The 144179-nt window shown below is 46.3% G+C and overlaps 1 protein-coding gene and 2 long non-coding RNA genes across 12 annotated transcripts; 2 read left to right on the forward strand and 1 right to left on the reverse strand.

The window, feature by feature from the left end:
• Nucleotides 1–32476: 32476 nt before the first annotated feature.
• On the reverse strand, nucleotides 32477–61148 carry LOC310849304. Of its 5 annotated transcripts, XR_014566826.1 has the most exons (7): nucleotides 61070–61148; nucleotides 45426–45491; nucleotides 44611–44664; nucleotides 36599–36657; nucleotides 33967–33993; nucleotides 33358–33412; nucleotides 32477–33270 (listed from the first exon to the last, which is right to left on the reverse strand). It is a non-coding gene; the product is annotated as an uncharacterized lncRNA (long non-coding RNA). The 5 variants fall into 5 exon arrangements; XR_014566824.1 differs by lacking the exons at nucleotides 33358–33412; nucleotides 36599–36657; XR_014566825.1 differs by lacking the exon at nucleotides 36599–36657 and having other exon boundaries at nucleotides 32477–33412.
• On the forward strand, nucleotides 60712–68458 carry LRATD2 (LRAT domain containing 2). Of its 6 annotated transcripts, none has more exons than XM_083749408.1 (2): nucleotides 60712–61106; nucleotides 66945–68458. In XM_083749408.1, exon 2 carries the CDS (start codon nucleotides 66950–66952, stop codon nucleotides 67838–67840), a length of 891 nt encoding a protein of 296 aa, XP_083605534.1. In that variant the 5' UTR covers nucleotides 60712–61106; nucleotides 66945–66949; the 3' UTR covers nucleotides 67841–68458. The 6 variants fall into 6 exon arrangements, with proteins under 6 accessions (XP_083605534.1, XP_083605538.1, XP_083605537.1 ...); XM_083749412.1 differs by having other exon boundaries at nucleotides 60726–60747; XM_083749411.1 differs by having other exon boundaries at nucleotides 60755–61106; nucleotides 66948–68458.
• A 3438-nt stretch (nucleotides 68459–71896) lies between these two features.
• Nucleotides 71897–79460, forward strand: LOC310849361. The gene is made up of 2 exons (XR_014566897.1): nucleotides 71897–73326; nucleotides 73459–79460. It is a non-coding gene; the product is annotated as an uncharacterized lncRNA (long non-coding RNA).
• The last annotated feature ends 64719 nt before the right edge of the window (nucleotides 79461–144179 follow it).

Here is a 144179-nt window from a genome sequence, read left to right on the forward strand (position 1 = left end):
TGGTGGAAGGCAACTGCTGGGGAACCACCAAGGGGGCAACAGGGTACCCAAAATATCATGTCACTCCTTAAACCCAACTGATCATTACACACTACAAGAAAGGGCCTCCCAAAGGTACCATCTTATTGGAATTTCCATTCCATACAATGTAGGACTTGGGCCTTTAGCGTTGTGGTGCTATCCTTTGAAATTCCCTCCTTTTATGCACCAGACGGGTGCCGTCTGTGTTGTCTTTTTGGCACCTATTCACCCCACCCTTTCCCCCCAACTTTATATTATATACAACATTAATGTCTCACATTGAATGTAAATGATCTGTAGAAAAGACTCTATGACCTGGAAATAGAGACAATGCATGTACTTTTGTAACCCAAGAATAAAATAAAATAAAATAAAAACAATTTTTAAAAAGAATTGTAGACATGGAAGACATCCTGAAGATCATCTAGTCGCAGTCTCCCATCCAATCTGAAACCGTACAGGACCCTGCTTAGCTTTGCAAATGTGCTAGCCATCTTATTGCTGCACCACTAGGAAACCTTACAAGCCTCTTAAGTGGGTTTTTTTAAAAAAACATCTCAGTCTGCATTGTACTTATTTTTTTCAATTATTAAATTGTTTTAATTGTTTTATATATGAGCTTTTTAATATGTGATATTGATTTACATGTTATTTTATTGTTAATGTTTTAATCGCTACAATTTTCCATGAATGAGTCACAGGAAGCAATTTACAAAGGAAACAGATAGACATGCTCCCTTCTTCGTAATGTCTAGTACACAGTCAGGTCAGCACTGGAGGGGAGCATAGTTAGAAGTTGCAACCCTCTCCCCGCCCTGTTCTCTGAATAAAAGAAGGGGAGATGCTTGAACATCTGCGGGTCACTGAAGCCTAAGAATGCATGTGTGAACTGGCCCCAAGTGTTAAATAAACCTTGGTTAGAAATCCTGCGAAATAAATGCATGCGTGAATCAACACTCAGTCTAATGTTAAAAGTGTATTATATGAAATGGGAACCTCTGGTGAGAATCAGCAGTTGATTTTTTAAAAAGCGAGGAAGGACACAGTTGAGAACTTCCACCTTGTGTAATTTGTCTAGAAAAAGAGGTGCCTGAACTCACCACAAACACCTCCCTTGTTCTCTTATACAGTGGTACCTGGGGTTAAGAACTTAATTCGTTTTGGAGGTCCGTTCTTAACTTGAAACTGTTCTTAACCTGAGGTAGCACTTTAGCTAATGAGGCCTTCCGCTGCCGCTGTGCCGCCGCCACGCGATTTCTGTTCTCAACCTGAAGCAAAGTTCTTAACCCAAGGTAATATTTCTGGGTTAGCGGAGTCTGTAACCTGAAGTGTATGTAACCCGAGGGTACCACTGTAATGGTGATGGTGCCCACCTGAGAGGTGCAGGAACTGAGTTCCGGCAAGTTCTGGCTGAAAAAGAAGAAGCCCCTTTTCCTCCCATCTATCCTTTTAGACTTACCACTCTGGGGAAAGTCTTGCAAGACCACCAAAGGTTTTTTCGGGTGCTTGCTCAGAAATTAATCCCCTACAAGCTGGAAGTGTCTTGGCAGAAGCGACAATCCCTCCCTCCAAATGATGTGGTGACTATTGAAGCCTTTGCAGCCTGATGGAATTCTCCCAATAATATGACTCTCTCATAAGATAGCCCATAATTGCTATTTCTGGCTAGGCTGTAAATCCAGCAGAACAGCTTTATTTTTAATGGCATTCGAGGCAGCAGTTCCTGGGCCAGGCAGAATGCTGTGTAATAATATACCTAATATTTCACCCGCAAGCTCATACACACTTAATGTGGAATATATCTCTGTGTGTGTGTGTTTGTACGCACATATTGGTGTGTGAGAGACACACTCGCCCATATAAATTATAATTTATTATATAAAGAACAATAAATATCAATTATATATAAGAAAACAGGAGAAACAAGCTACAAATAGAGGGGAAACCCTTTTCTTCTCCCAGAACAAGATGCTCCAGCCATGTAATGTAATATTTACCGCATACACAATGGGTATAGTATAGAGAGAGACATTAGTTCATTCTATGTTTATGAGTATCTCTAGGCTTGGTTATGCACATTGCAGCTTAGTAGGTTTATGAGTTTATATACCTATTCTAGTAAAATTGTCCTTTATATTCAGTTTTGGTGTTGTTGGTTTGTTGTATAATTATCCTCACAGTTGTCCAAAGATAATATGTGGTGATAATCCAATTTGCTGTTCTATTGTTTTGCAAGGAAATAACTTTCATCAAAGATTGGCAAGGCCACTCAGCGTCCTTTTCCTTCCTCTTCGGCCAGCACAAATGGAGAATCCATTTGTGAAAAAGCAAGCAACAAACAAAGGAAGAAACGGAAACCTAAAGAGCCACGGCATAAAATATTTTGAGCGAAAAAATGTTTTTAGCTTGGCCGATGAAACACATCCGGTCATATTCAGATCCATGCAAATATATTCTGCCAGTACTCACTTCCAAATTACCTTAGTACTTTCATATATGCCCTGTTATATATAAGGGTTATATAAGGGTAAATAAGGCAATATAAAGGGACGCGGGTGGTGCTGTAGGTTAAACCATACAGCCTAGGGCTTGCCGATCAGAAGGTTGGCGGTTCAAATCCCCGTGACAGGGTGAGCTCTCGTTGCTCAGTCCCTGCTCCTGCCAACCTAGCAGTTTGAAAGCACATCCAAGTGCAAGTAGATAAATAGGTACCACTCCAGCGGGAAGGTAAACGGCGTTTCCATGCGCTGCTCTGGTTCGCCAGAAGCAGCTTAGTCATGCTGGGCACATGACCCGGAAGCTGTACACTGGCTCCCTCGGCCAATAAAGCGAGATGAGCGCCGCAACCCAAGAGTCGGTCACGACTGGACCTAATGGTCAGGGGTCCCTTTACCTTTAAGGCAATACAAGCAAGACCACTAAACAGACTCACATTGTTTCCATCCGGTGGAACATAAATACCATGAAATATTTGCACAGCATTTTCAAGTATTTCAAACACTTCACATGCATTGTCCGGTTGCAAGGTAACTCAGTTTTCTTATCTAGGGTTGGGCATTCAGTCCAGACTAATCCCACATCCCAAACTGGGATTTGTCCAGAGTGGGTCAAGGCAGCCCTGGGTTGCTCTGGGGAGCAATCCAGAGCTGGCCAAAGGGAGCAGTTATGCAGTCCAGCAGTGAGGAAATGAACAAAACAATGCAGTTAATATTTGTGGGATCACCAAACCAGGTCCCAAACCAAATTGGAGGCACCTTTTACATCCCTATTATTATCTCCCCATCTTGAGTTTTCCCAGTAGTGATGTATGGAAGTGAGAGCTAGACCATAAAGAAGGCTGATCACTGAAGAATTAATGCTTTTGAATTATGGTGCTGGAGGAGACTCTTGAGAGTCCCATGGACTGCAAGAAGATCAAACGTATCCATTCTGAAGGAAATCAGCCCTGAGTGCTCACTGGAAGGACGGATCCTGAAGCTCCAATACTTTGGCCACCTCATGAGAAGAGAAGACTCCCTGGAAAAGACCCTGATGTTGGGAAAGATGGAGGGCACAAGGAGAAGGGGACAACAGAGGACGAGATGTTGGACAGTGTTCTCGAAGCTACCAGCATGAGTTTGACCAAGCTGCGGGAGGCAGTGGAAGCCAGGAGTGGCTAGCATGCTCTAGTCCATGGGGTCACGAAGAGTTGGACATGACTAAACGACTAAACATCAACATCTTGAGTTAATGGCGGAGATGAGATGAACCACAGACACCTTGATTTGCAGCACAAGCTCTTAGCCACTGGGCTGCCCCAGGTCTTCTCTAGCTCAAGGTTCTCTTGTAAGACTATGCCTTAGGTGGTAGTCTTCAGATTGGGTTCCCCACATTTCCTGGAAATTTACCAGTGGTTCCTCCATGAGCAGTTAAATAATGGTGAACTGTTGTTCTTTAGACTAGCTTGCCTAATAATACCCCTAAAATGGGCACCCTGGGTAGGGGAGATGTTGGGAGAGACCAATGCTCAATCATCAAGCTGATGGTTGAACGCAGAAGGATCTTAGTTCAAGACCTGCCACCTCCAGCTAAAAGGGCAATGGGTGATGTGACAAAGCCATTGAGAGCCACTGCTGGTCAAAGTAGATAATAGTGCTCTAGATGGACAAGTTCTAGGAGCCACCAGGTAAGAGCTGAGTGCAGGGTAGCAACCAAAGGTGGACAAACTACCCCAGAAGGAGCATGATGTATCTTCCATCAGAGATACTATCTTTCTCCTAACACCCCAGATGTCAAGGACTGGACAGAGGAGGAGGAATGGTGGAAACCACCTCCCCATGCTGACCCTTCCAGGGAGGAGGAAGAGGAAGACAGTATAGATTTACAATAGGGGTTTGAGGGAGGTCATAGCTCAGAGGCAGATGAGGGGAAAAGTTAGGCAATAACAGGAGAGCCAGAGCAGCAGCTGGCTGACACATTGTCATTAGAAAGCATTTCAGACCCACAACCACCCAGAACCCTACTTAAAAGTAGGAGAGCAAAGAGCTCAAAGACTTAGCAGCACCGGTAGAGGAGATGATGACGACGATGAATGAGATGGGGGGTGGAGATTCACTCGGGATGATGCCATTATCCAAAAGGCTGGGTTCTATAGCCTTTCACTGTAAAGTTTGTGTAAAGGGAATTGGGGTTGCTCGTGTGTAAGTGGCCGCTGCTCTAGGCAACGTTGTCTGGCTAAACTTTTCCCTGGTTGAACAGCACTTTCTCCGTGGCTGTGTCAGTCACTGGCAGAATCCGTCAGTGGGCGTTTCCTGAACTTCTTCCAGCATAAAAGCTCTTTGACACTAAGTCGCCGCCTACCCTCCCTGCGCGGAAGTTTTCTGCACAGAGTGGGTGTGGCCAGCGGAGGTCCTGGGCTCTCCCCGCTGGTCTCTGTGGAAGAGTCTTGGAGCCATCTCTCCGAAGTCCTTCCCGGCTCCCTTTTCTTCCTGGTGTCACACTGATTTCCTTCCTCCGAGGAAGTGTTCCCTCTCTCCCGGCTGGGCCCTTCTCCTGCATTGCTAGGGAGCCTCACCTCCACTCTTGGCTACGATGGCAGTTCCCTGACAGTTTGGAACAAAAAATGACTGTAAGAAACTATTCCTTGTCTTTATACTTTCCTGGGCAACCAGCCGGGAGGCACTGGCAGTATCCTGACACCAGTCAACCTAATTGCCCCACACAATAAAGCTGCAATGTTTATAATCTATACACAAACCCTCTGAGCTAGTCATTTGGGAGCCCTTGAAACGTGCTTGTCCAACCCACTCGCTTTGCCTTTACAACCTAGACTGGTTCTTGTTTGTTCAGAAGTTAAGCTCTTCCAGCTTCACCGGGACCTACTCCCGAGTAAGAGTGAACAGAGTTGTAACCTTAATCACTTTTACATTAGGTGATTCACTCTATGACCTTTGGAGATACCTCCTGGCTTTTAAATTTTATGATTCTATAATGGGAAGGCAGCGAGTGTGCACCTTTGAATTATTTGAAAGAGGAAGCAGTGTGAAGCTGCCCTCCTTCTTCCTCCAAATATGTTTAAACACTGTGAGGTTCTGAGCTGGAAATAAAGGCAGGAGCCAAGAGCCTGAAGTGTTGTAATAAAAAAAGAGAAGGTCTAATGGGCTTCTGAGGGATATGAATTAATCTGTTTCATGGGGGACTGCTGTTTGATAACTCCGTGAATATTCTAGCAAGGGGATACATTTCACACCTACCCAGAATTTACTATTATGCATATCCTGAATGCTGTTCAAATCCCCTGCCAAATCTCTACCCTCTAATGTCTATATAATAAAAGCTAATGTGTATTCTTAGCACGCAGGTAATAAATAGGGACGCATTCAAAAAAAGGGGGGCCTCTCTTCAAGAGGAAATTCGAGATCTTATGGGATACGCATTAGTCCCTGCAATAAAAGAACACAAATCAAAAGACAGGCCTGGGTGGGAGAGATGAGTGACTGATTATTCTGGGCTCCTAATGAAACCCACTCCATGAACGGCGTTTGAAAGATTGATTGGAGTTTAGTTAGCTGCCCAAAATGTCCATCGCCATAATGAATCTGCCCAGAAATATTTCACTTGCTTTCTGCAGTGGGGTGTTTTGCTGCGAGTTAAGCACCGCAAGCTCATTTACAGTCTCGGGGAATCGGATTGGTTCTCAGCAATTTTTGATGATCATTATGATTTCCAGGGCTTTGGTGAATATGTTTCTGAGCAGGCTCGAATTAACTGCCGTGCTAAGTAAACTGTAGGATAAGGAGGCACATTTCTCAGAGCGTTAGGGCAGCGCAGTCTGAGAAGCAATGGTGGCTGCTAGCAGAGGAGTGAGCCTAGGAACATACACAGGGAACTGCTATGTACAAAGTTGGAAGCTTGGTCTACCTGGTTCAGCGTCATCTACACTGACTGCCAGCAGCTCTCAAGGGTCTTAGATGGGAGTCTTTTTCAGACATACCTGGTGGGGAGGCCCCTCTATCCAAGGATCCCCCCAGGCTGCCCTCCTCGCTGCCTCTGCTCCTTGAGCACCCTCACCTGGTTGGAATGTATTTCTCAACTGTGATAATACCTCTTGCACACCTGGATTGGTAGGTATGCGTTTGCATGCGCGTAGAAAAATCTCTGGCTTTTGTGTGGCTGGGACAATCTTACTGTACAAAACTAAGAGCCATATCCACTGCTCAGCTCCCTTTTGCCTCTGGCTTGTGAGGGAATAATAATAATAATAATAATAATAATAATAATAATAATAATAATAATAAAGTTAAAAAGTGTGGGGGCTAAAATGCAGCCTTGTTTCACACCACTAGTTGACTTGAAAGATTGAGACAAGCACCCATTTAGGCTGACTCTTGTGTCAGTATTTCTGTACAGCTTTCGGATCACAGGAGGAGTCTATGTTCTAAATTGGTGTTTAGGAGTTTCTCCCACAATCTGCTACAATTAATGGAGTCAAAGGCAGCAGACCAATCTATGAAGGCAGCAAACATCTTGCACTTTTTAATTCTAGTCTACTTTCTGATTACATGATTTAGCGTAAAGCATTGGTCGATGGTGCTGAATCCTTCTCTAAATCCCAAATGTTATTTGTATGTAGCCAGTCAGTTAACTTTATTTGTAAATGCAGTACATATAACTTCAAATGGATATCTAACAGGCTGGTGGGGGCAGTGAATTTGTGGCAAAGATCTGCCCCTTTCTTGAAAATTAGAACAATGATGTTCGTCTTCCAGCTGGGAGGAATTTGGGCTGTGTTATTTATATGTGTAAATAGCCTGGCCAAAATAGCCTAACCACCATTCCTAGTCTTGAAGAGCTCTGGAGGCATAATGTCTTCTCCTGGGCCTTTGTTTGCTTTTAAGCCTTCAGTGAGATGTTTTATTTCATTTGGGGAAACTTCTCATTATTTGGGTAAATTTGATGGGTCGGTATCCATATGCCGCCCATCTGACTGGGTTTTGCCCCAGCCACTCTGGGCAGCTTCCAACAGATATAAAAACACATATAACAAAACCGTAAACATTAAAAAGCTTCCATATACAAGACTGCCTTCAGACATCTCCTGCCGATTCCTCTTGCTTTGATTGGATTAAGGATATTGTTAGGAGAACCTGCTAACTCGGACTGTATTAGGAATGTATCAAGAATGTTTGGGCAGGAAAAACTCGTAGACAGAGAAGAGGCACCTTGTTCTTTTCACTGAACCAAGCTTCCAGCTCTGATAATGCAGGAAAGCTTTTCCTCAGAGAACATGACTTAATTTCTATGCACGTGCAAAGCTATGATGAGGGAATGCCTTTGTATAAGCCTGTGTAAAAGAAGTATTTTAAAAGACATCTGAAGGCAGCCCTGTATTGGGAAGTTTTTAATTTTTGATGTTTTATTATGTTTTTATATCTGTTGGAGGAATAAGTAGGAGTATAGGCCCATGGACTCCACTTTGTGGCTTCCTCGATGGCTCAAGTAAAGTCACCTCAAATACAGTGGACACTTGGGTTGCTAACGTGGTCCATGCGAGAGGCATGTTTGCAACCTGAAGCGTTCGCAACCCACAGTGCCACGTCTGCGCATGTGTGTGTCGCAATTTGGCACTTCTGTGCATGCGCAAAGCGTGATTTAGTGCTTCTGCACATGTGCGAGAGCCAAAACCCGAAAGTAACCTGTACTTCTGGGTTCGGCACAGTGCACAACTAGAAAACACGCAAGCTGAAGTGTCTGTAACCCGAGGTATGACTGTACAGTGGCGTAGCGTGGAGGGTGCAGGGGGGGCCGGCCGCACCGGGTGCAACATCTGGGGGTTAGGGTGAGCAAATCCACGGGCTAGGGGGCGCAAATCCACGGGTTAGGGGCGCAAATTACTTGCCTTGCCCCGGGTGCTGACAACCCACGCTACGCCACTGTGACTGTATCACAATGGTGTTTTCACTGAAGAAATCCACCACAGCCCCTGCCCACTTTATGCCTCTTTCGCTAATCATCATATCTATGTGGCTCCCAGATACTTATCTGTAAGAAAACGAAGCTCCTGGGCCGTAAAAGTCCCCTCACACACACTTTGAAAGAATGAAGAGTATCATCAGTTTTATAGACTATTAAATAGTCAACCTGTGTCTTCCTCTTGCACAAAAGGGACTATCCTGCCAATGCAGATGCCGAACGGGTTAACTTGTTTTGTTGCTTTAGGTTTCTTTACCTAATGAGTGATCGGAGAACCATTATCACGCACAACATTTCACCAGCTGGAGCCTTAATTGAAATTTGTGCTGAGTTCATAATAGCATTAGGTCATGTTCTGCTTTTAGCATTAAGTAGTGATTACATCTAATGCTTTTGTATTTTAATTAGCTCCTTTGGTTCTCCACGAGAGAGAGAACCTTCCTGGACCATAATTCACTTCAGTTTACAATGGCAACAGCAGAACAGGCAGTCATCTTGGGTGTCAAGTGTGTGGATGTATAATTTACATTAGTGACTCGAAGGCTATTGGGCCTGGCGATATTTTGATTTTCTGTTGCTTATCGGTTCTGCTAATTGTCCTTTAATGGTGGCAAGGTGCTAGCGTTAGTACGTTCAGGGAAATTATATAACACATATATAACATTTCCTTCCCTGTGAAAAGAAGGAACTGCTGGCTGCAGTAGGAAGCCTTTCGGAAGAAGAAATATGGGGCACATCACTGGGGCTAAGATTCAAGAAGGCTGGGCAGCCGCCATTGCAATAGATGATTGAAGGGCCTATTGAACTCCAACCACAACACAATCCCTACAGTTACAGGTAGGAAGTCATGTTGTGTGTGTGTGTGTGTGTGTGTGTGTGTGTGTGTGTGTGTGTAAAACAGACCACCTCTTTAATATTCTATTCATGCTGCAGCATCTTAGCTCTGTTCCATATTTACTCTGCAGAGATGTTCATATCTATATAGTATGAACTGTAAATTTTCTCTAGCCTTCAAGATATGATGGATATGGTAGTTAGTCTGAAGAGACCTTCGCTTTGTAGATTAAGAACATAAGAAGTGCCTTGCTGGGCCAAACCAAAGATTCATCTCATTTGACACTCGTCTCCCACGGTAGCCAGCCCAGATGTCTCCTGGAAAGTCACAAGGGCCTAAGGAGGATATTCATCTCCTATTGTTTACCCTAGCATCTGGTAATTAATAACAACCCTTAGCATGTTGTAGAGCACCTTTTAAGGGTTTAAAGCTGGAGCATCATTGATAAGTGCCTTTCTAAAGGTGGACCACTGAGCACTAAGCAAGCACTTCAGGCAAGAGCATGGAACCTGGTGCCCTTTGTATGTTACTGGGCTACAATTTCCATTATTCTTGTCTACAGGCTATGCTCTCTGTGGATGATAGAAGTTTGGACCAGCAACAACTGGAGGGGCACAGCTTCTCCATCCCTTTTTAAAAGGACTTCACATGCATGACCTTGTAAAGTAGGTCTGAATTGTTGTTGTTGTTGTTGTTGTTATTTTATTCGAGTTTGGGATTTTTACATACATTATATTATCTCCTTTCAATTTTTTAATTTCCCATACAATTTTTTCCTTTCCCTCCCTTCGTGCCCCCCAAACCCCCATATCCATTGAAGGGTTCAAACAATTATCCTCAGCCATGGGCATAGCGTCTTTAGTTTCCACCAAATGTCTTTTGTTCCAGTAGTTTTTATCCATTGAAGATAGGGGTTCCATCTGTTCCTTATCATGGTGGACTTCACCTTCCACGTTGTTTCCTGTGACATTACTGCAACCATGTCCGACTGAATAAGTTCAAACAAATAACTATTCCATGCCTCTACTGTCCATTTTTCTCTATCTTTCCAACCTAAAGCTATCGTTGCCTTTCCCTCTAATATCATAGCTTTGAAGGTAAACTGGTCACCTTTCTCTATGGCCGTGTTTCCAAGTATACCCATTGTCATGAAATCAAAGTCTATTGAAAGCTTTGCTGAATTATTATTATTATTGACGTATTGTTGGCAGGGAAAGGGCTGAAGGTGAGAGCTGCTTGCCTATGATCACCTAGCAAGCTCATGAAAAAAACCACAATTTGAACTAGAAACCACCTGTCTCTGGATCACTCCACTATGCCAGCTCTTATAGGAACATAGAAAGCTGCCTTCTACTAGTGATGTTCAGTGGCCATCAGTTTCACCTTCTATCTGTAGCATTTGTAAGTAGCCTGATTAGTTTTGGATCCACCGTGAATGGATTCCAATTCAATTCACTGTTTGGGTACAAAGCTGTTCTCTCTGAAGCTCTGTTTCACCTTCATTGACTCTAACAGGGAATCTAAAAATGTCTGTAGGTTTCCCCCCCAACTATCTTCACTGAAGTGGATAAAATTTGCGGGGAAAGATGTTCCTATGAAATGGGTTAAGCATGCCAAATTAAGAGCCAGACTAGCTTGTTCTGAGTCAGATTTGCATGAAAACAGCAAGCATAGTTGCAGTAGTTCTGCGATGGAAGAATTTACTGTTTGGGGGTGAGAAAATTGAAATCATGAGTAACTTACACGTGTTACAAGTAATGCCTCAATGTCTTCCACATGCACTGTGTCAGGAAGATTTTGGGTATCACGTAGCAGGACCGTCTCAAACAAAGATGTGCTCTCCCAAGTCCACATTCCAAACATGTTCGCACTCATGTCACAGAGATGTCTTTGCCGGCTTGTTCATGTCCACAGAATGGAAGATGGCAGAATCTCCAATGACGTGCTTTATGGAGAGGTGGATTCAGGCATCAGGCCTGCTGGCAGACCAATTCTGCATTACAAAGATGTCTGCAAATGAGATAGGAAGGCTGACAATATCAGCCCTGCCATCTGAGAGTCCCTTGCAGGTGGCTGAAATGCCTGTAGACAGTTAGATCATGCATCCACACCAGTGACCAGAAGAGGAATGACCGCTGTGAGGAGTGCAGAGAGAAGAAAATGCCATGGTCATGTTTTCAAGGAACAGCCCCCAATTTACAGAAGCCGTCCCAGTTTCTGATTTGATCCTGGAATGTCCTGATTTTTCTTGTTGTTGTTTAGTCGTTTAGTTGTGGCGGACTCTTCGTGACCCCATGGACCAGAGCATGCCAGGCACTCCTGTCTTCCACAGCCCAGTGGGTTGTTTAGTCGTGTCTGACTCTTTGTGACCCCATGGACCAGAGCACGCCTTCCGCTGCCTCCCACAGTTTGGTCAAACTCATGCTGGTAGCTTCAAGAACACTGTCCAACCATCTCGTCCTCTGCTGTCCCCTTCTCCTTGTGCCCTCCATCTTTCCCAACATCAGGGTCTTTTCCAGGGAGTCTTCTCTTCTCATGAGGTGGCCAAAGTATTGGAGCCTCAGCTTCAGGATCTGTCCTTCCAGTGAGTGCTCAGGGCTGATTTCCTTCAGAATGGAGAGGTTTGATCTTCTTGCAGTCCATGGGACTCTCGAGAGTCTCCTCTAGCACCCTAATTCAAAAGCATCAATTCTTCGGCGATCAGCCTTCTTTATGGTCCAGCTCTCACTTCCATACATCACTACTGGGGCTTTTCCTTAGGATGACCCTATTTTCACCAGAGAAATGTTGAAGGCCATGGAGCTAGGTGACCCCCAAGCAAAGTAGATAAATAACTATACAACCTTAAGAAAAGACATCTGGAGGCAGCTCTGTATAGGTGTGTGTGTGTGTGTAATGTTTTATTATGGTTTTACTATTTTGTAAGCCGCATGCAGTGGCTGGGGCTACCCAGTCAGGTGGAAAACTTATAAATAATAAAATTATTGTTACTAATAGGACAGTCCTATTTTCATCGGAGAAATGTTGGAGGGTGCATCTGTAGCAGCACAACTGGGCACCTTCATCTGCCTCAGTTGCAACAAAACATGTCTCTCCCACATTGGTCTCTACAGCCACAGCAGGCACTGTGACTCTTCAACAGTTTGTCTTCACCCCCAAAGGCGTGCTCCTCCATTGTCTCCCTCCCCTTGATTTTTCTTTTCAACCAGTTTGAAAACTGAGGGCATGTGGGAGAGCCAATGTGGTGTAGTGGTTAAGAGCGGTAGTCTCGTAATTTGGTGAACTGGGTTCACTTCCCCGCTCCTCCACATGCAGCTGCTGGGTGACCTTGGGCTAGTCACACTTCTCTGAAGTCTCTCAGCCCCACTCACCTCACAGAGTGCTTGTTGTGGGGGAGGAAGGGAAAGGAGAATGTTAGCCGCTTTGAGATTCCTTCGGGTAGTGATAAAGCAGGATATCAAATCCAAACTCTTCTTCTTCTTGTACTGCCAAAGTTCAGACAAATATGTCCAGGGGCTATTGAGTTAGGTGATTTTACCTTCATTCTATTAAAAAAGAATGGGGAAAGTCAGTTTTTTCTTGCTGTTAACTCTTCCTGGAAATACCGTGCAGGAAGAAAGTAGGACGGGGAGAGAATTCTGATTTTAAATTGTTTAAGAAAAAGCATGATTGGAGAAGAAGTAGCCCCCCCCCCATTGCCTAACTTTGCTACTTACTCCCAGCTGTCACAGCCAAAATAGAAAGGGAATGATGTCCTGCTTGAAGAACAACTCTCTTTATTTACTTCAACATCCCTCCTCCAAATCATTGTGATTGAGTGCCCATGGGAAATAATTCACCGTGATTAAAAGCTGGACCTGTCCGTCAAAACAAAAGATTGCTTCATTTCTCCACTCGCTCCCATCTCCTCTATAACCCACTGAGCACTGGGCTTTCCCCCCAGTTAGTTTGGATGTGTTTCTCAGAAAAGAAAAGGAAGGGGGAGTGATTTGTGCTTAATCTTTTGTTATGGGGGAGATGGGGACCCAAAGGCAACATAGCTACTATGAAGGCTGGGGACTTCCGCATTGACCTCAGCAAGCTTTGTTGATGATATGATATGATTCTACTACTACAACAACAACAACAACAACAACAACAACAACAACAACAATTTATTATTTATACCCTGCCCATCTGGCTCTGGGTTTCCCCAGCTACTCTGGGCAGCTTTCAACAAAATATTAAAATACAATAGTCCGTCAAACATTAAAAGCTTCCCTAAACAGGGCTGCCTTCAGATGTCTTCTAAAAGTCGGATAGTTGTTTTTCTCTTTGACATCTGGTGGGAGGGCATTCCACAGGGCGGGTGCCACTGCCGAGAAGGCCCTCTGCCTGGTTCCCTGTAACTTGGCTTCTTGCAGGGAGGGAACCGCCAGAAGGCCTTTGGCACAGGGCATCAGTGTTCAGATAGAATGATGGGGGTGGAGACGCTCCTTCAGGTATACTGGACTGAGACTACCAGAGCTGGCCCACTAAGGCTGGTTGCTAGGATTCCCACCCTTCATCCCAGCCATTTGTTTGGGAGATTAGTTCAAAGATCGTCTTCCCAGGATATCTTTGGACCACACCAAATGCAGTCTCCTGCCCGTCAACCAAACCAAAGCTCTCCCCCATCCATAGTCCTGTGTGTTCTGCTTGCTAGCAACTCAGCTGCTACTTTTGTGAATGGGCAAGAAAGCTGAGAAAATGACTCATCCATTTATCCTCTTCCTGGCCAGGCAAGCTAAACTTTCTGTTGTGGATTCGGACTGTACTGGGAAACGAAGAAAGCTGAATTGCTCTCTGCAAGAACCCTGTGATATCAGTGCACCCCAATGCCCACGAAACCTATTGGTGAAGCAGTATCTATTGGAATATTAGAGCTATAAGCCTCCACCTTCTCCTCAACTCATACACTTGTAAATAAATGCAAAGAATATTTAAAAATGTTGCAGGTCTTTTGTGACCTTCTAAAGGATACTGAATTTGAAATGAATGCTGATCTCCTGAAGCTTCTCACTGCTTGAAAGGGGATGTGATGGCCTGGGATTCGGACTCGGATGCCAAACCTGAGGGATCCCAGCCTGCACAGGATTCCCCACCTCCAGAACCAGCTGAGCCGGGGCTGGGGCATGAGCCTGAAGGGTCCTCACCTGTGCTGGATCCTCAGGTGCAGGCATCAGCTGAGTCTGCTCTGGCTCCTGAGGTGATGGAGCACCCATTCCCTGCAGGTGCTCCACTCTCAGCACCTTCAGAGGAAGCTGAGGTTGCCTCTGGGTCCGGTAACCCTCCAGCCTCTCCTGAGCTGCAGAGGCTCAGGGCGGAGAGGCGGAGGGAACTAAGTTCCCACAGGAGGAGTGCTCGCTTCCAGGCCAGGAGAAGTGAGTCACCACAGGATCGGGGCCGCCCTATGCCTTGGGGTAGATAAAAGCCGGCCAGCCCCAGTCCCAAGTTGTGGGAGCAACATTGTTGGTTGGTAGTTCCTGCTTGAACCCTGTCCTGCTTTTCTGCCAGTGCTCCTGATCCACCCTGGCTTCCTGCTTGCAAGCCTGTTCCTGACTTCACCCGACTCCCTGCCCTGCACCCAGCTTCAGCTACTACGGACTGCCTCCACGTTGCACCTTTGACCACGGACCAGACTTGGACCTTGCCTCTCGGGAACCCACAGGACCAGCACAGGGGAGTCAACATGCACAGGAGTGTGGTGTAGTGGTTAGAGTTTCAGACTAGGACCTGGGAGACCAGGGTTCAAATCCCCACCCAGCCAAGAAGCTCACTGTGTGATCTTGGGCCAGTCTCCCTCTCTCTCTCTCTCTCTCTCTCTCTCTCTCTCTCTCTCATTGGAGATAAAGGTAGAATGCAAATGTCACAGCCACAACAAGCAACACTGTGTGTGCTGCTTTGGCCAGCGAGGTTGCATGAAACCCCAGTCTTGTAGACATTTGAAGGAAACGAGGATGTCTTTTTTGAAAGAGGCAGGTGGAAGTAACAGATCCATCTGTGCAACTCCTTAAAAAGAAAAGAACATTTGGACAAAAAGGGAATCCACCCATGTTTGTTCGTCTCAGCTGAGTGATATGCAGCAGGAAGCCTGCTGGGCTCAAGGAAGAAAGCACCAGAAAGATGTTTGTGTGTGCAACAGGAGGACAAATTGTCAGAGGCCACATACATTCCTTTTGGTGGCTCCTTCTGCTTCACTGACACAGGAGAAAGAGAAGCAGCCCGACGGATGGAGACAGATTTTCTCACACACATGCACACCGAAAGCTGAAGATAGCGTGAAAGAGCTATTTTTGCTTGTGTAGCGCATGGACAGACTCATTAAAAAATATAAATCCTGCTAATGTCTTCAAGCAGGTTGTGCAGGTTTGTTGTTCTTCCGAAGAAAGCAGTTATGTGCACCACAGGCTGTTATTAAAGAATAGAGAAAAGGTTTTTTTTATCCCTTCCTCATAACATTAAAACCAAATTTCAATTTGGTTAGCAAGCTTAGCCCTACTATCTTTGGACACAGGTTTCGCAATGCACCACAGGGAACTAGTAGGCTTCTTACTGACCGCAGCACGAAGAGCGATCGCTCAACAATGGAAGGACCAGTCTGAAATAGCCCTGAATATATAGGGAAATAATATATGGGATACAGCAATATCCAGGCATCTCACCAGCCGCAAGGGGGTAATTAAAGACCTAATGAATAGAGACACCTTCCAAGAAACATGGACCCCTTTATTTAACTATGTTAATGGCCAAAGTCAAGAGCTTCTTGTATCAACCACTCAACATTCTCAGTGGAGAGGTCACATTAAGTAATCTGTTTGAACGTTGAATGTGTAAATATATGTCTAGAGACAATGGATAAAACAAATACCATCAGATGTACTGCTGGATAAGTATTTAATGGTTACTGTATTTGTTTAAAAACAAAAATTGTATAATAATAATAATAATAATAATAATAATAATAATAATAATAATAATAATTAATAATAGCATAGCTAAACTAAGAAACTCCCATCATCCCCTAGTTCTGCTAGCAACAAACAGTGTAGACCCCAAACAAAAAGTAAAATGATTTGGGGCAGGCTCTCACACGATACCCAGCTCTACCTCTCTTTTAAATCAGAACCAGTGAAGGTGGTGAAGGTCCTGCATGAGTGTCTGGGGGTGCTTAGAGGATGGATGGTGGATAATGAATTGAGGTTGAATCCTGAAAAGACAGAAGTACTGTTCTGGGGGGACAGGGGGAGGGTGGGTGTGGGGGACTCCCTGATCCTGAATAGGGTAACTGTGCCCCTGAAGAACCTGGTGCGCAGCCTGGGAGTCATTTTGGACTCACAGCTGTCCATGGAGGTGCAGGTCAATTCTGTGTCCAGGGCGACTGTCTACCAGCTCCATCTGGTACGCAGGCTGAGACCCTACCTGCCCATGGACTGTCCTACCAGAGTGGTGCATGCTCTGGTTATCTCCCGCTTGGACTACTGCAAGCTTGGACTACTACGTGGGGCTACCTTTGAAGGTGACCCAGAAACTGCAGCTAATTCAGCTAATCCAGAATGCGGCAGCTAGACTGGTGACTGGGAGTGGCCCCCGGGACCATATAACATTGATCCTGAGAGATCTGCATTGTCTCCCAGGACATTTCTGAGCACAATTCAAAGTGTTGTTTAGGACCTTTAAAGTCCTAAATGGCCTTGGTCCAGTATACCTGAAGGAGCATCTCTACCCACATCGTTCTGCCCGGACACTGAGGTCCAGTGCCAAGAGCCTTCTGGCGGTTCCCTCATTGTGAGAAGTGAACCAGAACCAGACAGAGGGCCTTCTCAGTAGTGGCACCCTCCCTGTGGAACGCCCTCCCATGAGATATCAAGGATAGAACCAACTATCAGACTTTTAGAAGACTTCTGAAGGCAGCCCTGTTTAGGGAAGGTTTTAATGTTTGAAACTTTATTCTGTTTTTAATGTTCTGTTGAAAGCTGCCCAAAGTGGGTGGGGAAACCCAGCCAGATGGGTGGGGTAGAAAGAATTAATAATAATAATAATAATAATAATAATAATAATAATAATAATAATATCTCCCATAGGAGAAAATGCAGAGCTATCTAGAATAATAGAATCGTAGGGACCCCAAACTAGTCCAACCCCCTGCAATTTGGGGGTGGCTTGGACCCACAGTTTGGATCAGGACCCACTTCAGGAGTCGCAGGAAGAAGGCAGAAAAGGCCTTTGCAGAGTTTGCTGAGGAGCTGAGGCACAATGCAGACCTACCCAATCTCTCACTTCCCGAAACAATTATGCACACTGAAACACAGCTATCCTTCTAAAGTCACACTTCTCTGAAGCTTGTGATGCAGTACCCCAAGCAAATACTTTGCATTAATGTGCACATATTATATTTGACAAAAATGCATGCAAACACACACACACACACACACAGAAAGTGACAAATGGATGCAGATGACAGAGGAGGAAAAATGGGAAACTGAAATTTCCAGGTTCATCTGAACATGCCCAGGCCAGATCTAAACAAACTACAAACTCAAAGGTTTGGGAAGAATCCTTGAGAGACCATCAGGAGCCACCACCACCCCACACACAATGTAACAACAACATGACACAGAAGCTGCCTTCAACCAGGTAATGCTGTTTGCCCACCTAGGCCTGTATTGTCCATTCTGTGACTAGCAGTAGCTCTCTAGGGTCTCGAGGTGAGAGTCTTGCCCAGCAACTGATCCCATTAAATTGCAGTGGCCAGGAATTGAACCAGGGACCGACCACATAACACCGGCCTTGAAAGACCTACATTGGCTCCCAGTACGTTTCCGAGCACAATTCAATGTGTTGATGCTGACCTTTAAAGCCCTAAACAGCCTCAGTCCAGTATACCCAAGGAGTGTCTCCACCCCCATCATTCTACCCGGACACTGAGGTCCAGTGCTGAGGGCTTTCTGGAGGTTCCCTCACTGCGAGAAGTGAGGTTACAGGGAACCAGGCAGAGGGCCTTCTTGGTAGTGGCACCCGCCCTGTGGAACACCCTCCCACCAGATGTCAAAGAGAAGAACAACTACCAGACTTTTAGAAGACATCTGAAGGCAGCCCTCTTTAGGGAAGCTTTTTAATGTTTAACAGACTGTATTTTAGTACTTTGTTGGAAGCCGCCCAGAGTGGCTGGGGAAACCCAGCCAGATGGGAGGGGTATAAATAATAAATTATTATTATTATTATTATTATTATTATTATTATTATTATTCCATATGTGGTTCTGCTTCCCATTGCTCCTGTGTACGTGGGAAGCTGTCATATACCCTTGGTCTATCTAGCTCAGTATTGTCCACACTTAGCTCTCCTAAGAATGACCTGCTGAATCAGGGCAATGGCCATCTTGTCCACCACTCAGTTCTTACAGTGGCCATCCTAATACCCATAGGAAACCCATAAACAAGAACCCAAGGCTCTCCAGGGTTTCTTTCCCAACCTTACCTGGAGATGCCATGAATTGAACCTGAGACCTTCTATTTGCAAGGGAGATGCACTCCCTTGAGCCACAACAACCACCACTTCACGTCCAGGTAATATGAGATGCCTAGGGTCATGTGGGAGGAACCCAATCTATGGCACTGCTGGAAATCCTGGGTTAACAATGGGTTAACAATGAGAGTCATGGTATGTGTTATGTATTCAGTGCTCTGTGTTTGCCTGAGCTTGATTCTGTGTTCTGATTCGATACATGATATCCAATCACAGAACAGTTCAGGATGTGGGCCTCTGCTATTGGCCCTTAAACTCTGAGTTATGATTCGCAGCTTGGAAACTTAGACAGCCAATCACGTTGGGTGTGGCAGTGGCCCAGGCCTTCAGAAATGTATATAAGCAGTTGCTTTGCCCCTGTTGTCCAATTCGGTTAGTTCAATAAAGATTCATGCTGCTATCACTGTGTCTTGCCTTGTGGGAACCCACCTACACTTCAGACTGGGTAAAAGGTAAAGGACCCCCGGGTGGTTAAGTCCAGTCAAAGGCAACTATGGGGTTGCAGCGCTCATCTTGCTTTCAGGCCAAGGGAGCCAGTGTTTGTCCACAGTTTTCCGGGTCATGTGGCCAGCAGGACTAAACCGCTACTGTCGCACGGAGGACTGTGACGAATGCCAGAGCACACGGAAATGCTATTTACCTTCCTGCCACAGCAGTACCTATTTATCTACTTGCACTGGTGTGCTTTCGAACTGCTAGGTTGGCAGGAGCTGGGACAGAGCAAAGGAAGCTCACCCCATGCGGGGATTCAAACCGCCAACCTTCCAATCCACAAGCCCAAGAGGCTCAGTGGTTTAGACCACAGTGCCACCCGTGTCCCTACTTCAGTATGGACCTCTGACATGACCCAGAGCATTGGAAAACAGAATCCAACTCACTCTCTCCTTTTCCATGGTTCTGTATTCCCCTTGCTGCTATCAGTCTTGTGGAAAAACCAACATATCAAAGCTACAGGCTTTGTCGTTCTTCCTCTTGACTACTCTTTATCTCACTCAGCTCCTAACATTAATATTAATGGCAGCTGTACCTGTCTTCGTTGTTCCTGCTTCTGTTGCTGCTCCTTTTTCTTTTGGTCTCTGGGGAGTTCTCAATCTCTGTCTCTTTTTGCAGGAGCAAATGCTTGCTTGATGGAGCACCAGGACATGTTGAGAGGGATGCCTGTGATGGATGTTATACGGTAAAACTTGGGAATAGGCCGCATTGTAGAGAAGTGAACCCCAATATGTTCAAACTTGTACAGTGGTACTTCTGGATGCGAACAGGATCCATTCCGGTGGCCACTGCCACCACCCAAGAGAAGCGCCCGCTCATCCTTCTCCCTGAGCCAGGCGCTGGCAGTGCCGACCGGGGAAAAATAGGGTTGGGCCTGGGCTCAGCCATGTGTCCTTGCCCTCCCGGTGCTCTCCTACTTCTCCTCCTCTGTGGCGGTGGCAGCAGTGCAGCAAGGTCGGGGCTCCCAACCAGAGAGCCAGTGTGGTGTAGTGGTTAAGAGCGGTAGTCTTGTAATCTGGGGAACCGGGTTCGGGTCTCCGCTTGTCCACATGCAGCTGCTGGGTGACCTTGGGCTAGTCACACTTCTCTGAAGTCTCTCAGCCCCACTCACCTCACAGAGTGTTTGTTGTGGGGGAAGAAGGGAAAGGAGATTGTTAGCCGCTTTGAGACTCCTTCGGGTAGTGATAAAGCGGGATATCAAATCCAAACTCTTCTTCTTCCCCTCTTTTTTCTCCTTCCTTTTTCTCTCTCTTCCTTCTCCTTCTCCCTGCATTGGTTCCAGGGTTTTCCTGACCCCGGAGCACCGCTGGACAGTCGTCTGGGTGGCTGGGCGCTCTCACTCCAAGCTCAATTTGGGTCGGGGGGGGAGGTCAGTGGTTCCTCCAGTTGACAGACCGGGCATCCCCGGTTCCCCCTCGGAGGTGGTGGCAGTCTCAGCAGCCCGGAGCCAGCCTAGTAGCACAGTTGGCTCTGGCTGGCTTCAGGAGCTGCTTGCTGCCATGGCGCCCGCCATTTTGCCTCACCAGAAGTCCCCATATGATGTGTCTTGTGCCACTGAACCAATCACGCAACATTCATTCCCTACTAATACATCTACAACACTTAAAATATAAATCCGGGGACATTAAATGATATCCGGGCACATTCCAAGGACGGATTTTGTCTGGGGACAGATCCCCGGACTGTCCCCTCCTCCTCCTCCTGTCTCCTCCTCCTCCTCCTCCTCTTCTTCTTTTTTGATTCTATGATGTTTGTTCCGATTCAGCGGTAAACCCCACCAATGTCCCCATCTGAATTACCCTCCAAAGATTCTGCAGTTCCCCCTTCCAGGCACCCCAACGAAGACTGTTGGTGCATCTTTTTTAAAAAAATAAAAATAAACATCCTCAAAGCCTGGAAATGCAGCTGAAAATAATGTCCAGAATCTGTTTCTCTCGTCTTTTTTCTATCTTTTCTTTCTTTTTTTTTGCAAAAGGCCTAATTTGAAATCCGAACAGCAAAGGTCTTTTGGGCTTCATGCTAAGAAATCTAACACTGAAGAACTGTCTGTATTTGCAAAACACAGAGTCTAAGCAGGGTTGTTTCTGAGATCTCGGCAGGGAACGTAATAGGAAAATTCAAATCAGGTTTCTGCGCTTCTGGCAATTTCAACACCCCCCCCCCAATAAAAAAAGGATCTCTCTGCTCCCCAAGCTTTTAAACTTAATTAACTGTCTCTTACCCAGCCTAGAGTATAGAACAGCCCTCCCCAAACTAGTGTCTTCCAGATGTTTTGGACTACAATTCCCATCAGCCCATCAGCAACGCTGCCTGGAGTAAAGGAAGCTGTAGCCTAAACATCTCAAAACCTCCATGCTGGGGGTAGCTGAGATAGAACTTCAGTGGGAGTGGGTTGCTACTTCCCGGACCACCCGCTTCCAAGTTCCTCCTGCCCCATTGTTGATTTGTTCCTCTTGTCTGTGCCTCAAAGAACAAGCAAGCTGTCTATAGGTCCAGCATTAAACCTATAGTGTCCTCTGTGGCTAGCACTTCCTTTTATGAATGTAGTCTGGTTCTCCAGGTCTAGCCATTCCTGGACAGGGATAGCTTGACCACTGTAGTCTATGTGTTGGTGACCTTGAAGCTGCAGTGCTATGTGGGACTGCCCTTGGGTCTAGTTTAGAAGCTCCGGTTGGTGAAGAATGCAATGGTCAGACTGCTGGGAAAGAACACGTATATTGTTAAAAGAGAATTATATGAAAATGATGTATGGATGGTATATCACACCCTGCGGCAAATCACAAAATGGCGCCCTGCCCCCTACGAGGGAAGAAGGGATGAGTGAAGATTTGTTTTCTGTTTGTTTAGTATACTACCCAATACCTGCAGATCCCTACATCAGGAACAAGGGAGGGAGACCAGTAGCGCCTCCGATTTGCCAAGAAGCCACTGGGAGCAGGGCTGCAGAGGAGACGGCAGGTCAAAGGAGTGCAACACAGCTGCCGCTGCTACCATGGCAGCAGCAGCAGTGGGCGATACAGTCCTTGGAGACTAGACCTGCTCCCTGAGGTAGCTGCCTTACCTTGCCTCTTGAGTGGGCCGGCCCTGCACGCACAAGCTTTGCATGGATAAGATCTTGGTTCAATCCTTGGCATCCAAAGTTAGGTTTGCCAAAGGACCCTGGTGACTTTCCAATGGAGAGCTGGTGGTATTTGGACCAGGCGTTAGATGTGCCAATGATCTGACTCAACAGAAGGCTGTGTACTATGTTCATATGCTCACCTACTGTGGGTTGGCAGCTACCGGATTCCTTAATAATTGTACATTATCTATAAGTATATTATGTTAAGGCATTTCCCCTGGCAGCAACAGAATAAGATGGGTGGGAGGAAGAGCAGCTAAAATGCCTCTCCCTGAACTGTCTTCATTCCGACTGGTTGATCATAAGCGTGGTTTTGTAACTTGAATGACTGGTGCCTTGAGTTCCCATGTCCTCTTCCTTACCCATCCCTTTTCTCCTTTTGTGCCATGCCTGTGGGCAGGGATTATATCCTGGGGAAATTCTAGAAGCTTTACAAACCAGCAGCACAACAATACACAGTTGAGAACACAACACATTTCTAATAGAACCATCAGTGTTGTCCCTACAGCCCCACCACTGATACTGGCTACATCAGGGATGCAGAAATAGTTAAAACACCATCATCCGGCTGTATTTTTCAACCAAATGCAATTTAGGGCACAAGAGTGCCAAGAAAATAAATTACATTTCAAGTTCGGTTACACTGTGTAAGACTGATAGAACTGAACACTCAGCAAGCCCCAGCCTGCGTTCAGCTTCCAGCTGTGATGCTGCAAAGCTCCATTTCTGATTGCCACATATCCCTACCTTTCACAGAGTCCACAAAATATCACTAATATGTTTTTTTTTCCCCTTCCCTTTCCATTTCGCCTTTTCACCTCTTTCTCGCCGAGGCCCAAGCTGTCGTGTCGCTTTAAACCTTTTGAAAGAAGCCAGCCGCCTCAGTTGCAAATTTTGCTTGGGTGGGCAAACATGGAGATTTGACTGAGAGGGTGGAAATCTGCAGCTCTGGCTTCTGAATGCTCCCCTCCTCCCAGGTTTAGACCCTAGGTTCTGTCTTCAGGAGTTAACAGTGGTGCATAGAGCTTTATGATGGGCTGACTGCTCTGGAAACAATGGGCTAGATTTCTCTTTCGTAGTCCAACTTTTTCTTACTGCTCTCAATGGATGCTGCCAAGAAGAGGAGAAGACAGAAAATACAGTGGTACAACAGAAGTCAAACGGAATCCATTCCGGACGTCCGTTTGACTTCCAAAATGTTCAGAAACCAAGGTGCAGCTTCTGAATGGCTGCAGGAAGCTCCTGAAGCCAATCGGAAGCTATAGATGCTCCATCAGACATTCGGCTATCAAAGAACGTTCGCAAACCGGAACACTCACTTCTGGGTTTGCGGCATTCGGGAGCCAAAATGGATGAGTACCAAGGCATTTGACAACCAAGATACGACTGTAAGAGTTTGATCTTCAATAAACCAGTGGTCTTGTACCCAGCATTGGTCAGGAATTCTAAGGGAGCAATTCTATTTAAAAGAAGCTGGCATAAAGTTGCAGCAGATCCAAATGCCGTTTAGTAGCAGTTTAGAGAGCGGAAAGAACAAGCTAGTTTAAGATTGGAAAGGCTCTTCTAAAGGTGAGAAACGGCTCAGAGTCAGTGGTAAGGAGGGATCTGCCACCTGAGACAGTTGCCTCACTTCATCAAATAGTAGGGCCGGCTCTGTTTCTGTTTCATCTCGATCCTGCCTGTTTTTTTAATTTTTAAATCAATTTTTTATTAAAAGTTTTCAGCGTAAAATACAATAAAAGTCAAACTAACCTAAAGAGAATGGAAGAATAGAGAAAGAGCAATAGAAAGTACTAAAGAAAGGAATAAGAGAAGGAAGGAAGGAAGGAAGGAAGGAAGGAAGGAAGGAAGGACAGAAAGCAAGGAAATAGGACGTCCAACTATCCGTCTGTCAGTTATCTATGCAATAGTTCTTCAAAATAGTCAAATGTTCAGTCCAAATTAGCATTCAGATGCTCCCCCTCTGCTAGGTGATTTTCCAGTCTTTAATCCAGGACTCTCCAGTTCATTAGTTCTTTCAATGCAATAAGTCCAAGGAAGATTCTCCAAATAATATAATAGTCTACAATAGGTTCTCCTTGGGTCCAGCATCACAATGTTACCTCTAGTATTAGGAAACATTCAATTCATCTTCTTCATTTCCCCCTAGATTTCTTCACTGTGTTTATGTATTAGAGCACCAGTCCATAATTAGTTATTATACAATCTTTAATCCACACCCAAATCCTTGTATCCCAGTCTCTTTTCATGTCAACTATACTTATCAGTCCATATTTTCCCCTGAAAAATTCAAATTTCCATCTTCTGTTTTTTCCAGCTCTGTTTTGGTTTCATCTGGATCCTCCCTATTTTCCGCAATGGATCTTAAGACTGTCTATGTGGTGTACCCAATCAATTTCCTACCCATGGCCTGACCTGAATGTCTGGAGGCAGTTGGAGGATGGATGGCGGCTAACGGATTGAGGTTGAATCCTGACAAGACAGAAATGCTGTTCTTGGGGGACAGGGGTTGGGCTGGTGTGGAGGACTCCCTGGTCCTGAATGGGGTAACTGTGTCCCAGGGGGCAAGGTACGCAGCCTGGGAGTCATTTTGGACTCACAGCTGTCCATGAAGGCACAGGTCAATTCTGTGTCCAGGACAGCTGTCTACCAGCTCCATCTGGTACACTAGCTGAGATCCTAGTTGCCTGCAGACTGTCTTGCCAGAGTGGTGCATGCTCTAGTTATTTCCCACTTGGACTACTGCAATGCGCTTTACATGGGGCTACCTTTGAAGGTGACTCGGAAACTGCAATTAATCCAAAATGCGGCAGCTAGACTGGTGACTGGGAGTGGCTGCCAAGACCACATAACACCAGTCCTGGGAGATCTGCATTGGCTCCCAGTACGTTTCCGAGCACAATTCAAAGTGTTGGTGCTGACCTTTAAAGACCTAAACAGCCTTGGTCCTGTATACCTGAAGAAGCGTCTCCACCCCCACCATTCTGCCCGGACACTGAGGTCCAACGCCGAGGGCCTTCTGGTGGTTCCCTCCCTGCGAGAAGCCAAGTTACAGGGAACAAAGCAGAGGGCTTTTTCGTAAGTGGTGCCTGCCCTGTGGAACGTGCTCCCAGCAGATGTCAAGGCAATAAGCAACTATCTTACTTTTACAAGACATCTGAAGGCAGCCCTGTTTAGGGAAGTTTTTAATGTTTAATGCTGTATTGTGTTTTTAATAGAGACATACCTCGGGATGAATACGCTTCAGGATAAGCATTTTCGGGTTGCGCGCCACGGTGACCCAGAAGTAACAGAGAATGTTACTTCCGGGTTTCGCCACTCACACATGCGCAGACGCTCAAAATGATGTCACGCGCATGCACGGAAGCGGCAAAACAAGACCTGAACATGCGCAGATGAGCAGTCGCGTGTTACGTTCGCTTCAGGATGTGAATAGGGCTATGGAACAGATCCCGTTTGCATTCAGAGGTACCACTGTATTTGGTTGGGAGCCGCCCAGAGGGGCTGGGGAAACCCAGCCAGATGGGCGGGGTATTAATAATAATAATAATAATAATAATAATAATAATAATAATAATAATAATTGACATAGATTTGCTCAGCCAAAACAAGATTGGCACATCATGTGCCTTCAGGCTGCACCCTATTCTCCTTTGGAATCAAAATATTTTCCCCAATTTTGATTTGCACAGGGCATTTTTGTCTACACTGAAAGTTGCCTCCATGTAGAAGCTGCTCCCTAGCAGTGGGACTTAAGATCCCCAGAGGGCTTTCATCAGTTGTAGTATGAGGACCTCAGTTTCACAACTTGCCTTACTCATGTGCATATTGCAAGCAGAATAATGGACCAACCATCAGTCTTAAGAACCAAAAAAAGAGGAAGAAAACTTTTGAGTCAGAAATGCCCTGAGATAAATGCGCAGTCGACACGTTTGTGTGACTCTGTGCCAGGAATGGGGAGCCTCCAAACTCCCTTCCAAACATTGCTAGACTACAACTCCCATCGTCCCTGACTAGTGGCCCAGGGCTGAGTCCAAGCACAAAAGTCCTCATCCCTGATGCATGCAATGCTTTGAGGGTTCCAATTTACTTACTATTTATTTGACCAAGTTAAAAAAAAAAAAATAGATCCAAGACGACTCCATCACAATTTTTTCCCCCAGTTCAGAAGATGTTTGCAATTTGCATTAAAATTACAGAACCCTGCAGCATTTTTTAAGCTAGATAACAGATGTATATAGTATCAGTTGTGAAGGTTTATGGAATGTGGACAGTTTGAGCAGCATTCGTTTGGCTGTGGTCAACTGTGAAATAGATTTGGAGCCTGTATTTTACTAATCAGTAAGAGCTTTTCATCTTTTCAGGATTTCATTAGCATCCTATGAAATGTGTGGATTTTGTATTTGTTCCATATGCATTGCACTTCACTTTTAAACAGCCAGTCTTTCTTTCTTCAACACAAATAGCCATATATTACATTGTGCTTGAAAGTTGATTGGTTTAAATTAGAACCACTTTGGGAATTGACTTCTCAAATCAGCTATCAGCTTCAGATCAACATGTTTCAGATTAGCTGTTTGCCTTTTTATCATTTAATAATAATAATAATAATAATAATATATTTGCTTCAGGATGAGAACAGAAATTGTGCTCCGGCGGCGCAGTAGCAGCGGGAGGCCCCATTAGCTAAAGTGGTGCTTCAGATTAAGAACAGTTTCAGGTTAAGAACGGACCTCCGGAAAGAATTAAGTACTTAACCCGAGGTACCAGCGCAAAATATGGTCTGAAGCTCAACATCAAAACAACAAAGATCATGGCCACTAGTCCCATCACCTCCTGGCAAATAGAAGGGGAAGAAATGGAGGCAATGAGAGATTTTACTTTCTTGGGCTCCATAATCACTGCAGATGGTGACAGCAGCCACTGGGTCTTCTACTTTTTTTGTTGAACTTTATGATCTACTTCTGTTGGAAGCCACAGTACGGCAAAGGGCTCTGGTCCTTGGGTTCTGTTTGGGATGGGATAATGGAGGCAGTGAGAGGTTTTACTTTCTTGGGCTCCATGATCACTGCAGATGGTGACAGCAGCCACGAAATTAAAAGACGCCTGCTTCTTGGGAGAAAAGCAATGACAAACCTAGACAGCATCTTAAAAAGTAGAGACATCACCTTGCCAACAAAGGTCCATATAGTAAAAGCTATGGTTTTCCCAGTATTGATGTATGGAAATGAAAGCTGGACCATGAAGAAGGCTGATTGCCAAAGAATTGATGCTTTTGAATTATGGTGCTGGAGGAGACTCTTGAGAGTCCCATGGACTGTAAGAAGATCAAACCTATCCATTCTGAAGGAAATCAGCCCTGAGTGCTCACTGGAAGGACAGATCCTGAAGCTGAGGCTCCAGTACTTTGGCCACCTCATGAGAAGAGAAGAATCCCTAGAAAAGACCCTGATGTTGGGAAAGATGGAGGGCACAAGGAGAAGGGGACAGCAGAGGACGAGATGGTTGGACAGTGTTCTTGAAGCTACCAGCATGAGTTTGACCAAACTGTGGGAGGCAGTGAAAGACAGGAGTGCCAGGCATGCTCTGGTCCATGGGGTCACGAAGAGTCGGACACGATTACACAACAACAACAACAACATATACAGTATATATATATATATATATATGCTTTCGTAGATTTTCACGGGTACAGGAATGCAGGTTTTGGTGTCCTCGGGTGTCTTCCCGTGTAAAAGTTGGGGTGTCTAGGCGACGTTTCGACGAGGTCTCACTCGTCATCTTCAGGCTGGTGCTTTCGGCTTCTTGTTACTGGAACAGAGCGGGATCTCAATGTTTGAGTTCCTATAAATACTGTAGAGGGGGTGTGGTGTCTAGCCTCCAATGTTCTGGGCAGAGAGGAAGTTCCCAGGCTAGTGTGCCTTTTCTTCTTTTGTTCCTTAATTACTTGAGAGATACCTTGAGTGATTTCTTGAGTGATATCCTGAGTACCACTTAGGTGGGTCATTAGTTGTGGATTAGTTGCTAAAGTCTTTGTGTCTTGACCTCTTGAACTTTGTGAAGAGTTTTCCTGAGAAGATGGCTGTATTGCACTTAGTTGTGCTTTGGCTTGGCTTCGTGTATAGGGGCGAGCTGTGGTTTTGTGGCTTGTGTCAGCCAGATCTGTGTAGGGATTGCAGGGGGGTGCAGCATCCGGAGGTGCCACCATGGATTGGCTACTGGATGGTGTCAGTAATTCATCTGTGGAGAGGGTCTGGGTTTGGGTCTGGTGTGGTTGATTGGTGTTGGCGTTCTGTGTGCCTCTGGATCTGGTGTCAGTTTTTGTGGGGAGGGCTAATTTCCAGATGTCTGGCAAGCGGGATGTGTCGTCACGCTTGTTCATGTTGTGAGGGTGTTTCTCTATCTCGATGGCTTCCATGATTATTCTCTTGTGGTGATGTTCCGTGTTAAAGAGCAATTTGGAATCTGCAAAATTAATTTCGTGTCCTGTTTCTTTCATGTGTTGGAAAAGAGAGGAAGTTTTTTCTTCTTTTTTGACGGCATTCTTGTGTTCTGCGATACGTGCATTTATTCGTCTGTTTGTTTGTCCAATGTACGTGGCTGGGCAGACTTTGCAGGGTATTTCATAGATCCCTTGGTTTTCCAACTGGATTTTATCCTTGGGGTTTCTGAGGATATTGGCTATTTTTTGGTTGGTGCAAAAGGCTGTTTTGATATTGTGTTTATGGAGGATTTTGCTAATTTTATCTGTAGTGCCCTTGATATAAGGAAGGAGGGCCATGCCATTGTTTTCTTCTGTGTCTTGGTTTTTGGGGGGTGTTTCCTTTTGGATTAGCTTCGTAATCCTGTTTTGCTGGTATCCATTGGCAAGTCAGAACACAAACCCAAACTTTGGCTCAGATATGTTGACGACACCTTTGTAATTTGGCCACACGGGAAGGAAAAACTGGATAGCTTCCTCACACATCTCAACAACTTACACCCCAAAATACAATTCACTATGGAAATAGAAGCCAACAACCAACTTCCCTTCCTTGACGTCCTAATCTACAAAAAACCTGATGGCTCCCTAGGACACACTATCTACCAGAAAAAAACACACACCAACCGCTACTTACATGCACAATCACACCACCACCCTGCACAAATAAACTCCGTAGCCAAGACTCTCATCTCCAGAACCAAACGCCTGGCTGACAAAGACCACTTGACAACTGAGTTACAGAATCTCTCAAATGTGTTAATTGCCAATGGATACCAGCAAAACAGGATTACGAAGCTAATCCAAAAGGAAACACCCCCCAAAAACCAAGACACAGAAGAAAACAATGGCATGGCCCTCCTTCCTTATATCAAGGGCACTACAGATAAAATTAGCAAAATCCTCCATAAACACAATATCAAAACAGCCTTTTGCACCAACCAAAAAATAGCCAATATCCTCAGAAACCCCAAGGATAAAATCCAGTTGGAAAACCAAGGGATCTATGAAATACCCTGCAAAGTCTGCCCAGCCACGTACATTGGACAAACAAACAGACGAATAAATGCACGTATCGCAGAACACAAGAATGCCGTCAAAAAAGAAGAAAAAACTTCCTCTCTTTTCCAACACATGAAAGAAACAGGACACGAAATTAATTTTGCAGATTCCAAATTGCTCTTTAACACGGAACATCACCACAAGAGAATAATCATGGAAGCCATCGAGATAGAGAAACACCCTCACAACATGAACAAGCGTGACGACACATCCCGCTTGCCAGACATCTGGAAATTAGCCCTCCCCACAAAAACTGACACCAGATCCAGAGGCACACAGAACGCCAACACCAATCAACCACACCAGACCCAAACCCAGACCCTCTCCACAGATGAATTACTGACACCATCCAGTAGCCAATCCATGGTGGCACCTCCGGATGCTGCACCCCCCTGCAATCCCTACACAGATCTGGCTGACACAAGCCACAAAACCACAGCTCGCCCCTATACACGAAGCCAAGCCAAAGCACAACTAAGTGCAATACAGCCATCTTCTCAGGAAAACTCTTCACAAAGTTCAAGAGGTCAAGACACAAAGACTTTAGCAACTAATCCACACCTAATGACCCACCTAAGTGGTACTCAGGATATCACTCAAGAAATCACTCAAGGTATCTCTCAAGTAATTAAGGAACAAAAGAAGAAAAGGCACACTAGCCTGGGAACTTCCTCTCTGCCCAGAACATTGGAGGCTAGACACCACACCCCCTCTACAGTATTTATAGGAACTCAAACATTGAGATCCCGCTCTGTTCCAGTAACAAGAAGCCGAAAGCACCAGCCTGAAGATGACGAGTGAGACCTCGTCGAAACGTCGCCTAGACACCCCAACTTTTACACGGGAAGACACCCGAGGACACCAAAACCTGCATTCCTGTACCCGTGAAAATCTACGAAAGCAAATATATATATATATATATATATATATATATATATATGAATGAAATACTAGAGAAGGGAAAGTGCATTAGTACATTGGAGAAAGATGCTGAGCTACAGGCCCCGTGAACAAGACGGCTCGTTCTTTTGGCAAATCCTGCGGGAAGGACTCTGCATCCGCCCTTCGCTCTCTCTTTTTGCTCTTGGTGGATCAAAGCGAAAACCTCACAGTTCAGGGAACGTTCTGACCATTCTCCACATTTCCCACCTATATATAGGCCTAATGCATCATGTATTTTAATACCAATGCTTAATGGCTGCGAATGGCAGTTTCTGAAATGAAATGCGGGTAATGACCCAAGGAGGCAGAACCCACGGAGGGCTGGCGAAGGAGGAAACAGAGCATACATTACAGCCGAGGAGGTTTGAACAATAGCTCTTTGACACCAACAGTCTTGGCTCAGTGGCCATGGGTCTCATAAAACCAGCACATACAATTAGGCACAACCTGTGATCTATATTTTGTTCGGAATCTGCCATAAGCAGGCTGACTAAATTCTCGTTCATATACCCTTGAAGACGCAGGGCCTTTACAAGGTCAGGGGTATGGTTGTGTCGTTGCTGTGGCAAAGACCTCCTTATTTCTGGTGTCCGTCCGTCCATCCCAAAATATACTCAGAGTCATGTAGTGATTGAATGCTCTTTATTGCAGCTCGAAAAACAGTGAATGAATTCCCCCCAAAAAACCTCAGGCTTTATATACATTATTTACACAATGAGTCCCATCTGATTGGTTGATTCTGGAGCCTGATTTGGCTGCCCCTGCAGGCCAATCAGGTTGTTGCATTCTAGAATCCTGCCTGCCTATTGTTCTAGGATCCAAGCTTAGCCCGTAACACACACACAAACCATCTTAAAACAGTCTCTCCTGTTCAAAGATAATTAGCTAGACTTGACAGGAAGGGGGAAGAATGAACCTTCAGGTAAATATTTCTTTTCTTTTTTTAAAAGCAAAATAGTTTGCAACATCACTAGAAAATCACATAGAAAATGGAGGCAAAACAAAAAAATAAAGCCTCGATAGAAATTACATACCACCCCCCATTAGTTAATTGGCTGTTTCCAAGTTCTGATCTCACAGGTGTGCTGAGAGCTCCAACGCTCTTTCTCCTTCAGAATCGCTATACAGTGGTACCTCGGGTTACACATGCTTTAGGTTATGCATTTTCGGGTTCTGCGTGGCGCACAACCCGGAAGTACTGGAACAGGTTACTTCTGGGTTTCAGCGCTCGTGCATGCGCAGAAGTGCTAAATTGTGCTTCATGCATGCGCAGAAGCGCCAAATCGCATCCTGTGCGTGCGCCAGTGGCGTAGCGTGGGTTGTCAGCACCCGGGGCCTGGCAAGTAATTTGCGCCCCGTAACCGGTGGATTTTAGCACTCGAGTCTCTTCCACTAGATTAGTGCGCCCCCCCCAGATGTTGCGCCCGGCCCCCCTGCACCCCCACGCTACGCCACTGGCGTGCGCAGATGCGACACTGCGGGTTGCGAACGTGCACGGATCACATTCGCAACCCGAGGTTCCACTGTTTCTGCTACAGGTTTCATCCTTCCATAACAGCAAGAATAGGTGACACATGCAAACCTGAGCCTTGTATGGATATGCAGGATAGTGGTTCCTTTGGATTAAGCATGGCACCAAGGGAAAGGAAGTACAGTGTTACCTCGGGTTACAGACACTTCAGGTTACAGATGCTTCAGGTTACAGACTCCGCTAACCCAGAAATAGTACCTTGGGTTAAGAACTTTGCTTCAGGATGAGAACAGAAATTTTGTGGCGGCAGCACAGTGGCAGCAGGAGGCCCCATTAACTAAAGTGGTACCTCAGGTTAAGAACAGTTTCAGGTTAAGAACGGACCTCCGGAACGAATTAAGTTCTAACCTGAGGTACCACTGTACTTCTCTTGGAGTTGCTTCCAGAAGCTAAGCAAAGCGATTATACATGATGGACCGTAAAGTCCAAAACCTTTTCTAGTTGGACACTTGATTTTCCTGGTTTGTCATGCTCCAAACACAACGTAAGTATAGATAGCTGAACATTTCTTAGACTTTGTTTGCCTGAGAAACCTCCACTCACTACCCAAACGAGTCCCACACCCTGACATGAAGAAATATGCCGCTGATAAAATGGCTGTGTTGCTGTTGGTTTCTGTTCCTTAGTGTTCCTCCTCATTAAATTCCCTCCATACAACCATTTTTGGAACACTTTGGTTCCTACTCGGCGTCACTGGCATCACATCACAGTCAGAATATGACAGTTTGTTCTCCAGGTGGTGGTGAGAGGTGTTGCAGGTGGGGGACAAAGGAAGATATTCTGAAGGCCTTCAAAAGAGAAGAACATCAAATAATCTATATAAATATTCGAGTACATTCCCAACAAACCAGACAGTATGTACACTCGGTATGTACTTGGGTCAAGGGTGGGTGTGGAATTCTGCATTCAGGAGTTGCTAGGCTGGTTTCCCTAGAAAACAAAACATGTTTACGGGTTTGAGCACCTTCTGTAGGGACAAGAAGAAATAGCCGAGAGGGGAGCTGGGCTTTGATGTGGAGTTTCGAATCAAGCAAAGCTCACAGGTGGAAAAAATGTTCCAGCCCTTTCCCATTCATTCCACGTTATCTTGTTTTATTTGATCGTTTTATTTTACAAATGTCCACTCTGCCCTTTGATATGTGTACGTAGTTCAGGGGCAGCCAGCAATAGTAAATGCGATGGAAACAATGGAATCGAAACGATAAAACAGAGAGTAAAAGCAACGAGGGAGGAAAGTAAACTAGTAGATTTACTTGCAGTATAAGGTTAGTGTCAGAAAGGTGAAACCTGAACCAATAAGCTGCTTCCATGTGATCTGTTTATTGACCCTCCATTCTGATGTGTTTGTGGGGAGATTAGGCAAGAAATGGTTATCTTGCACCTTCAATTACTTTTTAGGGAAAGCGGTTTGGTTATGAAAAAAAAAATATCCGATTCACTTTGAACACGCAACCCAACTTTGAAAATAGGTGATTGAATCTCACCTGAAAGCAGTAACAGTCTGGTAGCACCTGTAAAAAGACCAGACATTCCTATAGGCATCATCACACTTAAAAAAAAAGTTGAGCGGCTGTGAAGGTAGGCTTTAAAAAAGGTTCATAAAGCTACCCATTGTTTGAACGTTGCACGTGGTTCCTAATCCCAGTTTAAGCCCAACCAATTCAGAGCACCTTTACCCCATTTGGCAAATGAATGAGCAGAGGAACGAAAGATGGGGGCCTACCTAGTAAGTAATCCAAGAACTGTGAAACAAAGCCTTAATCTTAGCAACTGGGGGCTTTTGTGCATTCCAATCAGACACTGGCAAACAATGCGGTGGGGTGAGGAGACATTCCAAGCCAACCTAATCAAGGACAAGCTTAAACCCTAAGAACTCAAAGCTCCTTTTGTGATAAAGTGTGTGAACTATGCTACTGGGAATATTAAGGAGCCAGATTGCAGTTCAGAGGAGCATCAAGCTTCCCATTCTGCAGAGGAAATGATATTTTCATGACTCTTGGTGGTTGCCTCACATCCTTTAAGGCTGCAATCCTATACACCAAGGAGCACTCTCAGAGTCGAGAGTGGATTTCATGCTCTTTATTCAGCTCATAGTGGTGAGGAGGAATGGAAGTTCCCCCACAGTATCTGCTTTATATACATTATTTACACAGTGGGCCCCATGTGATTGGCTAATTCCGGGATTCTCCTGTAGGCCAATCAGGTTGCGGGTTCACTTCGACCTGGACCTGGATTGGGTGGCTCCTGTGGACCAATCAGACTGCTACATTCTGGGTCCTATTGTTCTAGGACCAATCAGACTGCTGCATTCTGAATCCTATTCTTCTAGGACCAATCAGACTGCTGCATTCTGAATCCTATTGTTCTAGGGCCAATCAGACTGCTGCATTTTGGATCCTATTCAACTCAGTACATAACAAGCACCATGGGGCTGAGGAAGTTTCAGGGTCCCCAAAGTATTTTTGAGGGGACCAAGCCCCTTCAATATTCAGGAGGCATTTGGTTCCGCCCGCTGGCGCTGTGCACAGACCGTCAGGACGTCATGAGCTGTTATGTACATGGCGTCATGATGTTGTACAATGTCGTGCACAGGCCCTCTCAATCCCCTTAAGAAGATGGTACTTCTGCTACACATTTACCTGGGGAGGAAGTCCCACTGAACTCAATGGGGCTTTCTTCTGAGTAAGCGGCTATAGCAGTGGTTCCCAATCAGCTAAATAGTGTGGACCTCTTTTTTCCCCAAAAGCCAAGTCATGGGCCCCCTACTTTTGAATATTTTTGATATCTCCATGGTAGTTTTTGTTATTTGAATGGTGCCACAGACCCCCCCCCCCCGGGTGGGTTACACAGACCCCCCTGAGGTCTGCAGACCCACACTGATCTATAGGATTGTATTAATGGCCTGGCAAACTGGTCTTTGATCCAGAAAGGATGCTGGAATTTGCCTCAAAATACCATGTTCAAAGCTATTTTCAAAACAATTTTTCTTTGTCTCGCTGCCTGTAAATTGAAGATGCATCACTTCTGACCTTTTGGTTTATTGATATTGGAGGGCTCCCAAAATCTGGAAATTAGTGTGTGACGGCGTTGACAGTCTCAAACAATCTCCAATTTGATTTTCAACCCCAAAACAGTGATTTCAAAGGAGTACGGCGGTACCTCGAGTTACAAACGCCTCAGGTTACAAACGCTTCAGGTTACAAACTCCGCTAACCTGGAAGAGTTACCTCGAGTTGAGAACTTTGCCCCAGGTTGAGAACAGAAATCGTGTGCCAGCGGTGCAGCGGCAGCAAGAGGCCCCATTAGCGAAAGCAAGTTTCTAGTTAAGAACAGTTTCAGGCTAATAACGGACCTCCGGAACAAATTAAGTTTGTAACTAGAGGTACTACTGTACAACTATTGGATGTTGACATTCTGTGGTAGCAATGGAACTTTTCCCACCTGGGCTCTCTCCTGAAGGCCTCCCCCAACATCCTCAAAAATTGCTCCAGGGGGTTGGGGGAGTCTCTGGGGTTGATTCTGAGAGAGTATGAAAAGAAAAGAAGGGAAGTCCGACTGCATGAGAAGAATACAGCTCATGCAGCATTTGATGCAACTTACAGTATGTCCTCCCCATTGGGACGCGGGTGGCACTGTGGGTTAAACCACAGAGCCTAGGACTTGCCGATCAGAAGGTCGGTGGTTCGAATCCCCGCGACGGGGTGAGCTCCCGTTGCTCGGTCCCTCGTTTGCCAACCTAGCAGTTCGAAAGCACATCAAAGTGCAAGTAGATAAATAGGTACCACTCCAGCGGGAAGGTAAACGGCATTTCCGTGCGCTGCTCTGGTTCGCCAGAAGCAGCTTAGTCATGTTGCCACATGACCCGGAAGCTGTACGCCGGCTCCCTCGGCCAATAAAGGAAGATGAGCGCCGCAACCCCAGAGTCATCTGCGACTGGACCTAATGGTCAGGGGTCCCTTTACCCTTTTACTTTTATGTCCTCCTCAACGTTTCAACTATGTAATTTTTTTTTAACAATGTATTTTTAAATCCTGTTTGTCTCTCCTAGCTGCTGCTGCTTTGACACCTTCCCCTTCTGCTGCACCTAGTGCTCATAGCTCATGATTCAATCGTCACCTGTAGACACAGAGGCCTCCTGTGGCTCCCATGTGGTCTTCTCCCTGCCCTGAAATTAACTTGAAGGAAGAAAGTCAATACAGTAAGAGGTGATGTGTGCTTGGTGGGAGAGTGTGTTTGTGTGTGTGCCCATGACAGATTCTCTGCAACGCTAGCACAGTGGTACCTCGGGTTACAGACGCTTCAGGTTACATATGATTCAGGTTACAGACTCTGCTAACCCAGAAATAGTACCTTGGGTTAAGAACTTTGCTTCAGGATGAGAACAGAAATCATGCTCCAGTGGCGCAGCAGCAACGGCAGGCCCCATTAGCTAAAGTGGTGCTTCAGGTTAAGAACAGTTTCAGGTTAGGTACTTAACCTGAGGTACCACTGTACTCATGGGAAACCAATGAAGCTGATTCTTGGAAGATTCAAGACAGATAAAATTAAGTGCTTCTTCACAAAAACACTTAAACTATGACACTCACTCTTGCAAGAGGCGGTGATGACCACCAACCTACCTGGCTTTAAAAGAGGATTAGACAGAATTCTGGATCCCATTAATGTGGTCTGATGGGGAACATTTTCCCCATCCACAATTATGAAGGAGCGTCTCCACCCCCATTGTTCAGCCGGGACACTAAGGTCCAGCTCCGAGGGCCTTCTGGCGGTTCCCTCAGTGTGAGAAGTGAAGCTACAGGGAACCAGGCAGAGGGCCTTCTCGGTAGTGGTGCCCACCTTGTGGAACGCTCTCCCATCAGATGTCAAGGAAATAAACAACTATCTGACTTTTAGAAGACATCTGAAGGCAGCCCTGTTTAGGGTAGTTTTTAATGTTTGATGTTTTATTGCTTTATTATTAATAATACAGTGGTACCTCCGGTTAAGTACTTAATTTGTTCCGGAGGTCCGTTCTTAAGCTGAAACTGTTCTTAACCTGAAGCATCACTTTAGTTAATGGGGCCTCCTGCTGCTGCTGCACGATTTCTGTTCTCATCCTGAAGCAAAGTTCTTAACCCGGGGTACTATTTCTGGGTTAGCGGAGTCTGTAACCTGAAGCGTCTGTAACCTGAAGCGTATGTAACCTAAGGTACCACTGTATTATTATTATTATTATTATTATTATTATTATTATTATTAGGCTAGCCAAGAGCTTCTGTGATCCTCATGCTCTCACAGAGTCTGAGTTTAATCTGTAGACTGAGGCTGTAATCCTTTACCTGGGAGTAAGCTCCCTTGGGTCAATGAGACTTCTGAGTAGACACATGTAGGATAGCTAAGTTGGTAAAGCCAGTGGCAGAGGAAGAGGGGTATCGTGGGGGCGAACCACTCCGGGTGCCGTCCCTGAGGGGGAGTGACATTCCGCACGCCGCGCACCTACGACTCCCAAGCCTACCCTGAGCCATTGGGGTAAGAGGAGGAGCTGCGCCGCTTTGCCGGCGGCATTCCTCCCTTCCCCCTTCATTTTGACAGCTGGGGGAGGTTTGGGAGTCGCGGGCAGGCGGTGCGCCGAATGTCCGCCATGGGCAGGTTGCTCCGCCGCTGTGAGCGGCTTGCTCTGTCCCCATGGGCAGCTCACTCCACCCCTGGATGGAGGGCGCATGCGATGCTCCAGGCACCCGAGCGGCTATCCCGCGCATGGGAGGGCACCCTCCATGCCACACACCCCTCAGGAGCGTGCCCATCCTGGGTAGCGCGGGCATATGCTCCGTCGCTGGGTAAAGCATGAGACTCTTAATCTCGGGTTGGAGACTCACGTTGGGCAAAAGATTCCCGCTTTGCAGGGGGTTGGACTGAACAATCCTCGTGGCCTCTTCCGACTCTACAATTAGATGATTCTGCGAAATTCACGGAGAGGGTTATTGATGGCTGCTGGCCACAATTGGAGGGAGCAACTCCTGTTTCTCGAATCAATATTGTGCTTGTCCGTAATCTGTACTACTACTTACTATTTACTACTCTGTAAAAGTTACTGCTTACAGCAGCTACTACTATGCTATAAGATCCACTGTCCTGTGGTATCATATCTGGTATGTATGGTTGTTGATGGTTTTATATTATTTCTGCTGTAAAAATGTGAGAGATTAGAATTGTATTTATTTGCATTCCCCTTTATGGATTACTGCCTTGCCGTGGCGAAGGGGCTTGAATAACTCAGAGAAGCCATGAGCTATGCCGTGCAGGGCCACCCAAGATGGACAGGTCATAGTGGAGAGTTTTGACCAAATGTGATCCACCTGGAGCAGGAACTGGCAAGCCACTCCAGTATCCCTGCCAAGAAAACTCCATGGACAAAGACAACAGGCATATAAGTGCCTGGCGTGCTCTGGTCCATGGGGTCACGAAGAATTGGACATGACTAAATGACTAAACAACAAACAACAATTTATTTGCATTACCTAGTGTTTGTACTACTGATGAAGCCTAGGATGGCGAAACAAGGCTAATATTCCGGAAATCCTTGCCTTAGACTCTGTGAAAGGATTCTATGGAACTGCAACAACCTTTTGTGTGGATTGTTGGACTCTATGAACAGACAGGTGGAATTGACATTTTCACATATATGGACCTTATGCATAAACTGATTAGAGAATGAACTGATCCACTGGGTCTTCTACTTTTTTTGTTGAACTTTATGATCTACTTCTGTTGGAAGCCACAGTATGGCAAAGTGCTCTGGTCCTTGGGTTCTGTTTGGGATGGGATAATGGAGGCAGTGAGAGGTTTTACTTTCTTGGGCTCCATGATCACTGCAGATGGTGACAGCAGCCACGAAATTAAAAGACGCCTGCTTCTTGGGAGAAAAGCAATGACAAACCTAGACAGCATCTTAAAAAGTAGAGACATCACCTTGCCAACAAAGGTCCGTATAGTAAAAGCTATGGTTGTCCCAGTAGTGATGTATGGAAGTGAGAGCTGGACCATAAAGAAGGCTGATCGCCGAATAATTGATGCTTTTGAATTATGGTACTGGAGGAGACTCTTGAGAGTCCCATGGACTGCAAGAAGATCAAACCTATCTATTCTTAAGGAAATCAGCCCTGAGTGCTCACTGGAAGGACAGATCCTGAAGCTGAGGCTCCAGTACTTTGGCCACCTCATGAGAAGAGAAGACTCCCTGGAAAAGACCCTGATGTTGGGAAAGATGGAGGGCACAAGGAGAAGGGGACGACAGAGGACGAGATGGTTGGACAGGGTTCTTGAAGCTACCAGCATGAGTTTGACCAAACTGTGGGAGGCAGTGGAAGACAGGAGGGCCTGGCGTGCTCTGATCCATGGGGTCACGAAGAGTTGAACACGACTAAACGACTAAACAACAACAACAATGGACTAGACGAGCTCTAAGATTCCATTTTACAAATGTGTCCACAGGCCCGAAAAGGATAGCAGGCCCCAGCCCTAACTGCTGCTTGAAGCAAGAGTCATGGCAGTTAAAATCTCCTCGGTGAACCAACTGTGATCTGCCCCGAATGCTGCTGCAACCCCCGTTAGTGCTTAACTTATTTTGTTACTTTTATTCCTTTGAAATATATCAAGGCTGCTTTTTGTTTTTTAATCTGGGCTAACGCCCATCCAAAGCAGCTCATGAGCAAAACAAAAGATAAAAACAGTGCTACGTTTAAAATAGTGCAACCTTTAAAACTTTAAAAACTTAGCACTACCAATCGGCACTTGACATAAAAATTATAGAAGCGGAGAGAACATAATTGAGTCAGACCGTCACCCAGCTAGCAGAATGTTACCCAGCTATTTCTCTTTCCAGAAATAGTTGTGAAGAGAGAGGAGGAAGGGATGTAGCTGCAGGCAGAAGGACCCTGATTCAAACCCCAGGATCCCCAGATAGCGCTCAGAGACACTCCCTCCTCAAAACCTCAGAGAGCTACTCCAGTCAGCATAGACAATAAAAGGTAAAGGTAAAGGGACCCCTGACCATTAGGTCCAGTCGTAACCGACTCTGGGGTTGAGGCGCTCATCTCCCTTTATTGGCCGAGGGAGCTGGTGTACAGCTTCTGGGTCATGTGGCCAGCATGACCAAGCCGCTTCTGGCGAACCAGAGCAGTGCACGGAAATGCCGTTTACCTTCCTTCCGGAGTGGTACCTATTTATCTACTTGCACTTTGACATGCTTTCGAACTGTTAGGTTGGCAGGAGCTGGGACCGAACAACGGAAGCTCACCCCATCATGGGGTTTTGAACCGCCAACCTTCTGATCGGCAAGTCCTAGGCTCTGTGGTTTCACCCACAGTGCCACCCACATCCCTAGCATAGACAATACTATTCGCCAATTCAGTGGAGTAGCGTGGGGGGTGCAGGGGGGCCAGCCGCACCGGGTGCAACATCTGGGGGTTAGGGTTAGGGTGCGCAAATCCACGGGTTAGGGGGCGCAAATTACTTGGCTTGCCCCGGGTGCTGACAACCCACACTATGCCACTGCACCAATTTCAATGTTCACTATGCATGTGCTTCAATTCCCTTTGGTTTCCTTAGCGGGTGCTTTCTCCTGCTTCTTCTGAGAGCCAGTGTGGTGTAGTGGTTAGGAGCTGTAGTCTTGTAATCTGGTGAACTGGGTTTGCTTCCCTGCTCCTCCACATGCAGCTGCTGGGTAACCCTGGGCTAGTCACACTTCTCTGAAGTCTCTCAGCCCCACTCACCTCACAGAGTGTTTGTTGTGGTGGAGGAAGGGAAAGGAGAATGTTAACTGCTTTGAGACTCCTTCGGGTAGTGATAAAGCGGGATATTAAATCCAAACTCTTTTTCTTCTATTAGACACATGGGAATTCCCATGCAATCAGGGATGACCCAGAGAACCGGATGATGTCACAACGCTATGTAGCCAATCAAGTTTAACAGTATGATGACATACTGAGGACAAGCACAGGCAATTGGAAGCAAGAGGAATGTCAACAAATAAGCACTTTTGCAAGGAGTGCCCAAAACATGCAAACGAAAAACCCCAAAACGAAACAAAAGCAAAAATTCACCGCCCTGAAGGATAGCTTTTTATTTCAGTTCCCTTTGGTTTCCTTAGTGGGTGTTTTCTCCTGCTCCTTGGATCAGACACATGGCGTTCCCATGCAATCACAGATAACCCAGAGAACCACACGGTGTCACAATGCTATGTAGCCAATCAAGTTTGGCAATGACATCACTGAGGATCATAGAATCATAGAATCATAGAGTTGGAAGAGACCACAAGGGCCATCGAGTCCAACCCCCTGCCAAGCAGGAAACACCATCAGAGCACTCCTGACATATGGTTGTCAAGCCTCTGCTTAAAGACCTCCAAAGAAGGAGACTCCACCACACTCCTTGGCAGCAAATTTCCACTGTCGAACAGGATAACCACAGGTAATTAGAAGCAAGAGGAATGTCAATGAATAAATGAAACACTTTTGCCAGGAGTGCCACAAACAAGCAAACAAAAAACCCAGAAACAAAAAAGCAAAAAATAAAATAAAAATCCATAGCTTTTCCTTTCCTTTTCTTTTTTGGGCAGAATTGAAAATGCTGGCAAAAAACCCCCCACTTGAGTATTTTCAGCTCAGCTCTAATTAGCAATAATGTCCTTTCCACCAGCCTATCCATAGGCAGTTGCATTAAGCCTGGTGCGTCAGGAGCCGAAGCAATGCAGCAGAGCATCTCCATATGGGTTTGCAACCAGTCTGTGGAGGCAGATGAAACTGAAAATGGCTGGGAGGTTGCCCTGAAGCAACTGAAGCTTTAAAGTTAGATTTCTGTCTGGGAGAGAGCCAGGCAGGGTGCGGGGGCACAAAGCAGGTTGGAAATAAGAAGACTTGAATTACAGCATCTCATTTGCTCTCCTCGTCCCTTCTGCCCAATGGAAATCAACTTCCAACACCGGGCGGAATGGCATCTGTCTGCGGGGGGTGGGGGTGGGGGCAAATGTGCATAGCTGTCAGTTCTGACAGGTATCAGCATCATTTTTACGAGCGCACGCATCATTATCCACGCTGAACTTGATAACTCCATTCTCAGTGAGCCATCAAGCAGGGCAATCGCTTCCTCTCCAGAGGTGAGGTAGTTTTTAATCCAACAAGTGTGGAGGACTAAAGGAAGATCCATCTGCTCCTGCCAATCCTTCCCAGAGAGCCCGTCGCAGATGCTTTTCTAATCGTGAGCTCGTGAATGAAAACGGTGGCGTCTGTGAAATTGTTCTGCACCAGCAGTAAGGAACCCCCAGCCTGTAGGCGTAATGTTTCTACCAAGTGGTACCCACCTGCCCTCTAGATGTCAGCGTCAAGGAGCTGTCAATGAGGCAGGTCAACTACAGAACAGGCACACACACACACACACACACCGCAGGCATGGAATTATTATTATTATTATTATTATTATTATTATTATTATTATTATTATTATTATTTATACCCCGCCCATCTGGCTGGGTTTCCCCAGCCACTCTGGGCGGCTCCCAACAAAACACTAAAATACAATAACCTATTAAACATTAAAAGCTTCCCTACACAGGGCTGCCTTCAGATGTCTTCTAAAAGTTTGGTAGTTATTTTTCTCTTTGACATCTGGTGGGAGGGCGTTCCACAGGGTGGGTGCCACTACCGAGAAGGCCCTCTGCCTGGTTCCCTGTAACTTGGCTTCTCACAGCGAGGGAACTACCAGAAGGCCCTCAGCACTGGATCTCAGTGTCCGGGCTGAACGATGGGGGTGGAGATGCTCCTTCAGGTATACAGGACCGAGGCCGTTTAGGGCTTTAAAGGTCAGCAATAACACTTTGAATTGTGCTCAGAAACGTACTGGGAGCCAGTGTAGGTCTTTCAAGACCGGTGTTATATGGTCTCGGCGGCCGCTCCCAGTCACCAGTCTAGCTGCTGCATTCTGGATTAATTGTAGTTTCCGGGTCACCTTCAAAGGTAGCCCCACATAGAGTGCATTGCAATAGTCCAAGCGAGAGATAACCAGAGCATGCACCACTTTGGCAAGACAGTCCGCGGGCAGGTAGGGTCTCAGTCTACGTACCAGATGGAGCTGATAAACAGCTGCCCTGGACACAGAACTGACCTGCACCTCCATGGACAGCTGTGAGTCCAGAATGACTCCCAGGCTGCACACCTGGTCCTTCAGGAACACAGTTGCCCCTGGAGACCCTGTCTCACCTAGCCTCATAGGTGGGCCAGCCCTGCCTGTGCCTGCAATTTGTTTTAACTGTTTTTAACATTGAATTTTATTATTTTTGTTATCACACCCTGGGACCTGATGGTGCAAAGCAGGTAGCAAGTCATCAACGGCAATGGTGTGCTGGTCAAAAGGATGTTGTGTGACTTGTTGCATTCATCTCTTGAGCATAAAGCAAGACCCTACAATAGAACAGTGAAGGCTGCACCAAGGAGGGGCCAGAGAGGAGGTAAGTGGCTCCTACTAAACCTACCCACCCCAATTTTGGAAGAACGTGGAACAAACCATCAGGGTGTCGGCAGAGGGGAGCCTCTCCTTCTCTCCCTTCCCCCCTGCTGCTGGTCCCCCACTGCAACGTGCTGTCTTCTTGGTAGATACTAACAGCACCTCTTCAGCACCGGCTATAGGTCGATATGAAATTATACAGCTTGAAATGGCTTTTCTTTCGAATTGGATGCAATTGATCCATTGCAAGATCTGAGAGGCAAGGGAGATTTCCATTGCCAAAGTCAATCCAGCCGCAGCAGAGAAAACCTCTAATTGCCCTTTCTCTATTGCGCCGGCGAAGCTCTTATTTTATTTTGTTTTGCTTTCCTAAGAACCCTTAACTCGATACTGCTGACTTCTCCTCTGGGGGTTTTAAGCAACAGGAGTATATGCAACTTGTGTCTGGATTAAAGGCCTAGGAATGACACAGCCCAGTTGCTCCCCCTGTCCCGGTAACATCTATTATGCAGCATACAGAATCATCAGACGTGTGAGAGTTCTCTAACTCATGGGAGAATCAAAGTCCTCCATTCGGGAGTCAATGCTCATTGCACACAGATATATGAGAATCCTGGCTTATTCCAGGCCCAACCAGATAAGAAGTTTCTTACATGAATGTCATGAATCATCATAGTGTAAGGGAAAGCATTAGCAGGACTGGGACCCTGGGAAGGAAGAGTTCAACCCTTTCCTCAGTGGTCCCAGTGACCTCCTCCCCATCAAAGCTATTTGCACTGTAAGGGAAACCTCCATTGCCACAAATGAAGGCTTCTCTCCTAAGGCAAATAGCAGTTTGGGGTGGGGCAGAGAGTGTTTGTCACAATTGCGGCAGGAGGGAAAACAATTAAACTCTTCTTCCTGGTGGTGAATACACCACACAATTAAAGCCCATTACAGTGGTACCTTGGGTTACATACGCTTCAGGTTACATACGCTTCAGGTTACAGACTCCGCTAACCCAGAAATAGTACCTCGGGTTAAGAACTTTGCTTCAGGATGAGAACAGAAATCGTGCTGTGGCAGCGCAGCAGCAGCGGGAGGCCCCATTAGCTAAAGTGGTGCTTCAGGTTAAGAACAGTTTCAGGTTAAGAACGGACCTCTGGAACGAATTAAGTACATAACCACAGGTACCACTGTACTTTCGCCAAAGAATCCTGGAAACTGTAGTTTACCCCCCCCCCGCAAAACTACAATTTCCAGCACCCTTAACAAACTACAACTCCCAGGACTCTTGGTTGTGTATGTAGCACCAACCCCTGCAATCCTGATACTGAATGCCCCTCCCCTGACTGCTATTTACATTTAAAAAAAATAAGTGTACATTAATTGCCTTCACACAATGGGCATCATGTCCACTACTGACTTAGGCTGCAGTCCTAACCACATCTCACTGGGAGCATGTCCCATAGAATTTAGTAGGACTTACTTCTGAGTAGACCTAGATAGGAAGACACTGTTGGGCAGCTGTTTCCATGGCCAGGAGCTCTCAAGTCTGGGTGTTGAATGAAAAAAGATAGAAAATTATTCACTGACCAAATAACTGCACCACAGTGAAAAATGCACTGGGGAGGTGTCTGTAAAATGAACTATTCAGGCTATTAAAGCTTATGAAGGGGAAACCGTGTAACATTGAAGTGGTGTTGCTGTGTCACTTCCTTAATTAGCCTCTGGCGTTGGGTCAAGTGCTCAGATAGAGCCATGTCCCAGATGTTCCAGTGTCCTCATGGCAACACATTTCCCTGCTCCTGCCTCATGTCATCAGCTGCTCTGGACAGGAGACCAGATATTTGTACAAAGTTGTGCTTCACCAGGCTATGGAAAGAGAAGAGCTGCTGTCAGGGTTTCAGGGACAGAGAGCGAGGGGGAGGGGTCCCAGGGCGACGAGGAAGAGGACGACGACGACCCGAGGTTGTCAGTGAGTCCGTCAAGTGAATCCGAGGATTCCCAAAAGGGAGCCCCCCTGGTCAGGCCAAGGGGCAGTAGAGAGGGAAGCAGTCAGAAGCAGGGGAACGAAGAGGGAATCCCCAGTGGGGGTTGGAGATCGGGACCGGCCTCTCCGTCAGAACGGAGTGAAGGGGGTGGAGTTGCCAGTGTGTCAGAAAGAGCAGAACAGGAAGCAGAGAGGGGAAGGAGTTCAGAGCAGAACGTCCTGCCGGAAGGGGAGGAGTGTAGTACCGAGAGTAGCGTAACGGTCAAAAGGAAGGTCAGAAGCAACGTACGCGCGCCAAGTTCAAATGTGGAGGCGCGCGGAAATGAGGAGAGCCCTGAGGAGGAGCCTGGTCCCAAAGCACGAAGGAGGGGGGAGCAGGCGTCAGAAGACTCAGCCTCGGGGGAGTCCCAGAGGGAGGGAGCACAGGGGGGCAGGAAGACCCTGCGGAAAAGGAAGGAGAGGAAAAGGTGGAGCAGTACAAGACTCTTAAGCTGGTGCAGGGGCGGGACTGACTCAGAGGGGACTTCTAACATCTAAGGGTAACAGATGCTGAGCCACGGAGCTTAGATGTAACGACAACAATGTTCTTCAATAAAACCTTTTGTATATAACTTGGACTGGATTTTGGTCTCTTGTGAGCTGGGACCTCGGGTGGCTCTGACAGTAAGTCCCCTCCCAAAGAACGCAAATTTTTTTTTTGCAAAGCTCACAAACGGTGACAGCCATGAGTGCGGAGGATCAGCTGACAGCACTGCGAACTACAGTTTCCGAACTCACCGCTGCAGTCCTTGCGTCTCAGAAGAAGCATGACGAAATGGAGAAGCGCTGCCAGGACCTGCAAACAAGGTGGGAGCGTGCAAACAGGGAAGGGTTCCCAGGGTCCAGATCAGAGGGCATTGGACTTGGAAGGCGGGGGGGCAGCCTAGTCACCCACTTCGATGGGAACCTGAAGCACTACCCCAGTTTCAGAGCAGACGTTTTGTATGCATTGCACTTGCTTCGTCATGACTTTAAAGATGAAGAGGAGAAAGTAGGGTTTATTGTTTCTCACTTGCATGGGCCGGCCAGAGACTGGTTGCGCGATTTGTGGCGTGAAGATGGCCCTGCCCGCCGCGATTCTGATGAATTCATTAAAGCGATGGATGCCTGCTTCCAGTCAACCGTAGATTTGGATCTTGCACGCAGGGAGATATTTGGACTGCGGCAAGGCAAAGCCACTGTGCGTCAGTACCATTCCAGATTTTTTGCTTTACTGACTGCGTTACGCTGGGAGAAAGACTGCACACCTGTGAGGGATTTGTTCTGGGAGGGTCTCAGCGGTCCCATAAAGGACGAACTTGCCAGGGGAGACAGACCTCAGACCCTGGAGGAGATGGTGCAGAGGGCTCTGGCGATTGGGATACGTCACGAGGGACGTCCTTGGCACAATGAGGAAGAACGTCAGGCGCGTCCACCAGCGAGGACGTCTTCTTTCATCCCCAGGGAGTTCAGTCAGTCACATCCCTCGCCGCTGGGGAGGCAGGGGGAGGAGCCGATGGAACTTGGTGGTGCTAAGGCTCAAGCAACAGCCAGAGCCCCAGTTTCCGGTGCAGTAAAGGCGAAGCCTCCTAGAGGGACCAGGAAGTGTTACATCTGCGACAGTGCACTGCACATGGCGAAAGAGTGCCCCCAGAGGCTCCAGAAACACACTGCAGCTTTAGCGACGGTAGCTGCAGAAGTGATCCAGGAAGAGGAACCTCAGGGAAACGACAATGCCTGGCTGCAAGCAGAATTGCTGGGGCTCAGCCAGGCGAATCTGTAGAACAGTCCCCAGCGTCTTTGCAACCCACAGACCCTTTACCACCCAAGCCAGCGGTGCAGCTCACTGCAACACTTCAGTTGCCAAATGGGACCACCCTAGAAGTGCCCCTCACGATCGATTCGGGGAGCAACGCCGATTTCGTGGGGATGCAATTCGTCAAGCAGCATCGCATAGCGCTTCTGCCCGCCACAACGCCTCTGAACGTAGTCACGGTGGATGGCAGGAAATTGCTAGGAGGGCAAGTTGTGCAACAGACACCTCCCATGGTGATGCGGATAGGAGATCACCGAGAAGTCATTAGCTTCAATGTCACCCAACTGTCTGACACGCCTATAGTATTAGGCATGAGTTGGCTGGAAAGACACAGTCCTGCTGTAGCGTGGTACCAACGCCAGATCACCTTTTGCTCATCGTACTGTGCTCAAAATTGCATCCAGTCCTGCCAGGAGGAGGGGGCTGAGCACCAGCTGCGACTTGGCATGGTGCAGGCAGTACCTAGCAAGTACGAAGGGTTCCTGGAGGTTTTCTGCGAGAAGGAAGCTGACCAGTTGCCGCCCCACAGACCTTATGATTGTGCCATCGACCTGGTGCCGGGGGCGCAGTTGCCGACTGCAAAACTGTATTCCATGTCTGAGGACGAGATGCAAGAGCTCAGGGAGTTCATAGAGCACAATTTGAAGCGTGGATTCATCCGGGAATCGAAAGCAGTGGGGGGCAGTCCTGTGTTCTTTGTAAAGAAGAAGGACACGCCCCAAAAAAGACTCATTGTGGATTATAGGTTCATAAACAGTATGACCAAGCCCAAGGCCTTCCCCATGCCCAAGATAGATGATCTCCTAGCAACCGTGAGGAAGGGGAAGATCTTCACCAAATTGGATCTGCGTGGAGCGTATAACCTCATACGCATCCGGGAGGGCGATGAGTGGAAAACGGCCATGTTCACGCCTCTGGGCACGTATGAATACAGAGTTATGCCGTTTGGTCTCCAAAATGGATCTCACGTCTTCCAAGCCTTTATGCATCACGTGCTAGCGGGACTCCTCTACAAGAAATGTGTGTGTTTCCTCGACGACATCCTGATCTTTTCGGAGACGGAAGAGGCCCACGAGAGGGACGTAAAGGAAGTCCTGCAAAGACTACGGGAGAACAGGCTCTACGCCAAGTTAGAGAAGTGCCAGTTTGATGTGACGGAGGTGGATTTCCTGGGCTACAAGCTGTCCGACAAGGGGCTGGCCATGGACAGCGTCAAGGTCCGCGCGGTGTTGGACTGGAAGAGCCCACGCAATCGGAAGGAAGTCCAGAGATTCGTCGGCTTCGCCAACTTCTACCGCAAATTCATCAGAGGTTTTGCAAAGGAGACAGCAGTGATCACGGACACTCTGAGTTCCAAGAAGAAGAGGTTCGTGTGGACGGAACAGGCGGAGCGCTCTTTTCGGAAGCTTAAAAGCCTTTTCGCCTCCGAGGAGCAGCTGCTGCACGTGGATCCAGGCAGGCCCATGCGAGTAGAGACCGACGCGTCAGACAGGGCGGTTGGAGCCGTGCTCCTGCAAGAAGATCCACATGGGAACTGGAGACCCGGTGCCTTTTACTCCCGAAAGCTCAGCAAGGCGGAGCAAAACTACACCATATGGGACAGAGAGCTGTTGGCCATTCACGCAGCGTTCAAAGCGTGGCGACACTTCCTCATAGGAGCCAAGCACACAGTACAGGTCCGCACGGATCACAAGAACCTAGAGTATTGGCGCACGGCGAAGCTCCAAAGCCAGAGACACATGCGCTGGGCGGAATTCTTCGCGGATTTCGACTTTCGGATAGAGTACATCCCCGGAGATTCCAACGTTATAGCCGATGCGCTATCCAGGAAACCGCAATATCTCGATGAAGCGACACCAGTAGCAGCCAGGCACATTTTCGCACCGCAGGCGTGGTCGTGCGCTGCCATCACAGTAGATCTGGACGCGGTGCGGCGCGCGTTGCAAGTGGATCAGTTCGCACAGTCCAAAATGGAGGAGTTGCGCAGAGGTGTGCAGAGTGGCGAAGATTTCCAACTACGCGACGGGCTGCTAACTCGCAAAGGTGCCCTCTACGTGCCAAGCGACGAGCTTCGCGCAAAGGTTCTGCAGCAGTTGCACGACGCCCCCAGTGCGGGCCACTTCGGCAAGGAGAAGACAATAGAACTGGTGGCAAGGGACTTTTGGTGGCCTCGGATGCGTGGAGAGGTAGCGGATTACGTCGCCAGGTGTGACACTTGTCAAAGGTCCAAGCCAGTACACCAGAAGCCAGCGGGGCTGTTGGAACCGCTGGAAACGCCACAGCAACCGTGGGAGAGGGTAGCCCTGGACTTCGTTACTGACCTGCCCAGCTCCAGAGGGAAGACGGCGGTACTGGTGGTTGTGGACCTGTTCACCAAGATGGCGCACTTCATTCCGTGCGCAAAGGTGGCGACGGCGGAACAGACTGCCAAACTCTTCATTGATCACGTGTTCAAGGTGCATGGGCTGCCGCAGTCCATCCTGTCCGACAGGGGGCACCAGTTTGTTTCCAATTTTTGGCAGAAGCTTTTAGGTATCCTGAACGTCAAGATCAACCTTACGTCGGCGAGACACCCACAGACCAACGGCCAAGCTGAGAGGGTCAACGCGATCATGCAGCAGTACCTGAGATGTTACGCCAATCAGCGACCCGCAGCTTGGGTGGACTACCTGCCGATGGCAGAGTTTGCCTATAACAACACGAAGCACGCGTCCACGGGGGTGACGCCGTTCTTCGCGAACAATGGTCATCATCCCAGAACCTTCCCGGGGTTCGGGGCACCGAGAGAGGGGGTGCCGCAAGAAGCCGACCAGTTTGCAGCGGAGCTGCAGGAGGTGCACGAAGAGTTGCGGAGACATTTGGAGCTGGCCAAGCAAGCATATAAGGTGCAGGCAGACAAAAACAGGAGAGCGGGGGAGGAGATCCAGGTGGGGGACTGGGTGTGGTTAGCCGCCCAAGCGATGCCAGCCAAGTCGTTGGCCAAGAAGAAGCTAGGGCACAGGCAGTTAGGGCCGTACCAAGTGGAGGCTAAGATCAACCCTGTAGCCTTTCGACTAGCCCTCCCCGAAGGTTCCAGAGTGCATCCGGTATTTCATAGGTTGGTGCTCACCCCCTACAAGGCACCGCACAGGTTTCAGGAGTCTGAAACAGTCCCGCAACTACACACTAAGTCACAGGAGAGGGAGAGGGCGCCTAGGGCCGAACCACTCAACGAGGTCACAGAAATCCTGGACTCGAGATGGGGGGAAGAGGGGGTAGAATACTTTCTAGCCACAGAGGGCACTCCAGCCAGTGCCAACGGTTGGGTGCCGGGCTACGCTTTAGACGAACCTCTTCTAAAAGACGAGTTCCATGCCCTTTTCCCGCATAGACCCATGCCAGCCGAGTACTTTGATGACTGGCTCTTTACGCCCACACTCTCAGGCAGTACTTTCCGGGGTTTTTCTTCAGCCGAGGAGAGAACGCCAGAATCTAGCCCGCCCAGGGGATCGTGCTCAGGGGTGGACACAGAACCCTCTTATTGGTGGGACGAGCAACCAGAGGAGGACTGGCGCAGGAAATGGCTGACGGGACCTTGGCCGGCAGCACCAGACGAGGTACCAATGGAAGAGGGAGAAGAGAACGCTTTGGGTCAAGAACCCGCATTCGAACACTCATACACCGAACTGCAAGCAGAGGATATGGAGGTACACAACCTGTATCCTGCATCCACCTCCGAAGAGCTACAGCTCCTACAACCTGCACCCGATGGGCGGGAGGGGGGAAGGGGGGGCTTTGAGGGGGGGATGGATGTCAGGGTTTCAGGGACAGAGAGCGAGGGGGAGGGGTCCCAGGGCGACGAGGAAGAGGACGACGACGACCCGAGGTTGTCAGTGAGTCCGTCAAGTGAATCCGAGGATTCCCAAAAGGGAGCCCCCCTGGTCAGGCCAAGGGGCAGTAGAGAGGGAAGCAGTCAGAAGCAGGGGAACGAAGAGGGAATCCCCAGTGGGGGTTGGAGATCGGGACCGGCCTCTCCGTCAGAACGGAGTGAAGGGGGTGGAGTTGCCAGTGTGTCAGAAAGAGCAGAACAGGAAGCAGAGAGGGGAAGGAGTTCGGAGCAGAACGTCCTGCCGGAAGGGGAGGAGTGTAGTACCGAGAGTAGCGTAACGGTCAAAAGGAAGGTCAGAAGCAACGTACGCGCGCCAAGTTCAAATGTGGAGGCGCGCGGAAATGAGGAGAGCCCTGAGGAGGAGCCTGGTCCCAAAGCACGAAGGAGGGGGGAGCAGGCGTCAGAAGACTCAGCCTCGGGGGAGTCCCGGAGGGAGGGAGCACAGGGGGGCAGGAAGACCCTGCGGAAAAGGAAGGAGAGGAAAAGGTGGAGCAGTACAAGCCTCTTAAGCTGGTGCAGGGGCGGGACTGACTCAGAGGGGACTTCTAACATCTAAGGGTAACAGATGCTGAGCCACGGAGCTTGGATGTAACGACAACAATGTTCTTCAATAAAACCTTTTGTATATAACTTGGACTGGATTTTGGTCTCTTGTGAGCTGGGACCTCGGGTGGCTCTGACAGCTGCTCTTATTACATTTCTATCTCCACTTTCTTCCACCATAAGAACATAAGAAGGTGAGCCTGGTATATCAGACCAACGGCCCATCTAGTCCTGTTCTTACAGTGGCCACCAGACGCCTGTGGGAAACCTGAAATCCGGATTAGAGCTCAAGAGCCCTCTCCCCTCTGGTAGCTTCCAGTAACTGGTAGCCATCAATTGCCCTCTCCCTCAAAAATTTGTCTAATTCTCCATTAAAGGCATCCCAAAGGGGGCCCATCATTAACTCTTATGAGAGCATTGTGAAGTATTTTCTTTTTAAAAAATAATTATTATTATAAGTTTTCCAAAAGAAAATAAAAGAAATTGTACAACATTTTCCAATTAGCATTCCATAAGAATTCATCTTCCCCTCCACCCTTCCATGGTTTCCTCAAGTTTTCTAATATTGCTACATATTACAGTCGTACCTTGGAAGCCGAACACCTTGGCTCCTGAACAAATCGGCTCCCAAACAATTGAAACCCAGAAGTCAGTGTTTCAGTTTTCGAACAATTTTCGGAAGCCGAACATCTGGCGCGCCTTCTGCACCTTCTGATTGGCTGCAGGATGCTCCTGTAGCCAATCGGAAGCCAAACTTTGGTTTTTGAATGGTTCCAGGAGTCAAACGGACTTCCAGAACACATTCTGTTCGAAAACCAAGGTACCACTGTATCATAATTCTAAACCAGGCATAGGCAAACTCGGCCCTCCAGATGTTTTGGGACTAATAATAATAATAATAAATATATTTATATCCTGCCCTCCCCAGCCGAAGCTGGGCTCAGAGTGGCTAACAACAGTAAAATAATACAGCATTCTAAAATTAATTCATTATAAAATCAGTTCTACAACTCCCATCATCCCAAGCTAACAGGACCAGTGGTCAGGGATGATGGGAATTGTAGTCTCAACAGCCTATGCCTGTTCTAAACCTCTCTTCTACCGTGTTCTCAGATATACATTTTAGTGCTGTCCTTACTCCAAACCTGCCTGTGTTTTAACATGTTTACAATACATATTTTTAAATAGTCTGCAAACCTATTCCAATCCTCCTTGAAAACTGTCTCATCTTGCTCTCCACCTCTTGCTAATTCAGCTTATCCCATCAGTTTCAATGGCCCATCTTTTCTAGTAGGTACTGCCTCATCTCGCCATTTTTGAACATATAATATTCTCGCTGCGGTTGTCACATATAAGAATAAATTCCTTTGGTTTTTTGATACATCTGTCCCAGTTATCCCCAAAAGAAACGCTTCTGGTCTTTTTGGGAGAGTCCTTTTATCTAGCCTAAATCTTCCAAGATTCTGCTTCATTGGATGCCCATCAGATCAAGTGTCATGAGAGAAGGAGAACAACTATTCTCTAGCCTCTATCTCCATGACTTCATAGATGTATCCAAGTATCCATGAATGTGGTTTCCGGGAAGTCTCCCATACAGACAACTGACTGGACGGAGACCTGAATAGCTTCAGGAAGATGGTGGCCCCATGTGCCTTTGGACATGATCGTCAGGTGACTGCCATTTTCAACAGCAGACCTGTGTTGTTCATGCAATGTATCAGGTCACTTTCAGAAAGCAACAGTCTCCATGCTAAGCTCATTGACCGATTGGGGGCTAGCTGCCACTAGGACCCTAAACAGTGTCAAAGCATGAGCTTCAACATGAGCTTTGTTGGATTGGTCATGTTGTGCAGAAGCCTGATGATCATCTTCCAAAGCAACTACTCTATTTTGAACTTAAAAATGGAAAGCGTAATGCTGGTGGTCAACAAAAGAAGACTCTCTCAAGGCAAGTCTAAAAAAAGAGAGTAGTATAAACACTGGGAAACACTGGCCTGAGAATGCTCCAGTTGGAGAACAGCCTTTACCAAAGGTGTCATTGACTTTGAAGATGCTCAAACTCAGGACGAAAGGGAGAAGCATGCTAAGAGGAAGGCACGCTTGGCAAACCCTCACCGTGATCAACTCCTGCCCGGAAACCAATGTCCCCACTGTGGAAGGACGTGTGGATCCAGAATTGGCCTCCACAGTCACTTACGGACTCATTGTTAAAACCGTGTTCATGGAAGACAATCTTACTCTGTAATGTGTGATCGCCAAAGAAGAAGGAAAAAGAGGACCCTAACTTCCAGAACTATCTCTCTTAGGACCATCTCATCTGCTCACATCCCTTTTCCCATTCATATCAGGTTTGTTAGATTGTAAGCTTGCTGGCTGAGACTGTGTTGGTTCTTCTTTTTTTAAAAAAATGTTTTATTTAAACAAAGTCTAGTGATACATTTATAAACAGAAAATGGGATAAACTACATAAACAAATATCTTACCATATAGCTCATTCCAGTAATGCACAAAACAATTCCATCTCTCTGCATACATAATATTCCACTTTACACCTTCTCTTTTCCCAATAGCACCTATCAATTTATCCTACGCTGCCACTTCCGACACAATTCATTAGCCATTCCCAAACAGTTGGTACATTCTGGTCTTTCCATTTTCTTACCCAAACGATTTTTTGCAGCCATTAGTAAGACAGAGACTAAAGATCTCAATTTCTTCTTCATCTCACTTTCAACCAAGTTAAGACAAAATCAACAAAACAGTAGGTCTTCCTATAATGCCTGCTACATCTGAAATGCACTGTGAAATTGTTCTCCAGCAAGTTGTAGCAAGTGGGCATGCCCAACACGCAAGGGCAGCACATCCCATTTTGCCACCCGAGGCAGAATTAGATCACAGCAGCAACTCACACAGAGACACAATGGACAGCCTCTTTTGAGGGGAGGCGATTCTCCCTGGTTGCTGCATGGGGAGTTATTGCATGATCAGAAATACACACAGCCCAGCATTAGCTAGCCAGATATAACATCTCGGATTCACAAACCAGGTGACCATATTCTGTCCCTTTCTGACCTCAGAAGCAGAACAATACTGAGTGTTGCGGTTTATTATTGTGCTGGCAAAGCAATTGGCCTTTATTACATACTGGAATCAAATAAGAGGTGCTGTTTTTGTACTGCTTTCTTCATTTATTTTATGTGGGAGAATGGCGACCATGGCTTGGTGGAGAAATTTATTTTTATTTAAAAAGCACACTTACTATAAATTATAAAACAGATATTAAAACTAATTTCCAGTTAATGCTCGACTCTGGCCATCAGAAACTTAGCCCTAACCGAAAGATCTTGCAAAATCATCATTTTTGCTGTTGTTGTCATTGTTTTATTAACGTTTTATTGCAAACAAATATTTTCCTCTTCCCCATTTCCATCCTTTCCCAAGCTATTCCCTACGTGGACATCCCACACAATTTTGAAAAAGTCCAGTGATGGACGGGAATCTAGTACTACCATGCCCTCTCCTCATTCTCAAGCCCACTACACCTGCTTCCTAGCTGATCCCACCTCCCCACCTTAACCTAACCCCTTTTGCACTCTGTATATGAACTCCTGACCAAGAAGCTAACCAGGAGAAAATACAGTGGTACCTCGGGTTAAGTACTTAATTCATTCCAGAGGTCCGTACTTAACCTGAAACTGTTCTTAACCTGAAGCACCACTTTAGCTAATGAGGCCTCCCGCTGCTGCCGCGCAGTCAGAGCACGATTTCTGTTCTCATCCTGAAGCAAAGTTCTTAACCTGAAGCACTATTTCTGGGTTAGCGGAGTCTGTAACCTGAAGCGTATGTAACCTGAGGTACCACTGTATAAGGAATGGGGAAAATATGGCAAAAGGAGAGGGAGGGAGAGGTGGCAACTCTAACCAGAGCACGTTGGACAGTGGAACGGACTCAGAAAATGATGAATTCTCCTTCACTGGAGGTTTTTAACCAGAGGCTGGATGACCACACGTCAGGGGCATGTTAGCTGTGCTTCTAGCATTTCAGGGGGTTGGACTAGATGATCCTTGGGGTCCCTTCCAACTCTACAATTCTCTGATTCTCTGTCTACAGAAACCCTACAACTCACGGTAGCATCAGCTTACCACCTCTACGCAAAAGAACCCACATAGTGTTGTGCGGTTAGAAATCTGACAAGCATGTATCATGTTGTCATTTAGGCAAGCACTGGATACATTCTTAATGCTTCAGAAGGCTTTCCCTGAAGTCTGCCCCAGTCATTTCATGGAATAATAATTGCACACTTGTTTTTAATTGCACCAAGTTTGTAATATTTCCTTTGTTGTTGTTTTTTATCTTATTCTGTTGTGTGCCACTTTGGTTACTTTGCGTTGTGATGCGGAGTATACATCTGCAAATAAATAAATGCATGATAAATAAATTTTGTTGTTGTTTAGTCGTTTAGTCGTGTCCGACTCTTCATGACCCCATGGACCAGAGCACGCCAGCCACTCCTGTCTTCTACGATAAATGAATAGCAGATCACATTTCAAATATGCCAACTGTTAAGACTTAAAATGGTGAAAGGCTGAACAAATCCCCAAGAACTGGTTTGCCTATGATAGGTCAAAAAGGTAAAGGACCCCTGGATGGTTAAGTCCAGTCTAAGGCGACTATGGGGTTGCGGCGCTCATCTCGCTTTCAGGCCGAAGGAGCCGGCGTTTGTCCACAGACAGCTGTCCGGGTCATGTGGCCAGCATGACTAAACCACTTCTGGAGCAACGAGGCACCGTGACGAAAACCAGAGCGCACGGAAATGCCATTTACCATCCCACCACAGCGGTACCTATCTATCTACTTGCACTGGTGTGCTTTCGAACTGCTAGGTTGGCAGGAGCTGGAACAGAGCAATGGGAGCTCACCATGTTGAGTGGATTCGAACCGCTGATCTCCAACTGATCAGCAAGTGCCACCCGCTCCCCCTATGCCTATGATAGTAACATAGAAAGCTGCCTTACATGGTGTCTGACCCAAGGCTTTTTTTCAGCTGTTCCGGCACCTCTCAGGTGAGTGCCATTGCCATTCTAAGACAATGAGGGAGGTGTTAATTGTGAGTTCCGGCACCTAGAAAAATACCACTGTCTGACCATTACTCCATTGTGCCCGGTATTGTCTATGCCAGGGGTCAGCAAACTTTTTCAGCAGGGGGCCAGTCCACTATCCCTCACACCTTGTTTTTTTTAAAAAAATGAACGAATTCCTATGCCCCACAAATAACCCAGAGATGCATTTTAAATAAAAGCACACATTCTACTCATGTGAAAACACCAGGCAGCCCCCCCAAAATAACCCAGAGAGGCATTTTAAATAAAAGGACACATTCTACTCATGTATAAAAACACGCTGATTCCTGGATCATCCGCGGGCTGGATTTAGAAGGCGATTGGGCCGGATCCGGCCCCCGGGACTTAGTTTGCCTACCCATGGTCTATAAAGGTAAAGATAAAGGTACCCCTGACCATTAGGGCCAGTTGTGACCGACTCTGGGGTTGCGGTGCTCATCTCACTTTATTGGCCAAGAGAGCCGATGTACAGCTTCCGGGTCATGTGGCCAGCATGACTAAGCCGCTTCTGGCAAACCAAAGCAGCGCACGGAAACGCCGTTTACCTTCCCGCTGGAGCAGTACCTATTTATCTACTTACACTTTGACGTGCTTTCGAACTGCTAGGTTGGCAGGAGCAGGGACCGAGCAACGGTAGCTCACCCCGTCACGGGGATTCGAACCGCTGACCTTCTGATTGGCAAGTCCTAGGCTCTGTGGTTTAACCCACAGCGCCACCCACGTCCGTCCCATGGTCTATGCCAACTGGCAAAGTCTTTCCAGGATTCCAGACTCGGTACATTCACAGCTCTAACTGGAGATGGCAGGAAATGGCACTGGGACATTCTGCATGCCAAGCAGATGTTCTGGCACTGAGCTATAGCCCTCCCCCTGGTGTCCAGTGCCAATTCCAGAGCCAGTTTCAGGTGTACCCTGTTAGTGTTTAAGATTACCTATGGGCACGTGCAGCTTGCCTTTCCTTCATCAACAAGCAAGGAAATACTGTGCATCCCTGCTTGTCTGGAAGTACAGAACTTCCAAGGCAGATGGCAGAGCTGCCTTATAGGCCTGAACGCCGGCATCTCTCTTTTTTAGAAATTAAGCATTTGCCCACACACCACTTGACAGCAGACAACGCAGTCCAAAAAATATATACGCCTGGAACATTTATAGCTTATGCAGAAGTTCTCAAGCCACGGCCCGTACACTCCATTCCAGTGGTCCATGGAAAGCTTGCAGAACTGTGAAAGAATCACAGAATCATAGAGTTGGGAGGGCCACCCAAGGATCATCTAGTCCAACCCCCTGCAATGCAGGAATCTCAGCTAAAGCATCCATGGCAGATGGCCATCCAATCTCTTCTTAAAACCCACCAAGGACGGAGAGTCCACAACGTCTCGTGGGGGGACTGTTCCACTGTCAAACAGCTCTTACCATCAGAAAGTTCTTCCTGGGACTCAGCTAGACTGGTGAAGAAAAAGCGATTTATATGTGTTGTATGTGCCACCAGAGGGCGATGTGGAGTCCTGGTTTTTCTCTACCTGTTTTCCCTGTGTCAATTTACAACGCTTTAAACTGAAACACTTCTTTGACCCAGCCCTGGTGTTTGGTCGGAATCTTCTTTCTTGTAACTTGGCCCTGCTGCTAATTTTTTTTTTGTGTGCGTGAAGATGGAGAACCAGGTTGTTTTCGCCAGGGATGGATTATATCCAACTGGCTAGCAATGCCCCCCTGAACACAGGCCAGCAATTGTCATTATCATTACTATTTATTAAATTTATTAAATTTATACTTCCCTTCATCCAAGGATGACAGGATGGTTTACAATATAAAAAGATAAAAAATACATTCCATAGTAACAACAACAAAAAGCAATAACACATACACACACACACCTGGGCACAATGATTTAAAGGCTATAGATTGCTTAATTAGCCAGAGGTCTGGGAGAAGAGGAATGTTTTTTGCCTGGCACATCAAGATATGCAAGGAAGGCACCAGGAAAGCCTGCCAGGGGAGACAAGCAGGGAGCCACCACAGTAAAGGCCATGTTGCCATCCTCAATCAATCAATATAACTATCCTTCCACCCCCAACTTTACGTTATAAAGGAGACCTTCCCAGGAGCCTGGCCTAAGGCCTGTGAATATCATAATACAGCACCGGTTTCGATGAAGATACAGATGCTAAAGGAAAAGCAAGACCCGCCCCCAGCCCCAGCAATTGTCAAGTGAACAGCACACACAAAAAGTTTGAGAAATGCTAGCTTAAAATTATGCATCCTGCGCCACTTACACCAATCACAGGAAACAGGGGTCAGTTCACCGGCCCCAATATCATTGACTCTGACTGGCAGCAGCTCTCCAGGGTCTTGGGCAGATGTCTCCCCCCCTCCCCAATTCCAAGCATGTGCTCCACCACTGAGCTATGGCCTGCTCATAGCTGCGAGTGTTGTCGTTTAAACCTAGCTTGGGCTCCTCCTGTGCTTGAAAAAAACAGCTTGGTGCTTATGAATCACATACTTTTTACGGTATGGAGATATAAACATCATGGCCTGCTAATTTTGGAGCATCGAATCGATGTTTTACATCGGCTGATTGGGGTGCGTGGGGAGAAGGCAATTAGCATCGCCACTTGATTGGGGCGGGGGAAAATCCAGCCTAGGCTGGGCGCGTGGCTTTTAACAGCAGCCTTATTTTACAGACGAAGAGCCGGCGAAGCTTTTAAGGAGGCTTTTAAGGAGAAAAAAGTCATTGGTGTAGGAGAGGATTCATCGACGGCTACTAGCCATGATGGCTTTGCCCTTGCCTCCACAGCTTGAAGCAGCGATGTTTCTGGATAGCAGTTGCTGAAATCCACAGGAGGGGAGTGCTGCTGCGCTCGAATCCTGCCTACTGGTTTTCCCACGGATATCTGGGAAAACAGGGTGCTTATCTAAATGGGCCATCCTGCATAATCAATCACAAGACTCGGAGCACACATACCATTGAAATGGCGATGCCCATCAACTTTGGGGAAACCTGGTCCCCTCAAATATTTTAATGGGGGGACCGCAGGGACCTCAGCCCCTAGGAGTTAACTCCTATGCAATGGCCTGATCCAGCTTCACATGTGCTTACGAAGCAGCCTGCCTCCACCCTCCGCTCAATTCCCCGTTAAAGGCGCAGGCGGCGCGGCTGGGCTTTTGTTTTTTTAAAGTTGGCAACCTCCGCACCAACTCGGTACTTTCCGATTCTGACTGCATACGGCTCGGGTTTTTTTTTCTCTTTGAGCAGCACCTCCCCGCGAAAAAAATAAAAACAACGCACAGAGATACGCACACCAACGGCTGCTTTAACTCCTCCTCCTCTCCCCCCCCCCCCGCCGATCTTTGCCCGCCCCCAAACCAAAGCTCCCTCCACTGGCTGTGATCGGCGCTGCGCGCACCAAGCAGGGCGCACGGAGTAGGAAGCGCCAGCAAAGACGCGCGACTTTGGTGCGTTTGGGAAACAAAAAGCGGGCGGGCGAGAAAGCGCGCACCCGCCTCCCTCCCGGGAGAGCCGTGCCTTTAAATGCCGGGGACTCCAGCGCCCGCCTCGCTCTCTCCAGCCACCCGCTCCGACTCCCGCTTGTTGCTCAGGCCGGCTGGCGAGGCGGGCGCGCGGCGCGCAGCCGGAGCGCACAGCGCGGCGACCATGAGCCACCTGCGGCCGGGCTGAGCTGGAGGGGGGAAGCCACAACTCTCTGTTGGCTGTTGCTCCCCCCCAAGGGGGGGACGAATAAAATCCCTCCAGCCTCCAGGAACCAGGCGGACTAACCGGCTCCCCAGGAGCCTCGCAGCAGCGCCGTCGCTTGGTAAGTTTCCAGCGCCGTCGCCACCAGCAGCAGCCGCTCTCCGGACGGAGGAGGAGGAATAGGAGGAGCGGGGGAAGGTATGGGGAGTGGATCAGGTGACGGGAGCCAGGCGCACCTGGGCTGATCTCCGGCTTGTTTGTGCAGAGAAGGCGGTGGGAGAGGTGAGTGGCTCTCTCGGGCTGCTGCTGGCTGCTCGCGTCTCTCTCGGGCTGTAGCTGGGCAACCCGGTGGTGGCCGCCGGCGGCACCCCGCCCCTCCTTTCTCTCGCCTCCCCCATCCCACCCCCCAAAAAACTTTGATCGCTGGAGGAAGAATGTGATGGAGGAGCGCGAGGGGGGAGCGCAGCTCGCGGAGAAAAAGATCCCGCTGGGAAAACTCACCCGCGACTCGATAAATAAACGAAGGTGGCCGGCAACTGGGCTGGGCTTTCAGCGTGTTCTCCAGCAAACACGCCCTTTAAGACCAACAGCCTCGTAGGCAAAGTTAGCCCAGACGTGGAGTGGCATTTTAAGGGTTTGGTTATCCCTCGGGTGCTTTCCAAATCAATTCGGGAAGAGGCGCTTCGGTAACGCTGTAAGAGTCCCGTTTGCATTTATTTATATATATATATAAATGCAAACGGGACTCTTACAGCGTTACCGAAGCGCCTCTTCCCGAATTGATTTGGAATATATATATATATATATATATATTTGGAATATATATATATATATAAACACGCTGATGTCTTACTGAATGAAATTGGACTTCACTCTCTCAAGAAGAGTGTAGGCTCGTGGCCTTTGACAAGGGGCTGTTCCAACCTCAGCCTCTCCTCGGCAATATGGAGAGAATGGCCTACCTTCCTGGGTTGTCCGATGAACTGATTAGCTTATGATGGTTCATGCCAGAAGTACCTAATTAGCTAAGTCCTGTGGACCCCGTTTTTCAAAAGCCAAGCCATGGACCCCCTACTTTTGAATTTTTATATATATTTCTTGGGTAGTTTTGTTATGTGAATAGTACCACAGTCCCTCCTGGGTGGGTTACGCAAACTCCCAGTTGGGAACCACTGGTGTATGGGAAGTGCTTTGGAGACTCGGGAAGAAATGCAGAATTTTAATCCTGGCATTTAATTGCCATTTCTACTGCTGCTTATTTTTTCATGCCCTTATCTGCTCTTCAGAGACATAGGAAGCTGCCTGGGATGGTTTGGTCATCTAGGTCGGTATCATTTACAGCGACTGGCAGGGGACATTGCCACCTTTCCTGTAGATACCAGGGACTGATCATGAGACCTGAGGTTCTTTTCCACTGAGCAGTTGCCCTTCTTCTGTCTAGCCACTGTCAGAAGTGGGGTGATGAAGCAGGCTGATGGGCCTCTGCCTGATCCTGTGGCATCCTTCTGATGCTCTTAGAAAGGGCATAAGTGATGGAATGGGCCACCCCTGTGAATTTTGAGAATCCCCCAGGATCAAACGCCCAGCAAGAGCAGTGTTTTCATCTTGGGTCCCTTCATCTCTGCTTGGCCTTCTCGCAGGAGTCGGCCGATGGAATGATGCAGACATTGAACTCTGTGCAGCAAGAGTCAAAGTGAGATTTTGCTCGCAAGTTAAAAGTGTGCCTGGAGCCTGAAACTTACCCTGCCTTGCCTCTGACCGTGTGGAGAGCTGATCATCTAAGCTCTAGCCTTGCTATGTTCTATGGTCCCCCTGGGTTTCTGAGGCCTTGCCAGAGCATGGTATTGATCAGTCTAAGAAATAAGCCAGCACATTTTGTACCTGGCTTCTATTGGCCACTTGTGACCAGGTGAAGATGCCTGGGTACCAGGATGGCACCTGACATCTCTACCATCTGGAGGTGCATGTCTGGGGATCCTTGGGTCTTGATTGTTTTCACACACGAGCAACACATCTTGTAGAATCCAATCAGTTCTATTTTATCTCCGCAATCGGAATGAAGTTCACGAACCAAAATGCTTTTTTCTGTTCAGGAGCAGTGAACAACATTCCAGTTAACTGTTGTCTTCACTTATCCCACCCAACTGCCCTGCCCACACTTGTGAAGGATATTCTTATGTTATGAATGGTCCATGTCATCATGAAGAAAAAGAGGCCAGAATAGGCTAATATATATGTGGACTGTCCTTGGATCAAGTGACTTTTCTTCTTGAAGTTCAAGGTTGTCATCTGAACTAGCCAGATATTTAATTGAGAATCAATCACAGCCAGTCCTTCATTTGAAAAATTAGAGCAGTCTTTCCCCAAAATGCCAGCTAGGCCTTTGGTGCCTGCAACCCTGGTTTAAGGAGCCATTTGGTGCCTAGCTATCTGACTTTCTAACACTGGCTATTGATGCTTGCCACAGCCCCCCCCCCCCAAAAGAACAACTGACTTTCTTCATCAGAGCCACCACAGAGTAAATGTTGGTGTGACTGCACGGTTAGCTTTGTAATGCAGTAGAACCTTTTTGCTTTGTGGAACTGCTCCAGAGCTTACATCTGGTGGTGCTGTGGGAAGTAGGAACAGAAGGTTGTTTTGTTTTGGCGACGCTGTTGTTGTGGGTTTTGCTTTGACTCCCAGGTTCTTTAAATAAAATGCTCAGGTTTATGGCTAGCAGCCCTTGTCCTCTCTGGTTCCTCTCCTTGCTCTGATAGATTCTTCCCTCCTCTTTAGATGTAGGTTGTTCATTAAGGTTAAGGAGCCTGTCACTTTGCTCCTGCTACTCTATAGCAGGGTTTCCCAAACTTGGGTGTCCAGCTGGCTTTAGACTACAACTCCCATCACCCCTAGCTAAGCAGGAACAGTGGTCAGCAATGATGGGATTTGTAGTCCAAAAACTACTGGAGAAACCCAAGTTTGTGAAACCCTGTTCTATAGGGATGGGTGCACTGTGGCCCTCTGAACATTCCTGGACTGCAGCTCCCATCACCCTTGATCACTGGGACTGATGGTAATTGGAGTCCAGAGGGCCACAGCTTTGCCAACATTGCTATCAAGCAGTGTTTCCCAAACCCAGGTCTTCAGGTGTTTTCAGACTACAATTCCCATCATCCCTTGCTAGTTAGAAATGGTGGGAGTTGTTCAAAAATTGCTAGAGACCCAAGTTTTGGCAACACTGCTATAAAGTAACATGGCATGCTGATATGATCTCATTTAGCAACAATGAAATTGAGACAAGTATCCTCTCAAAGTTCATCCTTCCCAAAAAGTGGCAAAGGATTTGGTGGGTGGGCGTAGGTGGAAGGGAGGATAATCATGGCAGCGGTTGCCTTGTCTTTTCTTTTACCACATTTGATACAAAAAAATGACATTAATCAACTCCAATGAAACCTGCAGAGTGTTGCATGTGTGCATCAGTCAAATATAAGGAAGAAAATCTGAGCGGGGACACTGTCAAATAACTGAATCATAGGGTGCAATGCCAAGACTTCAGCTGCCCATAGCTTCTCCATAAGCAAGCAGCTGGTGGTCTGACATCAGCATCACTTCTGTTTACATAGCTGATAGAATGGGAGCCATCCCTTGTCAAAGCAGCTGGGTTTAATTTGGCCTCCTTCTGCATTGTGGAGTGTTTGCTTTGTGTGCTCTTCAGCCAAGGCAGCAACCCTAGGCAGGTGGCAAAGTGGTACCCTTTCAGGCTCTCACCTGTTGTGTGATGTCTAGTCCTTCCTGTTCCTGTTGTAGATTCATCCCATGTCTCTCAGTGTGGTGTAGTGGTTAAGAGCGGTGGACTCGTAGTCTGGTGAACCGGGTTTGCTTCCCCACTCCTCCATATGCAGCTGCTGGGTAACCCTGGGCTAGTCACACTTCTCTGAAGTCTCTCAGCCTCACTCACCTCACAGAGTGTTTGTTGTGGGGGAAGAAGGGAAAGGCGATTGTTAGCCGCTTTGAGACTCCTTCGGGTAGTGATAAAGTGGGATATCAAATCCAAACTCTTCTTGTCTCTGTTGCATTGCAACTCCCTTCTCTTCTAACAGGTGGGGAAACTTCTTGTTACCTGAGCTCCCTTTCCCAGCATCCTTTGCACCATGTGATACTTCCTTAAGTCTGTTTCCTGCTACAGTTGGAACTGGCTCAAACTGCTGATTGGAAACACACACACACACACACACACACACACACACACACACACACACACCCTATAGTTTCCAAACTGATATGCATCTCATCCTACACACCCCATGTTTTCTGTAGCAACCCCTCTTGGCTGCTCATTGTGTTCCTTTGCACCACGTCTTCTTAATGTGGTCTTAGGGAGCCTAGATGAGGCATTGAAATGCCGAGCATCGGCTGAGAGGTGTGTGTATGTGTGTGTTAATTATGGGGATTGCAGCAAACAGATGGGGGGATGAGACCCTCTCCTCTCCTGCTGAGGTCTTTAGCAAAATCCCTTTTCTAGCCTTGGTGTTTGCTGAGAAGGGGAATCCACCCCCAGCCTCTTCCCACCCCGCTCAACTGATGCTTGTTGCATTTTTATAAAAACAGCCGTTTCAGCACAAAGACGTATTTAACATCCTGCCTGGTTCAAGCCTGAAATATCTTTCTTCAACAACTCTGTTCTGTGCATAACCAAAAATATTTCTTCCTCTGTCAGTTGTTTGCTCTTTTGTTTTCCCCTCCCCATTCTCTTTAGACTTGCCCGTGCAGTGTGGGGAGCTTTTATCCTGTTCTGCAGGTACATTTCCAGATCAAGGGGTTAGGGGAGGTGTTCAGCCACCTACACACAAGTGTTAAAGCAAATGCTTTGCATGTCTAAGATCTCCGATGCAACCGCTGGCATTTCTGCTTAAGAAATCTCAAGTAGGAGAGCTGCAAAAGATCCTTGGCTTTAGGCCCTACAGAGCTGCTGTTTGTCAGGGTGGAGGTGCCCTGGGTTTAAATGGTCCCGGTCCGGTATAGGTTGGACCTGAGAGTGGTCACTAAGCAGTGTAGGGAGGGCAGAAGCAGATGGTGGATTTAGACACCCAAGGCTGCAGCTCCCAGGGGCTCATTTTCATCAAGGAGGGGTGGAAGTTGGGGGTCAAGTTACACAAAAGAGTCTCTTACTTTTGGACATATGTATGATTGCTAGATTTGCGGTGGTTAAGCTCAGCTGATTTTGCTGGACTAAAACCTGCCCTGGCCAACATGCCCAATGGTCAGGGACACTACAAACTGTAGGCTAGCATCAACTGGAGGGCAACAGGTTCCCCCATGCCTGAACTAGAGACACTGGAGAGGTTGTTACGGGGGGGGGGGGAGCTCAGGCTTGGTGGCTGAATGTGGCCCTCCATGTCTTTCAACCTGGCCCTCAGGGCTCTCTCTAGAGCACCGCCCAGCTTCATGCCCTCATGGGGTGGTTTTGCCTAGCTGGAATGTCTCCTTGAATAACACCTCTTTCTTGGCTGGATGGAGAAGCAAGTGCAGAAACTCACCAACTGGATAAGGGTAAAATTCGCACCCATTGCCCTGCTCTCTTTTGCCTCTGGCCCTGTCCGTCACTAGCATGTGGCCCCTGAAATGTTGCCCAGAAAGAACCCTTGGGTTGGAAAAGATCTCCCACTTTTGCCCTAAGAGTTGCAGTATTGTGATAAATGGTCATACAGTCAGTGGCGTAGCGTGGGTTGTCAGCACCCGGGGCAAGGCAAGTAATTTGCGCCCCTAACCCATGGATTTGCGCCCCCTAACCCATGGATTTGCGCCCCCTAACCCTAACCGCCAGATGTTACGCCCGGTGCGGCCGCACCCCCCCCCGCACCCCCCACGCTACGCCACTGCATACAGTTCTGCAACCTGTGAAGTGAGGGACGAGTTTTTGGGGGTTCTCTTTTGGGGATTCCGCCTGCACTAATGCCTCTGTTGGGTTTTTTCCTTTCAGCAGGCATGGGGAACCAAGTGGAGAAGCTGACACACTTAAACTACAAGGAGGTTCCCACCACGGACCCGACGGGCATGGACAGGGATGAGGGCCCCCGGATTGGGGTCTCCTACATATTTTCTAACGACGACGACGACGTGGAGCCTCAGCACGACTCTGTGGTGCCCGACCTCGGCGGAGAGCACCCCACGTCTCAGCCGTACGACCCCCGGCTTCACGAAGTGGAATGTTCCATCTATTACCGCGACGAGTGCATATACCAGAAAAGCTTCTCTGGGGATGCGCCGATGTCCGACGGGGTGGAAGGAGGAGGAGGAGGAGGGGGCCACCTGGCCACCTACACCCCAGAAAACCTTTTGAACCGGTGCAAGCCTGGGGACGTGGTGGAGTTTGTCTGTCAGGCCCAGTACCCTCACTGGGTGGTCTACGTTGGGGATTTCCAAGTTGTGCACCTGCACAGGTTGGAGGTAGTGAACAGCTTTCTGACTGATGCCAGCCAGGGCAGGCGGGGACGTATTGCTAACCAGCTGTACCACTACAAGCCGCTGAGCCCGGCCACGGTGGTGCGGAACGCCCTGGACCAGGTGGGCTGCAAGGACCGGGACCTCAGCTGGAGGAACTCGGAGTGCTTTGCCGCCTGGTGCCGCTACGGCAAGCGCGAGTTCAAAATCGGTGGCGAGCTGCGGATAGGCAAGCAGCCCTACCGCTTGCAGATCCAGCTGGGGGAGAAGCGCAGCCACACGCTGGAATTCCAGAGTCTGGAGGACCTCATCATGGAGAAGAGGAGGAACGACCAGATCGGGAAGGTGGCCGTCCTCCAAGAACTCTCCAGCCACCTGCAGCCGGCCGAAGACGCCGACGGCAAGGATCCCGGGGCCCAGACAGCCAACGAGTAAGCGGGGCTTGCACCGCTGGGCCCAGCCTGGGTGATGGATTAAAACTGAAGGCGGAGAAACTGAGCTGTTATAAGCCCCTTTGGGCTGCTTCAGGGCGGCTTCACTCCAATCACATGTGAAGGGAAGTGTGTGTGGGGGGGAAGCTGATTAAGTGTCTGTACTTTAGCACTTAACTCCTTCCGCGCTTGGTAGAACCAGCAACTTTACTTTTTTATTTTGTTTTGTTTATTGGTCAAGGGTTAAAACTCAGGGAGATCTTCCTTCCTCTCTGTTCTGGCGTGGTTTTCTCTCCCCCAGCTGGCTCCAAGTCTGTGCTTTTAGCTCCTGCAGCTTTAAATTTGGGTGAAGTCCAGTGGCTCTGGGCTACATGATTAAAATGCAGAGCCGGAAAGTTCCCCTCTGCTGTCTGGTCCCCCCCCCTTTACCTCCAATTTGCATTGGCATTTCTGGAATCTATTTCAGTCCTGGCCTCCCCAACCTCCCCTGCCCCCATCCCTCCCCTCCAAGGATCTAATGGCTAAATCACTGTTAACACTGTGGAATGGGGTTGTTGGCCTGTTTGCATTGGCTCCTTAATAAGGAGAAGTCAACCTTTGGAAGGCTGTGGGATGGAGGCTCCTGGGTCTCCTCTGTGGGATCTCTGAAAGGAGCCCTTGTTATTAGACTCCTGCTCCCATCATCCCTGCCCATTGGCCATGTTGGCTGGGGGACAATGGGTCTTGGAGTCCTTCAACACTTAGAGGGCTACTGGTTCTGCATCCCTGGTGTAGGAGGACAGTTGCAAATCTTTTCACTTTTAACCGAGGAGCCTAAAATATGTTGGCAGAAAGTTGGCTGCTGTATCCTGGTAGCAGGGCAGATTTCCTTCGGGTGCTACTGAAATGGTTGGCAAAGCTTTCCCTTGAATTCTGTTGAGCCATATGACCCACTTTCAATATATCTCACGGGCCAGTTGTGGTTTTTTTTTGGGGGGATCATACTATTTTGGTGGCAGTGGGGGAAGGATTAAATCCACATGGCACCATTGGGATGTGAATTGGCTTCTTAGCCACATAATGTTTGGGCACATCTATGTTATTGCAAAATGTGAATTAATTCTACACAATTTAATTGCACACTAGGAACTGATAGCCTCCCCCCCCTTTTTTTAAGGTCTCTGGGTCCAAAATTTCTGGGTTTGCCTGACAGTTGGCTTGGAGGACAGACATACCCTGATTTAATTGCTTTTGGAGATCAGGTTCTTAGTGATTTGGAAGAAACTGGTTGTCTCAATCAGTTTGTATTGTAATTTGGTTTGCTTACGAAATTGATTTCAGGATCCCAGGAAAACTGTTTCTGAAAGGTTGGGGCTTTTTCACCCTTCCCCTTTTCACCTCAGTAAGCTCTGCAGACCATACAAAGCCCTCTCCCTTTCTGGGTAGTGGTTTGGCAGTAGACCAGGCTTATCTCTTGCCTGAAGTTATGGTGGGTTTTCAAGCTGTGGGGAGCTTCTGGCTTCACCTGCTACACGTTGATTCCTCTGGAAGCCTTTTTAAGTTCATCCCCATGTGCCGCTGCACCACAACGGTATTGTTGGGGGAAGAAAGAGGGAGCAATTGTTCTCCTTTTGGTGATAGATCTGATTTTTTAAAGCCATTTTGACTCGTCAAGGGATCGTAGTTGCAGAAGGAGAGCGATGCAAAGCCTTCCTTTGTAGGGCTTGCTAGCGCAGGGTAACAATTGAATTGGCCCTGTTTTTTGAAAGCTCTTTTCACTTCAATGGGGTTTATGTAAGAGCCATGCTTGATGGGTTGTTTTCTGCCTGAGAATTGCATCCCACTTCCTAGCATTCAGAGAACACAACAGAGTCCTTCACACAAATGGGGCGAGGAAGAGAGAGCTTATTTCTTGAATGAGCCACCGGATTGACTTGAGGTAGCAAGAATTAGTACTGTACTTGAAAGCAAAGTGTTTTCAATGGAATTAAGCAGAATATATAGTATATTCCCCCCACACACACTCTCTTACAGCTTGCAGTTCTCCACTACTTGATGCAGAAAAGGATTCCCTTGCCCTGCCGTCCATTGCAAGATTGGATCACACGTAATCGGAGAGGGCTGTACTCCTCATGAAACATACTTTGGGGTATTCCCATGGGAGTTAGCAGGTCTGTTCCAGGAAAAGCAACTTGTGGATTGAGAGTAGTTTGGAAGGCAACGGAATTTCAAGTTTGATTCCGTTGTTGTGACTCTGAAGTTAAGGAAACTGTAGCACAGAGGAAACTGTTTCTTAGCTCCCCCTCCCACTTTGTCTCTTCTTGGGACACACTGTTCTGTTGCAGTGGCAACTAGCTAAAACCACATCCAGATCATTTGTCTTAAACCAATGTAATATGGGATCCTGAAAGCCATTTTCAACAGTAATCCCAAAGTGGCTTGAAGTTAGTGGTGCACCTCAAAGAGGACAGCAGGTTGTACATTCAACAGAAAAAAGTGGTAGAGGCTTTCCAGGGCTGTACCACTTTAGGCTGCAGGTGTAGGGGGGGGTCACATGATTGGATGCTTCTCTTCCCAGAACAAACACAAACCTTCCCTTAGCGTAGAAGACACATGCCACAAATGTTCATATTACAGTTTTTTCTGTGTCGTAAACAGAGTCTTATCCAATGCGGCACTCAAGACATGTGATTGCCAGCCCCCATACTTTGAAATAGTACAGTCCAGGAAAACAAAGTTGCCAGTGGCATAGCGTGGGTTGTCAGCACCCGGGGCAAGGCAAGTAATTTGCGCCCCCTAACCCCCAGATGTTGCGCCTGGTGCGGCCGGCCCCCCTGCACCCCCCACGCTACGCCACTGAAAGTCACTGCTTCATTCTGCTGAATGTAGAACTCCCCAGAAGCTTGCATCGCTTGTCTGATTCTTGCACTCCAAGAAAACTCACACTTGATTTGGCTTAGCTGGGTTGTGGGCTACTGCATCACTGTTTGTTTTTGGGTGGAGGGATAGCAATGCTATTATTTCACCAACCAGTTTCTGGGCTTTTTGTTTTGAGATGACGGAAAGTTCAAGAGAATTTTTCAAGGAAGCTGCCGGTGTCGGAAAACACGGGCCAGCTTCTGAGTCGTGTGCCCCAAACCATGCGACCCCCTAAACAGCTGTGCACAATGCACGAGATCTGAAGGTGGCATTGAGGAGCAGGATGCGGCTCCTGGCATGCTTCTGAGGCTATTGTCTGTGCACCTGTCCACGCCGGAAAAATCCTGCTTCCGGTGATGTCGTCCCATTGGTGTGTGTGAGCTGTGGGCTTGGTCTCTGTCCTTGCGAGATGGAAATGGCACCTGAGCATCGGGGGGGGGGGGCACTTCCTATATACACAAGCCAGTTATGAGCACCAAGTGAGTGCTTCCTGTCATTGTGCCTCCCCAGAAATCAGTGGCTTCTTTCCTCCTTCTCCCCCTGTGGAATAAAAGGTTTTAAGGATGCCCTAAAATAGAGCGATGTCTCGGAACTGGGCTTGATGCTGAAGTAGCCATTGTTTATCCTGGAACCTGCATCTTCTTTGGCAAGGGGATGAGTGTGTGAGAAGGGTGGTTTCAACGGGTGAAGCAGTGGGTGGGAAGAGGTGTCTTGTTTCGCTGTTTTCCTGCCCCTTGAGCCACAGACGTGTGTTGTGCAGTGTCGCCTGATGGAAAACAATGGGGAGGGATTGTAGGAGAAAAGCAGCAGGCAGGGGAAGGGTTAAGCCAGGGGTTGGCAATGTGTGGCCTATGGGCAGGATGCGGCCCACGAAGACCATTTTACCAGCCCACGAGGACTGTTTTACTAGCCCATGAAGACCGTTTTACCGGCCCACGAGCCACCCCCAAACCAAACCGCCCATTCGGTGAGTCCCCCACGCACTGCGCTAAACCGGCGCAGCACGGGGACTCACTGAGCGGCACCAGAAATCGCATCTACGCACGCGCAGATACCAGAAATCACATCTGCGCATGTCCAGATGCCGAAAATCGCTTCTGCGCACTTGCAATTGACGGTGTCTGGGCATGCGCAGAAGCGATTTCTGGCGCCGTGTAGGCCTCTGTCCCAAGTCTACAGAAGGGAGGGTTGTGGCAGATGCCAACTTCTTCCAGCACTTTGGTGCCATAACAGGTGACGAAGCAGTACCTGCTGCAATTCTCCTTTCATTAAACCGCTATTAAAGGCACAACGGAGCCTTGGCTTCCCGTTAAATCCTTCAACTGTATCCTGGCTCCAGAGTCGATTCTATAAAGTTATTAATGATTCCGGTCCTCAGTTTTGTGTAGGACGAGATTTATTCCACTATGTATCGAGTGGTTGTAAAATTATATTTTCTTACGCAAGTATTTTTTTTTTAAAGAAAGCCTATAACGAGAATATTTACATTTCTTGAAAGTTGTTGTATTATTTTCACACGTAAAAAAAAAGAAAGAATTATCCTCCAAATTGGTTATTATTTTTGTCATTGGTGATCTAAAAGTATTTTCTAGGTCATAAATCTACTGTAAAAGAAACTATAGATGTCAAACATTGTGAATCTATGTATCTACAAGGTACTAAACTGTAACTTTACTGTGAAAATTATTTTCCCCTGTGTGTCCGAAACACTGGAGACGGTTTTGGGGGAGCACCTTTTTCTCATCCGCCTTTATTCCCCCCCCCAAAAAAAACCCCCATGATGTGCTTTATTTGTAAAAGCAAATACTTATTCATTGTTGGACAGCTGCTCAGGTTTAAACAAAACTCATTTGTTAACTGACGTGTTGGAATGATCATGCTTTTTATCTTGACAAATGCTTAATGCTCATGGAGTTGTTCGGATGGAAAGATCAGGAGAGGCTGCAGAAACGCCCCCACAACACCCTGTAGAGCAGAAAATTATAGGAAGAAGCTGTAGTAACCGCCTCCCCTTAACATTCTGTGCAAGGAGGTCACTACAAGTCACTCTCTTATTTAGCACCTTGTGAGTAATATACATAAGGGGGGGGGGGAACCTTGCTTACAAATGAGAGTAGATCCACATGACTTGAGACCTGCCAAGTTGAACACAAATCATTAGGTCCTTAATAAACTTTTTTTTTTTTTGCAGCAAAATTAGGCGTGTCCAATCCCATGGCGGGCCACAATACATGTCTAGGGTAGGGGCAATAATTTGGCGACTGACAAATCATACAGGCCTGAACTAGCCCCATGTCACACCTTAGCTCTTTGTTTTCTAAACCCTCGACCAGAATGACATGACCAGGTGTGATGGCAGATGTTTGCAAGCTAGCAGGGCCGCCTGTGAGTTTATGAATGCTGCTTCAGCCTTCGGAGCTGCATGCTGGGGGCTGTACTGCAGATGGGGCTATAATCTGCTCCCTTAATTGAAAACATGCTTATCTTACCCCTCTCTCCTTCTAGGATCTGTTTCCACTTCAATAAGAAGGCTGCTGGTGTCCCAAGAGCTCAAGGCACAAGGCAAACCTCCCTTGGGTGAGGCACCAGCAGGTGCTGGGACAGTGATGGCCAAACTTGGGTTTCTCCAGCTGTTTTGGGACTACAATTCCCATCATCCCTGACCACTGGTCCTCTTAGCTAGGGATGATGGGAGTTGTAGTCCAACAACAGCTGGAGGACCAGGTTTGGCCATCACTGTGCTGGGAGAATGGGAGGTCCTCCCAGCCATGGTGTAGACACAGATTGGGTCAAATGTCCACTGCTTCCCTGCCTGTCCACACGTTGAGTTGGTGATGCTGAAGAATAGCCTGCTAGACCTGCGCTTTGATGTGTGTTCTTTAGCCTTGAGCTTTTCGCTCCTTTGTTTGACCGGTCTGTCCCCAAACTAGGAATGAGTCGAGCTGTGTGGGCATATTTGCACTTACACTTGTGTGATTGTTGTGGCTTCCCACTAAGAACCATGGAGGTTCCATCACCAATGATGGTTCTTCAGTTTCTGTGAGGGGTGGGGGTGGGATGAATATTAAATGTGTCCAAGGTACAGCTATGCCTTCTGTTTCACTACATGGCATTCAGTGCTAGTCCTACACAGAGTAGATCCATTTAAGCTAAGAGGCATGGCTAATTTCATTAATTTCAGTGGGTCCACTCTTAGTAGGAACTTAATTTTAGCACTAAGCAGAGCAATGGAATCATCTCCCCTCTCTTCCCCCCCATGTTCTGCTTTTGGGTTTCACCTGACCCTCTTGGGTAGATTTGAGGGGGAAACCCCATTGTGTTCCTGGAGTCTCCCAGTAGCAGAACATGTTAGGAAGGGACACATTCACACCAAACATTTAAAGAGCTATGATACCACTTTAAACTGTCATGTCTCTTCCCCCCTCCAAAAAATTCTGGGAGCTAGTTTGTTAAGGGTGCTGAGAGCTGTTAAAGGTAAAGGGACCTCTGTCCATTAGGTGCAGACGTGACCAACTCTGGGGTTGCGGCGCTCATCTCGCTTTATTGGCCAAGGGAGCCAGTGTACAGTTTCCGGGTCATGTGGCCAGCATGACTAAGCCAGAGCAGCACACGGAAACGCCATTTACCTTCCCGCCGGAGCGGTACCTATTTATCTACTTGCCCTTTGACATGCTTTCGAACTGCTAGGTTGGCAGGAGCAGGGACCAAGCAATGGGAGCTTACCCCGTCGCGGGGATTCGAACTGCCGACCTTCTGATTGGCAAGTCCTAGGCTCTGTGGTTTAACCCACAGTGCCACCCGCATCCCTTTGAGAGTTGTTAGGAGGCCCCTATTCATCCCCCAGAGCTACAATTCCAGGAGAGTCCTGTGAAGAGTGATTTATTAAACCACTTTGGGAATTATGAAGGGAATAAGGGTCTCCAGCAACTCTCAGCCCCCTTAAACTACAGCTTCCAGAATTCTGTGGAGCGGGGCAGCCACGACTGTTCAAAGTGGTATCATAGCGCTTCAAATGTAAGGTCTGAATGTGGCCTTAGCGTTGCATTGAATTCCACTGCTTAACTTTGAGTTGCCCCCCCCCCCAGCAATGCCTATGGGATTCCTCTGGAGTAAGTGGCTTGAATGCTTGAGCCTTAACTTCCTATTTGTCAAGGTGACACTTTAGCCCACTCTGCCTTCCCTGAATCATTTGGCTTTGGCTAGCGCTAATGGGATGACTCACGAGTGCTTTGAGGATATACATTTGCATGTCGCCTGGGCACAACTAGGCTTTGGTTTCCAATGCCTTACTAAAAAGGTCACTTCTTAAAAAAACTATAAAAGAAAACTTTAGCCTGTAGCTTAAAACACATTTGCCTGTCTGGACTTGCAGGAAGTGGTGATTCGTAGGACATTGGAAGGCAAAGAGGCCTTTAAAGAACCCTTGTTTTTGAAACAAGTCACACTTTCCATTTGATTCAAAGATTGTGCCCTTCTGACACATCACCAGGAAAAGCCTGGTTTTTTCCTGTGCAGATGGGATGATAGGAAAATCAGCTCACCAGGCAACTAAGAGGATCATATCCATGTTGTGGTATCTCCTGTCTGCATATTTGGCTGATCAATATTATCCCTATTTTTCAAGAGAAACGATTAGGGCAAGATGTTTTAGTGCTCAGGCTACCTTGCATGTGCAAAGAGGCCCATGCAGGTGTAGGAAATTGAACACAAGAAACTGCCTTAATATTCAGGCAAGAGGGCCGTCTCAGTACTGTTTATACCAGCGGTAGGCAGCCTGGTGCCCTCTGGATGTTGTTGGACTCCAACTCCCATCAGCCCCCTCCAGCATGCCCAGTGGTCAGCAATGATGGCAGCTGGAGTCTAGCAAACATCTGAAGGTTTACGTTGACTGGCAGAAGCTCTCCAGGGATTTGGGCAGGAGACTTTCGTAGCCCTACCTGGTTGAAGCTGGAACCTTCTCTGTCCAAAGCATGTGGTCCTCTCTTCCAGACATCTTCATGGAGGAATGGGGATGGTGGCTGCGTTGCAACAGTAGGCTCCACCCTGATGTGGCTGCATTCGTTGTACTGTCTGAGAAGGTCCCTGCAGACATGCAACTGTTTCCATGGAGAGCTTTGTTTCTTCCAGGAATGCATGTGTGTAATTAATACATATGAGTGTTTGAGGGGAGGAGCTTGCTGCTGCTGCTGCATCCACTTCTCATGTGTGTTTTGTTTTGAGTGCATTGCCATGACTGAAAAGGGATGGTCTGTACACCATTCCCGGCTGGCTGCAATCAACAGCACCATGTTTTCAATGAAAGTAGCTTGTGCTGCAAAAAGCCCTTAAGGCAGAACTTGCAACTATAGGGGTATCTTGTTTACACTGTACAGCACAAGTCACTGACATCCCTGGGGCTAGTCTGGAGTGAAGGCTGCTCCACGCTAGGTTTCCCCAGCCTGGTGCCCTCCGGGTAATTCTGAGCTACACTTCCCATCAGCCCCAGCCATGATAGCCCAGCATCAGGAATGGGAGTTGTAGTTCGGAACATCTGGAGGGCGTCGGGTTGCGGGGAGCTGTTTTAAACCAGCCAGAGATCACATGGCGGTCTGTGCTACGTCTGGGTGCAGATCAGGGGGTGGCATGCCTTCTACAGAGAAAATCCTCGCTTGCAGAAAGCTAGCACACCAGGGACAAGGCTCAACTCAAACTCTTCTCTGTCACATTTTAAAAAAAGAATTATTTAATGTTGACCCTTGAACACTAACCCTTGCTACATGCACCCTGAAGGGCTAAACTCCAAGAACAGTTTTACCCCATGCTCATCTGTTGATTTAAGACTAGCGCTATGTAAAATCAATATTCTGGCCAGACGTTCTAATACTTTGTTAGTTATATTAAATATGCTGGCAACCTGGCCATCTAAATCCTAATTATGGGAGCCAAACACTCACATGCACTTTGGTGTGTTTTTTCCCCCATTCAGGTCTTCTGTGCCTTTTTTATCTGGTGTGACAGGAGGGGAATATGTAGGTGGAGTTTTTTTCCCCTTGGAATAAAGTTTCAATGATTTGGTAAGGTTGTATAAGAAAAGATGGCATCGCCTCACCCCTGGGACTGTCGCCTTGTGCCTTTGAACAACATATGACATGAAAAGCTTTGTATGACATAAAAAGCTGCCTACTGAGCCAGAGCATTGGTCCATCTAGCACAGTAATAATAATAATAATAATAATAATAATAATAATAATAATAATAAATTTTTATTTATATCCTGCCCTCCCCAGCCGAAGCCAGGCTCAGAGCGGCTAACAACATTAAAATGATACAACATTCTAAAATCAGTTCATTATAAAATCAGTTCAAATCAGATTAATGGCAACCATTGGGCTAGAGTTCTGTGAGGATTACCGAAGGAGGGGGTCAGATTGTGCCTTGGCCAAAGGCCTGGTGGAACAGCTCTGTTTTGCAGGCCCTGCGGAAAGATGTCAAGTCCCGCAGGGCCCTAGTCTCTTGTGACAGAGCGTTCCACCAGATTGAGGCCACAACCGAAAAGGCCCTGGCTCTGGTTGAGGCCAGCCTAACTTCTCTGTAGCCTGGGACCTCCAAGATGTGTATGTTTGAAGACTGTGGGACATATCAGGAGAGGCAGTCCCATAGGTACGAGGGTCCTAGGCCATATAAGGCTTTAAAGTTTAAAACCAGCACCTTAAACCTGATCCTGTACTCCACCAGTAGCCAGTGCAGCTGGTATGGCACTGGGTGAATGTGATCTCGCAGCGAGGACCCCGTAAGGAGTCTCGCCGCGGCATTCTGCACCCGCTGGAGTTTCTGGGTCAGTCTCAAGGGCAGCCCCAGTATTGTCTCCACAGATTGGCAGCTTCTTTTCAGGGCTTCAGACATGTGACATTCCTACCTGGAGATGCCAGAACTTGAACCTGTCAACTTCTGCATGCAGAGCAGAAGCTCTGTCACTGAACTGCAGCCCAGTAGACACTTTTGAGCAGCGGCCTTCTTTGTAATATTTGGAAGGGAGTTCAGATGAACCCCGTCTCGTGATAAAACCACATCAAGAGGATAAGGTGATGCAGGCTAACCTTACTGTTCACTTGCCATACACACCACACATTAAAAGCCCACCCCCCACCCCACAAAGAATCCTGGGAACTGTAGTTTGTGAAGGGTGCTGGGAATTGTAGCTCTGTGGTGCGTGAACTACAATTCGCTTTGTATGTATTGTGTGTACACAGCCTTGCTGATTAGGTACAGTGGCTGGAATCTGGCTAATCAGGGGGCGCAGTCTGTAAGCAAAAGTAAAATTTCTTAACCTGCAGCCAGGTTACCTTTCCCCCTCTGACGTGAGGACTAAAATAAACATTTGACCATCCAGGAGGGATGCTTTTTTAAAACAAAAAACAGGTTACTAAAGAAAACAGTACATAAAATGCTGCTTCATATTTGCAAATCACAACCTTGTTTTTTTTAAAAAAAGCATTCTGTTTTCACCTGAATTCTTCAAATTACAACACAGGCAACGGGTTTCATCGGAGGAGAGGTATGAATTTTGCACTTCATCTGTGAAATGCTAGGAATACTTAAAGCTGCTTTATATTGAGCCAGACCATTGGTCCATAGGACTTAGTATTGTCTACACTGACTGGCAGCATATCTGTGGGATTTCAGGCAGGGTTCTCTTGGCAAGCCTTAACTGGAGATGTTATGAATCAGACCTGGGAACTTCTGTCTGGAAAGTGAATGCGCTACCAACCCCCCACCCCCACCCCCCATATTAGCACATTTACAGCTAGAGTTTCCCCAAGGGCAGTAGAGGGTTGTTTTGTCAGTTGCTTCAACACCTGTGCTCTTCAATGATTAGCCATTTACAGTTCCTGATAGCAAGAGTATAGGAACAAATGTTTTGGAAAGCAAAATATGAAGATCTTTTTAATAAAAGGCAGTACTGTACAGAATCAAGTACATTCACAGGTAGAGCAGATTAGACTATATATAGCCGGCTGTCCTTTCCTTCCCAGTTTCTCTCCCACTGTTCATTGGTTTGTTTCCCATCCACCAGCTTCCTGAATCAAAAGCTGGAGGAGTAACTGGATATCAGTGAATGGGTTAGGGTGATTTATTTTTCAATCCACAATATGTAGCCTTGTGAATGAAAATCGGGATGATCTCTGACTTCAGCCTAGGTAACCATCGCAAGATTTGCTTTATGTTTTTTAATGTAACGAAGACATGCCATGATACTGTCCACAGCAATAGTTATTGTTTTCTCCATGAACTGTGTAATTCTGTAAGTTTGTGTTTCCGAAACTTCTAATCGTGGGGTACGGCGTTTTGTTTTTAAAACTAGAGGCCCACTTCATTCTTGCAAAAAGTGTGTGTTTTCTTAATTCATCCATGTGGACTCTCTTCCTTGGGGAGAGTTTATATTGTCCCTGGCATCTCCCTTTCAAGAAGGCCTCAAGACTGGGATTAGTTCTTTCCAGACAATGGGGATACTTCTGACCTTTTCCCCCAAGGCACCCCACTTTCACCCATCTCATAGCACAAAGTGTACCCCAGGCGTAAGGTTTGGGAATCACTACTGTCTTTTGTCGGTGAATGTTGAAAAGCTGTTTGCTCAGACGCCAGTTATTTCCATGGAAAAGTGAAGATTCCTGATTGTATGACTTCCTTCAAAATGAAGGGCATTGCCTAGTTATTAAGAGGAAATAAAATATTTATAATATCTTTTACATGCTTTCCTGCTGAGCTTTCTTTCCCCGCGTTCCTTACCCTTCCTTTTAAATCTAAAACTCTGAAATCGCAGTGATTTCTCTTTTCGATATTGACGTGCAGAACAATTGGGGGATTAGAGGGACTATTGCAGTTCCCCCAAAGGAATAGAAGAAGCTCCCTGATGCAGAGATGGACTAGCATCCATCTTGCTTGGTACGACCTATGAGGAATCTTCAGCCTGTGGACTGGATGCATCCTGCCAGACTTCTCTGCTTGACCTACAGGACAATCCTCAGGGCATATCCCCTCTCTGGCTTACTTTAAAACCGCTTGGTATTTTTTATTTTTTGCTGGAATGCACCCTTCCCCTGAAATGACATTTCTGGCTTTCCTGGACTGTGGGAAGAGTAGAAAACTATGGCTCTTGTGAGGCTGGAATGTAGCCTTTAGTTCAAAGGTATCACACATAGCATTAGGACGTCCCCATTTCCATCAGAGAAATGTTTCAGGGTGTGAAATAAAGGTCAAGGTAAAGGGACCCCTGACCATTAGGTCCAGTTGTGACCGACTCTGGGGTTATGGCGCTGATCTCGCTTTATTGGCCAAGGGAGCCGGCGTACAGCTTCCAGGTCATGTGGCCAGCATGACTAAGCCGCTTCTGGCGAACCAGAGCAGTGCACGGAAATGCCATTTACCTTCCCGCCAGAGTGGTACCTATTTATCTACTTGCACTTTGACGTGCTTTCGAACTACTAGGTTGGCAGGATCAGGGACAGAGCAACGGGAGCTCACTCTGTCGCAGGGATTCGAACCGTTGACCTTCTGATTGGCAAGCCCCCCAGCTGCTCCATCTAGAGTTGAGCTATCTACCACAACCCCAAAGTCTCATTCCTGGTCAGTCACTGTCAGTTCAGACCCCATGAGCGTATATGTGAAATTAATATTTTTATTATTGTCATTATTATTTGCCTTGAGATGCAGCGGTTTATGATTGTTTACGCTGAAATGAATTTGCTACTTTCAATCCACTCAGTTTGGAGAGGTCCTTTCGGAGCTCTTCACAATTCCTTTTTGTGTTTTAACAACCCTGAACAATTTAGTATCATCGGCAGACATGGCCACTTCAGGGAAAGCAGCCTCTGGGCTATAAAAGGTCCGCTGCCCTGGGTCTTAACTGATTGGCAGCAGGTTTCCAGGATTTCAGATGAGTGTCCTTTTCCAACTTGAGCTGGAGATGCTGTGCATTGGGACTGAAACTTTCTGCAGATAAAGCCCATGTCCTTTCCCCGAGTTGTGACCCTTCCAGTTGTGACTGTGGAACCTGGTTTTGTAAACAAAAATATGCCCTTTTTCCCTTATGGGGTATCCAAGAGACCATATAGAGTCCTTACATAGGTTCCCTATTGGTAGGAGAAAATAACAGAGGCCAACCAGAGAATATTGAGAAGCAAAGCAGCTGGTAAGCCTGATCTTTATTGATCTGTTGCAACTGGGTGCTCCCTTCACACGCAGGAAAGGAGAAGGAACCCAGAACAAAGGTATGCCTGCCCTTATATAGAAATTTTAAATTCCCTGCCCCGGAGCTCTAGACCACCCCTCCATACATCATACATACATCACAGAAGGGGTGCAACCCAAGACCCCCCCCCCTGATACATCATACCTACATCACAGATAAGATGGTCAGCAGAAATCTGAATGCATTGTTTATCTTGTCTGACAGGTTACCTGTTAATGCTCACTTGACTGGATACCCTGGGGAGCCGCCCAGTCTTTTGTAATGACAAATACTTAGTTCCTGAGCCAGGTCACAGGCTCCCCCTATTTAAACACAGACAGACATACCCTTAAGACCGGATTTGTGAAGGAAATGACAATGGGGAGGCTTTTCCATTTTCCTTTGGCCTTTCAGAGAAAACATTTGGTCAGTTTGGGAATCAAAAATGGTTTCAGGTTGGTCTTCCTGTGCTGATCTATGTATGTGCTTGGTTGGTATATTTATGAACATTTATTGTATATCTAAGACTTTAAAATTCTTATCACACTGGTAAGATGGTGAGCTAAAAAAATGCCTTCAAACTGTCTGTTCACCGTCTGCCTGTCCTCTATTTAAACCTTTTGTGGGATTGTCCTTATAAGTCTTCCCAGTACATTTCTGAGTGTTGGTTCAAAGTGTTGGTGCTGACCTTTAAAGCCGGCCTAAATGGCCTTGGCCCAGTATACCTGAAGGAGAGTCTCCACCCCATGATTCTGCCCAGACACTGAGGTCTACTTCTGAGGGCCTTCTGCTGTGAGAAGTGAGAAGTGAGGTTACAAGGAACCAGGCAGAGGGTTTTCACAGCAGTGGCACCCACCCTGGGGAAGATCCTTTCATCAGATGTCAAGGAGATAAAGAACTATACAACTTTTAGAAGACATCTGAAGGCAGCCCTGTATAGGGAATTTTTCTAATGTTGGATGTTTTATTATGCTTTTATATTTGTTGGAAGTGGCTGGGGCCACTCTGTCAGATGACCGGAGTACAAAGAATAAATACATTACTAATATTATTGTAAGTCCTCAGGCAAAGGCAATAGCTCAATATTCAGGTGCAGAATAATGACTAGGGGCAGCATTGAAAGCAAAGAAACACTTGCTGGATGTGAAATAACTCCCCCCCCCCCACACACACAAACACACTAGCGTGGAAATAGACTCAAGGCATTTAAAACAAAGAAGCACAGATTTTATTCTCAAGATATACAGTACTTTGGGTTTGTTTACAGTGAAGAGTTTTTTCCCCCAGCACTGCTAGTAGCTCTTTCAGTGAAGCCACCGTTTCAAATGTGTCACATAACTGAGCTGGATCCGGATCCCACCCATTCACTTCATTCAGGAGCCTGATTGGCTGCTCCTGCAGGCCAATCAGGTCGCTGAAAGGAAGGTCGGTCATTATCATCTGTTTTGCTCTTGGTGCTCCCTGATGGACAGCCAAGGATGGGCAGAAACAGGTGAGGAGTGCTCTCACTATTTGTCAACTGTAGTTTAAAAAAAAAACTTTATTCCAAAACCAAAAAAGAATTACAAACATCAAATTCAAAATCCATATTCATTTTGTAACATAAGCCTATTACATAGTTGACTAGATTAAAATATACCTAATTGCTATAGACTTCCCTTTAAATGCAACGCAATTAGAAATATTATATTAGATTTTTTTTTATAAATTCCTCTATACCCCCCACTCCCCTCCACCCATGTGCGATCTCAATATTTTTTACTTCTTCCATCTTGTTGTGTTGTTGTAGTTTAATAATTATTCAACTGATTCTTTCCTTGCTTACCTCTGCACGTTTTACACATTATCTATTAATATTCCAGTTCCGGAACCATATTTTTTCATGTATTCCTTCACTCCATCCATTATTTATATATAAATTTGTATTCCATCCACCTTCCCAAAGGAACCCAGGGTGTTAAGCAACAAACTATAAAGCAATAAAACATCTAAAGTGATTCCAATCAAGATGCACAATGGCCTGAAAAGCTCTTGTTTCAAAGGCTTTCTAAAACGGGAAGGTCTTCAGCAGGTGGTGAAAAGACAATGGAGGCTGTTATGTACTGAGCTGAATCCTAGAACAATAGCATCCAGAATGCAGCAGTCTGATTGGTCCACAGGAGCCACCCAATCCAGCTCCACGTGGAAGTGAATCAGCAACCTGATTGGCCTGCAGGAGCAGCCAATCAGTCTCCTGGAATAAGTGAATCAGCAACCTGATTTGCCTGCAGGAGCAGCCAATCAGGCTTCTTGAGGAAGTGAATCCACAGCCTGATTGGCCTATAGGAGCGGAATTAGACGTTTTGGGGAAAGAGTCATTCATTGCTACTACAAGCTGAATAAAGAGCATGAAATTCACACTCGACTCAGAGTATATTTCAGAGGCCGTGCCTGTTTCATATTCGAGGGGTGGGAATTCCAAAGTATAGGTGCCCCAACACAAAGGGCCCGATTCTTAAATTGTACAGAATGGGCCTCATAACATGGTATGATAAGGAGGTCCTCACCTGCACAGTGCAATGATCAATTGGGTATATAAGGTGTGAGAAGATTTTTCAGGCTTCCAGATCCCAAACTTCATCAGACGCTATAAACCAAAACGAGCATCTTGAACTTATCCCAGTAGCTACTTGGCAGCTCCCCCTGTCTTGCCATTTCTCCCAACTTTTTCAGCTCCAGAAACAGAGGAACCAAGGAAACAGAGTTGTACAGAGTCAGACCAAAGACGGATCTAGAGGAGCGCAACTGGTATGGTCGCACCGGCTGTGGAGCTTCTGGGGGACTGCAGCAGGCACCACAACTATGGCATCCAACAGAAGGAGGGGAAGGGGTTTGATGGATTTTGGTGTTGCACAGGCTGCCACTGAAATTTGAGGTGCCCAAAGGTCTGCCACCAGTCAGGCCATTGGCTCAGCTGGCTGGGGCCCCTAACATCTGGTGGCTAACCAGGTTCTACACCACCTGGCAATGATGCTCTAGGGTAGGGATGGCTAACCTGCGACGCGCCCATCATCCCTGTCCATTTAGGGTTAAGATTATATAATGATGTGCATAGGGGTGGGGTGGGGAATGTGAAAGGAAAGACCATGATTATCTGTTTCCTGAAGAGATAAAGAGTTGCTAACTGCAAAATCTCATAGCCTTCAATATTATCACTGGGTTTCTTGATTCCTGAGCAGGATCATTTCCCAGAAAGAAAAAACAGAGTGTAGTAGAATGCACAAGATGTTATTAATATTATTATATATGCCCCATCAGCCATTTCGAAGCATGAGTACCACGAAAACAAACTGAAAACTCTGCAAAAGCACAAGTTGCTCCTTCACAACTCTTGTCCCTTTCAATGGGGCTTGTGTCAGAGAATAATAATAATAATAATAATAATAATAATAATAATAATAATAATTTATTATTTGTACACCGCCCATCTGGCTGGGTTTCCCCAGCCACTCTGGGAGGCTTCCAACAAAGATTAAAAATTCATTAAAGTGGTTTTCCGGTCCATAAACCGGCAGATAAGTGTTCATAAGCAAGGTATGGGATGGTTGGTTGTGCCTTTCACATCTGCCTTGAATTCATGAGGTCCTCTAGGTTGGTCTTCCCCGTTATTCTGCACCCAATTCAAATACCACCCCTTCTACCTTCCTCCATCCTCGGGTGGAAAAAATGTCCTTCATGCACTTTCATCCACCTTCCCTCTGTATTTTTGTTGGTAGCCGCCCAGAGTGGCTGGGGCAACCCAGTCAGATGGGTGGGGCATAAGAAATCTATTATTATTATTATTATTATTATTATTATTATTATTATTATTACATATAATATAAAAGAAATAAACAACTACAGTGGTACCTCTGGTTGCGAATGGGATCCATTCCAGAGGCCTGTTTGCAACATGAAAAGAACGCAACCTGCAGCGGCGAGTCTGCGCATGCACGGGTTGTGATTCGCCGCTTCTATACATGGGTGTGGCATCATTTTGCGCGTCTGCGCATGCACGAGCGGCGAAACCCAGAAGTTACCCTTTCCGGTACGTCTGGGTCGCCGCGGGATGTAACCTGAAAGAACGTAGCATGAAGCGGACGTAACATGAGGTATGACTGTATTTGACTTTTATAGGAGACATCTGAAGACAACCCTGTATCGGGAAATTTTTTATGTCTGGTGTTTTACAATTTTTTATACGTGCTGTAAGACACCCAGAATGGCTGAGGAAACCCAGTCAGATGAGCAGGGTATAAACAATAAAACTATTATTAATAAAATTATTATTAGTATTATTATTAGATGCCGCATAGTCCTACTTCAACCATGGAGGGGAAACACAATCATAATGTACACATAGAACTTGTTCTTCCTAAGCATCAAAGCTTTCATTTTTCTTTTTTGAAGTAAGCTATACAATTGCAAAAGAAAAGTGGGTGGGTGCCAAAATTTCAGAAGCGCAGGTGGGTGGCTGTCAAGTGGTTCAGGGTAGTAGCGGTTCAGCGCCTCATTCATTCTTCTGACTTGCACATGATAAATGATGCAAAGACGGTAGAAATGTGTGCGCGAAATCGGGTAATGCCACGCAGATCGACTCCATTTGCACAGCGCGTACCGGTTCCAGAATTCAGCGGCCCTTCCTTGATGCAGAACCTGGATTGCCAGAGAGTGGATTTGACTCTTACAGTAGTTAGAGGGGTTTAGCAGAAAATCCTTTTACTGAGCTGAGTGCTCCTTCTGTAGGGGAAAAAAACCCCATTTGATCGTCTGATGAGTTATGATATGTTCGCAGACATCCTCCTCCTGGCGTCCTCTTCAAAGCTTACCCCTCCCCAGCTCCCTGCAAATATTATCTTGCCCATTCCTCACATACCAAGGTGGGCTGGCTGTGTGGGAGAGGAAAGGTTATCCACACATCGCTTTTGTGACTGGCTCCATTGTACGGCGAGAGGCTGTGGAGCCAGATAAGTCAGAAACCGGCATGCTGTCATGGCTTGGAAGCTTGCCACTGGAGGGAGATACTGCTGACCCGACAACCTTATCTCATGCCATGCAGTTCCTGCGAGAATGAAAGAGGACCAAAGCCGCTCGCAGGTCTGGCTGGCTTGGTTTCAGGTAACAAAGTGACCAGGCCTTTCTTTGAAAGTGGAGCTGTGGGGCCTCTCCTGAACCTTCCGATAGGAAGAGAATCCATTCACCAGGCGTTTCCAACCTGTTGGCTAAGATGAGATGTCATTCATACAATTAGCAATTGCACGAATGATTTTTTAAAAAAGAATATTAAACAAAAACCAGGTTTAGGAGCCCAGTCATCATCATCATCAACCTTTTATTCGACCGTCAGTCAGAAAAAGTACATTTGTCAATACACCGTTAAACATCCAGGAAGATTTTAGAGCTTAGCCAACACTAAAATGGGCTAAACAGATAGCCCCATATCAATACAGTCAATTATAGTCTTGCGACGCTTAAAAGCTAAAAAAAGAAATTTGGCCACCAAGGAAGGTATAGCTCTAGTGACATTATTCAGCAAGTGTAAAACCTGGTTTTCTCCGGGTAGGAAGCTAAATTGACATAGGAGTGGATCTATAAAATTTTGTCTAAGCTCTGCATAAGAAGGGCAAGTCAAGAGAATGTGTTCGGTGGACTCAACCACACCCATGGCACAATGACAGGTTCTCTGGGCGTATGGTACTCCCCTGTACCTTCCCCACAATATCGCAGAGTCAAGGACATTTAATCTAGCTGCTGTAAGAAGTCTGCGGTATTCCACATAGTGGATTTCTGCAAGGTAGGGGGCTGGTATGGTCCGATAAATCTGGTCCCCTAGGAACATCCCTGGTTTTACCTGGGCTATGTCCTCTTGTCTGGCAATGTCACTCAGTCTCCGGGAGACCACAGCTCTAGCTTGATTGTACGTCATAGACTCAAAGTAAAGGTGAGACAATCCACAGGATTGAACCTCGTTAATGACCTCCCTTTCCCACGATGATTGGAAATCGTCCCTCAATATCAAGGGGGCAATACCCACTGGTTTAAAACAAAGCTTGAGCCATAGCCAAGGAGCCCAGTCTGGATCAGGATGTCTCAAGGAGAAATAAAGGAGATTTAATCCTCTGAAAGTGGGATGTGATTGGCGCTGTGGGTTAAACCACAGAGCCTAGGACTTGCCAATCAGAAGGTCGGCGGTTCGAATCCCCGCGACGGGGTGAGCTCCCGTTGCTTGGTCCCAGCTCCTGTCAACCTAGCAGTTCAAAAGCACAAAGGTGCAAGTAGATAAATAGGTACTGCTCCAGCGGGAAGGTAAACGACATTTCTGTGCACTGCTCTGGTTTGCCAGAAGCGGCTTAGTCATGCTGGCCACATGACCCGGAAGTTGTGCGCCAGCTCCCTCTGCCAATAAAGTGAGATGAGCATTGTCGGCTATGACTGGACCTAATGGTCAGGGGTCCCTTTAAACCTTTAAACCACTGAAAGCAGTGTCGTAGCAGCTGGAGCAGGGTTTCCCAAACTTGGGTTTCCATCTGATTTTGGATTATAACTCCCATCATTCCTAGCTAGCAGGACCAGGGGGTCAGGAATGGTGGGAATTGTAGTCCAACAATAGCTGGAGACCCAAGTTTGGGGAACTCTGCATTACAATGTTCGACTAGGTCCTCAGGGGTCAGCAAACTTTTTCAGGAGGGGGCCAGTCCACTGTCCCTCAGACCTTGTGGAGGGCCGGACTAGATTTTGAAAAAAAAATAATGAACAAATTCCTATGCCCCACAAATAACCTAGAGATGCATTTTAGATAAAAGCACAAATTCTACTCATGTAAAAACATGCTGATTCCTGGACCGTCCGTGGGCTGTATTTAGAAGGTGACTGGGCCGGATCTGGCCCCCAGGCCTTAGTTTGCCTACCCATGGACTAGGACCTGGGAGACCATGGTTCAAATCCCCACTCAGTCATGAAGTTTACTGCATGACCTTAGGCCAGTGACTGACTCTCAAGTGAAGCTACCTCACAGGGTTGTTGTGAGAATTAAATGATGAGAATGAGATCCATGTACAGTGGTACCTTGGTTCCCAAACTTAATCCATTCTGGAAGTCTGTTCCAAAACCAAAGCTTCTAAAACCAAGTCCCATCGAAAGTAATACAAAATAGATTACTGCAATTTAACATGAATTTTGCTATCTAACGAGACCATTGATCCATAAAATGAAAGCAATAATCAATGTACTGTACTATAAAATAAGTAAGACAGTATTGTAGATGACAAAAATTAAAATAATATTTTTTTTTTCTTACGTGGACTAATGATAGTCCTTGTTTGGATGTGGAGCTTTTATCCATTTCTGTAGTCACACAACCAATCAATCAGTAGCTGAACTGGCTTCCACACAGTCACAAAAACAAGTCACAAAAATGAAGTCACAAACCACAGTCACAAGTCAGTCCCATAAAATGAAGAACAAGTCACAGTCACAAAAACTAAAAAGCCAAACAAACAAAAACGCCAAAAAAAGCAAAAACGAAAGCTCCAAAGATCACCTCTGTGTTGTGTGGGTGCTCAGAACTCAACAGCTGACAGACTCAACAGGAAGCCTCTGATTAACAGCGGGGGACTCAATTTACAAACGGAACACACTCAACAGAAAACAGAACACGTTCAGCTTCCAAGGCAAAGTTCACAAACCGGAACACCTACTTCCAGGTTTACAGTGTTCTATTTCCAAGTTGTTCATAAACTAAGCTGTTCTAAAACCAAGGTACCACTGTACACTGCATTGCAATTCTTGGAGGAAATGGTAAACATAAAAAATATAAGTGTAACATGCATAAATAAATATAAATATAAATAATAAACACTTTCATCACTGATGAAGATCAGGAATAGTTCCCCAACCCACACTCCTGTGTCTGTAATTTGCATGGGGGGGAAGCTCCCATTGGCACCAATAGGAGTTTTCCTTTCAATGCAAGTAGCCAAGGGGAGGGGGTCCAGTCCAGACTGAGACTATGATGGGGGGGGGGGAATAGGTTGATGCACCATAACCCCCATCCACCAGGTTTCAAATTCAGATCAGTCCACATGCACACACCCCTTTTTTACTTGCATGAATGGCTTTTTGAAAAAAGTCATTATCAATGGAATGAATGGCATTTCCTGTACTTTGCCCAAAGAGGTACCAATGAAATGAACTCTAGCCGAGTTTCATAGTCCCTGTTTGCTCGATGCCATTGAAGGATTGCTAGGCTGGCTGTTGCTTTGATAAAATGAGCAAAGATTTCCCAAGCAACTTCCTGGGAACTCTGCCCTCTTTTATCATTTGCTTAGGCTAAGCCACGCAACGGAAAGGAGGAGGGATTTGGATTGAGGCTGCCACTTCCTGCACCTGATCGTGTAGAGAGCTCTGCCCACATTCAAGCAAATGTGCACAGAAGCCGAATCCAGCCTTCCCCCACATAACACAGGGAAATTCGGGCACTAGGGGGCAGGTCATGCACAAGGACATGTGGTGGAGCTTGCATGTATACCCCTGCTTCTACATACACCTGAACACACCTTGGATGTGTTTATCCCTCCTTCTTGATGCATGCACACATAGGACGAAGAATGCAAATTGTTATGTACTGAGTTGAATAGGACCCAAAGGGCAGCAGTCTGATTGGTCCTAGAACAATAGGATTCAGAATGCAGCAGTTTGATTGGTCCACAGGAGCCACCCAATCCAGCTCCAGGTGGAAGTGAATCCGCAAACTGATTGGCCTACAGGTGAATTAGCCAATCACATGGGGCCCATTGTGTAAATAATATACCGTATCTTTTACTCTATAAGACTCACTTTTTCCCTTCTAAAAAAGTAAGGGGAAATGTGTGCGCGTCTTATGGAGCGAATGCAGGCTGCGCAGCTATCCCAGAAGCCAGAACAGCAAGAGGGATCGCTGCTTTCACTGTGCAGCGATCCCTCTTGCTGTTCTGGCTTCTGAGATTCAGAATATTTTTTTTTCTTGTTTTCCTCCTCCAAAAATTAGGTGCGTCTTGTGGTCTGGTGCGTCTTATAGAATGAAAAATACGGTACATAAAGCAGACATTCTGGGGAGCTGAATAAAGAGCATGAAATCCACTCTCGACTCCGAGTATATTTCACAATTGCAGCTGTTAACCATTTCCTCCCCTGTTACGTTGAGGATGAAGAATGCTCCCCTGGAGCTGCTACTTGCCTTGGGAGGGAAGCTGGTCCCCCAAAGTGGCTTTGAAAAACATCCTATGTTATGAAGTGCTGGATCAAGCATTTGGACTTTGCATTCAGCGAATGACAGTAGAATAGGCAAGCCTTTCATTTTTAAAACTTTGAAATTAGCTAACGTTCAGTGTGGCTTCCTTCTGTCTCCCACTGGCTGCAGACAAACGCTGGAGGAAGTGGGAGCTGTGATGCATCCAGGAACAGGAAACGACAAAACTGAATGACCGGAGTGCTCAGAAACCCAGGGGCCACGGCCGTCTGCCAGACCCCTCCAGCTTTCTCATTTGCATCCATTTTGCAAAACTTGCAAACTGTTTTTCCTTAAGATGCTGTATACCTTGGGAATTATGGTGCTGGAGGAGACTCTTGAGAGTCCCATGGACTGCAAGAAGATCAAACCTCTCCATACTGAAGGAAATCAACCCTGAGTGCTCACTGGAAGGACAGATTGTGAAGCTGAGGCTCCAGTACTTTGGCCACCTCATGAGAAGAGAAGACTCCCTGGAGAAGACCCTGATGTTGGGAAAGATGGAGGGCACAAGGAGAAGGGGACGGCAGAGGACGAGATGGTTGGATAGTGTTTTCGAGGTTACCAGCATGAGTTTGAGCAAACTGCGGGAGGCAGTGGAGGACAGAGGTGCCTGGCGTTCTCTGGTCCATGGGGTCACGAAGAGTCGGACACGACTAAACGACTAAACAACAACAACAACAACATACCTTGGGTTTCTCTCCTGTACATTTTCAGCATGCAGCATGAAGACAGAAATCAAAGCTGGTCTCTCTTTTGAAATAAAAGGCTGCCCCCTCCTCACCTTGCTTTATTGCTAAGGCAGTCTGCGTTGGCATCCTGCGTTGGCATGCGCCACAGCTGTGCCGCACTGGTCCAAACCGCTTGTACCACTTCATTGGATCCAGCTGAGGAGGTGCAGTCAATGATGTCACTGGGGAAAAAATGCTGTCAGGTGAGCTGCAATCCAATGGAAAAACAGGAGGTATGTTTTTAAAAAACTATTCAGGGCGGTTGAGAAGTAGTAGGGGAAATGGTAATACTGAGGATAAAAAGACAGCACATACACAATATGAAATATACTCGGAGTCGAGAGTGGATTTCATGCTCTTTATTCAGCTCATAGTGGTGAGGAGGAATGGTAGTCCCCTCAAAGTATCTGCTTTATATACATTATTTACACAATGGGCTGCACGTGATTGGCTAATTCCGGAATTCTCCTGTAGGCCAATCAGGTTGTGGATTCACTTCCATCTGGAGCCGGATTGGGTGGATCCTGCAGGCCAATCATACTGCTGCATTGTTCTAGGACCAATCAGACTGCTGCATTTTGACTCCTATTGTTCTAGGGCCAATCAGACTGCTGCATTTTGGATCCTATTGTTCTAGGACCAATCAGACAGCTGCATTTTAGATCCTATTCAACTCAGTACATAACACAATAGTTGGTAGAATGAAGATTATATGCCACATAGATCTGTATCAGGGGTCAGCAACCTTTTTCAGCCGTGGGCTGGTCCACCGTCCATCAGACCATGTGAGGGGCCAGACTATATTTTTTTGGGGGGGAATGAATTCCTATGCCTCACAAATACAGTGGTACCTCGGGTTACATATGCTTCAGGTTACAGACTCCGCTAACCCAGAAGTAGTACCTCGGGTTAAGAACTTTGCTTCAGGATGAGAACAGAAATCGTGCTCCGGCGGCGTGGTGGCAGCGGAAGGCCCCATTAGCTAAAGTAGTGCTTCGGGTTAAGAACAGTTTCAGGTTAAGAACGGACCTCCAGAACGAATTACGTTCTTAACCCGAGGTACCACTGTAACTCATAGATGCATTTTAAATAAAAGCACACATACTACTCATGTAAAAACACCAGGCAGGCCCCACAAATAACCCAGAGATGCATTTTAAATGAAATGACACATTCTACTCATGAAAAAACATGCTGATTCCAGGACCGTCTGCGGGCTGGACTGAGAAGGCGATTGGGCCTTAGGTTGCCTACCCCTGATCTATATATTTAAATTCATATATTGCTCTCCTCCAGGCTTTTCCCGGAGGTAAATGCTCTACCTGACAATGCATGAGCAGCTCAGACATCAGCAGGTGTCTGGCGCATGAGGTGGTCGGATGCGTGCAAAGCTCGATTGGTCAGAACTGTTAGGTTCCATATAGTAATCCATTTAGAACAAATTCCTCTTCCATCCCTTGTTGCAAAACTCTTTGGATGTCAAATGAGGACACAGCCTCTTGCAGAATGTTCAATGTATAAGTGCATAACCAAAGAATATTTAGGGAAGAGTTGCTTTCAAAATCAGTGGAAGAGGATTTTGAATAGGTTTATTGGGGGGTGGATTTTCTTAGCAGGAAGGCAGATTTGGAGCACTGCCCTCCTGTTCAACAGTGGCAGGGTTGTCAGAACACTGTGCATTTGTATTCAATGCTAGTTACCTGCAAAGTAGATCCCCTGACCCTATTTAGACAAGGCTAACGCGGGTGGCGCTGTGGGTTAAACCACAGAGCCTTGGACTTGCCGATCAGAACGGTGGCAGTTCGAATCCCTGTGATGGGGTGAGCGCCCGTTGTTCAGTCCCAACTGTGCCAACCTAGCAGTTCGAAAGCACATCAAAGTGCAAGTAGATAGTCTGGTGGGAAGGTAAATGGTGTTTCCGTGCACTGCTCTGGTTTGTCAGAAGCGGCTTAGTCATGCTGGCCACATGACCCGGAAGTTGTACGCCGGCTCCCTTGGCCAATAAAGCGAGATGAGCGCCACAACCCCAGAGTCAGTCATGACTGGACCTAACGGTCAGGGGTCCCTTTACCTTTTTAACTTAGGTCCACTGGTCCCATCACCTCCTGGCAAATAGAAGGGGAAGAAATGGAGGCAGTGAGAGATTTTACTTACCTGGACTCCATGATCACTGCAGATGGTGACAGCAGTCACGGAATTAAAAGACGCCTGCTCCTTGGGAGAAAGGCGATGGCAAACCTAGACAGCGTCTTAAAAAGCAGAGACATCACCTTGCCAATAAAGGTCCGTATAGTTAAAGCTATGGTTTTCCCAGTGATGTATGGAAGTGAGAGCTGAACCATAAAGAAGGCTGATTGCTGAAGAATTATGTTGCTGGAGGAGACCCTTGAGAGTCCCATGGACTGCAAGAAGATCAAACCTATGCATTCTGAAGGAAATCAGCCCTGAGTGCTCACTTGGAAGGGCAGATCCTGAAGCTGAGGCTCCAAGACTTTGGCCACGTCATGAGAAGAGAAGACTCCCTGGAAAAGACCCTGATGTTGGGAAAGATGGAGGGCACAAGGAGAAGGGGACGACAGAGGACGAGATGGTTGGACAGTGTTCTCGAAGCTACCAGCATGAGTTTGACCAAACTGCGGGAGGCAGTGGAAGACAGGAGTGCCTGGCTTGCTCTGGTCCATGGGTCATGAAGGGTCGGACACGACTAAACGACTAAACAACAACAACAAACTTAGGTCATTAACTTCAATGGGTCTAACTAAGTGTGTAAAAGTTAGTTGGCTACAAGCCATCAGTTCCTTTCCTGCCTCCTCTGGTCCCAGCAGCAGTTTGCAGGGGTTGGGGAATGGTCTCCTGGAGTAACTTCTGAACTTTTATGGAAGTGTCTGGTTCTTCTTTTGCTCTGCTGCATTACTTTGGTGTTACTAGTCAGTTAGTCAGATATGGCTGGTGTTAGTATGACTACCTTGTTTGCTGTGCCCTGAATCCCAAGCTCATCTTTTATAGAGAATGTCAGTTTGTAAAAAACTATTTGAGTTCCACCGAGATTAGAGAAGCCATAAAACAGGATCATTATCATAATCCTGTTGCATTATTGAACACTGAAGTAAGGGCCTAGAGAATATGCAGGCATATTTGTGGAATGACCTTTCCAAAGCACACCCTGACCTTCCAGATAGCTACGTAGTGAATATTAAACAAGCCCTTAAAAGTTTTAGGGGCTGATGTATTGGCAACTTGGTCCTCACCACTTCTCTGGACAGATTGGAACCACCTCTCCTGAACAGAAAACAAAACAAAACAGGGTTGCAACAGTTAGTAGACTAATCAGTTGCACAAAATGATTAAAAACATTTGGATGGACATGGCAAGCAACCGTATGCACAAGCAGCTGGCATAAAGCAAGTCAGATAGCATGAACTGCTTGGATGCAGAGGAACGGTGGGAGGAACCAGCTGGAGAACGTCCAAGGGAAGAAGCCTCAGAGCCAGGGGATTGGTGGTGGGACAATGATGAGTGGTCACAGAGAGGATAGGGAGAAGACTGGAAGAGTGAGGTATTGGAGGCACTAGCTGGGGAAGCCCCAAGGAAACCCCCAGGGGAAGAAGGCTCAGAGCCAGGGGATTGCTTGTGGGATAAAGATGGGTGGTCAGAGGGAAAAGAGGGAGCAGACTGGGAGGAGGAGGAGATGTTGGAAGCTGAAGAAGCAACAGGGTTTAGTGAGCAGGAAGAGGTTGGGGCAGAGAGCAGTCTAGAATCAGAGGATGAAGCCTCATGGTGGTGTTCAAGATACAGAGTGGAGGCAGGCTACTGAAGAAGCCAGGGAAGCTCTCTCTCCTGCTGTGACCAACTCCCCTTTTCAATGGTCTCCTAGAACACAGAGAGGAATAAAGAGGGTGGAGCAAAGAGAGATAAACAAAGGAGCCTTAGGCTGCTTGGGAAAACCCCCAGAGAGAAGGCAGAGAGCCAGTATGGTGTAGTGGTTAAGAGCGGTAGACTTGTAATCTGGGGAACCGGGTTCGCCTCTCCGCTCCTCCACATGCAGCTGCTGGGTGACCTTGGGCTAGTCACACTTCTCTGAAGTCTCTCAGCCCCACTCACCTCACAGAGTGTTTGTTGTGGGGGAGGAAGGGAAAGGAGAATGTTAGCTGCTTTGAGACTCCTTAGGGTAGTGATAAAGCGGGATATGAAATCCAAACTCCTCCTCCTCTTCCTCTTCTTCTGCTTCTTCTGTCCTCACAACTGCCTCATTGGGGCAAGACCTACTGCAGAGCTTTCCATACCTTTCATGTTGGTGGCACACTTTTTAGACATGCATCATTTCACGAAACAGTAACAGGGTAACAGGGCTTAGTGAGCAGGGAGAGTCTGTGGCAGAGAGAAGTCCAGAATCAGGGGCAGAAGCTGAAGTAGGAGAGTGGGATGAGGGGAGGCCAAGAGGCAAAGATAAGTCCAGCTGATGAAGAGTCACGGATGTCTCCCCCTCTTGCTGCAACAAGCTGCCTTGTCTCCCGGAACCAGAAGAGGCATGAAAAGGTTGGATGAGAGGTTGGCTGCACACAGGTGTAGTCTCTGATTCTTGGAAAAAAGCCCTGAGTAGGCAGGGACTTTCAGACTCAGCAAGTGATTTTCATGGAGGAAGACCACCAGGAATGAGTTGCTCTGCTCATTAGTCCTGACACTCAATTAAGTCTGTGGAGATCATGGTATTTTTTGCTAATAAAGAGTTAACTCCATCTTTGAACTGACTGGCAGGCTCATGTGACACCAGGGTAGGTTAAGCCGGTGTAAAGTTACACCTGATCCAAACCCTGCTTGGCAACAAGACTGCAGCTGCCAATCTGCCTAAACCTTGCAGAGAGGGGGAGAAAAGCCTTTGAAATAGTGTTCTACGCTGGGTTGCCAGGAACACAGGTGGCTCTGTGGTTAAACCACAGAGCCTAGGACTTGCCGATCAGAAGGTCGGCGGTTTGAATCCCCGTGACGAGGTGAGCTCCTGCTGCTCGGTCCCTGCTCCTGCCAACCTAGCAGTTCAAAAGCACATCAAAGTGCAAGTAGATAAATAAATAGGTACCACTCTGGCGGGAAGGTAAACGCCGTTTCCGTGTGCTGCTCTGGTTCGCCAAAACCGGCTTAGTCATGCTGGCCACATGACCCGGAATAAAGCGAGATGAGCACCGCAACCCCAGAGTCGTCTGCGACTGGACCTAATGGTCAGGGGTCCCTTTACCTTTACGCTGGGTTGCCAGGTCATGTGTCCAAACTGAATGGGCTTGGGATCCGGCCTACATAAGTTCCCCTCACAGAGCTACAGTTCTCAGATCAAGCCTCTTCCCAGATAACTCTGGGAATTAGAATCATGGTAGAGTTGGAAGGGACCATGAGCGTCATCTAAATCCAACCCCTTGAAATGCAGGAATCTTTTGCCCAATGTGGAACTCGAACCCACATCCCTGAGAGTAAGAGCGTTCTTGTGCTCTACCGACTGAGCCATCCCAGAACTGCAGCCCTGTGAGAGGAACAGGGGCTCTCTTAGAAACTCTTGCACCCTTGACAGACTACAATTTATAGGGTGCTTGTGGTGGGATAATATGGCATGAAACTCCTTTAAATGCAGCATATTGCAGAAATGGGGCCTTTATGACTGGGCTGCGTTGTGCAGAGTGGCCCAGGATTATGGAAGATGCCACGTTCAATGCTGTGTGCTCACTTATCACCATTCATCTTCATTCCTTTTCCACGGTTGACATTACTATTGCCACTAAGGGGAGCTGATACCTTCCTTCCAGTTTCAGGGGAGTGTGGTCAATGAGATGGAAAACACCTGATCGCCCATTATCGAAACCAGCGTTTATTCATGTCTGAGCCCTAATAAATGACTCATCGGACAAAGCTGGTGTTTAGCCTGCAGCTTGGTGGAGCGGACTCTTTCTCCGTTTTCTGCCAAAAACACCAGTCAGAAAAGAGACACCGTCTTTCCTTGATCATACGGTATGCTAACCTTTGCATTGCTTGGAACTCAACGAGGCAGACTGAGGGGAAAATTGTGGCTGTCTGTACAAAAGGGTGTTGGTTTGTTTAAAACTCAGTTAATTAATTGGTTTAAAATAAGGCGGTAAATTGGTAGAGATGTGAAAACTGCTCAGCGCTAGGGGTAGCAGAGACAGCACACTTTCACAGAAAGGAAGTGTAGTTCTGCGGAATCCTTTTCCTGTGGGTTTGTTTTTTACATCTATATACCAGCAGTGGGTGACTTCAGGTGCACGGAAAATGGAGCTTTTAATTAACCATTTACTTCCCAGCTGTTTGCTTGACATCATGACTCTGCTCCAGCTGCTTTTCTCCCCGGGAAGGAAAAAAACATATATACAGGATGCTTATCTTTTTCTCTCTGGGAGAGAAAAACAGCTGGGGAGAAGAGACAATCTGTCGTGTAGACTTTTAGGACCCACCTTATGTTTTTATGATTGTAAGTTGTTTTAAACTGTTGTTAATGTTTATGTTTTAGCTGACTTTTGGAAACCTCCTCCTCCTCCTCCTCCTCTTCTTCTTCTTCTTTGCACAGAGATCCAAAATCCCCTCCCCACTCATTAACGCAAAGGTCAGCATACCATAATATCAAGAAAAGATAATGCCGCTTTCTGGCTGATGTTTCCTGCAATAAATGAAACAAGAGCTGGACATCATGGGAATATAGGGTGAACTTAAAAATGGAAAGTGTAATGCTGGTGGTCAACAAAAGAGGTTTAAAGACTCTCTCAAGGCAAATCTAAAAAAATGTAGTATAAACATTGACAACAGGGAAACACTGGCCTGCAAGCGCTCCAGTTGGAGAACAGCCTTGACCAAAAGTGTCATGGGCTTTGAAGAGACTCGAACTCAGGACACAAGAGAGAAACGTGCTAAGAGGAAGGAACGCTTGGCAAATCCACACCGTGATCAACTCCCACCCGGAAACCTATGTTCCCACTATGGAAGGCTGTGTGGATCCAGAATTGGCCTCCATAGTCACTTACCCACTCATTGTTAAAACCGTGTTTATGGAAGACACTCTTACTCGGCCACGAGGGATCGCCAAAGAAGAAGAAGAAAAATAGGGTGAAGGTCAGGTAATAAATAAATAACGATGAAAATAACAGTAAATAATAGTAATTTTGATCCACCAGCAGGGAAAGAAAGAGTTAAATTTGTCCCTCCCTCTCTCTTTTTTATTTTTACCCTCCCCACCCAGGTTCTCCACATAATCTGTACCCACCCATAGCTGTTGTACCTATTGGTGGGGGGCGGGGGATAGAACTGGAAATATGAGTAGAACCTACTTCTGTCCTATCCAGTGGAGACTGGCCTATTAGGGCAAGTGGGGCACTGCCCCACCAACTTCAGTCTGTCCTGTGCATAATTTAATGGAGAAGAAGATGATTAGTTAGTTCCACCTACCATTGGCTCTGGTGCCACCTGCTGTTGACCTCCCTGCCTTCTGTTCCACCTGTCCCAATGAGCGCCAGCCTCTGCTGGTCCCCTGGCTCATAGGATATAGGACATCCTATTTAGAAGAAGAAGAAAAATGGGACGCGGGTGGCGCTGTGGTCTAAACCACTGAGCCTAGGGCTTTCCGATCGGAAAGTTGGTGGCTCGAATCCCCATGACGGGGTGAGCTCCCATTGCTCAGTCCCAGCTCCTGCCAACCTAGCAGTTCGAAAGCACACCAGTGCAAGTAGATAAATAGGTACCGTTCCAGCAGGAAGGTAAACATTTCACCAGAAGCAGCTTAGTCATGCTGGCCACATGACCTGGAAAAACTGTCTGCGGACAAACGCCGGCTCCCTCGGCCAGTAAAGTGAGATGAGCGCCACAACCCCAGAGTCGTTCGTGACTAGACTTAACTGTCGGGGGTCCTTGACCTTTTTATTTAGAAAAATAATATTGATGTAGATACAGATGTGCATCAAGATTGTTGACAAAAAGCCACTGACAAGTTGCATCTTGCAGGTGTGAAGCAGACCCTGAAATACCTCTTGATTCAACTCCCAGGGTCTCTGTGCACATAATTTTCACATGTCCACAGAATAACCTGAGTAACTGGAATGTGGTGTGGCCCTTGGGGCAGATAAATCTGTCTGGCATATCTACTGTGATCTGTGAGGATGCGGAGGAAGACTCTGATCCTACAAAGCCAAAGTCTATTTTGACAACAGGAGACTTTGAGCAAGTTTCTGAATATATTTTATTGGTTGGAGACTAGTCATTTAGCTTTGCTGAGGTTGCTAAATCCTTGCTCTCACCTGAAAAATTCAAAATGGATTTTGTCCTCCTGATTTAATAGTTCAGTTAGAAATATAATGACAACAACAGCAAAAAATCTATGAAGCCAGAAATGATAATGGCAGGTTTCAATTATTGTGATTGGTTTCTTTTTTCTTTCCCAGACTTGTTCAAGTTCTTCACATCTGAGGAAAACAGAATCTAAAGATATTTCAGTGTAAGTACAGCATGTTCCCCAACTGTATTTTGACAGCTGCCAGGTTTATGAAATTGACAACTGATGCTAATTACATGCAATTTGAACATACTGATTAGCAGAAGTGTTTCTCTCCCACCACCACCACCACCAATGCATGGTAAATTCCTAGAGTGGCCCTCAGTGATCAACAAATAGCCCCTTAGGGTTAATATGAAGTCTCCACATAGTAAAACACTAGGCATGGTAGTTGGTTGGTGGGGGTACATGGAAAGGAATTGAAAATAAAACTACCACTATATTAACGCCATTATACAAATCTATGGTATGACTACAATCAAAATACTGCGCTAGGGGTCACCTCAAAAAGGATATTGTGGAGTTGGAAAAGGTTCAGAAAAAGGCAGCTAAAATTATCAAGGAAATGGAGGATCCATTGCCCTTCTCTTCAAAAAAAGGAAACAAGTAACTTGACATTGATACCAGGAAAGGCCCTAGAACAAGTAGGGGTTGGCAGGGGGTTGGACTCAATGGCCCTTGTGGTCTCTTCCAGCTCTATGATTCTATGATTCTAAGTAAGTAAGCACTTAGAAAAGGATCCTGTTTCTACTATGGTCCAGCATGGGTTACTAAAAAATGCCAGATGAATCTCTTTTTCTTTTTGATAGATTTACAAGCTTGGTGGATCAGGGGAGTGCTGTGGACATAGTGTATGCTGATTCCAGGAAGGCTTTTGACAAAGTCCCCCATGATATTATCACGAGGAAGCTGGTAAAATGAGGGTTGAACAAGGTAACTGTTAAGTGGATTTGTAATAATAATAATATTTTTTTAAAAAAATATATATATATCCCGCCCTCCCCAGCCAAAGCCAGGCTCAGAGCGGATAACAACAGTAAAAGTAAGACTGTTTACATAAGTCAAAACAAAAAAAAATCCTTCCAGTAGGACCTTAAAGACCAACTAAGTCAGTTCTTGGTATGAGCTTTCGTGTGCATGCACACTTCTTCAGATACACTGAAACAGAAGTTTCCAGATCCTTCCATATAGTGAGAAGGTGGGGAGGGGTATTACTCAGAAGGCTGGTGGGAATGGGTGATTGGCAGATAGCTGCTGAATTACAACTTATCACCAAACTTAAAACCATGGAGAAACCTGGCCTGAACAAAGACCTTGGATTCTTATCTCATTATACATGACAAAGCCATTTTTCACCTTTTCACCCCTTGCTTCTTCCTGTAAGACCTATTGCAGTCGTTAAGAGTCATCAACAGGCTCATCACAGCTATCTGCCAATCACCCATTCCCACCAGCCTTCTGAGTAATACCCCTCCCCACCTTCTCACTATATAGAAGGATCTGGAAACTTCTGTTTCAGTGTATCTGAAGAAGTGTGCATGCACACGAAAGCTCATACCAAGAACTGACTTAGTTGGTCTTTAAGGTGCTACTGGAAGGATTTTTTTTTGTTTTGACTATGGCAGACCAACACGGCTACCTATCTGTAACTGTTTACATAAGCTTCAGGTTACAGACCCTATACAGTTTCGGGAAGGTAAACTAGATATACAGTTTATAAAGAAAAGTATTCTAGAAGTAAACTACAGAAGGGGATCATATGATATCAAATTGCTTAATTTCCCCAGGTTTTGTCACATAGCACATTTTCATTAACAGCTAATTTAGATCATATACAAATGGCATACTCAGGCATATCTCAGAATCTTCTTCCCACTAACGAGAAGTGTTTGCCATCTGCTTACTTAATGAATTAATTGTCTGGCCGATACTCAAGAAACCAACTTGATGCTAACTCCACCGGCTATCTACTATCTCGTATCTATTCTTTCCTTTTGGTGTAAGATTGTAAACTGAAGATTGCCTCTCATCTTCCAGGAAACGTGGACGACCTCACAGTCCTGGATCCATATGGATGTGCTATTAAGATGCAGATCGTTTGGGCTTGTGGGTGAGGGGTACTTATATATTGTCAAAAGAGGAAACGCATCACCAAAAAAGAAGGCGGGAGAGGGCACGGATTTGCATAAGATTTGCATATGGTAACTTATATGTGTAGATGTAAATATTACTGTAATTCAAACAAAAATAGCGGGGGAGACTGTGAGAGAATAGAGGGCAATAGAAAGGGACAGAGGCTGGCTCTACCCATGTTTGGCTCTGATCCTGCCCACTGTTGGATGTATGGGCATGCAACCCATGAGAGAATGCAGCTCTCGACAGACATACAAGGTTGCCCACCCTGGCATAGCTTGCCTTGTTAACTACCAGTAGAGTTAGTTGTCTCCCACGACTCTTTCTGGGAAATCGGATTATAAAGACTATATGCCACTGTGCTCTGGAGCTACATTGCAAAAGAAACTGGATCAGTTTTATGCCTCCCTTGGATGAACTGCAATGTCAACAAAATGATTTCATTTGGGGCCCCACAAATCCATGGCGGTTGGAGGATGGATGGCGGCTAACAGATTGAGGTTGAATTCTGGCAAGACAGAAGTACTGCTTTTGGGGGACAGGGGGCGGGCAGGTGTGGAGGACTCCCTGGTCCTGAATGGGGTAACTGTGCCCCTGAAGGACCAGGTGCACAGCCTGGGAGTCATTTTGAACTCACAGCTGTCCATGGAGGCACAGGTCAATTCTGTGTCCAGGGTGGCTGTCTACCAGCTCCATCTGGTATGCAGGCTGAGACCCTACCTGCCCGCAGATTGTCTCACCAGAGTGGTGCGTGCTCTAGTTATCTCCCGCTTGGACTACTGCAATGTGCTCTATGTGGGGCAACCTTTGAAGGTGACTTGGAAACTACAACTAATCCAGAATGTGGCAGCTAGACTGGTGACTGGGAGCAGCCGCCGAGACCATATAACACTGGTCCTGAAAGACCTACATTGGCTCCCATTACGTTTTCGAGCACAATTCAAAGTGTTGGTGCTGACATTTAAAGCCCTAAACGGCCTCCGCCCAGTATACCTGAAAGAGCATCTCCACCCCCATTGTTCAACCCTGACACTGAGGTCCAGCTCCAAGGGCCTTCTGGTGGTTCCCTCACTGCAAGAAGTGAGGTTGCAGGGAACCAGGCAGAGAGCTTCTCGGTAGTGGCGCTTGCCCTGTGGAACACCCTGCCATTAGATGTCATTGGAATAAACAACTATCTGACTTTTAGAAGACATCTGAAGTCAGCCCTGTTTAGGGAAGCTTTTAATGTTTGTTGTTTTATTGTGTTGGGAGCCACCCAGAGTGGCTGGGGGAACCCAGCCAGATGGGTGGGGTATAAATAATATATGATGATGATGATGATGATGATGATGATGATGGCAGTCTGTCGTTCTGTTTTCCTCCTGTCCCCCATATGCTCTACTTTTCTGTGTCTCTGTCAACGCTATGTCAGTGGGCTTTGCAAGAAGTGAGGCGGTCTAATGTTGCCCGTGGAGCACTGAAGAGCTCCAGATTGCTTTATAGTTGTTGTTAGAGTGGAGGATTAGAAGCTTCATTTAACTTTAACAAAATAATAATCCGATGCTCGGATTGTGAGCTGGCTGCCTCCAGCTCCTCAGCGCTCTGCAAGCAACATTAAGGACAGCCTCACCTTGTGACGCTAGTGGAGGATGTCCCCACCCAACCCAAAGAAAGCTCTGGGAATTCTAAGCCGGGTGTTGTGAAGTTGTTAAATGCTTTACAAGTGGGCAGGCAAGAGGATGCACCAGTTGTTTGAGTGGGTTTCTTACTTCCAAACTCCTCTTGTAGCTGTAGCGGTAACAACTGCAGAGAAAACAGTTTAGGGGAATTAATAGTGGAAGCCGGAAACAGGCAAGAATTTAATTATAATTAATGTTGCATTTTGTACTCACTCTTATTCCTTGTGGGGAATCATACGTATGTCAATGAGCTAATCAATTTATCAACCAACTCCATAATCAGATTGCTACTCATTGCTCTCCTTCCGTCATAGATTTCTCTGCTGCTAAGCAGCCTGGGCACAGAAAAGTGGTGCTAAATGAGAGAAATCGGCTCAAGTCCAAAGGTGACCTCTAGCTATTAAGTGAAAATACAAACACACCAAATTGGAGCAGGCTGATCTTTCCTTTCAAAAAAAGTGGGAGGGAAGAGAAAAGGAGAGGGTTTTATAAGGCATCCAAAACAAGACTGTATTGATGGTAAAACTTCTATGCGGCCAAGGTTTACAGAGCAAATCTAAGCCAAGATGACTTGAAGAATAAATCATGAGCTGCTGGCATGAATGGCTTATCTTTATACTTCTGGAGAGCTGTGCCACTGTTAACTCCTTCACTGCTTAGGAAAGAACTGCAGTCCGCCACAAACATCTCGCTGAAATGAATGGGGCTTGCTCAAACATACAGGTCATATTGTAGTTTAAAAAATGGTTCACCCTGTGGGTTTGTCAGGTGGCAAAGCTCCTAACGACCATAGTTCTATCCTTAAGCAGAAAAATAGTTGCAGGTGACATGAAAGACTTCTGGTTGAGAATCTGGAGGTTTACTCCATACCCTCCAACATTTCTCTGATGAAAATAGAGATGTCCTATTCTATAATAATAATAATTTTATTATTTATAACCCGCTCGCCTGACTGGGTTGTCCCAGCTATATATACAGTGGACACACTATTGCCGCATCTGCACACGCAGATCTGCACACGCCGCATCTGCACACGCGCGGGTTGTAATTCGGCACATCTGCACATGCGCAAAGTGTGATTTAGCGCTTCTGCACATGCGCCAAAACCCGGAAGTAACCCGTTCCGGTACTTCTGGGCTCGGCGCAGTGTGCAACCCGAAATCACACAGTCCGAAGCGTCTGTAACCCGAGGTATGACACTCTCTCTCTCTCTCTCTCTCTATATATATATATACACACACACACACACACATACACACACATGCACATATATATATACATACACACCACACACCACCAAACATCAAACATTAAACATACCTACCCGGGAAGAATGGCAGATGAAGGTGATGGACTACATGGAACTGGCGGAAATGACTGGCAGAATCCGAGACCAGGGAGAAGAGTCGGTGGAAGAAGATTGGAAGAAATTTAAAGATTATCTACAGAAATATTGTAAAATTAATGAATGTTAGAAAGATGTTGGAATGAAGTTATATGGCTTTAGCAGAAATGTTATAAGGAATTAAGTACAAATAGATTGTTAATGGATTAAAGGGAAAAATAAGGTCAGAATGTGTTAAGATAAATTATAGGACAGAAAACTGAGGAAGATGGAAAGGATTTGCTGAAACAGTTAATTGAAGTGGAATACAAAAAAGGGAGGTGTGAGGAGGTCGCTGATACAAGTAAATGAAAAGATAAGATATTGAAAGTATTGGATGTGTTTTTAATTGTTTTTATTTTGTTTTGTTATGTATATGTAGTCTTTTTGTTTCTGTATTGTATTGTATTGTTTGGTTTTGTTTAATTCTTTTTTTTTTATTCTGTAATCTTGAAACTCTTAATAAATATTATTTTTTATATAAAAAAAATCAAACATTAAACAACTTCCGTATACAGGGCTGCCTCCTAAAGGTTGTACAGTCATACCTTGGATCCTGAATGCCTTGCAAGTCAAACATTTTGGCTCCTGAACGCCGCAAACCCGGAAGCGAGTGTTCAGGTTTCCTAACGTTCTTTGGAACCCGAAGGGGCTTCCGCAGCTTCCAATTGGCTGAAGGAGCTTCTTGCAGCCAATCAGAAGCCGCACTTTGGTTTCCGAACATTTTGGAAGTTGAATGGACTTCTGGAATGGATTCCGTTCGACTTCCGAGGTTCTACTGCATAGTTACTTATCTCCTTGGCTCGGGGGGTCGCATAACTCCTCATCCTCCAACATTTCTCCAGTGAAAATAAGGACACCCCAAGGAAAAGCAGGACACTCCTGGGATCAAATCAGAAACTGGGACGGCTTCTGTAAATCTGGGACTGTCCCTGGAAAACAGGGACGCTTGGAGGGCCTGCTATCAGAACAATGGTGTTGTATGTGTGCTTCCAGGGGGGTGGGCAAAGAATATGCAGGGCAGCACAGTTCCAGGACATTTTTAAAGCCATAAACAGCCTCGGTCCTGTATACCTGAAGGAGCGTGTCCACCCCCATCATTCAGCCCGGACACTGAGATCCAGCTCCAAGGGCCTTCTGGCGGTTCCCTCATTGTGAGAAGTGAGGTAACAGGGCAGAGGGCCTTCTTGGTAGTGGCGCCTGCCCTGTGGAACGCTCTCCCTTCAGATGTGAAGGAAATAAGTAGCTATCTTATCTTTAAGAGACATCTGAAGGCAGCCCTGTTTAGGGAAGTTTTTAATATTTAAAGCTGTGTTGTTTTTAACACTTGATTGGGAGCCACCCAGAGTGGCTGGGGAGGCTCAGCCTGATGGGCGGGGTATAAATAATATATTATTATAGTATTAGTATTAGTATTAGTATTAGTATTAGTATTCAGAGCAGACAGAGTGATGGTATGTCATCTGCTGGAGCACCAGGGTAATTAATGGCTCAGCCTTGCTCTGACACTGTGAGGCTTTCACATATATGGGAAAAGCCATAGCTCATTGCTGGAGCATCTGATTTGCATACAGGAAGCTGCAGGTTCAGTCCTTGGCATCCCCAGGTAGGGCAGGAAGGGATCCCCATCTGAAATCCTTTGGGGTGGGGTGGGGCACTGCCACTTGGACTACACAGTATTGAGCTAGAATTCAGGGGTCAGCAAACTTTTTCATCAGGGGGCCGGTCCACTGTCCCTCAGACCTTGTGGGGGGCCGGACTAGATTTTGAAAAAAATAATAATGAATGAATTCCTATGCCCCACAAATAACACAGAGATGCATTTTAAATAAAAGGACACATTCTACTCATGTATAAAAACATGCTGATTCCGAGACCATCCATGGGCTGGATTTAGAAGGTGATTGGGCCGGATCTGGCCCCCGGGCCTTAGTTTGCCTACCCACTAACTAGATGGACCAATGATCTGTCTCAGTATAAGACAATGGTCTGTCTCCTATGATCATATAGTTGGTGTTGGATCAGCACAGAAGAAGCCAGAGAACGGAGCTAATCATCATGGCAGGTTAGTGCTTTCCTTTTGACAAGATTCCACTTCACACCCGCAGTTTAAATAATGACCCTTCTTTGCAAGATTGTTTGCATTTCTAATTAAAAGCTAAAGATTGCCTTTCAGTTGACTGAAGATCTTTTGTTAAAGCTTTTACAAGTTGAACTTACACAGTCAGAGAATGTAAGTCAGCACTGCTAGGGAAGGGAGGAGGAATTCGATGCAGTGTGCATTTAAAACTGAAAGTCAACAATATGCAAACCAAACACAGCTCTCTGAAATTTGCCTGATATTTCTCTTGCTTTGCAGCTCCCCAATCAAAGAGTGTTTATAAAAATGTGTCTATTAGGGGAGAATATGAATAAAAATGAAGACTTTTTTGGGGGGGGACATATAAAATGCATTGTGTTAGATAAAACAGCATGCAAAAAAAAATGTGTGCATTGGTCAAAACTCACTCTGAAAATATGTTCATTAAGAAAAAATTTCCACATCTCAGAATTCTTGGTGGGAAATGTAGGTCCCTGCCCCATGATAAGTGGGTTGAACCTGAATCATTCCTCTCTCCATTTTGCCCATTCAGCCATTTTGACGCAAACTAGTGTTGCAGGAATTTATGTATAGGTTGGGGGGGTTGCCCCTCCAGTAGATATCATGCACATGCAGCCCACTACCAAAATCAGCGCAATCCATTTTGTGACTTTTGTGATTTGTCCCCACAAAACACTTCATCACAGTTTCTTCCTATCTATTCAAAGGGCCTCTGCTGCAGAATACCAAATGTAACAATTCACTGATCAATGTATCTATGTACTGGCTCACTGGGAAAACTTCAGAAATTCATATAGAGTGTGAGCTCAGCTACTCAGCAGCCCCTCTGCCTGAGTGATAATCCCTGGCCTCCTGATACCTGAGTGCCAGACAGGTAGCCATTCCAGAAATAACAAACCCAGATGAAGACAAAAGGGTGGGATTAACTTGGCTGGGAACCAGGGAAATGTAAATATCTCTTTTGTTACACTTGATGGGTGTTTGGTGGAGGGCAAGGGGAACCATGGGGCAGGGTCCAGGATGCTCAGATTATTGCCACCAGACTTCCCCTTTCATGATGTAACCGTGATGTATGAGTGATGTAGTTTGGGGGGTGTAACATGGGGTTTCGCAGTTAATAAAATTTGGGGACTCTTTTATTTGGGGCTTCCATCTTGTTCCACCTTGTGGCAGGTGGGAATCCTGTCGCGACAGTCTTCAGTAAAGACCAAGCCTACTGGCTGCTGTTTTGCTCTGGTATTCCTGGCTGGTGTCCTTGTTTTTTGTCCAAGGGAGCCCTTAGATTTCTCCGTTAACACGGGAGAAGCCTTCAGTGGCACAGGAATAAGCAGAGAGTTGTTCAAATCCATCGAAATGCGTTATTAGACCAAACAGAAACAAGTTAACAATGCCTATCAGGTTCTTTCAGTGCTACCTGGGCAGTGCCTGAAAAATAAATAAAACCTTGGCTTGAACTCGTCTGCGTTCTGGCCAAGCGATACACAACGCTGTTCGTGGAATGAATTGGCAATTGTGTGAATGGCTTTCTAAAAGGAGGCTGCAGTTGTGGGAGTCTGATCTGGACTGGGACTGAAGTAGAGGCAAAGGCTCCCCATGACGGGGTCCTGATCTGGGTCAGAATTCCCCTACCTGCAGTTATCTCCTGCGGGTTTTTTCCATCAGTAAAGCGTTTTTCCACGACCGTAAAGCATGATCCTTTTATGTTGTTTGCACTGCCTCTCCACCAGGAAGTAAAATCCCTGCACTTCTCTTCCCGTCAGTCCCCAGGGTAAGAAAAATAATGGGTGCTCAATTTCCCCTCCCATTGAATAAGAATGTGCAGTGGCAACACATGTGCAATTCTAGTCATACCTGAATGTGGGTCATTGTTTGCAGACAAGGTCACAGGGCTCACATTTCTAGGTGAGGAGCTCTCGTGTAGCAAGACCGGAGAAACCAGTGCCTGAACTTCAAAGGCCCATACTAGGCTAAAGATTCCAATATTCCAACTTGATATTGGTTGGTTGAGTCCTGATAAGACAGAAGTACTGTTTTTGGTTTTATTACAATCAAGCAGTGTATAAGTTTTGTGATATAAATAAAATAACAAACAAACAAACAAATGAAATAATCCATGAGTTAACCCACAAACTGTCCCAACCAATCCGTTTTACCATATGATAATGCAAATATCTATGTGCCTGCTGAGGAACACATTGTTTCAATTGCATGCCCCCCCAAAAAAAACCCAACCCAACCCCAAAAAAATCCAAACCAGGAAGGAGGCAAAGAAACCAGAAAGCAGAAGAAAAGTTAAAGAGAAGCTGGTTAAAACTAATTTTTAAAATGTACGTTTCAATGCATTTTGGAAAAAAGGATTCATTTTTAAGGAGCAATATGAAAACAATTAAAAATGCAAAAGTCAGCTAACAGATGAGCATACTTATGTACAATGCTGTTTAAAATACTTGAAACAGCTATGAGTGAAATATGTCAATCATTTAAGACTATTATATTAAACTAAACAGTAATACAGTTCACTGGGCACAATATTTATTGTTGAGCTACATAACTGGACCCCTCTAGAAATGTCTAAGCCAGGGTCAGCGAACCTGTGGTCCTCCAGATGTTGTTGGACTACAAATCCCATCATCCTTGACCATTAGCTGTGCTGGCTGTGGCTGATGGGATTTGTAGTCCAAAAACATCCAGAGTGCTGCAGGTTTCATACATCCCTGCCCCGGCAGTCTAAGCCGAATGTGTCAGAAGATGGTTGGGTCAGGATCCTCAGTCACAATGCAACCTGACAGATAGTTATCAGCCAGTAGAGCTTAAGTGACACCACAGAGAGCTTTAAAAGCAATGGCAAGACCTATTCCTGAGTCAGACATGAAGACTTCGTTAGGAATTACTGGAGCAAATATGCTCGTTGCAACTTAATCAAGGGAAAAAGGCAATTCGAAGGTAGGAACTGCAACTGAAATGCTTTTTCTATTTTCGCTTCTCCTTGCTGATTTTGCAAAGACCCCCTATGCAGGCTCGTTTTCTATAATGTGAACTTATTTTCCAACCCAGCCTTGGAAATGATTGAGTTACTGAATGCCCCAGCACTGTTTGCTGCAGTCACGACTAAAAAAAAAGCCCCTGTAACCCTAAGCGGACTGTGATGACCTGCCTCTCCCAAGGGATTGTCCCCCAGTTATAAGTATGGGGCTAAGCAGGGGGATAGTACAACCTACCACTGGTCTGCATAGTCAGTGTATCATAATCCAAACAACAGTGAATATTCGGATTCTATGTAGCCAATTCAGAGTGAGGGTATGTAGCAATTATAATTTTTGAATTATGGAGCTGGAGGAGACTCTTGAGAGTCGCATGGACTGCAAGAAGATCAAACCTATCCATTCTGAAGGAAATCAGCCCTGAGTGCTCACTGGAAGGACAGATCCTGAAGCTGAGGCTCCAATACTTTGGCCACCTCATGAGAAGAGAAGACTCCCTGGAAAAGACCCTAATGTTGGGAAAGATGGAGGGCACAAGGAGAAGGGGACGACAGAGGATGAGATGGTTGGACAGTGTTCTCAAAGCTAACCAGCATGAGTTTGAACAAACTGCGGGAGGCAGTGGAAGTCAGGAGTGGCTGGCGTGCTCTGGTCCATGGGGTCACGAAGAATCGGACACGACTAAATGACAACACAACAAATGTAGCAATGCCATCTCTCTTAATAGGTGTTGGGGCTTAAAAATGGGGGGAAATAGTCACCTCCCTTTTAGAGGGTAAAATATCAATAAGAAGCACTCCAGCTGTGGCAATTTTGACTGCTCTCAGGCTGACAGTGTCATTTTGTTACTAAATGCAATTGTGCCCAAGTTTGCTTTTTTCCTCCTCCCTCCCACACCTTTTTTTCCTTTTGTGACACGTCTCTTCGGCTGTAAGCTTGAGGTGATGGATCTTTACCACTGATCAAATAAAGAAAAAATCAGGAATAATAGCATGGAAAGGAAAGTACCTATAACTTCCTTCCATGGCTGCTACCAGATTTCAGGTTGGAAAGTGGTTCCTAAGGAGATGAGGAAAGGTTCCCAAGACAGTGGATTGGCTTAGAAAAATTGCTCTCCTGCTAATTTTTCATTTTCATTAAGGAACAACTCTGGTCATTTCTGAGTTGGTGGGAATAATACAAGGTAAACATACTTTGCTCCAGCTCTCCAGCTCTCTGTGCAATTTGAGTCATTCCACGGAGATGTAGTCCTGCTTTCCTACCCTTTGTCGGAAAGACAGCTCATGGAGAATGCCTGAACTGCCATTTAAACCATCACAATCACTCAGAACCCGAAGCCGCTTCATCACTGCCTCTTCCCTTCACACAGGCAGGAAGTTATTAACTTCCCAATAAAAAAATGTTTAAATGTCATTAAAAAGTTCCAGTTGTATCATAATTCTCCTTAATGGTGGAAATTTCAGGCCTGGCCCCATAGTCCTGAGATTGCATTTTCAAACAACCCTGTGCTTTAAGTCTCAAATTACCTAATTACCATATTTATTGGCAGATTCTGTTTTCTAATCCCTGATGACTTTCTCAGATATATTTATGCCTCCTTGCTTTTTACTGTTATACAAGGGAAATGTACAAATACTAGGCGGGTGGTGGGCTGCGAAAGGGGCTTGCGAGACCCCAAACTGGAGAATGCTGTCACTACTGAGCGGAGTTACAGACTGATGACACCCTGCAAAACAGCCAATCCAAAAACCATTTGCTTGCATTATCAGCATGAAGCACAAACAAGTTAGCTAGGGAAAACCAGGAAATCAATGAAGTAAGATCATTCTGAGAAATCTCTATGTGGGACAAGAAGCTACAGTTAGAACTGGATATGGAATAACTGATTGGTTCAAAATTGGGAAAGGAGTACAACAAGGCTGTATATTGTCTCCCTGCTTATTTAACATATATGCAGAATTCATCATGCAAAAGGCTGGGCTGGATGAATCCCTAGCGGGAATTAAGATTGCCGGAAGAAATATCAACAACCTCAGATATGCAGATGACACAACATTGATGCCAAAAAGTGAGGAGGAATTAAGTAACCTTTTAATGAGGGTGAAAGAGGAGAGCACAAAATATGGTCTGAAGCTCAAAATCAAAAAAACGAAGATCATGGCCACTGGTTCCAGCACCTCCTGGCAAATAGAAGGGGAAGAAATGGAGGCAGTGAGAGTTTCCTTTCTAGGGCTCCATGATCATTGCAGATGGTGACAGCAGCCGCGAAATTAAGAGACGCCTGCTTCGTGGGAGAAAAGCGATGACAAACCTAGACAGCATCTTAAAAAGCAGAGACATCACCTTGCCAACAAAGGTCCGTATAGTAAAAGCTATGGTTTTCCTAGTAGTGATGTATGGAAGTGAAAGCTGGACCATAAAGAAGGCTGATCGCCGAAGAATTGATGCTTTTGAATTATGGTGCTGGACTATCCATTCTGAAGGAAATCAGCCCTGAGTGCTCACTGGAAGGACAGATCCTGAAGCTGAGGCTCCAATACATCAGCCACCTCATGAGAAGAGAAGACTCCCTGGAAAAGACTCTGATGTTGGGAAAGATGAAGGGGACAAGGAGAAGGGGACGACAGAGGACAAGATGGTTGGACAGTGTTCTCGAAGCTACTAACATGTGTTGGACCAAACTGCGGGAGGCAGTGGAAGACTGGTGTGCTCTGGTCCATGGGGTCACGAAGAGTCAGACACAACTAAACAACAACAGCAAAGATCATTCTGTCTCAAGTGATGCTAGTTGTAGGGATTCACGAGTGTGGAAAGTGAAGTCGGGTTCAAGTCCTGCTTTTGGGTTCCCCATTCGCATCTGGTTGGCCACTATGAGAATTAGTCTAGATGAGCCTCTGGCCTGGGGTCAAGCAAGGCTCATATTTTCTTTTGATGTCTTCATTTTTTTAAAAAAAATCAAAGCGCAGCCACGCCGAAATCTCTATGTACCGGATTTCCAGCCCGCCTTTCTTAAACAAAACCAAGGCAGCTGACAAAGGCTAGGACAATAAAGTCACAATAAAATAACGACAAAAGAACCCACAGCACCAATGACTGTTCAGATCAGTACATTCTTAATGCCCCCTCTTTAAAAAGCCAGCTGCAATAAAGTTGCTTTTACAGCTCCATCTGAGAGCAAACAGCAATGGAGAGTCAAAAAGTCCTCTCTTAAGGAGGCTATTCCAGGTAGGGGCATAGGAAGGGGGGCGGTGGGGGAGGACCGTCCCGGATGCCCTCACTGAGGGGGGTGACATTTGGCAGGCTGCCTGCCCGTGACTCCCAAGCCTACCCAGAGCCGCCGGGGTAAGGGGGGAGCTGCGCCGCTTTGCCGGTGGCGTTCCCCGCTGTCAGGTGTACGTGCAGGAGCCGGGCCCTGTGACCAGTAGGGCTTCACAGGATTGGGGCCTTCCTTTGTTCTGGAGAGGCAAGGTGTGGCCACACAGGTGAGGCCGATTGGTAACTCACAGCACCTTGTGGCAAGAGCCGGGAAAGGATATAAGGTCAGCATTTCCCTTCGGCTCTTTGCCCCAGCAACATGTTCCCTGCCTTGCTGCATTTGGTTCCTTGACTCCTTGCTTCCTGACCCTCGGACCCTTGACTTCATGACTCCTTGCTTCCTGACCCTTGGACCCTTGGCTTCTTGAGAGCCAGTGTGGTGTAGTGGTAAAGAGCGGCAGTCTCGTAATCTGGGGAACCGGGTTCACTTCCCCGCTCCTCCACATGCAGCTGCTGGGTGACCTTGGGCTAGTCACACTTCTTTGAAGTCTCTCAGCCCCACTCACCTCACAGAGTGTTTGTTGTGGGGGAGAAAGGGAAAGGAGAATGTTAGCCGCTTTGAGACTCCTTAAAGGGAGCGAAAGGCAGGATATCAAATCCAAACTCCTCCTCCTCCTCCTCCGCTGCTACTTCTTCTTCTTCTTCTTCTTCTTCTTCTTCTTCTTCTTCTTCTTCTTCTTGACTCCCGGCTCTCTGACCCTAGGACTCTGGGCTTTCTGACTCCTGGCTTCTGGAGTCCCGTTCCTGCTCCCACCCCGCCATCTTGCCCTGTCCTGACATCCCCACCTGGGACTTCTATCTTCTGTGAACTGGACCGTGACACCCCCTCCCCCTTCTTTTTGACAACTTGGGGGAGGCTTGGGAGCCTAGGGCGGGGAGCACACTGAATGTCCGCCATGGGAGGCTCGCTGCACCCCCATGAGTGACTCGTTGAGCACCCAGCTGCAGGGCATGCGTGCCATTCCAGGCACCCGAGTGGCTATCCAGCACCTGAGAGGTCACCTTCTGTGCCACGCCCCCTTTGGAGCGCAACACACACTGGGCAGCCTGGGCACATGCTCTGCCACTGATTCCAGGTTGTGGGCACAAGGGTCCAGTCGCTGGTGCCCCTTCTGCCATGCATGAGATAGCAAGGGACCCAGAGAAGGCCCTCTGGAGTGGGCTTCTTAGACAGATTCACATAGAGATGATTCTCAAGGTCATCTGGCCTCCAATTGTGTCTCTGTGTGTGTATGTACTGTATATATACACACACAGTGGTGCCTCGGTTTACGAACTTAATCCGTTCCAGAAATGCATTCTTAAACCAAAACTGTTCTTAAACGAAGGCGAGCTTTCCCTAACGAGGCCTCCCGCTGCCGGTGCCCCTCCACCATTCAGATTCCATTCTTAGACCAAGGTAAAGTTCTCACAGCAAGACACTATTTCCGGTTTTGCAGAATTTGTAAGCCAAATCGTTCTTAAACCAGACTGTTCTTAAACTGAGAACCACTCTGTGTGTGTGTGTGTGCATTTTCTATTTTACATAAATTCATTAAAGACATAAACATAAAATCCCTTTTGACTCCCCACCCCCCTTTGTGGATCTTAATAAATCAGCAGCTGATGGATACGGGATAAGGGGGGGGAAGAAAATTAACAATTGTGAATTGAATATAAGGAATGAAATGCAAATTAGAGATAAATATGTAGCATCAAGCAGCAATGAAGCGAAAGTAGGGATGCATCCAGGATGAAGAGTGGGAAGTTAACTCTTTTTGGAAAAATTCTATTAAATTTGATGTAATTTGGTATGGATTCGTTAAAAATTTGGAAAACTACTAAATATTATTTGGCAGAGGGTGGAAATGTTATTTTGGCTTTTTTTAATGGAGCAACATTCAAACATGCAAACTCCCCGACACCACTTCCAAACACACAGTCTAAAGTCCAGGAAAATATTTAGCGCTTGATTCTTTGGTATGTACGAACTGCTGTACAACACCAGGACTTCACTGTCGCTTTCCTGTGGCTCATGCTGGGGCATGAAAAGAAGAACGCCGGTGCTCTCGACATATGATAGGAAAAACCATTAATAATTTCACCCAGATCTGGCTCAAACAATGCCTGCATTGCTAGGGTTGGCAGTTGTTTCTGCCACCCTGAACCATGAAATATTCAGGAATAAATCAAAAGTTGCTCCGGAGATGGATAGGAATTTTATTTTCTAATCCCACATTATTCAATGGAAATGCTGGTGTGTCTCAGAGGATTTTAGGTACCTAGGACTAATTAGTGAGAAGCCCGGGGGCATAATCAAATCCACTCCGGTCCAGTAAAGAACAAATAGAGTGAGACCTACCACAGCCAGCTGGAAGGAGTTGAAGCTCACTTGACAGGAAAAATTCAGTTTCATGAAAACGAGCAGCATTCATGGGACATTACTTTCAGCGGTCTCTCCTGCATATAAATGCGCTTCACCAGGCCTTCACTTGATTTACCTCAAGAATTTTAAGAGGGGTTTTTTTAAAAAAAGAGAGAGAGAGAAGTTACTCTTATTCTGCAAGCACAGATCAAAGACTTAAAAGCGGGGGGGGGGTAGGAGTTCTATAGGAGACTGAGTAAAACAGGCAAAATTTAAATGTAACATATTGCATTCAACAATTCAATAAAAAAACCCATAAATCGATAAAAACTACCCCAGCAATATTACAAAAATAAAATCCAACCATGAAATCCAACACAAACAGACACAAATAAGAGGTAAAATATATCCAGCGGGAGTGGTTGAGACATCATTTTTATTGTGCGTTCACAACAATTTGTGCTCATGGTGCTATTGGGGTGGTCACATATGCATTGCTGCTTTCTAATACTGGAGTACGCAGGTGGCGCTGTGGTCTAAACCACTGAGCCTCTTGGGCTTGCCGATCGTAAGGTCGGAAGTTCAAGTCCGCATGACGGGTGAGCTCTCGTTGCTCTGTCCCAGCTCCTGCCAACGTAGCAGTTTGAAAGCACACCAGCACAATTAGATAAATAGGTACCACTGCGATGGGAAAATAAACCGCATTTCCATGCGCTCTGGCTTCCATCACAGTGTCCCGTTGTGCCACATGACCCGGAAAAGCTGTCTGCGGACAAACACCGGCTACCACAGCCTGAAGGCAGTGATGAGTGCCGCACCCCATAGTCGAATTCGGCTGGACTTAATCACCCAGGGGTCCTTCACCTTTGATCTTTACCCTTTGCACCTGCAAAGGTTTCAAGGTGGTCACACTGCTTCGTTTCCTACCAGTGCACATCATGTAACTTCCAACAGAAATCCTGTGGCCTTTTATACCAACAAATGCTCTGGCAAATTTTTGTGTCACTTTTGGTGCACTACATAGACTCTGCAGACAGCAATATTGTCGTAGCACTGGGGCCAGGGAAAGGGGTGTGTGGTGGGGGCGGGATGCCCTGGGTGTCACCACTGAGGGGGGTGACAAAATGCCGGGTGGCACTCACCACGGGGCCTGCGGGGCGCCTGAACCACACATCTCTCCTGGGAGTGACGCAGTGGCTTTGGCGTGCACAGGCTCCGCCCTGCCCCAAACGGTCCGCTCACTGCTTCCCCCTCAGCTGTAGGGCGGCTGAGTGGGAGGAGGCAGGCAGACTCCTCAGAAGCCATGCCCTGATTGGCCCTGCCCCATGGGTGGCTGGCCCTTTCCTGGACGCAGGGCATGTGCGCCATCCCAGGTGCCCAATCGGCTTGCTACCCTGGGGCTTTCCATCAGTATCTGTGATTCTGGGCTAGATGGGCCATTGGCCTCATCTAGCAGGGTTCTTTTTTACAGAAGGAAAGAGCATGATTCAGCAACACAGAGTACCAGGTGGAGGCAATTCCCTTGCAACACATGGGTGATGCCCTCTGATTGGTTCCCTGTCAGCCTCGCAATCTCATCACCATTCCTAGAGAAGCAGTCCGTCCTTCAGCTGTACAGGTGTGTTTTGAAATCCATCACCATATAAATTCCCCCGATTTCCTAAGCTGCGTAAGCTCAGCTCCTTTAACTTCTAAATTGCTTTATCCAACTCCAAGAAACATTAAGGCTCATAAAAGAATACCCAAGGGGGTGTATCGGAAGGAGGTGTATGTGATACATTTTAGGCTTTGGTGGGGTTTTTTTTTCTCCCTTTTTGAATAATAATCAGCCTTTAATATATAGCAATAATTTCCCAGAGTGTTTACCCACAGCTAAGGGTATTTAATTTTCCTCTGATTTTATGAGCCATTGGCTTTGATATTAAGCCGCTGAGCACCAATCAGATGACTGTCAATCATCGGCTTGAAAGAAGAAGCCAAGGTATTGTTGAAAGGTGATTAAAAAAAAAAAAGGTCTGTGCACTTATAAAAATGTATTATTTCACTAAACATTGTTGCTCTGCTCAAGGGAAGCCACTGTGTAAATCAGTCTGTGTTTTCACTGAACTGGAAAAGGAAACTGACATTACGTGAAGAGCAATGGTTGCTCCTCAGCCAAATTTCCATAGCAGAAAAACTATGGATAAATGTTTTTACAATGGAGGTATTGAGTATTAGGTGGCGGGGGGGACAAAACACACACACACAGAGCTGTCATCTAATGCTTAGATGTGTCATGAAGCATTTTAAGAAGTTTAAATAACTCAGGATCTTACAGGTTTTGTATATTTGTGCCTGGACATACGCCATAAAAGTGATTGAAAGCATATTTGCACAGAGTGTTCATCAGGTCATGGGTGCATGATTCCAGCACCTGGTTCATGCAAGCTTTGTGGCCAAAATACACACATATTGAGAGTTCCTATACTCACTCAGACCAAACTTTTCGAATTAATTTTATTAACAACCTATGAATACAGCCTAATAATTAATGTTTCTGAGCAGTGAACAATAGTTTAAAAGCAATACTTATTTATTAAAACAAAACAAAACACAAAGAAGCAAATTACCTTTTTTAAAAAAAATAATAGATGAGATAGAAACCACCAGCATATGAAACAGAACTGAAAACTATTTGAGGAACTGAAGAATTCAGAACAACTGGAAAATATATTAAAAAACAAAGTGTTCACCTAGTGCCAAAAATTCAACAACTGGGTGCTGACAGGTAAGCCTGTCTCAAGAGTGTATTCTGAATTCAAGGCACCTCCAGCAAACAGGCCCTCTCTCCAACAGTGACCTGTCACTATTCTTTCAGTGGGGGCAGATGGGAAAGAGACTCTGAGGATGATCTCGATAGGAGTAGCATACCCCACAAGCGTCCTGGTAAATCCGGAGCATTCTGTTTGTTCTTGTGAGAGAACGGATGCCATTTAGGATGCCGCGATCTTGTGCAATTACATGCCACGATTTCAGAGCTGCAATCTCGCACGGCACCCCAGAATACGTGCCTTTGGGTGCCGAGCTCGAAAAAGCGCTTTTTTCCCAGTGGAACAGCTCTAACCATCAAAATGTATTTACTGATGTTTAGCATAGCTGTCAACTTACAGATTTGAAAATAAGGGACCAGCAGCCTCGAAAATAAGGGACCAGCAGCCAAAATAAGGGATTTTCAGACCACTGGGTGGTTCAACTTCTGAACCCCTCCGAGCCAAAGGCAGAAAGCCCAGCCAGCAGCCAAACGAAGCCTCAAGAAGCGGTTCCCACAGCGCAGCAACCCAGCAAAGGGGATGCAGCAAGGAAAACCACCGTCACCTCTCCACTGCAAAGCGCTGAGCAAAGGCGAGTCCCCAGGCAACACAGCCGATTTGATTGGCACAAGGCATGCAAGCTCCACCCCCCAGTCGTTCTTAGATTCCTTATTGGGTGAGCAACGCAGCCAAGCAACAAGTTGGAGCCTCCCTCCTCCCTGGCCGGCAAGGAGGGAGGGAGAGGAACTGCTTCCTTTGAAACCCAGGAAATTTAAGGGACATCATCAATAAGGGAAAGCAGTGGGACACAGCGCTGGGATAAGAGACTTTCCCGCCAAATAAGGGACGGTTGACAGCTATGATGTTTAGTCAGAATCTCCTTTCTTGTAACTTGAATCCATTGCTTCAAGTCCTACCCTCCAGAGCAGGAAGAAACCTTATATGGAAGAGGCCATTGGTCCATCTAGATCTTTATTATTAACAGAGTGCCAGTAGCTCTCCAGGCTTTGAGACAATGACTCCTTTCCCAGCGGTACTTGGAGAAGGAAGGGAATGAACCTGGGACACTATGCAAATCATGAGCTCTACCACTGAGCCCTTCCCATTGCCACGTCCACAGTGTCTAATAAGCTGTGGTGTAGTGGTTAAGAGTGGTGGACTCGTAATCTGGTGAACCGGGTTCGCTTCCCCGCTCCTCCACATGCAGCTGCTGGGTGACCTTGGCCTAGTCAGATTTCTCTGAAGTCCCTCAGCCTCACTCACCTCACAGAGTGTTTGTTGTGGGGGAAGAAGGGAAAGGAGATTGTTAGCTGCTTTGAGACTCCTTAGGGTAGCGATACACCGGGCTATCAAATCCAAACTCTTCTTAATTTGATTTATATTACAAAATCCACACATTCTAGTTTCAAAGTTTGTTTTTTTTAAAAAAAAATTGAACTTTTTACTTTAGAATTGCTTTGCGGTGCTAAGCTTAGCCTCCTCTATATTATTCATTCTGTAGTATAAGTTGTGGAACATCTGGCCGGGTGCCGATGGCTCTGTTCAGTCGCCACAGAAAACCTGACCTCAAACTTTGACTATTTTCTAATGCAATCCTTGCATGTTTCCTTCCATTCTGCAATCTGTTCTGGCACGGCACGTGGGGCTTAATAAATAACAGGAGCCGTGCTGCATATCAAGCCAGCTAATATTTATTTCTTGATATTTGTTGAAATAGCGATCACTCCAAGGAAACACTGACTTATTGCGGCAATCTGAAGTGTAAGATAAACTGAAGCAATTTTGACAGTGTAGTTATGAACATCTACGACTGGGTATAATTCTTTCTGCTGTGATATTTGGAGTGGGGGGATGTTTCTTTCAAAGCGGGACTTTGCATCCTCTCACTTGGCCACCCCATAATTGCCCACTCTGGTAAAGGAGGACCATGCTTCTAAGCAAATATGCGTACATGCATATCATGGCCTAGCATATCAACTAATGCACAACTCAGCAGCCAGGTTGCTCACATATTACACCGATCCTGGTCTGACAACACTGGCTACCAATTAGTTTCCGGGCCTAATTCAAAGTGCTGGTTTGACCAGGGGTGAACGAAGGCATTGTGACACCCGGGGCGGGGCATCGCTATGTAGGGTGCATGTGTGGCGTCGCTACGTACGACGCATTTACCGTACATAGCAATGCCGCACATGAGCTGTACATAGCAGTTAGAGGTACCACTGTAATTGCACCCACTTCCTTAATGTTGGGCAGTGACACTGAAGGAGTGTCTCCACCCCCATCGTTCTGCCCGGACACTGAGGTCCAGCGCCGAGGCCTTCTGGCGGTTCCCTCACTGCAAGAAGCAACGTTACAGGCAACCAGGCAGAGGGCCTTCTCAGTAGTGGCATCCGCCCTGTGGAACTCCCTCCCATCAGATGTCAAAGAGAAAAACAACTACCAGACTTTTAGAAGACATCTGAAGGCAGCCCTGTTTAGGGAAACCTTTAATGTTTGACAGACTATTGTATTTTAATATTTTAATAAACTGCCCAGAGTGGCTGGGGAAACCCAGAGCCAGATGGGCGGGGTATAAATAATAAATTATTATTATTATTATTATTATTATTATTATTATTATTATTATTATTTCAAAGTGGAGTGGGAAACTCAGATGAAAATGACTTTTCAGGCACTGCTGATAGCTGGTTGATAAGGATCTGGCCCTCCTGTTGGATCCAAATCTGAACCCCCTGGGGAATTTTCACCACCAATCTTTGCATGTTCCTTTTGTTTTAACCACAGAGGGCATCTGCCCCTTGCACCAAAATGCCACACAGCCTCTTAGCAAACACGCCAGGATGCAATGGGAAAGCATAAATTGGATGCAGCGATATAAATGGAGGGAAGCATGCGATGGAGATAGGGGCTGTTATCATTGTGACTAAAAGCAAGGTGAGTTGTTCCCTGAAACTTCACAACTGAACCATCTGTACCTGTTTTCCGCTTTGATGCCTGCCTTAAATGGCAGCATTTAACGGAGTGGCTGTCAGTGCCTGCTTTAGCTGCTGAGGCAGCTCAGCCTGGGAAGGCAGGAGTGGCGCTGGGACATTGAATCCCACACGCTACAATTAATACAGACACCGCAGATGCTCATGAAAGCATTTTGGTCTCGAGCCGTCCAATTTTAATCCTATTCTGAGCGAGAGTTTTTCTTTCAAAAACCTTGTTTGTCTGACAAAGGGGAGCATGTATTAAAAATTGCAATATGCCTAATTTTTCCTCTCTCTCACACACAAGTTTGTGAACTTTCAGTGCACAGCAGACTTCTGGAAGCCTACACTCAATGTTCAACTCGTAGAAAAAGAAAAGGGATGTGTTGGGGAATGTTTGTCTTCCAAAGGAATATAGCCCCCTTCGTGTTTTATTCCAACTCAATACCTGCTCACTTGCACACCCTCTAGTCCACCTTCGCTGTGTAGCTCAGTTGGTAGAGCATGAGGCTCTTAATCTCAGGGTCGTGGGTTTGAGCCCCATGTTGGGCAAAAGATTACTGTATTGCAGAGGCTTGGACTCGATGACCCTCACAGTGGCTTCTAACTCTACAATTCCATGACTCTCTTGCAGTGCCGAAAAAGGTTGAGGAAGTAACCATTTTGGAATATAATTGTAACTCGCCAGAGTGGTGCGAGCTCTGGTTATCTCCCGCTTGGACTCCCGCAATGCGCTCTATGTGGGGCTACCTTTGAAGGTGACCCAGAAACTACAACTAATCCAGAATGTGGCAGCTAGACTGGTGACTGGGGGCAGCCGCTGAGACCACATAACACCAGTCTTGAAAGACCAACATTGGCTCCCAGAACGTTTCCAAGGACAATTCAAAGTGTTGGTGTTGACCTTTAAAGCTCTAAGCAGCCTCAGCCCAGTAAACATGAAGGAGCGTCTCCACCCCCATCATCCAGCCCGGCGCTGAGGTCCAGCGCCGAGGGCCTTCTGGAGGTTCCCTCATTGCGAGAAGCAAAGCTGCAGGGAACCAGGCAGAGGGCCTTCTCGGTAGTGGTGCCCGCCCTGTGGAACGCCCTCCCATCAGATGTCAAACAGATAAACAACCACCTGACATTTAGAAGACATCTGAAGGCAGCCCTGTTCAGGGAAGTTTTTCATGTGTGACATTTTAATGTATTTTTAATCTTTGTTGGAAGCCGCCCAGAGTGGCTGGGGAAACCCAGCCAGATGGGCGGGGTACAAATAATAAGTTGTTGTTGTTGTTGTTGTTGTTGTTGTTGTTGTTGTTGTTATCAAGCTTCAGGGAATTCCGATCGTCCCCCCTCATGGCAGGCTGCCAAGAAGTAGACAAGAAACCTGTTACCGAGTCTTTATTAAATATTCACTGAGAGAGGCTTAGGAATGCATCCTCTTAGAGTAAGGGCGCTGCTGCAAGTAATCTCCACCCCTGCCTCTCCTCAATTGTTAGCAGCAGAACCCGCCCTTATGATGGGCACAAAGGGCCATTTGTCTCTGAGCCCTTTGCTTTCCCACTTTCAATGCTTGCCGGGTTCTGGGAGAAGGGGGGTCTGGGATGCTGTCTAGTGATAACGTATCAGCCAGCTGCTCCGGGTCTGTCTCCCCCTCTTCTTCTCCCATTACCTCCCAACTCTTCTCTTCATCTGATCTATACTGCTTCTCTCTTCTCTGGAATGTCCCAAGACTGGGGAGAATGTGGAGCCACTGCAGGCAAGTAGGGAGCTTGAAGCATGAATCTTGGCAGAAGGTGGCTTTCTGTGTTCTATAGCAACTATTAACATACAGAGAGAGAGAGAGAGATCTCAGCCTTTTCTGTGAGTCACTCTCACTTCCTTGCAACTTGCTGATGGTCCTAGTGTGTAGCAGTACAGAGTGAGGGCTTAAATGGGCTCTTTGTGAGGCAGTAACTGTTGACATTTCCATTCCATTCTTAAGGAACAGGCATGAGATTGTTGCATGTCACATGTCTGTTTACATTCCAGTACAGTATGCTGGGAACTTCCATGTCTGTATAGCTTTTGCTTTTGCTGTTCCCTCTGCAACGACATGAGAGAGAGAGATGACATATTTCTTTGTTCTGATTCATGTTTAATAATTTTGTAGCTGTAGCATGAATCCACACGCCTCACGCCTACTTCTGTGTGCGCAGTACTCTGCTAATTGCGTTCCCGGGCTTTTGAAGTTTGGGACGCTGATTTACGTCGGAGCACGGGCCGATGAATGGAGACATCTGAGCTGGGCTTTGCCAAGCTGGCCTCCCAACCCTCTGCATGTCGACAGTAACAGCAGGGCTGACATCAGAAGGTGCCATCACTGGGCATCATCTGCCAATGCCCACATCCAAACAGGGGCCCACATCTCTCTTTTTCTTTTCTTTTAGATAAAACTTTGGTTTAATGACAACAGCAGACTGGCAAAGTTAACAACAACTTTCTTTAAGCCTTGGGGAGAATCAGCAGCATGATATCTAAATAAAGAAAATCTGGAATATCAAAATAAGCTTCTCCAAAAAGAAAAGGGGAGAGAAGATGGACGAGGTTCTTCTGCCAAGGAATTAAATGAAGAGAGGCCACTTATCTTGAAACTTACCTCTGATAATGTTGCCTCTAAATACTCTGCAATGTTGTGTTGGTTTGTCTGCAAGTACAGCCTCCCATACCCTATCATGCCACTTCTGCATAGTTAGCAAACAATCACTGATCCATAAGAATGAAATCTCCCTCCAGCATTATTTGCTGTTGGAATCCATCTGTCTCAGGAGCCAATGGAGGAATGTGCCTTTGGGGACATTCCAGGGACTCAACCACATTAGTCAAAAAACAATGTTTTGAATGTTATAAAGATGGCACCAGAGAGCAAAGAAAATTCTATGCAATTTTCACATAGCGGTTTTTCCCCCCCTGTTGTTAATTTCTGACTTATTTAAAGCTTTCCCCCCTGTGTGTAGATCCACCCAAACTGTTGGAAGGTTGCAATGCCTATTGTTGCAGGAAGATTTTGGCCATTACATGGCAGAACCATAGGAGCAAACTCCTAGGAGTTGTGAGGGCTTTGGCCCACGCAATAAAATATTTTGGGGGCTGAGCCCCCACAAAGTTGATGGGCATTCCCATTCAAATGGTGTGTGCGCACTGCATCATGTGATTGAGTATGTGGGGCAGGGTTTCACTGGACCCCCACAATATTTTATTCAGGTTTAACCACAATATTCAGAATTCTAGAAATCGTGGGGCCTACTTCTGAATCCCAGAGCCCTTTAGTTCCTGCTCCTCTCCTCTGCTCTCCTTTACTGTTGCTCCCTGTTCACTAGCCTTCCCCAAGCAGCAGGAAGAGAAGGAAAAGGAGATCCCTTCACTTGCTTTGATCTCTTCTTGGAAGTAGTAAACAGTGGAAACTGAATAGTCTTACTATGGGAATTTAAATCTAGGGGTAGTGGCCAATTAAGGCACCTTTCCCAAGAATAACCCAACATTGAGAACCAAGCCTAAGCAACGGCAGTGACTTTATTTAGCTGCAATCACAACAATACAAACCCAACATGTAGGCTAATAGTTAGTAGAAAATATATAATAGAACAATGATATCATTCAGATTATAGGAGTAAGCCAATCAAAGTTCTTATATACAATTACATATGCTTCAGGTTACATACTCCGCTAACCCAGAAATAGTGCTTCAGGTTAAGAACTTTGCTTCAGGTTGAGAACAGAAATCGTGCTCCGGTGGTGCGGCAGCAGCAGGAGGCCCCATTAGCTAAAGTGGTGCTTCAGGTTAAGAACAATTTCAGGTTAAGTATGGACCTCCGGAACGAATTAAGTACTTAACCCGAGGTACCACTGTATAACAGAGTGGTAGTGAGTACCATCAAGCCGTGTGTTCAAAACAGATGTCTAAGGACAGTCTCACAATAGTCTTTCAAAAGTATCAACAGAAGACGTCTCAAAAGTTTCAAAAGTAAAGTTTCTCAATGGTTTTTCAAAAGTTTCAACGGAAGACGCCTCAAAAGGACAGTTTCTCCGGAATGATGCTACTGTTTCATAATAGTCTTCATCAGCCGATATTTTTCAACAGAATATGTAAGTAAGATTCATGCTAAGGATCAGTGCTCACTTGATATGAAGACTATTACATGTTGTGTTTGTATTCTTGTGGTTAGTTCTTATTGCAACACAGGGGTTTGTTTTTGGTTTATTTAGCTGCAAGCATGTTTGGGGAGCCAGAAACATGAAGAACTAGTTTCAAAGAGAAGTTCTTGTCTTCAACAAGTACTGATTTCAAAAAGCATATCCACACATGTGAAATGGGTGCAAGTTCCTCAAATAGAACGTGTCCCTTCCACACAGATGTGTATCTGAACCACAATGTTTATCTGTTTAGAGATCAAGCACAGCTTCGCAAGCCCCAGTGGGATGTTATCTCTATCTTCAGGAAGCACACACAATCACGATGGGCCAGAACTTCTCGTCACTTTGCATGTGACATTTCAGCTGCTCCTCTCCCTACCTTCTCCAGCTCTATAATACATTTTCCTTTTTATAAAAACCATATCCCTAGTTAAGAGAACTCAAATCCTACAGTGCTGGAAGGCTATGGGGTTTTGTGCTAGAAATGAATGTGCTATACATTTGCATGCTCAAAATAGAAACCTGGGCAGAAACCGCAGGCCGCGTTTGTGAAGTGCTGTGCTGTAATCCCATCAAAACGATGAGAAGGGGGGTTGCATCCTATTTCAGGGATGCTTTTGTCTCCCAAATCCCCTTCGTTTCTCCCATCCTATTTAGAGTTTGTCATAGAACAAAGCAAAATTTCAAAAGCAGGGAGGCCGGCCAAGGAGTTTTGAAGGAAGCAAGAAGAAACATTTGAGTACAGCCAGAATGTTTTCTGAGGAGGACGGGAAGGTGTTTATGCACGTCCCACAAAAAACATTCATGCATGTTGTGGTAGCCGAACAAACAATACATGGAGGATCTGGGTTTCCTCATGATCAATTCTGTGTCCAGGGTAGCTGTTTATCAGCTCCATCTAGTATGCAGGCTGAGATCCTATCTGCCCATGGACAGAGTGGGTGAATGCTCTGGTTATCTCCAGCTTGGACTACTGCAATGCACTCTACGTGGGGCTACCTTTGAAGGTGACCCGGAAACTACAACTAATACAGAATGCGGCAGCCAGACTGGTGACTGGGAGCGGTCGCCAAGACCATATAACACAGGTCAAGAAAGACCTACATTGGCTCCCAGTATGTTTCCAAGTGCAATTCAAAGTGTTGGTGTTGACCTTTAAAGCCCTAAACGGCTTCGGCCCAATATAACTGGAGGAGCGTCTCCACCCCCATCGTTCTGCCCGGACACTGAGATCCAGCGCCGAGGGCCTTCTGGAGGTTCCCTCACTGCAAGAAGCAACGTTACAGGGAACCAGGCAGAGGGCCTTCTCAGTAGTGGCACCCACCCTGTGGAACGCACTCCCACCAGATGTCAAACAACTACCAGACTTTTAGAAGACATCTGAAGGCAGCCCTGTTTAGGAAACTTTTAATGTTTAACAGGTTATTGTATTTTAATATTCTGTTGGAAGCCGCCCAGAGTGGCTGGGGAAACCCAGCCAGATGGGCGGGGTATAAATAATAAATTATTATTATTATTATTATTATTATTATTATTATTATTATTCAATTTTCACTTTAAAACAACTATGAGGAGGAGTCCATATATGGTCGGTGCAGTGGTACAGGGTGAGAAAAATTGAATCCTTTCTCCCGTACTGCTGTCCTGGTCTAATTAACCAACCTCTTCTCTCTCTCCATCTTCCTTGTTTCCACACTACCCCTTCTGCCGGACTCCGGCTCTTCATCCTAACTGGCCAGACAGCAGTGGCAGAAGCAGCAGTTCCCCGAGTTGGTTGGGGAGGAGGAAGGTGACCAATAGCATCACCAGCCAGCCTAGAGAACTGGATCCCAGAGGCAGGAGTCCCAAAGATGGCAGGGTGAGGAGCCAGCAGAGCTTAGGGGCTGCTGCAGCTTGTTCTGGCTGTCTCTCTATAGCTTGTCTAGGCTGCGCATCCACCACTTCTCATGTTGTAGTTCACGGTGCCACCTATCTGTGGGAAAGCAAACTGCAGCCCGACGACATTCTTACAATTTTTTTTCTATAGGAAGCTATAACCCAGTAAGGCTAATAGCAGTTTCGAGGGTGGTTTAGACCCACATTTGAATTACAGAGAGAAGGGTAGAGCATCCTAAGAATCTTTTATCTCCATGGGAGGGGGGAAAGCAGCTGGGGCTAATTGTCAATAGGGGGAAAGAAAGGAGGAATAATTAATAAGCTCTTCTCCCCTCCTACCACTCTATGGGTCTTTCGCTTCTGATTGCAGCCTCTGTGGGTGCATTTTATAAATAGCTAACACAAAAACTCCAGGGAGGTAAAGCCATATGGGACTCCGCATCACATGTGGTTTGGCCCTTAGTAATATTAGTCAAAGAGTTTTGGATTTGCATAGAGAAGTGATTATTCATAAAGCTTCCTGTGCATATGTGATAAGGAATAATATTTGTTTCTGGTGAAGGCACCATTTGTGCATCATTTTCAGGTTTTATGTGTGGAAAACTTCAGTTGCCTAATGGAATGCTGATACAATATCTTCTCAAGGCCGGGTCTTATTTCACCAAGAGTCTAACCCATGAGTAGGCAAACTAAGGCCCAGGGGCTGGATCAGGCCCAATTGCCTTCTAAATCCGGCCCACAGATGGTCTGGGAATCAGTGTGTTTTTACATGAGTAGAATGTGTGCTTTTATTTAAAGTGCATCTCTGGGTTATTTGTGGGGCATATGAATTTGTTCATATATTTTTTTCAAAATATAGTCCGGCCCTCCCACAAGGTCTGAGGGACGGTGGACTGGCCCCCTGCTGAAAAAGTTTGCTGACCCCTGGGGATGCTAACCCCATCTTCTGTGAGCCAGTACCAATGTGGCTACTTATGCAAAAAGAAAAGGAAACAGTCCACCCAAAAAAGGGGACACCAATTTGCATAGATTTTGCATATACTAATTCACTGCTTGTCCTCCACAGTCAGAGGCAGTAAAGTTTCTGAATCTCATTTGCTGAAAACCAAAGAAAGGAGAGAGCTCTTGTGCTTGGGTCTGGCTTGAAGGTTGTCCACAGCTATCTGGTTGGCCACTGGGAGAGTAGGATGCTGGATTAAATGGGCCAATGGCCTGATCCTGCAGACTCTTCCTTTGCTCTTACATGCATAGATACAATTACAGTGGTACCTCGGGTTACAGATGCTTCAGGTTACATACGCTTCAGGTTACAGACTCCGCTAACCCAGAAATATTACCTCGGGTTAAGAACTTTACCTCAGGATGAGAAGAGAAATCGCGCGGCAGCAGCGGGAGGCCTCATTAGCTAAAGTGGTACCTCAGGTTAAGAACAGTTTCAGGTTAAGAATTGACCTCAGGAAGGAATTAAGTTCTTAACCAGAGGTACCACTGTATAGAAATAGAAAGTACAATGAAATCACTACAGGACTCCGAGTTATTTCACAAACATACATACATTTGGGTTCTAACTGGATGCACCTGACCTCTGAACTGAATCAAATCAGTTCAGGGGGATCCTGTCTTGGGCCCAGTTAGGTCAAAAGAGCAATTTGACTTAGGTGAGAAAGAAAAACAACGACAGAAGTTAATATTGCCTTATTTTAAAAATATGCATGACTTTCCATTGTATTTTTTCTATCTCCACTATTTTCTAACTTGGAGACAAAGCAAGCCTTGTCTTTCGCGCAGCACTTGCATCTTTTGTGACGGTATTTTCATACCTCCGAAACAGGCAATTACATTTACGCAACTTTGCAGACGTTGAATGTCATGTTCCCTTTTTGAATATTTGCAAATTTTCAGTGGGGGTGGGGAACACATCTTAAAAGAAATAACAAGATCCAGCTGGTTAAGAAAATAATGTGGCAGGATGCTGAAGTATTCAGAATAGCTCCTCTGCTGCTTGATGACTGTGAGTCAAAAGGGAAAGTTGGAGAGACACCCTTGTACTTCAGACGAAAGCCACAGATGATGGTCTCGTACTTATGCATGTCACACCACACGCCAGCATCAGCAGCGATAAAGAGCAGCTATAGGGAACTCCACCATCACCCTTGTTCAGCTTAGGAAATTTCACCAGCCAGAGCGTTTTCAAAAGAATAACCCACCACACATTAAATTAAGCTGATTTGACTTCTCAAAAGGGGATGCCAGGGCTTTTGTACTGAGCTTACTCAGTTGTTGTTTTTTTACAGGGCCTCATTCTTACTATTATCACCACCTCGGCAAAGTTGCCACTGTGATTTTGCTGTCACTGCTTCAGTGTTTCTGAGATGAGCTCTCGAGAATGGGGGTGGGGGGAGGACTTGTCAATGAGAGGAGAAAATTGTTCTGAAATCTATTTGCCTTGAGATGTTTCCCCTTTCTTTCTCTACTTCTCTTCAGTTATGTTTATCTTTAGTGCCTTCTGCATTTTCCGCTTTCTTTTCATAACATTGTTTGTGCCACAGTTCTTAGATGGATTCAGTCTCCTTCCCGGTCTCTGGAAGGATCTGCGAGAATTTGACTCTATCTCCCCGTCAGCAGAAAAAAATAAATAGAATTGTAAATTTTTTAGTAGGGCCCTCAAATCCTAGCTCTAAGGCAGGATATCCTATTCATAAAAGATTCCTCCTTTGTATTCCCCTCTTTAAAAAGAGAGGGGAGAGACTCTCTGAGGAAGCTATAATGAGGGAATTGGGTAAGATGGAGATTGAGAAATATGATTGTATTACAGTATACAGAATAGTGTATTCAGTGTTTCTGTAAGATTTCTTATCACAGATGCCAACATGCATCTGATCACAATATTGCGGCCTTGCATTTTCAATTGAATTTCTCTGTGACCAACCTTCCTGAAGGCTTTTCTGGAGAGTGACCATTTTCCTTCCTTCTGTGTCAAATTAAATGTGGATTGGCCATTGTTAACTGGAAGAGCTTAGGAAGTTGATGCGGTAGACCTCATATAGATATGACAGTGATGTCAGGATCGTCCTACTTGTGTGTAGGACCCTGGCAGAGACACATGCCCGACTGGCATGTTCTCTCCCTCCTGGTCGGTCGGGAGCTTCAAAAGCTTTCTCCAGCCCGAACATCATAGCGACTGATACCAAAAGGTATTAGTATGCTTAGGAACCTGCAGAGTATTGGCAGTTTGTGTAACAGAAATCAGTAGCTTAGCATTTTGGCTAATCTACTTTTATTTACATATAATACACTTGGAGCATTCTGCCTCAGCTCCTTCCTCTTTTTTATCAGACAGCAAAGAAAAAGAGCAAAGGACAATAGTCCCACAGCACGGAACACAGTAATACCAAAACATCCTGTCTCCACACAGTTGAATGAGAACATACACCGCCATGTGATAGACAACAATCCCATGACTGCAAGCATGGAGTAAGAATCCTAACAAATGATGTGTAGGGTGTATATTCAGATCCTCAATAGACTACTTCTCACAATCTCTTAGAGGGAATAATACGAACTTCAGTTTCCAGTCTGGTGGTCTGATTAAATATTGGGATGATAGGGCAGCGCAGGAACCCCTACAAAACCCTATATGCATTGTCCTTTGTGATGGGATATAGGAAAGCAGGAATATGGAAGCCTGTCCACCTCAGCATTGTGTATTCCGATTGTGTTACATTTGTCCATGGGAACCCCACTGAGATTCCCCCCGCCCCGGGAATCCCTCAATACACTGCATAGGTGCCAACCCACTGGGGCCCTGGATGCCTGAGCACCCACAAAATTCCTCATGCAGGGGCCGTGCACCCACATTTTGTGTGTGCCAGGGCTACGCACACTGCATGGCACCCAAGGCGAAGGGCACCCATGGTTGCGGGGCCAAGCTGGCACTCCTGATACACTGTATAAGCTAGTAATGAAAAATTGTGCATGGGGTCAACCTCACTGTTCTAAATGTGTGCCTAATCAAACCCTTACATGCAAGAAACACACTTTTGCACAGCTGCACACAAAACATTGTTACATGAAAGAGAGTACACAGATTACAGTGGTACCTTGGTACTCAAACGGCTTGACTTCTGAACGCCGCAAACCCAGAAATAAGTGTTCCTGTTTGTGAATGTTTTCAGAAGCCAAACGTCCGAGTGCAGGAAGCTCCTGCAGCCAATCGGAAGCTGCGCCTTGGTTTTCGAACGGTTTCGGGAGTCAAACAGACTCCTGGAATGGATTAAGTTCGAGAACTAAGGTACCACTCTATATGCTCAGTAACCAATGTGAATTAATTATAAAGGAGACACCCAGGTTAGCATTTACAACTGATATGTTCCGATGCATACTTAATATAAGAGATTAAGAAGCTGTCAGACAATGCCACCCCCTAGACTGGGGCCACGTTCATACCATCCATTTAAAAGATTTTGATAATACTGTAAACAGTCATGGTTTCCCCCCAAAGAATTGTGGGAGCTGTAGTTTGTGGAAGATACTGAGAGCTGTTAGGAGGGCTCTATTCTCTCCCCAGAGCTACAGCTTGCAGAGGTCTCTGTGAAGAGTGATCGATTTGTTAAACCACTCTGCAAATTTTAGCTCTGAGAGAGGAATAGGGGTCACCTAACAACTCCTAGCACCCTTAACAAACTAGAATTCTCCCAGAATTCTTTTGGGGGAAGCCATGACTGCTTAAAGTGATAACATAATGCTTTTAAATGGATGGTGGGAATGTGGTCTTAAACAAGTTTAAAACTGGGTTAAATTATATTATATTTTGTTTCTCCTTGTGTTCACGATAGACTGCTGAAAAATTCAATTCAGTGCAAACTGAATGAGTCACTGTGGTTCTGTCATTCATTCCATTTCTTTTGAAATGTTTATGAACATGCCATTCTTCTTCGCCGCGCACTCCCAGTGCATGCTTTCCCATTGTGACATCACAGTCACAACATGCTCAACGTTTCATAATCTGCCTGCCACACACCTGTGCTTGGCAAAAGGGATAGGAGACAGCAGTGCAGGTTTGGGGTTGCAAGAATTTTCTTCCCAAAGAGGAAACACCATGCACACTGGAAACTATGACAGTTAGGACCAGTGGTGTTGCCTGGGGAGGGACAGAGGGGCGATTGCTCCAGCCACATTTTAATTTGGGGGGTGGGTGCATTTTACTCCTCACTGCCCTGCCAGCCCTGCACTGCTGTGCCCCTGGATCCTGGAATGTCCCTATTTCCCCCCACAAGTGGCATCATTGCTGGCAAGCTCAGGGAGAAGATTAGCCAGTGCTTTTCCTGAGTGATGACAATGGGGATGGTTGCCTTTCCATGGCCACCTCTGCTCCCTTCAGCAGCTTGCAGCAGCTGCTGGAGAGCAGGAGAGGAGGAGGAGGCGAGACTGCCACTGCCATCCCAGCTCCATATGACACAGCTGCTCTGTGGGGCAGGTAGAGGGCAGGGCCGCCCTGTGCAGGAAGAAAGAGGGAGCAGAAAGGAGTGCAAGGAGTCTTGATTTTTAAAAAATGAATGCTTTGTGCATTCATGTCTAATCTTGCCCCTTTCTAAAGTTTATTTCTTGGTGTGTGTTTTTTTTTGTAAATCTACCAAAGAAAAAAATTAAATCAGGATTAAGGGGTTTTCTTAGGACGATGGAGGGCGTGTGCGCCTTCTTCAGACAGGAAATGCTCTGTGGTGGGGGCACACATTGTCAGGCGTGCGTGCAGGATCCGGGCCCTGTGACTGGTAGGGCCTCGCAGGACTGGGGCCTTCCTGAGTTTGGCCTGCACAGGTGAGGCTTGACAGAAGACTTGTAGCACCTGGTGGCAAGGGCCGGGAGGGGTATATAAGACCAGCATTTCCTTCTGGCTCTTTGCCACAACAACACACTACCCACCTAGCTGTGCTACGGCTTCCTAACTCCTGGTATCCTGACCCTCGGACTCTTGGCTTCCTGACCCCTGGACTGCTGACCCTGGACTGCTGATTCCTCTACCCCAGTCCTGACGTACCAAGCCCAGGACTCTGACTGCCTGTAACCTGGACTGTGACACACATACAAAAATGAAGGGCCGAGAAGGGTCAGTTGGAGGGGAGGTGAGAAATGTCCCTATTTTCATCTAAGGAATGTTGGAGCATATTTGACCAATGGGAGTAGTATGACAGAAGGAGGGGAGGTCTACCATAGGAGGCAGAGCCAATGATAGGCTTTGTTAGGGGTGCTGGGAGTTCTTAAAAGGTAAAGGTAAAGGGGACCCCTGACCATTAGGTCCAGTCATGACTGGGGTTGTGGCGCTCATTTCGCTTTATTGGCCGAGGGAGCCGGCGTACAGCTTCCAGGTCATGTGGCCAGCATGACTAAGCCACTTCTGGCAAACCAGAGCAGCACACAGAAACGCCGTTTACCTTCCCGCCGGACTTTGCACTACTTGCACTTTGACGTGCTTTCGAACTGCTAGGTTGGCAGGAGCAGGGACCGAGCAACGGGAGCTCACCCCATCGCAGGGATTCGAACCGCCGACCTTCTGATCTGCAAGTCCTAGGCTCTGTGGTTTACCCACAGCGCCACCTGCGTCCCTCTACTGGGAGTTCTTAGGAGGCCCCTATTTCTGCCCCCAAGCTAGAATTCCCAGTTTCCTGTGAAGAGGGATTGATTGTTAAACCAATCTGGAAATTTTAGCTCGGGGAGGGGAATAGGATTGTTTTGATTTGATTTGTTGTATCTCTACGCCGCTTTCCATTGAAACAAATCCCAAAGTGGCTTCTGTACAATAAATGACAGTAACGTAACAGAACATTGCGAGTACAGCACAAGTCATATAATTAACAATCGTCAGCACAATCTATAAAACACTATTACCAAACAAGCAAAAAATACACATCACAATTACAGCACAATTCATGCTGTACGGTTAACAAATCAATACGGCATTTCTAACCTATAAAACAATATTAACAAAATAGAAACTAAAAAGTAAGCTGAATGCTATTAAGTTCGTACACACACTCTCCCCTCCCTGCAATGACTCACAACCTTTCCACTTTATTCAGTTCATTAAAATACACATCTGCCATACAGAAGGACCCTGATATAAGAGAAATTCCTACAATGGAGCTATCTGTAACTTATTAGCTATAAAGTTAAACCTGTGAACCGTCTCCAAACAACTCTCAGCACCCTTCACAAACTACAGCTCCCAGAACTCTTTGGGGGAAGGCATGCCTGTATCATAGAGCTGTCAAAGAACAGTGGTACCTCTGGTTGTGAACGGGATCCGTTCCGGAGGCCCGTTCGCAACCTGAGCAGAACGCAACTCGCGTCTGCAAGTCTGCGTGTGCATGGGTCCTGATTTGCTGCTTCTGCGCATGTGCGTGACGTCATTTTGCACGTCTGCACATGCACAAGTGGCAAAACCCAGAAGTAACCCTTTCTGGTACTTCTGGGTTGCCGCGGGATGCAACCTGAAAATGCACAACCTCAAACGTAACAAGAGGTATGACTGTACAGTATGTTGTGAATGTGGCCAAAGGCAGCTGCCTGAGGTGTCTGCCACACTCTACCCAATGGTAGGGCTGGAAATAGTCCATAGGATTGGAACCTTAGCTATTGTGGTGAAACCATGGAGATGGCATTGCTCTCCAATGAATGAGGTTTTGTTTTGGCGCAGGAGCTCATTCTGTCTGCAATCTCAGCAAGTCAGTCTATCCGTGGGAAATGGCCTATAAATACCACTACAGGAGGCACATTTGAACATTATTGTTCCAGACCCGCTCATTTGAAATCCCTTCCATCTCTGTGAGGTTTTCAGGCATGTCAGGGGAGAGGAGGGAGGGAAGTACGAAGGGGTGCAAGACGCAAATGAAGATCAATGTTTGAGAATAACTGGACCTGAACTGAAAAGGTCACGAGACATTTTATCAACTTCCTAGCCCAATCCTAACAACCCCAAAGCATGGCCACTCTATCGTCATTGCCTCCAAATGAGAAATAAAACATCTGAAATCAAAACTCAGCAGTGCAGAGGATGCGGAATGAGAATCGTCCCGTTTTTCATTTCGGTTCATCTCCATTAACTTGCCACTCGTTAATAAGAGCAGAAGAACAATCAATCTAAATAGAAGCCCAGCAATCAGCTCCTCTAATGTACGAGCAAAGGCGATTAAATCATCCTTTTCACAGCTCAGAGAGGAATGCTACTCACGGAGGAGAGAGCAAAGGGAACTTTATTAGAAGCGTGTCAGGGTGTAATTTTTATTTTACAGTTTCTCCATCTGATGAAGCTCCAGCCACTGTTGGATCCAATTTTGCCTTTGAAGCTTGGCAAATTGGCTCGGAGAAATATCTTGTCATCATAGTTGTCATAATCAAAACTGCAAGATGCATATTTCAGAGACTTTGCAGCTTCTGCGGAGTTTTTGTAGGAATTAGAGGCACAATCTTGGGGTGGGTTGTTTTCGTTTTTTGTTTTTAATAAAAGGGAATCACTCACATTACAGGGCAAGGAGCTCATTTCTCAGAGTAAAGCCATGATATAGTCAGAGTGAAAGTGCTCTAGCCAGGATTAGGGATGCTTGAAGAATTCAGTTTATGGGAATCCCAAAGCAAAAGGACCTGATCCGCACCTCCGGGACTAATGTGTAAATCAGAATGTAATCGCCCATCAGATTTCACTAAAATATGTCAAACTGCATTACAATGCTTGTTCTAAAATAACATTATCTGGGAACCTATACATTGATATAAGTCTGCTTTTTTAAAAAAATGTTTTTATTAAAGATTTTCTTGGGTTACAAAAGTCCTTTCTGCTGATCAGGTACATTTGATGTGAGGCATTACTGTTGTATACAGTATAAGGTTAGGGGAGATTGCAAAGGCAGATTTTGTGATAAAATATGTATATGATATACATGTTCATGCAGGTTTTTAAAATAAGAATGCAGAATAACGTGGTCATTTGGTGGAATGGGTTTATGCAAGAAGGCATGTGAAACCAACAGATTGAAAATAAACTGTTCTGTCTACCCTAGCCATGATTTCAATGTACAATTATTATTTTTCTATACAGTCGTACCTTGGTTTTCTAACAGCTTAGTTCTCAAACGTTTCGGAAGCTGAACGGACTTCTGGAATGGGTTCCGTTCGACTTCCAAGGTACGACTGTGCTCTTGAGAATTATTGCCATGGTACCATATGCTTAACCTCTACCAGGTGCAGACCTTCGTAATATGGTGCCCTGTGTGAGGCCAAAATTTGACACATGTACCCCAGCCCAAAGCTGTCTTCCCAAAGAAGAGTAAGGGAGGGGCTGGGCTTTGGGAAGGAGGTGCAAGGCTGTTGGAGGGTCCTAGCACCCTCTTCCCTCCTTCCCAAATCTGGGCAAGTACTAACTAGGCTTTAAGAAGGAGGCAGGAGGACTCTGGGACCCTGTCAGCCTCGGTCCAGTATACCTGAAGGAGCGTCTCCACCCCCATCATTCAGCTCGGACACTGAGGTCCAGTGCCGAGGGCCTTCTGGTGGTTCCCTCGCTGTGAGAAGCCATGTTACCGGGAACCAGGCAGAGGGCCTTCTTAGTAGTGGCACCCGCCCTGTGGAACGCCCTCCCACCAGATGTCAAAGAGAAAAATAACTACCAAACTTAGAAGACATCTAAAGGCAGCCCTGTTTAGGGAAGCTTTTAATGTTTAATAGGTTATTGTATTTTAGTGTTTTGTTGGAAGCCACCCAGAGTGGCTGGGGGGACCCAGCCAGATGGATGGGGTATAAATAAATTATTATTATTATTATTATTATTATTATTATTATTATTATTATTATTATGACATCAGAGGAGCTGCTGAAAAGGAAATGAAGTAGCTGATCACCTTTGATCAGCAGTAGAAATTCGGCAGGAGCAAAAGCGAGTTAGACAGGTGAGTGGGCAAAGACAAAGGATGTGGGTGATCTGTTCTAGAAGGCCCACAGCTGCTGTAGCAAGAAAGCAGTCTTGAACAAACACACACATATATATTCATGCAGAGGGTTTTCAAATTATAACTACCCCACCCTTCCTCCAACAATTCCTTTTCATCAAGATTCCAATTTGCCTCAGACCCTGTAAGCACAGCTTAGCACTTGGTATTCAGTACCACACACTCAGCCTTAAACAAGAGAAAACTTCTCTTTAAAGAAAGGCAAAAAAATACCCTTGTTGTGCTTTAAATTCCCTGCAGGCAAACAGCAGAGTTCTGGGATCATTTCCAACCTTTTTTAATAGGCTAATCTGCTTACTGTATCACACACCAAGAAATTAGACTTGTTTGTTCTGATGGCTACATGGAAAGATGGAAGGCCGTACCCAGCAACCAGATCTTTTGGGGGAAGGAGTGTAAATCAGGGCCAGAAGTAGGAGAAGGTTTTGGCCTTTCAAATTTAAGCAGCGCCCAATGCGAGCCCAAAAATCAACACACACCCCTCACCATCTATTCTGCTTAATTTGTTATAAAGTTAAAGGACCCCTGGATGGTAAAGTCCAGTCAAATGCAACTATGGGGTGCAGTGCTCATCTCGCTTTTCAGGTCGAGGAAGTTGGTGTTCGTCCGAAGACAGTTTTCCAGGTCATGTTGCCAGCCTGACTAGACCACTTCTGGCACAACTGGACACTGTGACAGGTGCCAGACCGCACAGAAACACTGTTTACTTTCCCGCCGCAGTGGTACCTATTTATCTACTCATGATGGTGTGCTTTCAAACTGCTAGGTTGGCAATTCACGATATCATAATTGCGACACCCGGCAGTGCTCCCCTCAGCTCAGTATCCAGGGCAGGGGAACTGTTTGTGCTGCCCTAAATCCCCTTTCCCCCTACGTGTAGGGAAGTTTAGCAGAGGAACTGTTCAGTCATACAAGTCCCTACCTCCAAAATAAAGTGAGGTAGCCCAGAAACAGGTCTACTGCTTTATCAGTTAGTTCTGAGAACTAGGCCCTAGGCCATAGATAGGCAAACTAAGGCCCAGGGGCCAGATCTGGCCCAATCACCTTCTAAATCTGGCCCATGGACGGTCCAGGAATCAGTGTGTTTTTACATGAGTAGAATGTGTGCTTTTATTTAAAATGCATCCCTGGGTTATTTGTGGGGCATAGGAATTCGTTCATTCCCCCCCCCAAAAAAAAATATAGTCCGACCCCGCACAAGGTATGAGGGGCAATGGACCGACCCTCTGCTGAAAAAATTTGCTGACCGCTGCCCTAGGCAGTGTCTTTTAAAAGCAAATATCCACACATGCTAGAGAGGTAGCAAGTAAAGGTGAGGCTGCTTCACCTGTACCTGTCAGAGAGCATCAAGAGATGGGCCCAAATGCATCTCTTGTTCAGAAGCTAGTAAGGCCCATTTTTGAAGAAGAAGATCCCTGTCAGCGAACCCTTCGATAGGCCTAGAAGATGTGCTCAGGAGAGCAAACTAGGTCTCTCAGCGTTTAGCCGCGTTGAAGCTTCTCCCTTAGCGCTATCCCTGAGAGAGTAAGAATGCATCACAACAATTGCTCATCCAACAGAGGGATGGAATGAGGGACAAGGGACCTCTCTCACTCGACTGCTGCAGATCTGTACTGGATAGGATTTCAGATGAAGCACCAAAATGAACTTTTCTTGCCTCCTATTCTTTCCCAGGTGTTTAGAACGAGCTGAGGGGCTATGCTGCATGTTTGTCTTCATCCATTTCTGAGTTAAAAGTAGTGCTTTCAAGGAGGAAGGGAAGACATTTTCTTTTGGACTTGTGGAACAGCAACATGTGGAGGGCCATAGGTACCCTGTTGTTGTTGTTGTTTAGTTGTTCTATTAACAAAAAAAATGACAGGAAAATCAAGGGCTCTGCTTCCAAGGATTCATAGTCTGGGGCCATGCCATTGCGCCACATCTTCAAAATGCTTCCATGTCCATAATTCCATCCTTTTTTGGCTTTACTTCCTGTGTTCTGTATACGTTGGACATTTTGGTTTCTTTGCTTTCTTGGATGGAGGAAGATGTTTCTTCACAAGGCCTCAGTCCCAAAGCTAGCAGAAGAAGGATGCTTGTTGGACCAAGTGGTCCATTCACCCCTGCTGTGCTTTTGAATTTCACAATCCCACTGAGCGGGGGCAGCTCAGTGGGAAGAGAGAACCAGTGTGGTGTAGGAGAGCCAGTGTGGTGTAGTGGTTAAGAGCGGTGGACTCGTAATCTGGTGAACCGGGTTCGCTTCCCCGCTCCTCCACATGCAACTGCTGGGTGACCTTGGGCTAGTCACACTTCTCTGAGGTCTCTCAGCCCCACTCACCGCACAGAGTGTTTGTTGTGGAGGACTAAGGGAAAGGAGATTGTTAGCTGCTTTGAGACTCCTTAAAGGTAAAGGGACCCCTGACCATTAGGTCCAGTCGTGGCTGACTCTGGGGTTGCGGCACTCATCTCGCTTTAGTGGCCGAGGGAGCTGGCGTACAGCTTCCGGGTCATGTGGCCAGCATGACTAAGCCACTTCTGGCGAACCAGAGCAGCGCACAGAAACGCCATTTACCTTCCCGCCGGAGCGGTACCTATTTATCTACTTGCACTTTGACGTGATTTTGAACTCCTAGGTTGGCAGGAGCAGGGACCGAGCAATGGGAGCTCTCCCCATCGCAGGGATTCGAACCACCGACCTTCTGATCGGCAAGTCCTAGGCTCTATGGTTTAACCCACAGCACCACCTGCATCCCTTGAGACTCCTTAGGGTAGTGATAAAGCGGGATATCAAATCCAAACGCTGCTGCTGCTGCTGCTGTATTAATACAGAAGAGCAGCTCTGCTTTGATTGACAATTCACTTACTTAGTAAGACACACCAAAAGTGTGGAGTGCTGGAGACAGAGCCAAGGAACTGCTAGATGATACCTACTCTAAAAATGGAGAATCAATTATATATTTTCTTTAGCTCAGAAGCCCTCCCGCAACCTGCAATCTGATGAGCACTTTGGAAAGAATAACCAAGTGAGTCTGCAATCCAATATATACTTACCTGGGAGAAAATCCCATTGAACTCATAGGTGTTTCTGGGTAGGGATGGGAGAAAAAAATGTTTTGCATTTGAATGCAAACCTATCTAATTTGCACTTCCTGAATTAAAACACTGTGCACCTTTGAAATTCGAACTTCTCCGAATTTTGCAATGCAACTCTCCAACCAGAGCTTGTTAAATAATATCTTTGCTAGTGGAAACCACTTAGAAGCATATTTTGGCATTAAATGGTATATAAATTAACAAGGAGCCAGAAGAACATGCAAAAAAAAAAAATGTATATATTAGTAAAAAAAAAAAAAAAAGTACACAAATTCACCGTGAGACTAGTGTACAAATGTGTTTTCACCATAGATCATGCAGCCCCCACCCCCCTTTTAAGACTGTTTATCAAAATGAGCTTGTGTAAACCATGAGGGACTGGTCCACAATTGCAAATGAGGCACAGTCACAACAGACCCTCTAGGTGTCCCTATTTTCCAGGGATGTCCCTGATTTAGAGAAGCCATCCAGATTTCTGATTTGGTCCCAGAATGTCCCACTTTTTCTTAGGATGTCCCTATTTCCACCAGAGAAATGTTGGAGGCTATGGAGTTATCTGACCCCTGAGCTGTCTGAAGGCAATCCTATATAGCAGGGGGTGTCCAACAGGTCAATCGTGATTTACTGGTAGATGTGTGGCTGTTTTCTTTGCTTTTTTAAAAATAATATTTATTAATTTAAATTACACACATATACAAAGAATTTACAATCTCATCCTACAAAAAGAAAATTAAAGAAAAAACAAGTAAGAAGAAAGAAAAGAAGAAAATACAGCAAAAAGAAAGAAGAAAAGGCAGATTTACGTGCATAAAAAACTTAATCTTCCTAATTAATACTTAAATAAACACTTAAATAAAAAAGACTTCTGACAAAACGAGTCTTCCAATCATTCTCATTGTACTGTTTATACTGTCGTCGGTTTTTGTTTTTTTTTTTGCAGTTTTATATTCTTTAATATTGTTCCTGCCTCCTCCACAAACGGCATTTGTTGTGTTTACAAGTATCACTCAAGTTCTGCAGATGTGTGGCTGTTTTCATCCATAGTGATGTTCTTGTGAGTGACTTAACCCCAACTTCCCTTGCCTTCCTTTAACCCCCCCCCCAAAAAACAGGGCTTTTCTCTTCCCAAAAAAAACTCAACAACTTTGAGCTGAACTCCTAAAAAAACAGGGGTAGATCACAATGTTTTACTATGTTTTTATATATGTTGGAAGCTGCCCAGAGTCGCTGAGGCAACCCAGTAAGATGTGTGGGATATAAACAGTAAAATTCTCATTATGGAATGGGACGTCCCATTGGAGAAATGTTGGAGGGTATGCCTTCCTACTTGACACGCCTCAGGATCGATGCCTTCGTTCAGCTGCTGCTCTCAGCCCTACCTACCTGCTTTATTTACTGAAGATGAATCCAGGGGGTGGTACTTCCTGTCACCTTCCCGTTCCACCTTAGTCTTAGTGCTGCCCTTGTAGAACTCAGCAGGGAGGAGGATGGGTGCAAAACTGGGAACGAGTCGGCCCTCTCTGTCATGGGCTCTGGCGCCACCTACTGTTGGCCTCCCCACCTTCCACCCTACCGTTACCAGCAGCCACCAGCTGCTATTGGCCTAAACTCTGAACACATATATCAAGTTGAAGCAAGCATTCTTATTCCAAAGCAAGAAGGGAAGAGTTACAGATTTTATTTTCCCCCAGAAATGAAAGTTATTTGAATTTCTCCAGTATATGTTTATTAGAGCTGTGATCTGATAGCGTGCTGGTGGGCGGAGGTGATTTCTTTTTTCTTTAAATTATTTATAAAGTATACAACAGTGAGGGTTCATACCAATAAAACAATTTAAGCTGAAATGGGAATATATCTTTTAAAACACACACACACACAGCACCCAAATTCTCTTCTTTTCACAAGGAAAATAAAATTCAGATATACACCCCAGCAAAACACAGGATAGGGGTAAGAAAATTGTTTCACCTAACTCACTACCCGCCTTTTGTCACCACCTGTCATTTAAATATTTGGCAAATCAATAAATAAATACATAAACAAATAAGTCACATTTACCGCAGCCATCAGCCGCATAACATGACAGTCCCTGACGACAGCTTTGCAACCTTAAAGACATGAGGCAAAAGGAAAAGAAGGTGAGGAGGCAAGCAGCAAATGTTCGCATCATAAAGCTACAATTTATTTTATCATGGTCAGCTTGGATGGATCATTTGATGCAAGGAAGGAGCCAAACGGCAGCTGATCTCTTAGCAGATCCAATGGATTGGGTCCAGGAGTCTCATCTCTCCCTCGGCTGTAGTCAGAGCAGGATTTGAAAAAAGAACTGAACAAGAATAAGAGGTCTAGTTGGGGTGGGCCTAGCACCAGGAGCCTCCCCTCATACATGGGGCCCCAACTCCTAGGGGTCGAGGTCCCTTTGTCCACTCAATAAAATATTGTCAGTGTAGACCAGGGGTCCTTAAACTACGGCCCGTGGGCCAGACACGCCAGGGTCCTGAACCCAGCCCACCCAGCAATTGCAGAATCCGCCGCTGTCTAACGGGTCTATGGCCTCAAAGGGCGGCAGCACCACCACCACCCCCAGCGCGGAGGAGGTGGGGAAAAGGGTGTGAGGGTCTCCTTGGCCCTCTTCCCTGTTCGGTGCTCCCTCTCTCACTCTAGGCCAGGGGTTGGTAAGGCTTACCTTGCAGTCACGAAATTAAAAGACGCCTGCTTCTTGGGAGGAAAGCAATGACAAACCTAGACAGCATCTTAAAAAGCAGAGACATCACCTTGCCAACAAAGGTCCGTATAGTTAATGCTATGGTTTCCCCAGTAGTGATGTATGGAAGTAAGAGCTGGACCATAAAGAAGGCTGATCGCCAAAGAATTGATGCTTTTGAATTCTGGTGCTGGAGGAGACTCTTGAGAGTCCCATGGACTGCAAGAAGATCAAACCTATCCATTCTGAAGGAAATCAGCCCTGAGTGCTCACTGGAAGGACAGATCCTGAAGCTGAGGCTCCAATACTTTGGCCACCTCATGAGAAGAGAATACTCCCTGGAAAAGACCCGATGTTGGGAAAGATGGAGGGCACAAGGAGAAGGGGACGACAGAGGACGAGATGGTTGGACAGTGTTCTCAAAGCTACCAGCATGAGTTTGACCAAACTGAAATTGGCAGTGGAAGGCAGGAGTGTCTGGCGTGCTCTGGTCCAGGGGGTCACGAAGAGCCAGACACAACTAAACAACAACAACAACCTTGCCTGGGCCGGTTCACTGCCACAGAGCCCCCTCTGTGGGTCGGATCAATTTCTGCGTCTGCGCAGACACAATTTTCTGCGTTGATGCAATTTCCGGCGCTGCGCATCCCCCTGTTTAGATATCCATCTAATTACCATCTCATTAGCCAAAAGCAGGCCCATTGAAATACTTAAAGTTTATGTTGATTAAAATTGTTCTTTTTTTAAATATTGTATTGTTTTTCCTGCTTTTTTGTGCACCACAAATAAAATATGTGCAGTGTGCATAGGAATTTGTTCATATTTTTTTCAAACTATCGCCTGTCCCCCAACAGTGTCTGAGGGGCAGTGAACTGGCCCCCTGTTTAAAAAGTTTGAGGACCCTTGGTATAAACAATATTGAACTAGATGGACCAATGGTTTGGACAGGCCCCCCCAAATGAAATACCTTCCTTGTTAAAGACCACGCCTTGCGCACATTTTTTTAATCTGAAAGGGGGCTCTGAGGGCATCTGGTAGAATAAATCCTCACAGGAATGTTTGAAGGAAAGTAATCATTCTTTATAAAGCATGAGGCCATTCCGAAGCCCTGCTTCTTGCTTATTATCTCCATTTCACCCACCTCTCCCGCGTCCTTTCAGTTTTGTCTATCCCACGCAGGGTTTGTTTTGTTTGTGCCTGTTTCATTAAATTGGCATTTGGAAACTATTTCCCCCAGAATGCCACATCCCAGCATAACCCACTCAGAGGCAAGTCCTCTCACGCATTTCCCTCCCTTTTGCATTCCTCTCAGGGACCGTGGGCATGCATGCAAGGAGAGAGGCTGCTCTCCGCCTTTGGAGACCAGTCACTACCCGACATTTTGCCCCCACCCCTGCTTCGTTTAATTAACATTACACAGCAGCTT

Source organism: Podarcis gaigeae (assembly GCF_964106915.1).
Source record: "Podarcis gaigeae genome assembly, chromosome: 7".
Lineage (NCBI taxonomy): Eukaryota > Metazoa > Chordata > Lepidosauria > Squamata > Lacertidae > Podarcis > Podarcis gaigeae.

Coding starts and splice junctions, on each gene's coding strand:
- LRATD2 (XM_083749408.1), top strand. CDS start 66,950: ATGGGGAACCAAGTGGAGAAGCTGACACACTTAAACTACAAGGAGGTT.